Source organism: Aulostomus chinensis, chromosome 14 (genome assembly GCF_037954235.1).
Source record: "Aulostomus chinensis isolate RoL2024-O1b breed Wild chromosome 14, RoL_Achi_v1.0, whole genome shotgun sequence".
In the NCBI taxonomy this organism is placed as follows: Eukaryota; Metazoa; Chordata; class Actinopteri; order Syngnathiformes; family Aulostomidae; genus Aulostomus; species Aulostomus chinensis.
The window spans coordinates 4,813,245-4,955,803 of NC_141333.1; the positions used below are offsets into that span (position 1 = coordinate 4,813,245).

Sequence of the window (142,559 nt, forward strand, 5' to 3'; positions counted from 1 at the left end):
AAAGGAGACAGAGACACACATCATCATCTCTCTCCTCATCGCCGTAAACACTGGTGTGAATGACTGGTCACAGCGAGGCTAATCCCGCCTGCAGACGTATCTCCCATGATCCCCCTCTGCACAGTGTGGCATGTGATGTTGTTCCTCAACATGACAACAACATGGATGTGTGTGCAGAGGTGACAGGAAGCATGCGAATGGGCAGAATGGAACGGAGGCTCAGTTTGATCTGAAGCTTAATGTGCTGGTTGGGTTTTTATTATTGGTGCGTTTTTTTCCTAATATTAATAACAATATGGTCCTTAGAGCTGTAATGCACCTCAAAGACATTAAATCATCCAACACTAAAATGCGCCAGAAAAGTTGATGCATGTTAGAGCCGTCAATCAAACAACTGACAGAAAAATGAGACTGTAATCCTTTTAATTTTCAGCATCAATACCAGATATTCCCTGCTATCAGTGCCTCAGTTCCGAAAACTTCATTCTGTGTTTTTAAGTCTAAAAAAATGAGGTTTGGACAGGTTTTTTTTGGACAAATACCATATATGAAAATAATGGTTTAAGGCAGCTGCGTAATGATAATGCAATATAAGCTACGTATCCTCTCTCTCCGTATATAACTTTATTTAAAAAGTCAGAAATCAAAATTTAGAATTTGCCTTGAGTTATTTTCCTGATCTTTTTAAAGTGCAGCAACTACTGTCAGCGTGAGGACAAACGTCCCCAAAAACCATTATACAGCGGGGGAAAAGGGCAGGAACCACAGGGAGAGCTGCAGAAGAGGGATCCCTCCCAGGACAGACCCACGGACCACATCGGCAGAATCCCCGCATTCCTACAGACAACTGAAAACTACTGGACCTTTTCTATACTTACTGCATATATAGAATAGATCGAGTTTTATTGGGTTTCAAGGCCAGAACTGAAAAAACTAGAACCGACGACTAACATCCGAGAAAAAAACTTGGTTTATAATCCAAAATAAATGAAGAAACCACAGTCCTATTTTTTTTTTTAAAGACTGGTAATCCTGCAGCTGAATTATTCTAAAATAACCAGAATATCCAGCAATTATTACCTCCATATCATGTGTTGAAAATTACACATTTAAATTCCAATATTTTGATATGATCTAAATCAGGAAGTCAAATATATTCCAGTTTTATTATTGGGCCAGTAATGAGTAGAGATTGTTTAATGCCAGTTAAAAGAGGAAAAGGGCCTCTGTAAGTAGAGTGGGGGGAGGGGCGTTACTAATGATATAAGAGCGAATGTTGGAGCATCTCCTGGAAATCTGGCAGAAATCCTAATGTCGCTCCTGTCCCCTTTTAATGCAAACCAAATGAGCCTGCACTGTAATAAGAAGCTTCCCAGAATTAGTTTCCGTTGGCAGAAAATTGCAAGCAAAAAAAAAAACCTAGTACTTTTATCTATGAATTCCACTCCAGCATAAGCAAAAAAAAAAAGAAAGAAAGAAAAGGCAGACCCTCCTCCGACATTATTTAGATGACGTTCCATCAGTAGCAGCAGCAAGAAATAACATTGTGCAAATTCTATGCATGTTAATGATAAATAGGAATCCACCTGCTCACAGATAAAATGAGTTTAATTTCCCCCCACCCGCGCCCGTGTGCCTGCCTGGCCTTTTAGAAATTACTTATGCACAGCTATTATTAAAATAGGGCCAGAGCAAATGAGAAAGAAGCGCTATCTCTGGAGAGAGTGGCTGGGTTTAGACTGCTGCTGCCTCTGCAGAGAGGACTCGCCGCTTCACACAGTCAGCGTTTCTCTCTCTCACACACACACACACGTACGTGCGCATATGCAAACACACACACACACACACACACACACAGCCTGAAGCGCACACACACCTCTCTGCCTCTCAGATCAGCTATGACCCTGTGTTTACTAAATTAACCCAAATCCGTTTTTGGGGTAGTGTAATGGAATTTGAAAGCTTTTTGAGAACATCTCTATGAGTGTCTATCTACATGCATGTGTATGCTAATATGTGTACCAGCGGGAGTATGCGTGTGTGTGTGTGTGTGTGTGTGTGTGTGTGTGTGTGTGTGTGTGTGTGTGTGTGTGTGTGTGTGTGAAAGTACATTTTGTGCACTTGAGCGTCTCTGCTTGCTTTGTATCTGAGTGTAATTTTGTTGTTGGAGGGAAATTTCCTTTGAGCATACAATGTGCTTGTAGTGCATCTTCAGAGTAGCTGAGGGTGTGACAATTAAATGCTGAAGGCTTGGAAATATCAATCGTAAGTGGTGACTAGAATATTTATCAATGCTGCAATAAAAAGGGAGAGGGAGAATTTGGGGACATGGAGGTGTAAAAAGATTTAAAAGGAGGTCAGCGCAGGAGTGTTTTTGTAGAGGTGGGTTTTTTTCCCTCTGCCACCTCTGCTCCATTAGCAAATCAACAAATTCCTCGACTCCCCTTTTGGCCCTGAATACTTCCAAAACGTTTATCCTTTTCATAACAGACGAGCTGAAGGATGTTCTGATGGCGCTCCCTCTCCATCCTGAACTCCTCGCCACGCTGATTCAATCATGACTGAATTAAAAGTCAACAACAAAACCCAAACTAGAAGTCACAAGGCTGACAAAAAAACAAACCTGTAACTAAATGGAACACTTGAGGTTGACATTGTGACTTTGTATGAAATTAAAAACATCCCGCTAAGAAAGAGAAAAGTGGGTTTGCACGCTGACAATGGCGCTATCATAATAATAAAAATAACAGCACACTCAGAGGAAAAACTCTCGAACGCTAAATGAAAGCAACATTATGCCATCAGGCTGTGAGGAGCAACAATGCGACTCCCTCACTGATGCGCGCACTTGTTTGCATTTTGTCTCGGGGCTCCCCGCTGTGTGGGGGGGCTTCTAATGACTGCTCACTAGGAGAAAAACGGCCCCTTGGTGATGTTAAGACTTTAATAAATGTGGTTCACTCTCCTCTTGGTGCACTCTTAGGGCAGCAATTATGTCAAAAACAGTGTAAAGAGTTGCAGCAGTAAAGAATATTTCTGGGCCCTCCTGAGTTTGACAGCTTTTTTTTTTTTTTTCCTTTTACGCCCGAGGGCTGAAATTACTGCGTCGTATTGTGATGATGTCACGACATAATGTTTCTAAATGATACGCTATAGCTTACAAATGCTACGGTTATTATTATTAGTGAGTGTAATGACTGAACCAAAACTCTGAAGACGTGTTATTGTGTTGACACGCCTCACCGTTTGATGGCTGCAACGTATAGTTAAAGAATGAATAATGTATGGATACTATATTGCGTATTTACTCTGGTGTATCAGGATCAGCACTGAGTGGAAGCAGCTGCTTCGAATTGGTGAAAATTACAGCGTTTTCACATTTTTTGACATTAGTTGTAAAATATGTATGGAGAAACCACCTCAAGATTGGAGTTTATATAGAAAAGATACACGGGGGGGGGGTATATCGATAAGCTGTCTTTGAAGTACAAGTGTTGCAAAGTACTCAGAACGAAGAAAAGTACTTGTTGGATTATAAGGGGGAAAAAAATGTCACAAGGACACACATTTCTATTTTGTATGTTACAAAAAAGAGCAAAATGAATCCTAAGAAAAGTGGATTCATAACTGACTTTAGGGTGAGAAAAACTGCAATATTTTTTAAAGTTTTGGATGAGCCCGGAGGAAATTGATTGGATTTTGGAGCTGATCAGGAGCAGATGTGATGTCATCTCCTTGGCAGAGCTCCAGCTTCTACTGTCTGAGCCCCTCTCACTCTTGTGGGCTGCCTTCAGTCTAGGAATCCACTTTAAGAGCAGAAACCCTGAGTTGCAGGCGGTTTTTATGGAGTTTAGAGTCAAACTAAATACTCTCTTGTGTTGCGTGTGGTGTTTTGGTCTTAGAGGGTATTAAAGCAAGTGCTGAAAGAACCTCTATTCGGGGTGTTTTCACACCCCTGCCTTATTTCCTTCAACTTATATAACTCACGTGAGACAGGGATGGGGGCATCGTGAGATGAGTCCTAGAAGTCGTGAAGTTTCAAAATGATTATAAATAGCATCAATTAGCCACAGAAGTTTCATGTAAACTGAATCTAAATTGGGACGCGTTGGCCAGGCCGAGTAGAGCCTGCGCAGGCAACCCTTCTAGACTCCAGCGAGAAGGAAGGAAAGTACGCGGAACTCTTGTTTTAAGGATGAGTCGATCTCAGTCAGTCACAGGCAAATGCACTGACTGACAGAGGCAAAGAGGGGAATGTGATGCATCAGAGACAGGTTGTTTACCGGGCGAAGGCCTGGGGTGATGGGGTCAGTGCTTACAGGACGTGGACATGGGAGCAGGAGTCCCGTCGCCTACTGAATATCAGGACTGTTATTTGGGAGAGAATCTGCCTGAGGAGGCTGCTGTTTATTTCAGGCATGATGAAATGATCAGTATCTTGTTTTTGAAGCTGGAATATCAGGCATGTTTCCTTCTACCAGTGCCGGTGCAAAATAAACGCACACACGTGCTGCTCGCATTGGAGGGTCAGAAAACACTCGCTGGTTTGTGTTGAAGGACTTGTTGCTGGGCCCTGAGGCAGCTCACAGTTGTATTGTGTTTTCCAAAGCCATCTCTTGTGATTCCTCAAATTTTATGGAACTGGCCCTTGAAAATCCTCCCAAAAGGTCAGTGTGGTCAAGGCTTCAAGGCTGAGCTATGTGGATAAACACAGCCGTCCGGCAGCGATAGCAACGTTTGGTTTGATTTGGTGACACGGAAAACTCCTCGAGACAAGTTTTGGATGACTACGGGAACGATTTTAAAATTGTGTCTGCCTGTTGAAGAAGTTTGAGACTCTCCAGTCTTGTGACAGCTCTGAGACGAGAGCCGGTGACAGCGACGGGGTGAGAGTGATTGAATGGCAGCAGAGGACCGTACATCTTTAAATTCCTCATTATCCACTAACACACAGACACCACGTCTGATCCTATTCCATTACTTACTCCTCCGTATTGTCGTGCTCCGAGAATTCAATGTAGTACCTTTTATTGTAGAAAATGAAAAATGTCATTTTCCCCTTCTCTCACTCTCCCCCTCTCCTAACACTAATTTAAAATGTCTCATCTCCCTCTGCGTGTTCAACAGTCTGATTGCCTCAGTGCTGAAGAAAGAAGCCTAAGAGGAGGAATCCCTTTTCTTTGTGAAAAGGAGTCCAGGTGGGAGCCGGCGAGGAGGAGGAGGAGAATGAAGTGGGATGATTCATGAAGGCGAGAATCTGCAGCTTCATCAGAGTCGGTCAAGCAGGACAGCTGCCGCTGCCGCTGACCTGCTGAACAAGGCGAGGGACCCACACCTCCAAGGACTAAAAGGTCCTCTCATTCTTCTCCCCCCAACAGTCACACCTCACCCTCCCTCCCTCTGTTGTTCTTTCTTTTCTTTCTCTTTCCCACTTTCCTCTCTCTCTCAGCTTATTGCAACATTGCAGGGTCAGGACTTAACCTCTCGAAGAATAAAAGTCCTTCAGGTGTGCGGGAAAGCGCAGAGATGAGGTGTCTGCACCGGAAATACACCAAGGTCCCCGAATGAGCTTGTTGAGATGAGTCGTAAACAGAAATATGAGCACGCCTCCTTCATCAGACCCACTAAAACCACCTCGTTCAGATAAACACTCTTACGCTAATAATAATAATCACATACCAAAAAAAATCATTTGAATCCATGTTGCTTTTTCCACCCTAAGCACTGAAGCCGAAGATATAACTATGATGGGGTTTTTTGTATTTCCACAGATGGCATAAAACCATCTGTCAAAAATATTTATATGTTCTAAATATTGGTACAGTGTTCATATTTTTTTAAAATACTGCACTGAAAAGGAAAAAAAAAATCATGTTTTCTTTAATTTGCAGATTTTGGATGGCAATACGACCACACACACACACACACAAAAAAACCTGAGAAGAGCACGAAACACATTTTTATGATTTATTTAGAGAGAACAACAAGTCGGGAACACATCAGTGATGAAAGCTTAATATCAGGATCCTAAATTTCAGGTTTTAGGCTGCTTGTGCTCCAAGGCTCATTCCAAAATGACAGTTGACTGACATTTTTGTTTGTTCTGTAAAACGCAGGAGTACTCAGGGCTGCACTGCTTCAGCAGCACTGTTCCCTGTTCTACAATCCACTGCGCCGGCCTACAGACACAGTGTCCCACTGCCCTCCAGTGGAAAGTTTCAGAACTGCAGGTCTGACACGGGAAGACGGAGGAGGAATCTATAATTTTATCCAGGCATGAATTGAGGAACAATTTAGGAATTTTATGAATGTCACTTTAGACCCTCAGATGCATGTACAAGTGAAGCTCATTTAAAAGGCCTGAATATGCACTTTATTTTTATTAAGTTATCAACCTTGACCAATCACAGTGAATTAACATTTCTTCCAAGGTTTGTGTAAACAGTAAAACGGAAAGATGAAGGTCGAACTGAAAGGAGTGGGCTGTAATTCTTGTTAAGACGAAACTACTCCGTGGGACAAAGAATCAAGGACGTGCTGATATGTGGAGAGATCTCTGGACCTCCGTGTGATTCGTGACGTGTTCCCGCTTGTTCTCCAGTCGCCTCTGCTGCTTGGACTGAGGTGTTGTTCTTGTCTTCTAAAAGAGTTCAAATCTGACCTTTTTCTTCCTCTAGAATTAGTTCATTCCCTTCTGAGGCACCGAATAATTACATCTGAATGGATGTTCAACCCTAGAAGTAACGTGAATGGGATTCGTCCCTCACATCATCATTTACTGTACTTGGATCAGGGTATTTTGTTGTATCTCTTTATCCTCAATACAGTGTATGAAAGTACACAGTCAGATCCACCTACAGTCCATATGCCGCTCATGTACACGCCATAATTCCTTTTTGCCAGCGATGCGTCCTGCAGCGCCTCGTATGGGACGGATGGCGACCCATCAGCAGACTCTCAGATCTCCTGCCACTATTTACTATGATTAAGATGTCAGGCGTCTGAGACAGAAAGGACAGGATCAGGAGTGTGTACAGCATTAGACAAGGAGGATTCATGCTGCCTGGTATATTAGCGCTTAATCTGCCCTAACAAGATAGACTGAGACACGTAGCCTCTCTGCTGCATCACTGGTGATGGAGCCAGTAATGATGGAGGAGGACGCGGAGAAGAGTTTGGCAGCTAAGCCTGAAGTAAGCTACTTTAGCGCAGGGCGGCACACAGCTGGCCGCACAACCACTGGTGTGTGTGTGCTTGTGTGTCCAGTTATTAAATCAAATAAGTGACACCAAGTGGCTTAGAGCACCATAAACCGTACGGCCCATCGCTCTCAAAATGCTGCTGAACAGATAAATCGATGTTTAAAGGCCACATTTTAAGAAGATGGACTAGAAATTCTGAGAGTTGGTACATCCCATGAAACCAAAATAAAAAAAAAAAAAAAAAAAAAAGGACTTTTTTTGCAAAACGGATCTGCCTCAAAATCTTTATGAATTTTCTTCCTAGGCCCATGCTGGCCCTCTCCACCGAGGTCGACTCAAGTAAGCCTCATCATTTTTGTATAATCCTGCCAACAGCCCGACAAATGTTACAGAAACGTGACCGTAAGAACATTACAGGTCTAAGATGCTCAAAAGAAAATACCCAAAGCAAATCAAATAAGATGCTAAAATGACATAATTAGAGGGGTCAGTATTTCCAACAGTACTTGGTGGCTCGTGTGTCTTCATGATTCCTTCACTACTTGCTACTGAAAAAGTAACGGAGAGCAGCAGAGGAGAGAAAGCTTGAAGAACATGCCGGAATCTTGAGTTTGCCGAGGTCAAGAATGACCTGCGCAGCTCGGTTTGTCACTCTTGCCCACTGGAATGTTTTGGGCTTTTCTAGCTCTGTTGACTACATGAAAACAAAGGTCAGGGGATTTTGATTCACAGTTTGATTATTCGAGATCATCCATCGAACAGACATTTACAGGCTTACAGAAAACACTGCTTCGTTTTTTGGGGGGTTTTTTTCACTGAAGAAAAGAATCCATAGTGACTGAGAAGTAATGGAGTGGAGGGACAACTCTCCAAAGCTGAGCTGATACCAGCAGAAGTTGAAATAGTTTTGTAATTTGGTTGAAGTGACCCTTTAAAGAGCCCCAGATGAGGGGCTTGTGATGTTGCTTTTTTGCACTTCTCACTTCTGAACTGTCCCCACAAACCTCTGGGCCCGATGGGAGGAATGCCACACATGCTAACAGCGCTGGCGCTTCCTCCGACTTCAAACAGACCAACTCTCAGTGGCTTCCATGCATTTTTAGCATCAATATCCTGCTGGAAAATGAATCCTCTTTTGCACACACTCAGCCAGAAGGGATAGCACACCTCTGCAAACCAGTGGTATTTCTGTCGGGCCGGTGTGTAGCTCATCCACTGCTTGAAATCCCCCCCCCCCCCCCTCCATCTTTGAAGTTTTCTGCACCGTTGCATCAACAAGATCAGGGGCTGTGTCCTCACATACAACTCTACTAGTTGTACAAGTTTGGAAGCACAAAGTTCAACGTCCAAGTATTTACTATGACGTGTTCATTTGACCTCAGACGCTGACGTCGGCTCGTGAGAAGATGTGAGTTTGTCGCATTTGTTTCAAGCGTGTGTCTTTGGGTCAGCTTTAGTCCCGACCTGTACGAGAATAACTTCACCAAACGCTCGGGGCACTATTTTGCAGCAGCTTCCTGCCCCCAGCAGGAAAACATTTTTAACTCACACACAGCCTAAAAATATGACACACGTTTATCTGTTTAAGGAATGAACTCATTTGTTAAAAGACATTCCGGCCATTTTGAAGACACGAGGCTCAAGGGTTAGACTGAAAACACCTGAAAGCGGCATCATCGTTTCCCTGAAACTGTGAAAGTATCGGAAGGCCGATGGGGTACTGAAGCTGGATTTTGTGTTATAGCCAAAAGTCAACTCTGTGGCTTTAGCAAGGTTATCTTCACAAATTAGCCTTTTTTTTTAAATTTCTGAACCATAAATCCAATCTTTTGAAATAAGAAGCTGACATTATGAATGACCCACAAACGGGTTTGGTACTTACTGATGTGTTTTTGTGCTGTGGGACATTCAAGTATTTTAGCCTCGCGTCAACATCATGGTTGCCAGCGTTTAACTGAAAACCTTTTGACTGTGAGACAAAAGAACCAGACGTTCGACGACGCCGACTTTCCGAGAGCCGTGTTCAAATTAGGTACTTGGAACAGCACGGCGTACCAAAAGAGCAGGCTGCAACCAACTGAAAAACCAAATGTAATAAACTGTGCTGATCATGAGATTCTTTTTTTTAATCATCAGGTATGAATGTAGAAGACTGGAACTTGTGGGTGAGTTACCTCTGAAAATGTGAAATGACATAAACTCTGAGTACATTTACTATTTTCAGCTGGAAAAAAAAAAAAAAGCAAAAAGGCAGCTTAGGAGAATTCAACTAACAAACTTTGCACTGGAGCCAGAAGGAATGAGACGACACAGCGTGTGGTTTTAACACTTTAAATGCTTTATTGACTCAAGAGTTCATTCAATTGACAACAGTGAAAATACAACCGTATCCACTGGAAGCTGGAAGAAATGGAATAACAGTCCGTGTTTGTTTTGGAAGAGAAGTCAGACAAGGAATCCACATAATGACGCAAGGCAGCTGACATAAGGCAGCGTCTTCACAAAATTTCAGATGAAGGGTGAACAGCAGATATTGAAGCCTGCAGCAGCATCAAAAGCACTGGGTCAATGAACGAGCACAGCGGGGTCCTGTCAGTGGCCCGAAACACAATTGTTGCACTTAAAAAAATAAAACAAAACAAAAACAACAACAACATGCCAACTTTCGTGAAATTTGCTGGAGTCGAACCCCGGTGAGGTCCAGGTGAGACCCAGCCCTGCTTAATAAGATCGAACTGAAAAATAATCTCACTGTCAAAACGGAGGATGACGCGGTGGCAATCGTACGGCGTCACGCGGTCTGACTCAACACATTCAGATGCACGTTTTATCAAGTTCGCATCGGTTGTGCTCCGGCACTTTACTGGCGCTGCTCACAGGACTTGAACTTCATCATAAGACATTTCAAAGTCTAATTACTTTCATCTCAGCCACTGAATTCAATTTTTAAGTGAAGACATTCAGTCAGCCTCATCTTTGGTCGTCTGGATCATCAGTTCTCAACCTCTGAGGCGGGATCCCCCTCACAGAAATGCAGTTTGAACTCCTTGTTTTGCCCACAGGCCGAATGATAAATTACATTTTGTTTTTACATGTTCTTTTTTTAATTTACTTGGAGGGATTAGAACATAAAAGTAATCATGTTTACTTGAAGCCTAAAAATCAATACATTCATGGTAACTGGGCAAAAGAGTAGAAACTTGTCTAGTGCTGCTCAGGAAGTGTTGTCATACTTTGTTTCTGCCAGACTTCACAGTTGCAGCCGCACTTTGACTCGCACGTTCAATAAAATCTATGACCAGTGACATCAAAGTTTCCTTTCACACAACCATCTGGTGGCCCCTGGCAATCATCACACGACCCCAAAAGGGGTCTCAACCCCGAGGTTGAGAACTGATGATGAAGATCCAGGGAGTGAATTCAGAGCCCAAACATCCATAAAACTCGTGTCTCACCTCCTGATGAGGCAAATATAAACGTCTCCCTTCATAATCTGGTTGTTCCAAATGAAAATGTCTCTCTCCTGTTATTTTTTTGGCCTGACGCCTTTGTCTCTCTCAAACTGGGCGATCTGGTTAAAGATATTTAGCAGGTTAGCAGGAAGTTCTTTTTTGGGTCGAGCTTCTGCCGCTGTTGTCACACTACCGGGTTTATTTTCAGTTCCACCTCGGTCCGATCTCTTAGCCGACCCTGCATCTGACCTGCTGTTCTCTTCCTCTCCTTTGCTACGTTCCTTCTTTCTTTTTGTTTCTTCTTGTTCCCACCTACTTTCATAGCTTCCTCCATCTAGAGAGCTCCTTCTGGAAAAGTCGTTTCTGGAACTCGAGTTACCCGAATATTCGGGTTTCACGTTAGATTTGCGGGAATATTCTGACTCTGCTGACGAGCAGGATTCTTTGCGTCGTCTCTTCTCCTCTAAACTACTTCTCCTCTTTGAGTCACTGTTTTTTCTGTTATCCTCACTCCCTCTCTCCTTGCTCGTATGCCTCCCCTCTCTACTCCTCACCTTGCTCTCCTCTCTTTTCTTCATTCCCCTATGTGAGCTGTCGGACTCCTCATCCTCTGAGGCGGCTGATAAAGAGTAAAGCTGACAGATCCTTCTTTCGTCTGCATCTTTCTCCTTCCTTCTCTCCTCAACCTCCTCATCCTCATCCCTCTCTCCAAAACCTAGGCTCCCTCCCTTCTGGTTGAGGAAGGTGGCCGAGGTGTTGGGAGGTGCAGGAAACCACTCCACCTCCTCCTCCTCTTTCTCCTTCCTCTTCCTCTCGCTCTTACCCTCCTCACTCCTCCTGCTGTCTCTGGAGGAGACCCTGCGGTGGCGCTTGCTTTCCCGCTCTGACTTCCTCCGCTTCTTTTTCTTCTTTTTGGACCTCCTGTGAGAGGGGGAGGATGATGAAGAGGAGGAATTCAAAGAGGAAGAGGAGGAGGATGACGAGGAAGAGGCTGATCTCTTTCGTTTTTTCTTCATCCTGTAAAGAGGAGACATCCACTGAACACTGCATTGGGCCAAACAGCTAATTTAAAGTTCTGAGATGCTGATTGGAGCTGGGCGGGTTCGGGTTTTGCTGCTCTGCTTCAATGTCCCATCAGTAATTTACTGTCGCGCATAGATGACAAAGTGGAGACGATTACATTTCAGTGGAGGTGCAAGAGGGGAAAATCTCCTGGGGTGATTTGAGGTAAAGACAAACGAGATATGGCAGGCAGACGTAGATTCAGAGGACTTTAATCATTCCAGAAGAGGAGACAGGCCACGCTCTGTCTCACGGTGTTAACACGTCATCATTTGAGGAGTCCAACCGATGCTGACTTGTGCGTTCTTACGTACTGGATTACAGGAGCCAAAGAAAACTACAACTGTGTCAAAGTGGCAACATTGTAGATCTAGGATTAGGGTTGATTTTGGCTCTGAGGTTGATAAACCAGCAAGAGGACACGAGTCTCTACACTCTCAGTCCCTCAAAGCTGCTTTCAGACCAGATCAGTTGCTGTTCAGTGGCCAGTTACTGGCCCATCTCAGCTTGGTTATCAGGTCACGTTTTCCTGAAGGTTGACTCTGGTTCAGTTGCTCTCTGCTTCAGTGTTGGTACCCAAAACCCCGCAGCTAAAATTAACAATCTACACTCCAAGGACGGAGAAGCTGCGTCCGTCACCGCAGCACTGGATTTGATCTCAATTCAGCCTCAACTGCTAAGTGAAGCACAACATCTAGTGGTGACATTGGGTATAACTGTACTGCCAGTTAATACAGCTAAATATCAAACCAGTTTGAACATATTTATACCAGCTTAACCATAATGACATGAATCCCCCACCAGCGGTGTACTAATCAGCAATATACTAGAAAGATCAGAATCAACTTACCTCTTCTCCTCTTTTAAGATCTTACGCAATTTCTCAGCACTGGTCGGGCCGCTCTTAGCTTTCACCTCGTCCTTAGCCAGCGCTTCTTCTCGCAAGCGAATCGATCTCTTTATGGTCGCCAGGTGAGGCAATGAAAGGCACAACAATGGCAGCCCAAAACCCACAGAAATATATTCAAACAACCCACGACCCACGACATGCACCGGAGACCGCGAGCACAGCATTCAGTCGTTCATTTAGCCATCAGTCAATTCAGGGGAGGGCAGTGTGGGGAAGGATCAGAAAGACCGAGATTCAAGACAGAATGCGTGAGAACCAGATGAAAAAAACAACAAACCAAAAGTAACATCAGACAACAGGATGGCGAGGAGTAAAAGATGGAGGGGAAAGTATTTACCAGAGAGAAAGAGGTATCATCCCAAGAGGGGAGTTGGTGAGGAGGCAGATGGATGGACAGAGTGCATGCAGACACAAACAGCATTTGTTCCCAGTGAGACAGACGGAGTTGCAATGTTACCGTGTTTGGTTCAGGGACGCGGCGCACAACAGTGTCCAGAGGAGGAGGAGTTGTTGTTATGCAGGTTTTTTTGGCCCCCACGAGGCAGGTGACAAGGCCGTGGCAGTCGGAGGGTCAAAGGTCAGAGTCCCAGGGTTGCAGACATACACATGAAAACACCTCATCAGTATTACAAACAAAACTATATAGTGCAGTATCAATGTTATTTCCGCTCCCCACTGAGGTGAGTGTATTCACAAGACTGTAGATGTGTGGATCAGTGTCCGATGGCTGCCACACTGCCCCTCCCTTGTTTTCAGAGATCAAGGTGACCAGAGGAGGTAGGAGGTTATGAAATAGCTGATGACATAACAAAGGCTGCCTCTACTGAAATATGATGATGACGCCACTCTTTACAACTGTTTCAAACTTCTGCAATGAACACCACCACAGTCACTTTCACATCTGTGGTTTAGACACATTTAACATGTCTCATCAAGACACAGCAGTGTGTGTGTGTGGGTGCGTGTGTACCATGGACATTCACAACCATCATGTTCAAACTGCCACAATAAGAATAAAAACATGTGAGTAATGCTCATTTGAATCAACTGCTTTATTGTTTTCAGAGGTCACATGTAACACCAACATTTAAATTCAGACTTGTACATGTACTTTACTTTTTGATCCTAAAACACACACACAGCATGTACCTGGCAGCTCTCCCTGGTGCCTGGGTTGTGTTGCGGGCCGCTCACCTGTATCGTGTCGGTGATCTTGTGCAGGGCTTCCTGAGCCTCGGGGTTGGAGTCGTCCAGAGACAGCGCTCTTCTGTACAATCCCTCTGCCGTCACCAGTTTCTCCTGCTCCTCGAGTCTGGAGAAACACACGAACAAAGCAAATGAGGAATGTGAGTTTCCCTCTGATGACCACATGCAACTTTTACAAGTGGGACAAAAACATCCGGTCCAACAGATGCTCACTCATCAGTACCAATGGACAGTTTTGCCACAGACTGTCTCGTGGAGGACAAATTATTTCAAGACCAACTTGGCACTAAGAATCAACATGTCTTCCCTTAAGCCACAGCTGCTGGGATTTTGGACAACTGACTGTGACATCACCACATCAAGCTTCTGTTCTCAGGGTGATGTCAGTAGTCTTGTTTAGCAAGAAACATTTTTTGGAGACACGATTCAAAAATTCCAGTGGTGTTTACAAACATGTTTTCATTCTGATAAAATGTGTGTGTGGACCAACGTCTTCACTCCAGACATTTAATTAAAAACCTGTTCAGAATCTTTCAATTTAGATGAGGGGACTGGTTCTTCAACAATGCTAGCTTACTTCAGGTTTTAGCGCTCTACTGAAGCCTCATTCAGTGTTGAGCTTGGCTCTCCTGGTATTTCCCCACCCTTTTGTGGAATCGACTGTCTGCCCAAAAAATTTAACCCGTGTCCCCGTACATAATGTTTAAAGGTAGTGCAAGGTCAGGGAGAGAAGTGAAAGTCCTTCAGCCTTCTTCAACATCAACAAGAATGACTTATCTGTCACACTTGCTAAGTGGCTGCAAGTCAGTCAGTATGACAGGTAACAACCTGATAAACCATCTCATTTTTACTGACTACCTGGCTGTTGGGTTTCTGGGTTCCAGCAGTTGCTGAATACATGTTTGGAGTACAGGGTCAAACATGAGTGTGACCATGATTCACAGAGCCAAAGAGATTTTCACTCAAGCAGGCCAAGTGCCACCTGGTCGTGATAAACAACAACAACTAGGGAATGACTTTGCAGATGAAACGTATGATAATGATGACATCTCTACTCAGCGTCGTTTGCTCCATGCTCAGGTGAATTATTTAGCTCGAAAATAACACGTGTTGATAAAACTGTCAAGAACTGCCCGATAAAAAGCTCTTGCATACATACACTGAAGGTTGCATGAGTGTATTTCTACACTGCTGGAAAAAAAAAAGGTCCTCGCTAACTCGTGGTCAAATGTAAGTTGCGCTGAATAACTCGTCATTTTAACTGCAACCATATTAAATTATAAGATCCCAATCCTCTGAAATGTCTGTGTCAGCAAAATCAGTGCAGTACTAACTGTTTTCCTCTCTCCACGAGTGTCTGGCAGAGGTACTTCTTAGCGTTGCGGTGGTCCGGACAGCTCTCCAGGGCCAATTCAAAGTCTGATATAGCCTTTACGATGCTGCCCTTGTTAGCATACCTGCAAAAATAGGAAGTTAATGGAAATAAAAGCATTAAAAACAAAAAACATCTTGAGAAAAGACAGAGTGATTTAACACCCAAGTACATAGAGATGTTGGGTGGTAAAGTATAGCTACACAATCCATAAACACCAAATTATTCCAACACTCAAGCACTGCAGCTCTGCTCTCTTTATACCAAGCTGGACTGTAGAACTCACAGAGCTCCTCGTGCTACCAGAGCTTCCACATTATTAGTGTCAATGTCCAGCGCTTTGTTGTACTCATTCATGGCTTCCACATGACGGCCGTGCTTGAAGTGGTCCACACCTGCACGGACACTAAAAAAAAAAGAAAAGAAAATGAAGAACAAAAATTATGGCAAAGTTATAAATTATGTCAAGAGAGTAGAAGCCAGAGAAAAAGGGACATTTGGTAGAAGTAAAAGGCCGACGTTAGACTGTACCACTTCAAGGCCCAGGACGCAGACTGCTTCTTCCTGATCGCAGAGGCAAAATCCTCCTCTTTGAAAAGTTTACTGTGGAGAAGAGAGGCCGGTAACAATGACAGCACTCAGTGACCTTTACAACAGTTCTATGTCTGCAATGAAGGCTTCCATCTCCAAAGTGTTCTTCAATCTACCTAGAAGACTGAAACCTGAAATGCACCCAACATGTCAACACCAACAGGTTTTTGACACTGGAGTGATGTGATTAGTTGTCATCTGACCCATGAGTCCACATCAGTTATCAGGCACCAGGCGTACCTCTGTAGCCCTCTCATCATCGATGGTGGGTGGGTGTCACTGACGCCCAGGTTCTCCAGGAGGTAGTCCACTACTGATGGGTTGTGGTAACCATGGCACGCCCCAAGTATACGCTCATATTTCTCAGTGGTGTCGCTGGCTGCCCGAACGCTACGACTGAGGAGAGAAAGAGTTTGTTTGGTCTCGTGAAGAACTTAACACTACCTGAATCTGGGACCACCTGCAGGGGAAAGAGTTACTTTAATGGCTTATACAAATATATATCTTCTTCGAAGGTCAAGAGGTCATCATTACAAGCACTATTTTCGAAAAAAAAGACATTACTAGATTGAAATTAATAAATTCACTCTACTACTGTTTCTTTAATCTATGTCCTGCATTCATCCATTCAATATTTCAATCAGTGTTCAGTAAAAAAAAAACGCCAGATCTTTTGTCGGTCTGACAGAGTTTGGGTTTAGAAAGCCATGCAGAGCCAATACACATGTGCTTCCACTTATTACGTGGTAGACTTTAGTCATTTTGAGCCTTCACCTGTAGTGTAGAGGCAGCTCCTCCCTGGTGATGACTCCCAGTTTGATGTGCTCCAAGGTGGGAGAGAGAGACGTTTGGAAGAGGGACACAGTGATTTTCTCCTGGTAGCGGTCGATGTCTTTCACTGCAGCTACAAAAACAAAAAGGGCCGGAGAAAAAACAGCTCTAAAACAGATATTTAATTCACTTGATGTAAAATATTTGATTTGAATTTGACAATCTGATTGATTGATGCCTGTAAGTCAATTTTGGGCATTAGTTCCTCAATAAAAGAAACTTACCTCTGATAAGGTCCCCAATCTGGTAGTAGGACAAAGGATCATCATGACTGCCAGTGGAGGGAATTTCTCTGATGTGACACAGAGCCTGGAGGTAAAATGAAGGAAAAAGGAGAAACACTGCAGCATTTAATAAAGAACAGCAGAGAAGCAGAGAAGGGTGGACGTGTTACACTGGCCAGAATGGGCAACATTTTGACCTCCAATTTTCTAACTTTCAAGACGGAAGAGAGGTATCCATCCAAATATCCATTTTTAAGAAATTCAAGTGCATTTCCATCCACTACTATTAAGTGAACATATAAGACATTGTTCATAGAGATGTGCAGTAGATGATACAGCAATTCTCCCGTCTACGACTGTGGAGGAAGAGGGAGCAGTGAGATGACATAAGGGGAAGGAAAACTAAACAACAGGATAAATATAAAACCTAAGAGACGACTGAAACTGAGTTTAAACGACTAATATCACAGCTACGTGATGCTGGAGGAGTCCTGTAACAGCCCAGCTGACCATGAGTCCCGACCATCACGTGGTTCAAATCCTTTATTCGCCATATGTGTTTCCCTTGCCTAGCTTTTTTTCTGAGAAAATTGAAAGTGGGTGTGAAAAGAGCTGGAAGGAATCCCAACTTGAGCCAAACTCAGTACCGTGTTATTTCCTGATTACATTTTTAAGGTGTGCCGAGTTGACAAGTTAGCCTGGATGTGTTGTCTTCCTCCAGGTATGTAGAAGGCCAAGAAGCAAACATTCACTGAGGTTATGCTGTAAAGGCCTGGACAGCTGCCAGAAGCGTCAGCGTAACAGATTTCGGATAGCCAATTCTCAAGTGTAGAAGCAGATTCAAGGGAGCATGGTTTGCATACAATCTCAACATGGACTTCCAGTACAGCTGAGCAACTGCCAACTCAAAGTTGTTTCAATCTCGTCTGGTTTACAAAGTTTACAACACTGATTGAAAATCAGACCTGAAATAACTTACCGACAACTCTAGGTCCTCGATGTCTCTCTTCAACCCTCCTGCCATGCAGAACAGAGTGAGGAAGAAGCCATATTCTCTAATGTTGTTGATTCTCCCCACCACAACGTCGCCTTTCTCTAAGTCCCTGTACAGCATGGCTCTTCTCTCTTCGTACGACACGTCCATGAACAGCTCCAGTGGTGGCATGATGGCGAAGGGCTCTGAGGCAGCACAGGCAGAACGCAAAGTCAAATGCATTCAATACAAAGATGCAGTTCACCGAATCATATTCCAGGAGTACGTTTCCAATCAAGCCAGTTAGATGTTTCCTCCCCGCAAAATTGGATGCATCTTCTAACACCAGAGTGGCTCAGGGAAAAGAACGGGTCATAACTTTAGTTTTGGAAAAAACCCTTCACATCGCCACCAAACAAGAGAGACATGATAGCGACTGCCTCTGTATATCAGTGAAGCAGCTTTGGAGCGACTGCAGGTGAATCAGTTTAACAAGCACTCCTGTGAGTGGTGACCCAACTGTTAGGATGACAGAAGACAGAACAACTGTTCTCCGTGTGGAGGGAGAGCCCTGACCCAGAAACATTACTGTGGACGTGCAATGTAAAATGCCGCTTTTTTTAATTCAGCATTTCCATTCGGACCAAAAGGGAATGTGTTCATAGTTCATATCAGCACCAACCAGCAGCCTCGTCCTCCTCCTGCTGCTCCTCTTTAGGGGTGGCGGTCTTCCATGCTGGACAGAAGAGGATGTCTGCCTTTCTGGCAATGAATTGCTCCACTAGGGGGCTGGATTGCCCTTCATCCCTGCTGCAATAGTGCATAGAGATGTTAAATCTCCTACAAAAAAACACTATAATGAGTTTTTATTTTTAGCTGCAGGTCAGTGATTTGCTCTATGAAGGTTATCCTTTTAGCTTGTATCTGCTAATACACAGAGAGACACAGAAAGTATGTACGCGGAAAAGCTGAACTATAGCACACAGTCATGTAAATCAAGCACAGATTTGTAACAGAAAAAAGAGAATATCTAAACATATATAAAAGCGGTGACAAGTAACTACTGAGTTATTTTCTGGGTACTCTGCGAGCTCCTCGCTCCCTCCAGACTGAAAGGTGGAGGTCGACTCGAGCCAGAGGCAGCAACTTACCTCTCATAGGTGGCCTTGCACAGGTCAGACACCACAGCTTGGAAGTCTGGGTTTTCTGTTTGTTCACATTTGAGTTTGTTAAACAAAGAATCCCCGTGATATGCCAGACACTGTTTCAACAACTCCCTGTCCATGTTGTGCTCTTGCTGGACAGCTGTTAACTTTCACTGCTGAGTCGCAACTTGAACGACGCCATTTACTATCGTTCACTGTCGTTGGAACGCTTCGGTGAAATGCCGCGTTTTGAGACAGCACTGACGAAAACCCACACAAGCTTCGTGGCTTAAGCACGTAGCGGCTCACGAATCGTTTAACACGAGAAAAATAGCTCAGAGTGGCCCAAATATCAGACGCTGTTCGTTGCTAGCAAAACAAACGCTAATAGTGCTAAAGTTCGGGGCGTTGGACCTTAATTTTTATGTGTGATCATCTTTAAAATATCAGAGCATGTCAATAGTTTTATAGATGTATAGTCTCTCAGAAAAAAACAAACATTAAATAAGAGACAAGCCGCGTTTTAACGGCAAAAAATTGTTCAGTGGGTACCAGCTAACACCTGCTCAAACGCCTCAGCGCTGTAAGATGTACTGAGCATGCGCAAGTGTGCTACACTAAAAACGGTCGCATGAAACAAGTTCCATATAGGAACTAGAGCCTGGTTTTGATGAAATTTTTTAGGTATTCAAAGTTTTGTTTTGTTTTTTAAATCTCTTTGTCATTATCTCTGCTATGGTTTGGAATGCTTGTTTTAAGTTGTTTGTCTGATATCTATATTGTTGATCTCTGTTCTTAGACAGAAGGTTTGTAAGCGGATGGGTCCATTTGCAAATGTATTGTCTATAATTACAGGTGTGTACTGTACATCTACTTACCCTCCTTTGTGCTCATAGATTGCTTGAGTTTTGCCTCCCTTGTTTGTCTCTGTTTTATTTTCCATACAATATCTAATGACCCTGTATCCAATCATAAACATTTTTTTTGGGGGGGGGGTTGTTTGTTTTGTTTTATTTTTACAAAAAAAAAGTTCTGGTAGACCAGTTGTACAAGTAACAACACACTAAAAACTTAAACATTGGGATGCTTTATCATAACAGATAAAACTGTTATAACGTGCACAAAATACACATAGTACCTGATATAGTATACTGTACACTCCCGTTCTTCTGTCTGCTGATGTGTCCTTTTAGATCCTTAGCCCCTCCCCAGGTAGGGTGGAGGGACTGGTTCTTTTACAAAGCATAATATGGTCATCTCTGGTTTTATTTTATATATTTAACTGTATAGTTGTTATTTTTTCTAAGATGTTTTCAAAGTGCTCCACAATGCACTGCACTGGTTCTTGATAAAATATTTCATGGCATCATGTTTTGTCAGAATAATTTGTTTTGCCTTTTATCACGAAGTGAACCACTAAACTCTGTATAGTGGCATTTTTATTTGTGAGAACATTACAGGGTTATGACCTTCAGTGAGCTGAGGGCTTTAGATATATTGTTAAAAATGAGCAGTGCAGTTTTACATGTGACCGATGAGGTTATGAAATATCAGTAAATATTAAACAATAAAATTGTTACGGGAAAAAAATGGCACATTTTACAGGTAGAGAAAGGGAGGGAGTGGGGATAAAAGAACTGTAGCACAAAAACCTGTTTGACAACCTTGATGTGGTTAAGTCGCTCACATTCAGTTGTAAACACTCACATTGTTGTTGTTTGAACAATATGACTGATTCTCTCTCACCAGAGCATATATGTTTTCAGATAATGGCAGCTTATAGTTTGGCATTTCCACCATTTTGTGTGTGTGTGTGTGTGTGTGTGTGTGTGTGTGTGGCCTGGTTTCTCAGGTTATAGGAAAGGTCCATCAGGACCTTGTTCCATGAAACGGAGAAACGGAGGGAGGAGCATGTCACAAGGCAAGCACAATTACTGATTAAGCACTGCTCTGTTCCTGAACTACTGGAAGTTTACACAGCGGTCATAATGGACAGAAAAATCCTCTGCTGGATATTTTTGCTGGGATATTTTCTTGCATCTTCTTCAGAAGGTAACTTACTTATCACAAGTTTCCTTACAAGAAAGATTTTCATTAATTTAATTGTTTGTATTTCATTCACTAAAATGTATCAGAGGATGACCACATGAGTAGATTGGAGTATTTCTTCAGCATTTATCATTCAAACCTGGATAAACAGACTTTACGGTACCTTGGTATGTTTAACACTTCAAGGAAAAAAAAAATCTAAAAAATACATTAAATAATTCTCATTCATTTTCACAGTACAAATAACATCAGAAAGTTCATGGACTAAATTTTGTTTGAATGTGCACATGACTGTGAATCACATCCTTTACCTGGAATATCTTAAGATAAACACAACACATTTGATTAAAAAACACACATTCAATTAAAGATTGGCATTCAGCGCTGATTTGATTCCTTTTGGTCAATTGCTTAAATGAGATTTTGTGCCTGATTCGTTCATTGTCATGGACGCGGTTAAACAAGCGCAAATCTGTAAAATATGAATGCCTCACAGCCAGACTTTCACTTTTGCTGTAACGCTGTTACACATAAGACATTTAGTACTGAGAGACAACACTCCATCCTCGTTAGTCGATTAATGGATCATCTCCAAGCTGGTTATTAGTTTTACTATCAATTTGTTGGTAAATAAACTTTAAAGTTAAGGGGGAATAGAACTTTGGTTTACTTATAATCACCTAGAGGGAGAAATGAATGTTTGGAGAGTGACCTTTACAGGTCAGCATGTCCAAAACCCTGAAATACTGCTGTATTTCAGATTAACGTCACATGCATTCAGTGGTGGGAAATGAATGTTTTTACACAAGTAGTTTAATAGAGTACACTGTCCAGGTATCAGTACTTTATTGAAGTATTAATACTTTAGGAAACTTTATTCTTTTGCTACAATTCAAAGGGAAATATTTAATTTTTTTTCTTGAAAGAAAAAGATTTTACCTGTCCAGGGTGAACCCTGCCTCACCTCGGAAGGCTGCTGGGATAGGCTTCAGCCCCCCCCCCCCCCCAACCTTACGGATGGATAGAAAAAGATTTTGGATTGAAAAAAGGCAAAACCCCCAAGGAGACATATTTTCAAATTTCATCAATAGTTGATGACTGATGCTCTGAGCGCTGGAATACAAAAATATTATGTAGGGTTATGTAGCGATGATGCGTACGTACACTTCATATCAAAACAGGATAATAGTTTCCTGATTGCGTTCTTAATAACTCTGACACGGGCATTTTTCAGAACATCTGTCCATCACTTCTTCCTTGATGTCCTATGAATCGTTTCTTTGTTCTTTGTATTGCTTATTTGTTTAATCTGTTGCTTTGCCCTCAGGATTTTTCTGTCTTGCCTGTCGACTTTTGTCTATTTGCCTGAGGCTGCCCTCTGCACGTGTCTGTCTGTTACACTGTACATCTTTACGTTGTGATTGTTGGGCTCGATGTTTTCAAAATTCTGGTACCTCTTCAGTCACCCCCCCCCCCTTCCCTCAAGAGGCTCTTGCCTTTTGCCAGGCTGTCCTAAATCATCTTTAATGACTTGCCTGGTTAAACAAAGGTAAAATAAAAATACTAAAACATTATGCTAATGTTAGTTAAGTAGAATTTTGAATGGATACTTTTACAATGTTGTTGTTATTTCATCTGGGGATTTTAACAGGGTAATTCTACTTGTACTGAAGTACAGGAACTGTGGTCCTTGGGTCCAGAGGCAGGGTCCCCGGAGTCAAACACAGAAGTACACGTCAAAGGGAAATCAGCCAAAAGGAAATAAAGTGTATATAAATTTAAAAAAATAACAGTTATGATTACAAATCATTGACCCAAATAGGTGACTGCAGTGACATCAGGCCAGATTACCTCAACAGAACCACCTCCATTATAGCTCCACCTAATAAAACTGTTCATTTTCCCCAGAAGCAAGTACAACTTCTCAGGGAACATCCTCCATGTCTGAGGCTCCAACTACTGTTGATTCATCCACCACGTCTGAGGCTCCAACTACTGGTGATTCATCCACCACACATGAGGCCCCAACTACTGGTGATTCATCCACCACGTCTGAGGCTCCAACTACTGGTGATTCATCCACCACACATGAGGCTCCAACTACTGGTGATTCATCCACCACACATGAGGCCCCAACTACTGGTGATTCATCCACCACACATGAGGCTCCAATGACTGTAGATTCATCCACCACACATGAGGCTCCAACTACTGGTGATTCATCCACCACACATGGGGCCCCAACTACTGGTGATTCATCCACCACACATGAGGCTCCAATGACTGTAGATTCATCCACCACACATGAGGCTCCAATGACTGTAGATTCATCCACCACACATGAGGCTCCAACTACTGGTGATTCATCCACCACTCATGAGGCTCCAACGACTGGTGATTCATCCACCACACATGAGGCTCCAACTACTGGTGATTCATCCACCACACATGAGGCTCCAACTACTGGTGATTCATCCACCACACATGGGGCTCCAACTACTGTAGATTCATCCACCACGTCTGAGGCTCCAACTACTGGTGATGCATCCACCATGTCTGAGGCTCCAACTACTGGTGATGCATCCACCACACATGAGGCTCCAACTACTGGTGATTCATCCACCACACATGAGGCTCCAACTACTGGTGATTCATCCACCACACATGAGGCCCCAACTACTGGTGATTCATCCACCACACATGAGGCTCCAACGACTGGTGATTCATCCACCACACATGAGGCTCCAACTACTGGTGATTCATCCACCACACATGAGGCTCCAATGACTGTAGATTCATCCACCACACATGAGGCTCCAACTACTGGTGATTCATCCACCACACATGAGGCTCCAACTACTGGTGATTCATCCACCACACATGAGGCTCCAACTACTGGTGATTCATCCACCACACATGAGGCTCCAACTACTGGTGATTCATCCACCACACATGAGGCTCCAACTACTGGTGATTCATCCACCACACATGAGGCCCCAACTACTGGTGATTCATCCACCACTCATGAGGCTCCAACTACTGGTGATTCATCCACCACTCATGAGGCTCCAACGACTGGTGATTCATCCACCACACATGAGGCTCCAACGACTGGTGATTCATCCACCACTCATGAGGCTCCAACGACTGGTGATTCATCCACCACACACGAGGCTCCAACTACTGGTGATTCATCCACCACACATGAGGCTCCAACTACTGGTGATTCATCCACCACACATGGGGCTCCAACTACTGTAGATTCATCCACCACACATGAGGCTCCAACGACTGGTGATTCATCCACCACACATGAGGCTCCAACGACTGGTGATTCATCCACCACACATGGGGCTCCAACTACTGTAGATTCATCCACCACACATGAGGCTCCAACGACTGGTGATTCATCCACCACGTCTGAGGCTCCAACTACTGGTGATTCATCCACCACACATGAGGCTCCAACGACTGGTGATTCATCCACCACACATGAGGCTCCAACTACTGGTGATTCATCCACCACTCATGAGGCTCCAACGACTGGTGATTCATCCACCACACATGAGGCTCCAACTACTGGTGATTCATCCACCACTCATGAGGCTCCAACTACTGGTGATTCATCCACCACACATGAGGCTCCAACTACTGGTGATTCATCCACCACACATGGGGCTCCAACTACTGTAGATTCATCCACCACACATGAGGCTCCAACGACTGGTGATTCATCCACCACGTCTGAGGCTCCAACTACTGGAGATTCATCCACCATGTCTGAGGCTCCAACTACTGTAGATTCAACCACCACGTCTGCGGCTCCAACTACTGGTGATGCATCCACCATGTCTGAGGCTCAAACCACTGGTCAATCAGTCATCATATCAGCTCACATTATCACACCTGATGAAACTCCAGCTTCCAAAACCCAGAGTATCACCACACCTTTGACACCTACACCAACAACCACCACAGCCCCAAAGCTCCAAGACACTACCACATCCGAGAACACAACAACATCTCTAACATCTACACCTACAACATCCCACCTCCAAAGCACCACAACACCTGCAACGACCGCACCCTTGACTACCACACCTGAGAGTATAACTCCACCTCTAACAGCCACTCCAGTAACTACCGCACCCCCAAGGACCACAACACCGGCAACGACCACACCCTTGACTACCACACCTGAGAGTATAACTACACCTCTAACAACCACACCAGTAACTACCGCACCCCCAAGCACCACAACACCGGCAACGACTGCACCCTTGACTACCACACCTGAGAGTATAATTACACCTCTAACAACCACACCAGTAACTACCGCACCCCCAAGCACCACAACACCTGCAACGACTGCACCCTTGACTACCACACCTGAGAGTATAACTACACCTCTAACAACCACACCAATAACTACCACACCCCCAAGCACCACAACACCTGCAACGACTGCACCCTTGACTACCACACCTGAGAGTATAACTACACCTCTAACAACCACACCAGTAACTACCGCACCCCCAAGCACCACAACACCTGCAACGACCGCACCCTTGACTACCACACCTGAGAGTATAACTACACCTCTAACAACCACACCAGTAACTACCGCACCCCCAAGCACCACAACACCGGCAACGACCGCACCCTTGACTACCACACCTGAGAGTATAACTACACCTCTAACAACCACACCAGTAACTACCGCACCCCCAAGCACCACAACACCTGCAACGACCGCACCCTTGACTACCACACCTGAGAGTATAACTACACCTCTAACAACCACACCAGTAACTACCACACCCCCAAGCACCACAACACCTGCAACGACCGCACCCTTGACTACCACACATGAGAGTATAACTACACCTCCAACAACCACAGCAACAACTTCTGCAATGACCATACCCTTGATTACCACACCGGAGAAGACAACTACACCTCCAACATCCCACCCACAAAGCACCACAACACCTGCAACAACTACACCCCTGACTACCACACATGAAAGCACAACTACAACGCTAACAAAAGCACCAATAAATATCACATCCTCAAGCACCAAAACACCTGCAACAACCACACCAATGTCTTCCACACTCAAAATCATCCCAACTACAGAGGAAACACCAATTCCAGGTATGTGACTCCCCAGATATACCTTGTTTTCTTACTATATTACCTTTTCATTTCAATCCCAAATAATTACAAGCAATATTTAAAGATCATGCAATTAACATTGTAAGGCAAGTAGTTGAAGCTATAAAACTGTTGAAAGAATTTGATGAATGATATCAGGAGTCTGACACAACTTCTGTGGTAGTTGAATACACTTTTTGGAAAATTGTATATTGATAAAATACAGTGAATTAAATGAATAGTAGCAAAAACAGGGGGAAAAAAGGTGCTCAGTGGGAGGTAGTCAAAGGTAAAGTGGTGCTCCTGGATCTTGAGGAAAAAACTTAAAAAAAAAAAAAAAGCAGGTTATCCAGGCATGTGAGGAGGTTTTGAAGCATTAAAAAGCCTTCATTTTACATGACTTAAGTTCTTTAAAAGTCACATTCTTAAAAGTCAACGTTTCAACCCTACAACTGGGTCTTCATCAGGACACGAGTGAACACCATCAGCAGTCAATAAATAGCCCTAAGGGCATGTGAACCCGGAACATGCACTTTCTATATAGGAAAAACTTAACACCGCCTGCGTGACCGTTTAGCCGAACACATATATGCTATTTGAACTAACAATAAATCTATCCTGTTGCTAGACATTCAAAAACAGTGCATAACAGTGATGATCCCTTGTTATGTATTAAGGATTTGGAACATGTCAACCCACCTGTAAGGGGCGGTGATGGCTAATTAAAATGAAACCAAAGGGAGACTTATTGGATCCATTGTCTGGATGCTCTGAATAAGCCTGGGTTGAATGAAGATACTGATTTCATGTGTTTCTTATGAACTGACCTAGTTGGTCTTCTTTTGCTTGCTCATCCTTGCCTGTTGTGTAGGCGTGTCCTACCCCTCACTGACACTGATTGCCAAAATGCCTTGCAGCCGGTGCTTGTTCCGGGTTCACATGCCCTTTGAACTATTGATTGACTGCTGTTGGTGCTCACTCGTGTCCTGATGAAGACCCAGTTGTAGGGCCGAAACGTTGACTTGTAAAGAACTTAAGCCATGTAAAATAAAGGCTTTTTAATGCTTCAAAACCTCATAGAGCGCCTGGATAACCCGCTTTTTTCTTTAAATGAAAAGTAGTTTGAGTGATTTTCGGGTCTTTTGTTCATTTCCATGCAAATGTTTCACCATAACAGGCCGGGCATCACTGGCAGTTCTTCAGATGAGGATAACGAGCTCAAGACTCATCAGCAATGAAAACATCAAAGAACTTGTTGAGCAGGTACGAATGACAGAACTCACTGATAATTGTACAGTTACATGTACATGTGTATACGTGTGTATGTACACACACACACACACACACACATATATATATATATATATATATAAATAAATGAAAGTCGGTCTCCTGATGTTTATTCTTTTTCTTAGTATTTTAGAGAGCAGCTCCTGAATGGAATGGCCCACAGTCTCAATGTGACTCACATTCAGAGGATTGTCTAACAGAAGCTTTACGTGAACAGACTCAAGGGGGGGGACGTACGCCGAGAGTTACGATTCTTTGTAACTGGAGAAGTCAGTGATTCCCACACTGACAAGCCTGGTAACCAGGAAATTGGGCATCTAAATTTCTGGCTCACTCCTCCACGTTAGTCATTGTCAGTAAAGGAACTATTTCAACAAGCACACAGGTAATTTTGTGAGTTCCTCATGCCAGGTGTGTGACTGCTGAGTCCTCGGCCGGGTGAACTTGAATCGTCTTCCAGGGACTACTGGTAATGTGTCAAGTTTTTGATGGTGAACTGGTTTTGATTTATATAATCATACAGATGCTTTCCTTCAAAACAGAACAAAAATAATTATTCTGGATATGAAACACTACATGATAATATATGAAAGCCCTTCAAAGTTTGTTTGCATTTTGTACAATCAATGTGTGTGTTGTGATTTTTTTTTTTGGGTTGCTATTCAACCATTTCAGTCTCTTGTCCATTTGTTCTTAAAATGTATAGAAAATTGTTTATCTATGCATCATATATATGAACGTGTGATCCTGAGTATAAGACAAGAACTGGTCTTTCTTTTGTCTCTTACTCCAACAGTGTTTTCTTTGCTCTTTTCCGGCTGCTATCAGAACGTAGCTGATTAAATTATTTTTGTACAAATGTTTTACCTAGACTTAAAAAAAAAGAAAAAAGTATGATGTAGTTTGACACTTTTAGAGTTTTTAAGGAAATTCCCACTTTGTCTTCCTATGGGGTATCTTTGATATTTAATTTCTTTTTTTAATCAGATACTTTTCTTCAACCCCAAGATCAACTGATATATTGCTTTACAGTATGTCATGTTATACAATTTGAAAGATGAAGACAAAATGAAATCCGATTTAAAATGTAAATATTTGAATGGAATGTTTGTCTCTATGAAATTAAAGATGTCATCAGACTGGCTGTTCTGTGAGCTCTTGGAAAAGGTGCCAGAATGTATGACAGAGATTCCAGACTCTGTATGCTGGAATCACTATGTGGTACTAAGTGATGACCTCTTCCAAGATGATATCCAAAAAAAGAGGAAGCATAGATGAAAAAAAAAATTCACTTCGTGAAAACATGGGGAGAAAATGTAGAATCATTAAGGCCTATTCATTTATTAATGTTTACAGTCATAAATGTGATCATAGTTCATCATCTTTAATGGTACTTGATCGTTCTAGAAAAGGATATTTCAGCCATTTCTGTGTGCACAAATGCACCGTGTCTAGTGGCTGTTCTTCCTTAATTGAAACCAATTCCATTCAATCAAATTCCAAATAATGTGATGCTTGATGTTTCTGGTTCAACATTTTAAAAACGTGACACGTTGGGAGGCTTTTGTCTCATTCTTATTGACCTGCAGAATCTTCTGAGTTCAACAACGTAAACTGCAGTGAGGCTTTCATCGCTTCATTGCTGCCGTCCTCTCCTCCTCCTCCTCTCTGTGTTTGGAGGCACGTGAAGCCTCACGCCTCGCGCACAGCTCTGCTCAGCAGCACCAACAGGTCTGCATCACCCCTCACACCCCTCGGCAAGAAGAGCTCCAGAGCACAGGTGGAGGTGTGGGGCAGCCGCACACTCGATGCACTCGCATCCTGGGAAGTTCATTTAAGGCGAGACAACACATGATTAATCTTGAAACACACACACACACACGGAACCGACAGCAGTGAGGACAGAAAAGTATCAAATTAATCACCTTGCTGCATAACTCAACAATGGTTGGCTCTTGTTTGCCAGAATCTTCTCCCCCAGCATTCCCAAAGTCGGCAGTGTGACATGATTTCAAAAAGAAAGATTTCCAAGTGTCGGTTCTATTGTTAATTGTTCCAAGATGTTTGCACTGAAATGAATTGAAATGTGTACGGATGTGTGGGAGCACTTGTATGCTTCATCATCAGAATGCAAATCTGGTTTGACCAGTAATGTGTGTCTGCTACAATTGTGGTGCTTTACCATTAAAAAAAAGATGACTTAAGTTGTAAAAAAAAACATCATCCAAATACATGAATATCTAAAAACCAAACATTGAAAAAGTTGCACATACAAATCTTTTGCTTTGAAAGGTTTAACTTGAAAAACGCTCAATAAAATGCACTTCCCTGGGGAGATGAAACATCTCATTTTGTGACTGTAGCCACAGAAGAACAATGCAGGGGCTCCTGCTGTATATCCAGAGAGACGTACCAACCTGGGAGTAAAAACGCAGTGAGATCATCGTGGGGAAGCCGAAGGGAGGCAGATGATCACTTCCTGTGATGAAGGCGAGGAGATCTTCGAAGGAGAAGTCTGCCTTGACATCTGTTCATGAACAAGGAGGAGTTATTTAAATAATAGTTCAATATTTAACGAGATTTTCCCTTCTTCCATGTCAGCTTCCACCCTGTCGTTCTTACCGCTGATCAACGTGAGAACTTGTTCCCAGTGTCTAACGGTGGCTTCCTCCGCTGCCCTCAGCTGGCTACATGAACGGCTGTAGCTGACAGTGAAGAGCTTTCTAAAGACGTCCAGCTTCAGGGGCTGCGGCCGTTTGCTCGTCATCACCGGTACAAACGTCTCTCGGTGGTACTGGACCAGATCCCACAATCCACCACAGCTGTTCAAGCCCTCGGTGAACTGGGAGATCATACTGGCCACCCTGATGGACAGCAGTTATCGATTAGCTCACTGAAGAAGAACCAAAATTTTTAGAATTCAAGACAACTTTCTGGACAGTCAGAATATCACAGATACTGAGCAAAGAAGAAACCTGAGACAGTCCAACTATCACTGGTCCAACACTGATCGATTTAAAAAACGACCAATATCAACTGATATTGTTGTGTGTCTGTGTGTGTATAAATCAGGTGGTAATTTTCTCTACAGCAGCTGTATCAAAAAGCTTTGACAAGCCAAAACTAATAATCAGAAAAAGTCAGTCAGAGATTAAACCTAGACCTAGAAGAGAAGAACAAATCCCTGCCACCTGTAGCCATTTTCCCAGTTGGATGTTGTGTGTATGTTTCACCTGTGGTGAATGTAGTGCTTGACCAGGCGCACATAGATTGCTGGTATTTCATCAGAACGGGCTGAGTAGATACCAGGGATCCCACAGCTCGACACCCAGTTGCAGAGACTGGGAGACAGCAGCTTCACATCAGTACAACTGTGTAGCTACAAGACGAGCGGAAGTGCATCGTTAATGAATGTGTTCATCCACACCGCTGTCAGCTACAAGTCTGTGTGTGTGTGTGTGTGTGTGTGTTCATCACCTTTTTCAACCAAAGCTGTACTTTAGAATCAACAACGTCATTCCAGCTGAAGTCCTCCAAAGATGAACTGTTGCCGCACATCAGCTGTTGATACAGAGTTATACATCTTATCAAGATTCACATTTCCTCAAAATGTGTAAAACATTTCACTTTGGGGGTTAAAAAGCTCCAAACCAACATGTTTTATCATCAGCCCGGTCCAGTGGACAGACCCACCACTAGCAGAGATTTCCATCCAGTGGAATCATGCAAAATTTTTTGTCCAACTTTTTCTTGTTGAATTGTTTTGGGTATTTGATCAGCCTTAGGAGGCCTGACGACGGTTCATTTCACCATAGGAAAGAAGCTGAAGGAAACTCTTTCAGAAACCTCATAAACACACAATCCAACAGAAAAGGAAATAATAACATAAAAACAAAAAGGATTTTAGAAATTTGTAACTTTCCAGTGACTTTTCAAATTATTTACACATGAAATTCAGCTCAGACAACCTGGTAGAGTGTCGGGTGGAGACAGCGAGGTCCGGGCCCACCATGAGCCAGCGACCAGCCAATCAGAACCCCTGCCTCATAATACTTCTTGTCGTGGAGAGCTTTGAGGTCATAGGTCAAAAACAGGCGTCCTGGATGACCCTCAAAGATTGAGCTTTGCTGCAGCTCCAGTAGAGTTAACCTGTTTGGGCAGATATTCAAAAAATTAGTAAATAAATCAATGGCGCTAAAGATTAAAGATGAAGCTTTCCAGAGCAATTGGTCAGCTGTTTGACGATGTAATTTATTAAGTCATTTATTGTTGCAAAAAAACAACAACAAAAAAACCTGCTTGTTTTAAACCCATCCACCAAAATATCTCAACTGTTCTCGTAGTTTTGGTGAAACACCTTAACAGTTTAGGTGTAGTTTCTATTTTAAACAGAGTGAGAGGTCAGTGGTCACATGTTGCAATACTTTTACTTCACTTTTCATCAGTCTAAAGCTCATTTTTAGATTTGGGGCTGAAAAGTTGAGACCTTTTGTGTCAAGAAGTGCTCAGAGGGAGTTGCAGCAGGGAGGGAAATGATCCTCACCTGAAAAACTCCCTGAGCGGCCCCCCCAGACGGTCAGCCTCCTCTCCGCTGAGGGAGACGATGGGAGTGGTCCTGAAGCAGAAGCCCGGCCTCCTCACCACCTTCAGGGCACTGTGGAGCAGATCTCTCCTCCTCACCTGGATGTGGTCCTCCGCGTCCTCCCGTATGAACCGTCTCAAGGTTTTGTCCGGGTCTGATGGGACCTGCACACCAGAGAGAGGAGATTCTGATGCTCTTTGTGTGGCCTCATCGGAGCTTTGGTTCCATTTAGGATGAGTGAAGTCTTTCAATACTCAAAGAAAAGTGACAAATTAAAATCTAGCTGACGAGACCCTTTCTAAAAGAAATGGAAATAAAGATCGAAAGGTGTTGCGACCACAGCGGAGGCTCTGCCAGTGAGGAGGTGTGTCAGTCCATCAACTCACCTCCTCTGTGCTCCTGAGAACTTGAAGCTGGATCTGCTGGCCCAGTTGACTGCTGTCATCGTGGCAGCTCTCTATTCTGGACTCCAGACAAAACTCCTTCCTGGAGCAGAGAGAGGACACAGGATTATTCTGCAATTAGATTCACAATTTTGTTTCTTCCATAAAAGCCTCCTTACCTGGGGACCACAGGTGTCTCATTCGCTGTCCACTCAGAATCCACCTGCTGAGAGACGATTCAGTTTTTGAAATCAGACATATATCAGACCATGATACTGTATGTGGAGTGGTATTACTCCCAAACACATGCATATACAAGCCAAAATATATATATATATATATATATATATATATATATATATATATATATATATATATATATATATATATATATATATATATATATATATATATATATATATATATATATATATATATATATATATATATATATATATATATATATATATATATATATATATATATATATATATATATATATATATATAAATAAATAAATAATAGGGTCTTCGCCAGGTACTGGCTCAGGCCCTAAAAAGACAATTCTAGAATGTATCAAACTGATAGAAGAGCAACTGGAGCTGCTGTCTTTACCTGCGGGTGGTCTTGGTGGCTGAGAATGTATAAAACTCCATGTCCACAGATTCGGAGGACTTGCTCTCCGCTCCAACCTTCTGTTGGAGGGTCTGGGACAAACAGCACCCTGGACCCCTGCCTACACTGCAAAACACAGACACAGCCCGAAAGATGAAATTAGGACTCTTATCTGGTGTTAATTGTGTGACCAGTTCGGTTTGTTTTCACAATATCAAGTTGGGTTGAATGACTACAAGGAATCTTTGCCTCCTAATTCTATAAAGAAGTCCTCCTCCAAAAGAGCAAGCCAAGCACGCGCGCACACACACACACACACACACACACACACACACCTGTAGGTATGTGAAGGAAAACCTCTGTCCTGTCCGCTTTACAAATCTTCCTTGAAAAAGTGTCACCAGCCGACTCTCCATCTGACTGGCCGACCAGCCAGAGTCGATGGAGATGCGAGTAGTCATTCCCATGGCTGACAGAGCTTCCCGGTCTCTGCTGTGTGGGATGAGGTGCCTGATGTGGACAGTAAAAGATGATGACTGCCACTGATGCGTCTGACTGGCAGGAACACAGTAACCCATCAAAGTGGAGACCCGCTGAGCTACGAGCTGCAAAAGGGACTGTTTTCATGTCACGGGAACAATCCAGAACTTCATATGCAGCCTCTATTGTCACAAACATGGAGATGCAAACATTCTTTGCGTGAGCAGAGGTGAGACACAAGACGTGCTCGCAATCAGCCACTGACATACTGCTCATGTGACTGTACACTACCTGAGTTTTGTGTAAATGAGAAATACCAGCACGTACAACAGATGAGCAACAATATTTGTGTATGGAGTTCCCTGGACACACAACATCCCCACAGTAGATGAAGCCTCTCGGAATAATGCAACGTTTTAAAGTGAGACTCCAACACGTTTTGGTTTGAGCATCAGTTAGTCTCTGTTAAATGTACAGAACTCATGAAGATGTGCGCCCTCTCCAGCGGTACATCGCCGTGGCTCCAGGATTTCAAACAAACCCAACGACAGGACGATGGTGGCGGTGGACGCTACCTGGCACCCAAGATTAGCAACAGCAAAACTATCAGGTTCCCAACCCTCAAACCACTCCTGTGTATCAATTGTTTGCTCTGTGTTGCATAACAAACGTGACTGAATCATGTGGTGTTAGGAGGAAGAAGAAAGGGCCGCTGCTCCTTTATTCAAATGCTCTCAAGTTTTCCTTCAAAATCTTTAGAAAACATCCAGAGGGGATTGATGTGATTTACCTTCATCCACACGGGCCTGATAGCAGCGCCTTCTACAGAAAACTGACAGGAACAAAAGGTGTTCAGTGAATGAGAGGAAAAACTGAATGAACCCTCACTGGTGTTAGAAGTGTGTTTAAGCTGTGGCTACACAGCAGTATTTTTCCCGTCAGGAAACACTGCCCATTAGTTCCAGTAAGCTTATCATGGTAATCTGATATGCCGGTGTGTGAAAACATTAACAAAAGCAAAAGTCCTCCAAGTGTCATTAACAGTCTCCTAAGAACGACTCTCACCTCTCCAGTTGGGCCAGGTAGAGGCCGCGGGGCAGGCAGACCACATCTTTGACCACCAGCCCCGTCTTCTCCGGAGTCGGTCTCCTCCATTTGAGTCGGCTGGAGTGGTTTGGAGACGGCTAAACGTGACATCACACGCACAGACACCAATTGATTTGACAGATCCATGGAATATTCTTAGGTTGCACAGGAACAGTCCGTCCAGGAAAACAAGAACAGGAACAAGAAGTCTTAGACTCCATCAGCATGTGAGCTAGTGGTTCCAGCAGGGGATGAACATGACTGCTGAAATGAATTAGTTGATTAATTATGAAAGAAAAAAAGTGTAAATAATCGATGACATGAAAATGCAAAATGATTGTGGGTTCCAACTTCCCTTAAAACGGTGCGTCGATTCTCCACCTCATATCCTGATAAACTGAATTCATTTGGGTTTTTGAAGAGCAGAAAACCTGCAGTAAAAAACTGCTGGCATTTTTGATTGAGAATTGGTTATAAAAAAACAAAACGATTGATTAACAATATTTTATTTGTATTTAATAAAAACAAAATCGCTCAAACCTAGAGATGTAGGGTAAGCACACGTCTCACTATGAACGGATGGGATGTTTCAGTTGAAATGCATCTGCACAAATCCATGGTTATACATGATTTTGGCTGTTAGGCTTTTAATCTGAAAAGCCCGCAACCCACATCACAGTGTTTATCCGTTAGAAGCTTGATGTACAGATAAGAATTGGGGCATGAAAGAGTGTCGATTGATGGATTGACCACATTACATGTGGGTCTCGACCATTCGTGATCCGGAGTGCATGACGAAGCGTTATCCTTACATTACCGAGGTATGAGGAGGCTCCGGTACAAAGGTGAGCCTGATTCAACCACATAAGCTTGTTTCAATTAGACCAGGGGAGAGTTACCGAGGTCGGGATGGAGGGAAGGTCTGACTTGACCCCCACCAGCTTGCTCTCAGACGTTCTGAAGGGCGAAAACACCTGAGGGGCGGAGGGAAAGTAAGCCAATATTCTGGCGTTCCAGGATGTGTAGCAATTTTTTTTAATGAAACTATTTAGTTGTGGGCTTTCCTGGTGTCAACTAACCTCCATTTCTATCTCTATTTCCTCCATGAAGCCAAGAGCAGGGGGGCAGCGCTCAGTCATCTCCTTGACGGGGGTTGCAGGGTTGGGCTTAGTCCGATGCCTGAGCTGGATCCAGACCTGTGGCTCTGGATCTTCTTCACATAGGGGGACCAGAGGATGCTCCAGGTGTCTCTGGGTAGGGGAGAAAGCGGAGGACGTTCAATGTCCAGGAACAAACATAAAAAGACACACTGACTTCCACAGCATAGGGATTATTTTACACATGAAAAAACCCAATTACATCTTAACTTGTTTGACTTGAACTGTAACTAGGTTAAGTTTAGTGAAGTCATACTTGGGTCTAAACATACATGGCTGTCTCCCAACAGCAAAAATAAAAAGTATTTCTGAGTCACCCACACAAATAAATGTAAACAGTTTACCATTTCACATCATAGACGTTTGCTAAGTTAAAATATAATTTCTGCTTAGGAAGCAACATGGCCTTCGCCTTCAACCAACGTGCATCTTATTGCAAGAGCAGTGTCGTTAAAGTCAGTGTGCAGACAAACGAACAAAACCAGCCAATATGATTCACATACACAATAGAAATGACTTTTTGTTATTAATTTGAACCAAAAAAAGAGCAGAGCAAGACAGCAAAGTAGACTTTATTGACAGACTGTCTACACAAAAATAGCGGGATGGCGGTTCTTCTCCCTCAAATGAAGAAAACATGTCGGCCGGGACTGATCAGTGTCACTTTAGGAAGTTACACAATGACATTTTTACAGATAGACTTTGAGCATCGCACGCAAAGCTGCCCCCACCTCCAATCTGGCCAACTGACAACTCTCACTCCAGTGGTGGATGAGTCAAAACAAGGGCAAATCCACCTGAAACACTTGGTGAAAACATGGCGCTTCAGCACTTCATCACTCTTGTAGACGGATATTATGGTCTTTTATAAATAAAGTAGTCCAATCTCAATCTCTTACAGTCGTTCACCACCATCTATGCTGAATAGATGACCCCACCCCCACCAATAAAAACTCTCCTGAATGGAAAAACATGTTACAATCTAACGGGAACGCTCAAGGAGTTTCACTAGGAGAACAAGGAAAGGGAGGTTTCTGTGTAGACAACCAGGCTGTTGCCAAAACACAGAGGTGCCCGAGTGTCAGGTTCACTGCATTTCACGGTGTTGGTGTGTGTTGTCATGCAGGGCTGAGAGAGGACACACCTGGTGAAAGCTGTGTTCTTCCTTCATCTCTGGGGTGGAAATCACTACGCAGGACTCCTCTGAGGAGAACAGCTCCATCTCAATGTTCTCTGTGACAGCCAGCAAGGACGGCCTTCTTTCATACAGCTTCATTCTCTCCGCACTGAATCAAAAACGTCAATCCTCTTCTTCTTCTTCTCGTGACCCGAGTTTCCTCCGCTGCCTTTGACACTTTTATTTTGCCTTATTATTTCATTGATCTCAGCCCTCCTGTCCTGATTCTATGTTTTCATTCTTGACCCTCTCGCCTATGTTAGCTTTAAACTCATGACACCTCATTACCTCAAGCTGAGATCCATCAAAGTCCACAGCTCTGATTGGCCCAGATTAGCAGTCACACACTGGGATTGGCTCTGTGGACATGCAGCGTTCTCATTGGTGGAAAAGTTTGTAAAAAATCTCTGGTTGGTTTAATCATGGTAAGTTTACGGGCAGTTTAATTTGAAGACGACGTATTCAGAAGAGTCTTCACATGAAGTCTGTGGTGCAACTCCAGTATTTAAAAAGACTGAAACATCGAGTGCACAATTTATGTCACTCATCAACCTCTTTTCACATATTATTCGTTACCCGTTTGTCAATCCAGCACTAAACCTCCTCCCAAATAAAAAAAAATCCAATCCACAGATATTCTATTTGGAAATGTTCCATTTTAAGCTAAATAAATAGCCCTTAAATATCCAAAATGTCTTTCCAAGTCAAGTAAAAGGACCATTAAACTTTGTGCTCCAAAACCCAAAATGACTGACATCATTACAGATAAATTAGAGCCGACTTCAGCAGCAGGAGAGATAGCGGCTCCAGTCACCAGTTCTCTAATCATGGCTGTGTTTGGTTTCCATTCAATGAACAATCAGTAATCAATACTGCTTATTGGTCAACTCAGGGTTATTTCCTCTGGCCTGTGGAGGTGACCGAATTCACCAAGGACAGTTTTCAGATTTTTGTTGGAAAACTATTTTCTAGTCAAAGGAAGGGTATCAGAGCAGTTCATCATCTAGTCACGCACCAGTTGGACTTGAGTGGCTTTTACATGACAAAATACCTGTTCAGATGACAAACAGATGCCATCTTCACACTCAAGCAAACGCGTACAGAGACGAGCTTTCGCATGGATCTTCCACCAAGTTGGCTGCCAGGCGGCCACGCAGTTTCTATGGAACTGAACCAGACACTTTTCCGCGGAGGCTTTTTTTTGTTTTTTTGTTTTTTTACTCAGTTTTAACAAAACAGAGGAACCACAAACAGAAAGTTGCTGTGACTTCTAATACAAAATCAGTTCTCTTCCTATTTCTGATGCCGTTTTCTTCTCATATGAAAAAAAAAATTTACGTCGCAGAATAAAAACACGACATTCGCAGGGCTTTTTTTTCCTTCCCACCGCTGACATTAAAAAATCTGGTGGAAATTCAACTTGAGCGGTTCAAACAGACACAAATACAAATAAATTATCATTGTTGCTGGATGTTTAAGGGCCTGCACTGATGCCTACGATCCATCCTGAGAAATGCTTCTGTGTATAAATTAAAACGTGATAATAAGTGCAGCTTGTGATAATATGGATAGCAAACAAAACTCATGAACTCAAGGGAACATTTTCTGGTAAAATGGAAGAAAAGACGGAGTTTTAGGCTCAACTCACTGAAGCCCACCTCTGAGTGTCCCGCATGTCACTTCACGTACGTCTCCATCATCAGCTCGCAACCCTGATAATACACCATCGGAGACACCAGTACTGCGACAATGGTGGTTTCATTTCCTGACACTGAAACTGTATCTCTGTCTGAGGTTTATAGGGGCTGGCTGTTCTGAATTATGAATGACGACAACGATGATGATGATGATGATGATGATGATGATGATGATGATGATCATCATCATCATCATCCTCGTGAAGGTCCACTGAACCCTGAAAGACGTCCCGGGCTTCAGCACCAACATCTTCACTCCCTCCTCTGGCAACACGTCAAAAGGTGAGGCAGGAAGTACGAGGCTGTGCCATCATCGGGTATCAGCTCCAGGAACTCCCCGGGACTCGTCTCCATGGCAACCACGACAAGCGTCTCTGTTGGCATGGAAATGTATCGTATCGTTTAAACATTCTCTCTTGATATGTCGTCAACAGACACTTGTAAATGCAGCTAACTGAGGTTCCCTTTGAGCATGGGAGCTATTTCTGAGAGGCTGGTCGTTTTCTGGGATGAACTTCTACCTTTCAGAGCAGCCAACAGGATGCTGTTGTGTGTTGTTTCTCTTGTCCGGTTGCAAAGTTCTGGGAGTAGTTTCTGCCACCATAACACCTGCAGTGAGACAAACAGCCAGCTTAATGTTTGGAGGAAAGGCTGCATCTTGAGTTAAAAATTAAAATAAAAGCCCATGACTCCCACAGAACACATGGAACACGTAGCACAGACCATGTGTTTGTCTTGTAGATGGTGATTGGCGTAGGCGATGATGGCCTGAGGGCATTGGTCCAGCAGCTTCTCAATGCTTCTGTTGTACTGCCCTCTTCTGGTGGCACACAGGAGGTGCAGGCTGAAGCCCCATAAAGTTTCTGAGGACAGGCTGTCCATCAGAGGCATGACGGAGCTGGCAGACAGGGATGGACCACACAGGAGCGACTGGAGAGGGAGAGGGAGAGAGAAATTACATTTCAATGTAATAAAACAACTCCCTTCACTAAAATTCAAATTAAATTCAAAAATTAATTAAAATGAGGAGTACACTATGTTCCCAACGCAGTGCTCATATACAGAAGCAGACTGGTTTTGTTTGTGAGTGAATACCTGCAGTTTGTGTAAGGCCTCCTGGTGTTGGGAGCTGGTGGTGTGAGGTGGGATGAGAACGGTCAGCCACGGGTACAAAGCACCGTAATGAGACCCAGAGTTGATCTGGATGTCACAGGAGCAGGAGAAAACCAAGACGTAAAAACCAGGGACCTTTTTCACCGCAGCCACTTTCACATAAAACAGGAGGCTGCTCCTTTCAACGTTTGTGCAGGTTCAGATGAATGTGAGTTGGTGGTAAACAAAGGTAAAATGATTCAAGACAACAGGTCTTAATTTCATTTACCAGATCGTCTGCGCTCTTCAGTGACTTGTGTGTTGCAGGTTTGTGCGGAAGGAGGGTGTGTGTTTCTGAGTTTGTGTGTGTGAGTCGGTCGATGTAGACAGAAGCCAGTCGGAACAGCAGCTCCTGGATCACTGCTTCTTGTGACGAAGCCATGAGCATCGCCTCCCAAAAATCCACCTGCAGGGAATTCTCACAGCCCAGCTCCTTCACACACACACACAGACACACACACACACACATCAGGAATTAACATGTCTGAGTTTTGCACTATACATTCCCTTAACTGTAAGCTGTATGACAGCAGGCTACTCCTCACCATCTACCAGTGAATGACCAGCAGCAGGTAAACGCACACCTTGAATATACGGTCTGCGTGTTCCAGCTGAACTTTGTTGTTCTCGTGCAGCGCCACCATGGCAGCCACCAGCAGGCCGGGCTGAGATTGAGCCAGCTGCTGAGTCAGTTCAGTGGGACAGCTGTGAGCGGGCTGGCCTCCACCGCGGTCGTGCAGCAACATCCTTGGCTCCTCAATGAAACCGTACACCATCGCCATCTACAAACACGGATTCCAGAGTACATGATCTGAACTGAGGAGTTTGAGTTCATGAGTAAAGCAGCACTTCCACCCAAACGGAGAATGCCGGAGCTGCTTTCAATGCTCTAACCTCAGAGTGTCTGTCCATCAGCTGTGTGTACTGGGGCAGATCATCCAGTCGCAGCAGCATGGTTGCCATGGTGATTGTCAGAGGAACCGACACACCAGTGGTGTCCTCCAGATGTTGCAAGATTCGTAACGTCCGGGCAGGGCTGATGTTTACCATTGATGGGCTGGCGCACACGCTGACCAGCTGGGAGGGCTCTGATTGGCTGAAAATGTCGATGACCTCATCTGCTGCCTTCTGCAGATGTTAAATGTATTTAGTTTAGCTAGAAGCAGGAAGGTGCAGGAAAACTGCAGACAAACCAAGAATAGCTAGTTTTGTTTCCACTTCACTGTGAATCTATTCTGCTCCCTGACAACGTCTAAGCATGACATCAGTGTGAGGGAATCTCTTACCTGACTGAGGCTCTGGGCCGCTTCTTCTAAAAGGTAATGCTTCAGGTAAAATAAGAAGCCCGAGCCATAGGAGTGGGGGCTGCTGTGAAGGGGGCGGTTCCTTGCCATGATATTGGTGACTGACAGACCAGACATCCGGTAGTAAGGCAAAGCCAGATGACAATTCTTCTGACTGCCCCTTTTGTACATAAAAGGACAGAACTTGTGCTGTAACACTTCTTTAGTCAATCAGTGTGGTTCATCTGATGCCTGAAGTTGGTAAACGTCCCAATGTACAGCTCTGCACTCATGGCAACCTTTACTGCACGCTGCAACATTTATCCATCCAAACATGATGCGACACAGACACTGGAGCGTTGAGAGCCTGCAAACCGAGACGCGTCTGTAGAAACCTGACTGGTTTGCATGTCAAACCAACTCCAAAATAAATAAATACATCGTCATGTGTCTGAACAGGGTCTTACCTGCTGAAACAGTCTCCCAGCTGAGCGCAGTTCTCCTGGAGTGCCTTCTCCACTTCCTGTCTATCAACCTGTGCGGCGGCCCGACTCTCTGCATTGGACTGTGGGGAAGCAGCGGGGTCGCCCTCGCTGTTGCGTTGCCATGGTGATGGCTGAAGCAAGGATGCACGGAGGAGGAGGTGAGCTTCACTAAGAAGGTGCTGGAGACTTTGGGCCTGCGGGTTGGTCTCCATATAATGTTGGCTGTATTCAACCTAGAAACACATCAACACACACACACACACACACACACACACACACACATCTTGAAATGACAATTCAATCACAGTGTTCACGCTGTTCAAAGCCCCAAATATTCAGTTTACAGTTTTAATTATCCGTTGACAGAGGAAAATTACCATCTCTTGGTAAAGAGTGATGGGAGAGACGGTATCTACCACGTAGAGGTTCCATCCATGTCCTGCTGTGCTCGTCTCTTTAGGGGATGAGATAGTCCACTTCCTGCTCCTGGGGTCAGCGGTCACATTGACAGGAAACACAAATGAGCTGAAGGACTCGATCCCAGACCAGCTTCTATCCACTCGCCTTCCATTTGGGTGGAGGGTTCATTTATTGAAGGGCGTCTCAAATCAGGGAGCGAATGATAAAACCCGTCACTGGCATGCAAATATTATATTATTGTATATGGTTAAGTTCCATCTTGCTACATCGTAAAATAGTCGTGGTCGTGCTCATGAGGATTAGTTGTATTTTTCGCAATGCGTGCTTTCAAATATCCATTCCTAAATGCTCCTGGACAACACGTAGCACCAATAACCAAAGCAGACTTCAGCTTAGAGGCTCATGGTTTTATGGATGTTCTGCACTTACCAAGACTGATGAAAAGACTTCAGCCCTGATCGGGTGAATGACCTTGAGAAATTCAGACGAAAAACCTCGGAGTGAACAAGGTGACGGCTTCTTAATGGGGGAAAATCTCAAGGGCTTTTACAACCTCCCCCTGAAAAAGGAGCGCCCCCCCGGTGGTTGCGAGCGTGACTTCATACTGAGTGACATTCGTGGTGAAGGCCGAGCAGAGAAGAGCCGGTTTAGGGTCAAGTTTCTCGTAGTCAAGAGCACAGTTGTGCTGGACAAACCTGATGTGGAACATGAAGTCGAGAACACTCAAACCTGAATATGGTTCCCACTCACCCACGTCTCTGTAATCTGGCGTTATCCTGGACGCCAGACTCAGAGATTCAGTTCCTTAATATCTCCAGTTCATGAAGAAATATCAGAAACTTAAGACCCTTTCCAACTTTGAAGAGCTTCGTCTTAGTTTGTGGATGAATCTTATAGCCTTCGTTAGTAAAACTAACTAAACTAGAGAAAGATTTTCATGGTGCTAGGTAAGAACAGCTAGAGTCGTTCTCATGCAGTACATCACTAAAAAGGTCGTACAGAACAACAGTTAGTGACCTGTTAGTGAACATGCTGGATTAGCATGATGAACATGGCTCAAACAGTATCCTGAGGGGGACACCTGACCTTTGACTTGCAGGCTTTGACGAGTGTGGCTCGTCAAAGCCTGCAGCCTTCAATCTGATATCCTTCACACTAACAGGCATATTCTGTAACCCTGGTTAATGCTTGTGTAATGCAGGGTGCCGTGCTTGCAGATGACACGAACCAAATGCTGAAATCACTGCAAGGTTATTCTCTGCTTTTGGAAAAGAAGGGCTCATTTTTTAAGGCTGATCTTTCGAATACACCTGGCACGGGGGCGGGGCTGAGCTGAGCTCTCACCTGTTGTCAGAGGACCGCGTAGACCAACATGGACCGTATCAACTCGAAGCTACCAGTCAGGTACCTACACATGCATCTGTTATTTATCATCCGTTATTAATTATTTTAGATGTATTCCAAACAAGATTAGTCTGTGAGCTGAGGAGCACACGCGGAGGAGAGTTAGGCAGGTTACAGTTGGACTGGTTAGGGAACTAACACAAGAAGCGTTGCCACTCTGGGACCAGGCTGCAAAGTCAAACTACAACGTAATTGAATGTTTAACGCGCTGTTTTAAGGGCAGTGTGGATATTTCAGGGTTTCCATGTGATTTACCCAACGTCATTAAGATGCGGGAACCACTGCAGTGTAACTGGACCTCACACGAGAGCCTGAACCAAATAACCTCTTAAAACTCTGAAATTTGATTCAATAAAAGATAAAAAAAATGATATATCATACTTTTTGGGGAATTTGTAGACTGTTTCCATCTTTTTAAACATGGTATCATTTGGCTGCAATGAAATACAATTGAAGAATTAAGATTTTAGTCCCTGGTAACATTGTTTTGTATTTTATATTTAATTTCTCAACAGTTCTTTGTTACGATGCAAATCAATGATCGGATTTCATAAATTGGGTCTGAAATTATAAAATGCATCTATTTCTTATGTTATATTATTCATATTAATGATTTATTAAATTGAATAAAATTCTATGTCAACTGATTTTTCAAGACATTAAAAAAAAACAACAAAAAAAACCCAACAGGGAACTTTTCAGGTTAATTGGCTAAAAACTGAATTACAAATAAGCTGTCTGAATGGAATTGAGGGTCCAAACTGTGTAATCTTCCTTTAAATGAAGGCATAATTTGACGACTGGGTTAACGTTAATCTGTATCGTTAGAAAGGTTTTGGCGTTGCAGCTCAGCCTGGAGGTGACGGCTGGGGCTGTGGTGGTGGGGGTGAGCTGGGGGTTTGTCTTACAGGAAGGGGCGTGATAGAAGGCTCTCCAGAGCCGGTGTGGTTGTGGGATCGATTCCCACCGCCAGGAAAATACCAGTCAGCATGGTGTGTTCTTTCAACTCGCTAAAATACACAACAGACACACACACACACACCAATAAAGAGCTTGATAAATACATGCATACACACACCAGGGCTTCATACTTCTCTTCCCACATGCACCCAGAGAGAGGAAACTGCTAACAGGTCACGGATGTGATGGATGCAGTGTGCTCATGGTGTGTGTGTGTGTGTGTGTGTGTGTGTGCGCGCTCGCGCGTGTGTGTGTGTATGACATACAGGCCTCTGCGCTGTGTGTTACGTTCAGTCTCCTCAGGCGTCTCCAGGTCAGCAGTGGAGAGCAGCACAACATGGCGGCCGCAGACACACACTGAACGCAGGCCGATGAAGAGCTGCATTCGGAGGGCACACACCTCCAAGCTGGAGGGCGGACAGGCCTGCCGACACGTACGTACGCATGCACGCACGCACACGCACGCACACACACACACACACACACAATAGGGAATTCAGGAAGTGTTAACAAGCAAACAGTAAGTCAGATTTCCCGCCAAAGTTTTACTGAAATGTTGCAAAAATCAGGAGAAAATCAGAGTTTCAAAGCAGCGCTATGATGAACATTGGTTGGATTATCTGATGTGTGATGTTTCATACGGACGCAGACATCATGATATACGTCACTATGTGAATGTTGTGTTCACTGAAGCCAACTCATTTACAAGAAAAAGAAACTGATTGACAAAGTCACCAAATCAGTTTTTGTCAATCGACTGATTGACTAACGAGCATGTGGGTGGGCTGCTGCTCTTTTACTACGTGAAGAGCACCATAACCTTCGCTATAGCGCGGCTCCTACCTTCATGGTGGTGTCGATGTAGGGGTCCTCCACCCTGGTTGCTACCGCTGCACAGCGTACGGTGAAGCACTGCAGTGCACTCCTGCCACATAAACACAAATACTGTGAATAGACAGACTTCAGGGTGGGACGAGTCTATCAAGCTGGCAAAACTAATGAACTAATTTGACAGCTTTATGATGGTAGTTTTCCTGAGGAGATTCAGGCGATAGCGTGATGCTACATCTGTTTGGAAATAATCTCACAGATTGGTGGGCAGTGAGGACTTCACATGTTTTGATGGCAAAACTGGGATTTGAACAGCCTAGACTTGACGTCAGTTTTGTCACCGCTGGCTAAGGGCATACTTGGTAATGACGTGCAGCAGGTGGTCTGTTAGCACCGCCTCCAGGACCTTCTCTGGATACTGATAGGTGGAGACAAGCTCAACCCCGCCCTTAAGACTGTAGAGGTAGCCCACGGTGGGGAGGGAGAAGAAGCAGAAGACACAAGCCGGTTCATCTGAAGATGGCGACTGGTTGCCTGGAGACAGACAAAGACAAACAGGCTGGAACCTATCCCAGCTGACATTGGGCGAGAGGACCCGTCCAGGGTGAACCATCAGGAGCAATTAGGCGTTCAGTATCTTGCTCAAGGATACTTGGACATGGTCACCGGGGGAAGTGAGGATCGAACCAGCGACCCTTTGGTTGCTAGACAGCCACTCTGCTGCCCCTACATGTTTATTGTCTATTACATCAGCAATCTTGAGGCATATTGGAGCTACTGTTATTTTGGAAAAATATGCTCTGCAGTAATTAATGAAAATGAAAGGTACTCACTCGTGAACAGGGGGCGGAGCTGCAGGGAGTGGAGCTGCATCTCCTCCACGTTACAGCCCTGGAAGTAGTCGGGAGTAACACGCCTGCCAGAGAGAAACACCAGCAGCTAAATATACCTCACTCAACACACACAGCCTCGGTAGGAAGGTTCTAAAGGAATGATACACACCTGAAAAGCACATAGGACAGTGTGTATTGTCCTCTGTCCTCAAGCCCCGTTTTCTCCACACTGACAGGGATGTCGCAGAGCTTCGCTTGGTCACCGAGCAACTCCTGTTGTCTCGGAAGGAGCAGGAAGTCAGTGGGGTCTTCTACACGATCAACTGATGACAGACAGACAGACACACACACACACAAAGATGTTGTAGCGAAACATCCTTTAATAGCTGCCAACGGTTTGAAATAATACCGTACATATGACAGCTTTCATGGGATCTTCTTGATCTGAATGTCTCATTACCATGATTGTCTGTGTCTGGTGAAACTTCCTGTTCTTTAGTTTCAGAGTGTGCACTCAGTTTCAGCACCAGCACCTCCAGCTCTGCCTGTACGGCCACATACCCTCCACACAGCGCCACCTGGGGGGCGGAGGGTGAGAATATAAGAACAACACCACTGACGGAACATGAAGTGAGCCAGGATATTTTTTTAGCATCCAGAGCAAAGTTACAGTTGATACTGTTTGTCAATCATTTCATCACATCTCAAAATCTTCACATTCATTCGGTATGAAATCTTAAACACAACAATGAACATTCAGGTTCTGATCATTCTATTGCTGAAAGGACTGAAGAGCACAAAAAGAACAAAAAAGCAAGTTGAAATAAACCTGTCTTGGTTTTGTTCCTGGAAGATGCAGGATGACGGAGCGTTCAAAGTCCAGAAGAGACACGTTGTGGTTTGAACTTGAGTTCTGACCTTTAGGACCAAGCAAGCGGAGAGATCAGCAACCATGGGAGACTTAATTCGCTCCACCCACTCCGTATAAGCACCATTTTTAAACAGCAGCTTATAAAAAGATGAAGGAGCAGTGATGAGAAATGTATTATCATCAAAAGATGCACAACATGGCTGCAGTACGTTAAACTTCCACAAAACATCTAGAAATAACACACAGTTTTAGCGTCAAAACGTTTTCATCTTAACGTGGGAGTTTACTTTACTAACCTTGGCCCTGGCTGGGGCTCTGCTGCCAGCTGGACCAGGGGTTCTGACTTTGACTCAGCTGTTTTTTTCCAGAGAGAGAAAAAAAAAAAAACAGCACTGAAACATTTACTGTATCAACATTAGCGGGCAGTACGCAGAAACAAGCTGCTAGGAGGAACACGCTTGATGTGTGAATACATTTGCGGAACCCAGACTAGCAGTTAAGACTCTTACCAGGTTCTGCTGGCTCTGTCTCCTCAATGTAAACAGAACCAGAGTCTTGTCGCAGCCAACCAGGAGGTCACCGGTGATGGAGCAACAGGCCACAGCAACAGGTCGCTCCGAAAGAGGGATCTCAATGATCTCCATCTGTGCTCCGCCCCGCTGAGACGCCCCGCGCAGCAGGTGGCCTAACAAACGCACCCCGACACGGGCCTTTTCCTCAGCCTGAGGGGAGAGAGCAGGAAACAGCTTATTTTAACCTGCAGTAGATACACAATGATAAACCTTAAACCACTGTAAGCAGTGAGACTTGAGCCACATTCACTTTTTAACTTTCTCTTCCTGTTTTTGAATAAGAATAAGAATAAGAAGTATAACAATACTTTATTAATCCACACAGGGAAAATTGTTGTGGTGTGAATATTTTTCTCTGTGTACGAACACAAAAACCAAAAAGATATAACAAGTATCTCATTTAAATTAACTTTGATGAGGAATCCTTGGGTCCCGTACCTGGTACCGCCAGTTGGTGTAGGCTCTCAGGTAGGTGGCGCTGTTCTTTTCCTCGATAGTCACCAAGTAGTCTCCTGGATGTGATGGAGGAAGGAGGAGGCAGCAAGAAAGAGTGGATATATAGGATGACAAAGACAGGAGGAGGAAGAGGAGGAGGGACTGCATCCTCACCTATTTTGCTGTGCTGGATGCTCCTCACCGTTCCCATGGTGGCGAAGCGACAGATGAGAGGGCAGCCCTCCTGCTCCAGACTGTAGGCCTCCACCTTGGATCAGTGTAACACAGCAGAGTCAGAGTCCTGACCAGAACTGTTCAGGCTCGCCTTTTAAGAACTGAAAGAACAAAGTTGGCACTTGTTCCTGGGGCTTCTAACCTTGCATCCTCCTGTGGCCACGACGAACAGGGCTCCCCCTCCACAGCAGACCAGTCCAGGCTCCTGCTCCACCTGAGGCACACAGGGGGTGGAGGAACACACAATCACCTACACTGACTGATGCTGGGATCACGAAGCTTTGAATCCACTGTAACAAGCTTCCACTGACCTGCACGATTTGCTGGGAGGCAAAAGGATGGCAGTTGTAGACGTGCACCATCTTTGATCCAGCCGGTTTAATTCAGTGGAGGCTGGAAACCTCTCAGCTCTGTTTCCTCTTCCTACGACGGCGCTACGCTTGGTGGGTTCTCAGAGAATTCATCTAGCGGGGTTCCTTCAACCCTGTGAGAGAAACGAACAGATTTATAATAGAATTGTTAAACAATATCACTCTGATAGGTTGTAATTTTATTGCCCTTGCAGAACAACGTTACGCGGTTCACTTATGATACAATGATTCGTGTGAAAGCAACTGCTGTATGAATTTGAAATCTACTTTTAACATGTAGCGGAACACAAAAGCTGGATTCAGATGTGGCAGAATAGATAAATGTGCCGTGGGAGCTGTGCCACAACCATGATGACATGTTGCATCCCAAATCCTCCAGAGAATAAGTATCCCATGCTGCACCTCGGGGTTCACCATTCTTAACCTGCTTGTACGTTCTGAGGAAAACTATTTTTACAACTCCGTTTAATAGGAAGGTTGAAGCAAGTGAATGATGTACGAAGTGCTTCTTGTTTTAATTGTCAAGCATGTTGCTGTTGCAATTTCTGAGCTCGGTTCAAGTTTATTTTTGTTTTTCGGGACTCTCACTATTTTACTGTCATATATTCATATTATATACATCAACATATGAATTCTCAAGAGCTTTTTTTTTAAATTCTGGTGGGGATTTGAAAGTCTTTTCACATTTTTGTATTGACGGATGAAAAAACCAAAAGCTTTCATGTCATTTCAGGTTTTTATTCGCTGACATGTCCTCTAATGGCGGCCACGGTCCACCTACACGTCCTTTCCTTCGGGAAGTATCTCATCAGCATGTTTTAAAAAAGAGTTGCTCAAACAAGTCGACATAACGGAGCGTCATGAGGGTAGAAACCCCGCAGGTACCGCGTCAGTGAGGCGGCCTTAATCGCTATCACATGCCGCAGTCTTGTGAGCAGCGGCGGCGGCAGCTTTACTTCAAACCATCGCTTCTTCTTCCTCTTCCAACTCCGGTTTAACCCGAACTTCTCGCTGGATGTGAGGAAGGTTTATGTCGGGGTTGTGAGTGATACCTGGTCGGCTGTCAGGTCGGCAGATTCTCCTCTCTTCCTTCTCGACTTTCACTGCTGCAGAAAGCAGGAAGTTGACGTCAACGACAACAACGCTGGCCCCGCCCCTCTACGATTAAATTGGTCCATGTTCCTGTTGTCTTCTGATTCCCTGCAGACGAGTTTACCAGTGGTGGAAACTAACTTGGCATTTTTACTCTAGTAGTACACTTCAGTACTGAGTATTTTGGAATTTGGTGTGCTTTTATCTTTTATTGCACTATATTTTGAATTTAAAAAATGTACTTTTTAACTCCACTACATGGATCTAAACCCATCAGATACTTTCATTGAAAACAAATATTTCGAAAAGAAAACGCTGCAAAATTTGATAATGTACTTAATTTGCAATGTCAGAGAACCACAACTGAACATAGAATGTGTACTTTTTGACACTTAACTGGCCTTAACATCCAAAACTCAATATTTTAGCTAGAGGAATTTGGAAAGGAGACCTTAACTTTCATCAGAGTACTACTTTATTTTTGTTTTACAAGTTTTACAAAGTACTTTGGACTGCTTCCACCTCTAGTGGTTACTCAGGTCGTGTTGCACGGCCTCCCTGCTGCTAAATTCTGTCTTTCATCACGTTTTGTTGCCTTATCAAACTTTATAGTGGAAAAATAAAACTAAACATGATCATTGTGTGGCTTATTTACAGCGGCGTGAAAAGTCCTTTCTGATTTAGATCTTCAAAGACAATTCCAAATTGGTTTTTTTTAATTCAAACCTTCAGTTATGTGCAAACTAAGCAGGAAGATCTCACATTTCTCTAAAATGAATTAAATATGCAACTGAATTAAACGTATCAGTTAGGGCAACAAAGGACATACAAACAAGTTGGACATAAAGAGAAGAGGATTTATTTGTTCTGAGCTGAGGCTGCCCCCGTGTGGCAATCTCAAGTAACTGCACCGGTTGGATGTAAACTTGCGCCACTTACCGAATGTGAAGTTATTTCAAGATTGTTCCAGGATGGTGGAAGTTCAGAGAATAAAGTTAGAGCGCCATTTATACAAGTCATGCTTGACTGCAACGCAGCGGAGCTTCATCTCTCTCTCTCTCTCTCTCTCTCTCGCTCTCTCTCTCTCGCTCTCTCTTTCTCTCTCTCGCTTTCTCTCGCTCTCTCTCTCTCTTTCAGGTGCTGGAGGTTCGCTGTTTCGCAGATGTCAGCCCGGGTGACGACAGTATTGACATGCGCTCTCTGAGCTTCGCCGGATGAAACTTTGCCGTTGCCTAAACCAGAGCAACTTGGCAAATCGTGCCTCCTGATTGATGCTCCAACGTGAACTCTCCAGCTCAACCTCGGCAGCTGCAGCAGCTGCAGCAGCAGCAGCAAGTGTGCATGCAGCAGCCCGCTGCAGCGCCTGAGTAGCTGTGGCTGCAACTCTCTCAAGGTAGGCGTTGTTTGGTTCTGAAGTTATGTAGGATTTAGGAGGTTGATGCGAGAAATATCTTCAATCTTCATCTCATGGATGCCTGGACTTGGCAGCATAGCGAGGACCAAGGGCAGTTTAATACTTTTGGCAATTTTCCCACGGAATAAAAAGCAGTTGACATTAGAACAGCCAGTGTGTTATATAAACTTGAACATGGTAACTCCTGAATCAATGCATGTAAGTGGTTTTAGGGGATATTTGGAGGTTGAAAAACAACATCCCAGTAGCTGTGACACATGCCAGGGATGGTTGTCACATGTCTGCACATTTTATTTTTTTTGTCACAGATAGAAAATGATCCGCTGGATGATAACCTGAAACCATGGAAACAATAAAAGTTTGATGGTTGCTGTGGTGATTCAGTTGCATGACTCCTCTGAAATTGTTATTGTGACTCTTATGTCGCCAAGGAGTAAATAAAGAGGAAAAATCAGGAGGAAGAGAGAAGTGAAGCCTTTCTCTTTCAGCCACAGACCCCCAGCAAACTGCTGGACACTATTTTCTCCAAAAATGCAGCACAGCTGTTAGCAGGTCTATAGAATGTGCAGCTCCAGGAATGTCCATACCTCAGAGCTGAGTCATGTAAATTATACCCCCTTTCTTTCTCCCTCCTGTCTCCTGTCATTGAGGGGCTATCACCGGGCTCGTACTGTAATCCAATCCCCGCTCCATTGCACGGAATGTCGGTTCTCCTCGAGCAAAAATTAAAATGCAATATATCAAAACCAGAATGTATTTTTATTATGGGATCTTTAAACATGCCCCGTGTGATAAAAGAGAACAAATGATTTTCATCAAAAAATGCTATAGGTATTCATCCTACGTGTAGAGTCCCCTCATTTTCATTCTGAATAAGATGATGAATTCCATGCAAGTGAAGACGAGTTGTGGTGCCTATGTGAGCTGCTTTTTTTTCCTTTTTTTTTTTTTTTGGATGGTGCAGAAAGCCGTTGGCTCACAGCTCGTTTTTGGAGCGGAGATGTGGATAAAACCCACCAGACTTTAGGAAAGGAAACCTGATTTGGATTCACTGTAAATATCCTGATGATAAAACAGCAGACTGGGGAGCGAAGTGAGCACAAGCGGAGTTTGACTTTGACTGGAAAATCTTGGATTTTACTGGGATAAATCAGACTGCAAGCATATTGTCCTGTTCCTCCCGGGTCACAGAAACATGAGACACTTGTATTTCAATAGTGAATAAAGCAGGAAAATTAGCCGCTGTGAGAACATTTGAATCAGTTCTGAGTGGAGAACAAATGAAATCCAAGCTGCTGGAGGCCAAAACCAACCCAAACGCCCTCCCTGCATCAGAGACAGTGAAAGTCATCTAGCATTTCACACAAATAAGCTGTTTGTGTGCTTTGATATGGCTACTTAGCTGCAAGCCCGGCCTTGTTTGATATCCGTCTGTGTGTGTGTGTGTGTGTGTGTGTGTGTGTGTGTGTGTGTGTGTGTGTGTGAGAGAGAGAGAGAGAGAGAAAAACCGAGAGATCTTAATGAAGTTGTCAAGTCCACCAGCGCCTCAGGCAGAGGTTTGACCTCAGCTCACCAAATGCAGACAGCTTTGATGCTATTTTTTTTTTTGTTCTCTTTATAAATGTCTCTGATAAGAAATAGGATACACGGATGGGGGAGATGGAAGAAGGGACAAAATGGATGTATTAAGGTTCACAAATAAGAAGGTGTAACGGCAGGGCTGAGGACAGGAGAGAGGTTGGACGTCAGGATGGAGGGAAAGACTGGACACATAACAGAAGAAGAAAGAGAGAGAATAATGGGAAGTGAGTGAGTAGCAAGAATAGGACACGTTTGCAGGTTTCCTGACCTAGTCTGTGTCAGATGAGATCCAGGCTGAAATAGTGTCTTGTTCCATCTGCGCGTAGTTACTGTATCCTACGGCTCCAGGCAGGTTCTGAAGGCACACAACCACAGCATGAACATACGTCCACGCGTGCGTGTACTCACACCTCAGAAACAGGTCAGGGGAGGTCAAAGGAGATCTCCTGATGCTCTTCCTGTCCTATTGTTGAAACAGTTGACCAGCCGCATGGTCATCGTGCACTAAAGAAGGAGCTGGAGATACTGCGTTGGGGTTGTGTGCCTGTCACTGTGACCTTTGACCATCAAAATCTTTTCACTTCATCGAGTTCTAGTGGACAACTGTGTCAAATTTTAGGAAATCAAGCCTTTCCTCATGTGTTCTTGTGAGGTGTTTGGGTGCGCGACTGTTTTGTTTGAGAAGACCCTGAGACTGTGGGTAGCATGAAATGAGCGTAGGGAAACACGGACTCAGACCGGGGTCAGCTGCCATGATGTTTCATCGTTGAGTCCTGTGGGAACAAGATGGTGGTCAGAGCGGGAATGAAGCATCTATGATAACTGGCAGTGAAAGTCAGTGTTTAGGCCAGTAAGCAGCACATGCGCGTATTGGCTCCCTTTCCCGGAGAAGATGGTGGGACAAACGCAGTGTTCTGCTACATTAAGTGTGAATTTTTCAGCTAATGTATTATTACGTGCTCCAGAAATCCAGTTCCGGTGACACTGTTAGTCAGAGAAAGTGTCTCCTCTTCCTGGCACGTCGTCCTTCATTTGTGAAATCCAGGCGTGTGCAGCCTTGCCCTCTAACAACAGCTTGTTGGTGATGCTGATGTTATTTTTGCAGCTTAATTCAATTGGTTGGATTGTGTCCGTCTAATGTGATTGGCAAAACAAATGCCCTTGCTCTCGAAGAGGCAGCCAATACAGGCATTAGAGAGTGACTGAGGAAAAGGGAAATTGTCCTCTCATGCTGTCTTGGCTGTTCTGGACTTTATTTGCCATAGTTGGTGCATATGTGTCCAATGGTCCGGCTTGTTTGGATCATTTGTTACGTGGGATGCTGGGACAGGTCTATTTATATCCTGTAATAAAATGGATGCTGTGACAGAGCTTCAGAGAAATGTGGTCATGGGAAACAGCTGAGGTCAAACCAACAGGGAGAGGAGAAGAAAAGTTTGACCGGAAGCAGTAGAACCCCACAGGGAGAGAGCGTGACTTCAGTTTTGTAGTTGGCAAACTCCTTCACTTTATCTAGCGGGAATACTTCTTTCCTTCGTACTTGTTGCTACTGACCTTTACTCTGATCTTGACTTCTGTCAGCACTATCAGGAATCTGCACGACTGTTACTTTCCATGTACACACAGAGGAAAAAAATCCCAGACCCGTAAAAATGAAACACGTGGTGAAACCTTCCTCTGGCTGGTGGCATCCCCACTGAGTTTTCCTCTCTATAAGGACAGCCAGTGTTTGTTTCTAATCCAGAGGAAGGTAATGTAATCTCCTCCTGACCCTTGTGTCAAATGAATCAATAGTTTTTCCGAGTAAATAGTTTCCAAATCCAACTTTGTGACTGGAAAGCTCCTGTGATCGTCTTGTGGAGCCTTTTGGAAATGTTACGAGCTAAACCGCTCACAATATCGGCGGTGAGGCTCAACCTCACCGCTGTAAAATGACGCAGCTACAGCTGTCTGTGCCGCTCAGTCGTTAAAGTCATCTGGCTGAAAGATGCACTGAAAGCTCCTGATGTCTAGAATGTACCAGAGCTGACAAGAGACACGCAGGGATTGAAGTTACCAGCGTCCCAACATCCCAGGGCTGGTAAAAATGGATTTGGGACACTCATATTTGAAGCTTTCTGTCTCCTTTCCATAATTGTATTTGTGTGCATGTGTGTGTGCCTCAGCTGGTCGAACGACATTCACCGGAGCTGTTTTCTGTAAAGATTAGCAACACGCAGTTGTGGGCATCCTCTGCTGACCTCTGCTGCCACTTAGTACTGTGCGATTGAGACTAGATATTTACCTCGATAAGGTGATTCTAGTCAAAGAGGTCAAAAATGTAGAGGCTGAAGTTTTTTTACAGTGGCTTATGTGGAGGTTTTTATTCTTCTTCTCTGTTCGCTGATCTGAATCCAGCAATTGACATAAATTTGTTAATTCCCAACGATGTGTATGAGGATGAGTTTTAATGTCGGCGTGTCAGTTCTTGGTCATGAGTGAAAAGCTGTGGTGGTCTACATGTACTAACCTCCTGTGAGTGTGTGGAACGGACACACATGATGAGACGAATGTGATGACCCCATGTGACCTTTTGCCAGGAGCTTGGAGTATGATTGGATCTGACAGTCGGCACCTTCAAGAGTTGCAGCTCTTCATGCTTCAAGATGTTCTAGAGAGGAGACGCGAAACAAAGGGATGAAGGCAAAAAAAACTGATGAGGAAAATTGTATTTTTTTTTTGTTGGTGACTGCTGTTACGTACCTGGAGGATTTTAGAATTATTTGGTTTGAGTGATACAACTACTTCTCCTGCTGGTCTTCACCTGAGAATGGGCTGAGTGTCAGTGGACGTCAGTGTCTGCAGCGTCCTCTGTATTCCTGGTCATCTGAGAAAAGTATTCCTGCTGCTGTGTGTGTGTGTGTGTGTGTGTGTGTGTGTGTGTGTGTGTGTGTGTGTGTGTGTGTGTGTGTGTGTGTGTGCGTGTGTGCTTCACCTTAAATAAGCTGTTCGTCTCCCGGACGACCTCCATTCCTTCATTAGATTAAAGAGTAACTGACACTGACAGGAGTCCATCTAGTGTATGAGAGACTCCTCCTCTTTAATCACGATGACATGCACATTGATGGGATTGAAAGAAGAGGAGAGTGTGTGTGTGTGTGTGTGTGTGTGTGTGTGTGTTAGGTGGATGACGTAGTGTGGTGGCCTGTGGTGGAGTCTAATCGCTGAATGTGATATCATGTACATCTCAGTGATATCACTTAATTTAATTGGGGGGGGGGGGGGTCACTGCACATGCTCAGTCTCCGCTTACTCGACCCTTACAGTTCCTGTTGCCCTGCTGTAGTGATGACGTCACCACACGCACGTACCCCACACATAGGAAGCGTATGTAGACACAATAGGTCTCTTACAGCACACGGGGTGGATTCATCGATCGCAAACAAGTGTATTTCCATATAAATCTGATCTTTGTTGAATATCACATTGTCAGCGTTCTGGAAGAATCTCAAAAATCCATTAGGTCCATTTTCTAAACCAGTCAAACTTTTCCTCTTTGTGCATCGGCAGCCAATGTCTGGATAGTTTTTGTTTTGGATAACAGTACAATGATAGCATATTCTTAAGAAAAATAATCTTTACGTGCACCTGTAGAAAGACTAGTGTTTGCGTGTTTCTAGTTAAGTGTGTTTAAGGTTAATGTGACCTCATGTCCACCTAAGTCTCATGAATTTTATATCTCGGGAATTTCTGGAAGGAATTCCATGACATTTGGCACAAATGTCCACTACATCAGAAGAATTATTCCCTTTTTTTAAACGGCACATGCAAATTGTGTGGTTGTATGATATTTTGGACGTGCTATTTCTGATCGACCAAATGATAGATAATATTATTGAGATTAAAACTGACAAATTAACTGACTAAAGTAGCCACAAAGCTGTAGAAGGAGGTTTGACGGCGTCCCTTTTTCCCGTCCGCTCTGTTACTAGATGTACTGCAAGTATTTGGCCCACCAGCTACAAAGGCGAGCCAGTATCTAACTCAGCTGATCCCGTTGACCTGTTCTGTCTGCTCTCATCCAGATTTATCTCGACATGTCTGTCATCATTTACTATCTTACCACCTTGTGTTCCAGTGTTTATGCGGCCGTGGTGTCAGCTCTGCTCTGCTGCTCGGTAAAACGATGGGCCGTAGTGCAGGGCTGCGTTCAGGTGATATCAGCTCTTATTCCCAGCGTATCAGTTCCACTTTGCTGGGAACATTGAACCGAGTGTTTTATGTTTTGTGGGTCTATCTCACCAGCTGGCACAGACTCAGAGGAGAGTTCTCCTGCCTCATTATCTCTTCTCTCATTATCGGTCTCTTGTTGAGACTGAAACATCATCACCCAGAGGTGTGTGGAGGATTAAAGGGACTGTTTAATGTTGCTGCATGCTAACCCCTCATTAGACCAGAGTCTGGCACACTTCGAACACATACAGAAGCAAACAGTGTGTGTTTTATTTCATTAATGAAATTACACGTGGTAACTGCAGTACGTGGCATTAAAAAAGTTTGAGTGTCGGCAAGAGTTGAAAAATGTTTTTATTTGGATCTTGATGATGATGATCTTGGTTTTCTTGTTTCTTTTCCTTTTCAGGTTCCATCCAGGCAGAAACTGTGTGGAGTGTCCAAGTGTGTGTGTGTGTGTGTGTGTGTGTGTGTGTGTGTGAGTGTTTATCCATGTGTGTGTTTGTATGTGTGTCACCATGAAGCACCAGTCTATCTCCCGATGGCTGAGTCAGCTTGGATTGCCACAATACTGCACAGCACTGGAGCAGGAGTACGATGGTGTAGAGGTAACGTAACATTTTACCGTTCACAGAGCTGTGGATTTATCATGAGTGTTTGGCAAAAACTTGACTCATCCTGAGGTAACATTTGTAGACGACTAAACGTAGCTTCGGGGTTACTGGAACAAGTCCTGAGATGCTGAAGAAACAAGTGTGAGAGTATTAGGCCATAAATCAGCTCTCCGTGCTCACGCAGTCCTTCATCCACTCAAACTGCTCGAGAGCCTCTACATTGCTCTTCGTGCAGCTGAGTCAGAAATTTTAGGAAATGTGGTTTTATGCACCCCAAGTAGAGACGAGCACCACAAATACTTCCTCTAACTCTTTTCAAGAAAGGAAGTAAGATTATCCTCCTGTTTTCAAGAATGATACATTTTACTACGACAGCTAGTAAACTTTTTTATTGTAGTGTGTGAAATATTCACTGTTTATCATCAGCTAGAAGTGGAGGAGGGGACTGTATTTTAAGTGTAGACTGTAAATAAGTGGATGACATGAGAGCGTCTCTGAATTGAAGCCACATGATAGTCATCGCCCCCTGGTGGATGGCTGCAATAAAAGTCATAAATAGTTCCCTCTCCAAGTTGCTCATGGGCCACAGTCAACAAATATCTCATAACTATTTTTCAAAGATGACTTCCTTTCATTTAGGAAGCACTTATCTCATTAGATGTACCGGATGTTCATTCTCATGATGTATTTTATTTTTATTAGTTTTTTTTACTACATGCAAACTTTCCATAACTGTGATTGTGATATTTTCAAACTAGTTGTTCTGCAGTAAAGCAACATGATGGCAATTTCCTCCTCCCTCCCTCCTTAATGGCAGTGCCCTTTGGAGGGAATTCATGTTTTATTTTACATTATATTTATATAAAGTTTATGATGACAGTTAATTTAGGACCATAAAGTTTTAATGCTGCACATGTTAAGTTGTTCTAGACAGGCTGAGCTGTGGCTAAGAGAGTAATGCGTGCGTGTGTGTGTGTGTGTGTGTGTGTGTCTCTCCCACAGCAGCCTCACAGATAACCTCAATAAAACTTAATCACGGTCTTATTAGGGTGAAGGGACAGAGATGTGGAGGCTTTTTAACAACCAAGCTCGCTCTGGACCGTCCTAGCGGCAGCCTAAGAGATGAGATTTATTAGCCAATCGCACGTGAATGATTCAACTACCCCCTGCTAATGTTTACCCATGATGCACTGGTGTTGTTAGTCAAGGCATAATGAGCAGGGCTTATAAAGTTTCTGTGCAAAGTCCTCACTACGGTCATGTTCTGAGAGCAATACCACAACTAAGTGACACAACAGGGGTGTGAATACCTCCGAAGTACGACCCCCCCGTCCCCTGTCATTTCAGCAACGGATGCTGATGTTCTTCTGCATCAAAGGAAATCAGGGCCTTAATCTGTTGAGGAAACAGTAAAGAGAGATATGGAGCAGAGGGTGAGTGCAGGCAGGTGTAAAGCTGGCTCTCGACCCCGCCGTATCAGCCCGCTATCTCCTTCCACGCGTTCAATTGTTTCAGCTGCCTCTCTTCCAAGCGCTCTGTCGACAAATATCATTATTTGAGCAACATTTCCTGTTTTCTCTGACATCTCTCAACCCTCCCCCTCCCCGAACTCCTCCGTTAGATTCTGTATCTGAGTTAATCAGTGTCAGTCTTCTTTTCACTGGTGCTGACTCTGTTCTGGATCCTATGGGGTTTTTACCGGTGCTGCTGCCAGGAAAGAGCCATCCTGCCAAATTAAATGCACTTCGATAGAATTTAGTTTTTCTTTTTGACAAAATCGGCCCTGACTGAAATAGCACAGTGATTGTTTTATACAGTTACACCCTTTCCACAAACGTGTCAATATACTTTACATAGTTTTGTCTCTGATTAGTTGAAAATCCAGGCATGTCGCAGATTTTTCGACTTGCATGAATCCATTTGTCTTCACTGTTCTAGAGGAAAAGTTGAGCTCCTCCTGCTTTATCCTGACCTGCTCAACCTCCGTCCACACAGGAAGCCTCCACCATCCTCCACGAGTTCAGCCCAGGGATGCCAGCCTCCCTCTTGGTAGAACAACAATATCCGGCTCAGTGCTCCGCTGCCATCCAGGCTGCTTGTTGGCTGAGTTGGTTTTGCTACAGCAAACGTTGTGTTAACATTGTCAACACTGGCTCGATAGGCTGAAAGAGCGTCTCCTCACTCTTTCATTACTTTCATGGTGCTGGCGTAGCTTTATTTCATTTCCCTGTTCTGAATATTGATGATAGCTGCAAGTTTCACTTTTAACATTATGACGAAAGTCATGCAACCTTCAGCAAGAGGTTGTTTTTTTTCGCCCTTAAATGTTAAGCATAGAGTTTCCACACCATAAAACAGGAATGGGATCTTCATTTTCATCAAAATATGATGATGCATGTTATTGTAATCATCTGCGCCTCACGGAAGCTGGCGAATCACCTGCACACAAAATCAGACTTGACGCTGCATGGAATTTGAATGTATAAAGTCCTAATTTTATTATGATTTGGTGGAAAACACAAACCACCACAAGTCCTCGTGCTAAATAGAATGAGAAGCATCGATTCATGCAGGTGTCCAGATCGAAGAATACCTTCAGTGCCCGGTGCTGGCCAGACAACCTCGTTCGGCCTTGTTATTCACAAGCATTTCCATTGTTGCAGTCCCATTCACGGGGGCAAAACCAACATCCACAACTGCTGTATCAACTGGAGGCAGGCCTGGTATGAGAGGTCATATTGTTGCTCAGCTCTGCATGATCTGAGTAAAGAAAACATGTCAACTTGCTGTTGGACACAAACGGAGATGAGAAGAGTGAGGGCGAGCTAGAGATGCTATATCACACACACACACACACACACACACACACACACACACACACACACACACACACACACACACACACCCTTGCACTTCTATTTTTGTGAGGACTTTCACTGACGTACTACATTCCCTAAACCCTGAACCTGACCATCTCAACTGACTGCCTGACCCTATCCCGAACCTAAAACCAAGTCTTGACATTCAAACGGCCCTTTGAAGATGTGAGGACCGGCTAAACTGTCCTCACTTTCCAAAATGTCCTCACTCTGTTGGTTAAATGCATATTGTAGTCCTCAATATGTAGCAACTACTAGAACACACACACACACACACACACACACACACACACACACACATACACACACACATCCAGGGTGTCTTGGACATGTCAACATCGGTAGAACTAATGTAGCATTGTTGTCTTTAAGCTACTAACATGTTATTACTGAGTTATGTAGGCATGTTGACCTGTGTGTATTGCTTTTCTGCAGGTTTTGTGTGTGTGTGTGTGTGTGTGTGTGTGTGTTTAGGTGAATTTGTGTGAACACACGCATGTGTGCATTGGTTGCTTTAGTCTTCAGGTGTGTTCCAGTGTAAAACAACCTTGTTAGACACGACTTTAAGTTACTGAAGTTGGATTGTTCTTTTTCTGTGTCAGTTTGACCTCTCTCTCTCTCTCTCTCTCTCTCTCTCTCTCTCTCTCTCTCTCTCTCTCTCTCTCTCTCTCTTTGTCGCTGGCTGTGCATGTGGGAGTTTGTCTATTGTGTGTGTGTGTGTGTGTGTGTGTGTGTGTGTATGTGGTCTAAATGGAGCAGTGTTTGTGACAGACTGAGAGAATAGTTGTTCTGTTGAGGAGGTGAAACAACGAGGCCTTGGTTTGAGCTGGGAGCGTCCTGTGATGACGCTGTGTACTGGTGTAGTTCCAGTAAGGCTACAAGGTTGAGTTCTGGTTGAAAGGCTGCGGTTCTCTCTGACTGGGGTTGTTAACGTTAGTATCATGTTGAGGGCTGAAGTGTGGCTGGGTGTGTGTGCTCGTGTGCTTAATGACAGGAACAGCATGAGGGGAGGGGATGGCACACTTTTGAAACCAGTGTCACCAGTGGTCTCAGCAATTTCAATGGTTTTGCTGGAGCCCAAAACCTGTCTAGACACACTTTGTGCTCCTTATCTTCCTCCCAGCACAGTGTGCAATTTACGGACCTAAACTCAGTTGTTAGTGCTCAAGTTCTGGTGGAAACCTTAGTAGTGGTCGTCCTGTTTCTGTCTCTGTTCAGCTCCAACCCATGCTGATCTCACAGTGTAATGGAAATATAATTCTGTCTGACAAATCTCTTGGAAAACTTAGGGCTTGATTTACAGCACAATAATTCCACCTGGCAACAGAGTCAGGCTGGCACCAGACACGGTGATTAGATGTGGTGATAGGTGATTTTTCTTTACACAGTTTATTTAATTTTCTAAGAATATACGTTAATAAATTCACACTTTTTCTCCTCCTGTTTTCCATTGCTCCACCCTGATCCTATATTTCAGTTCATGGTTTCTTACCTAGTACCCCATTATTGTCGTATTTCTGATCCTGCATGAATGTTTCAGGGATTTGTAGTATAACTCTGTGTGTGTGTGTGTGTGTGTGTGTGTGTGTGTGTGTGTGTGTGTGTGTGTGTGTGTGTGTGTGTTTGTACTCTCCAGGACCTGCTCCACCTCTCAGAGTGTGACCTCCTGGATCTCGGCGTACACAACCACCTCCACCGCCTGCACCTCCTCACCTCTCTACGGCTCCTCCAAGAGCGCGAGAGGAGGAGAGGTACACACAAATACACACACACACACGTGCACGCACGTGGTTAGACAAACAAAACGGTTCCTTATCTGCCCCATCAAGTTGTTTGCTCTGGCTCCGCGTTTGAGTCACCGAGCCTCCATCTCCTTCTCTCCTCCTATACACTGGGGAGAAGACAGAGACAGATAGCATTAGTGTCATGTAAAGACATGCACATGCCTGGAGGGGCGGTGGGGGGAGGGTCTGTCTGTCATAGGACAATAGTGTGTCACACATATGCACACATGCACACACTTCCATAGCTGTCGGTAAGAGAGGAGGAGCTGAGGCCTGCTGTCCTGCTGGGTTTAATCACATCTAGACGTGTGTGTGTGTGTGTGTGTGTGTGTGTGTGTGTGTGTCTGTGTCTGTCTGTGTGTGTCTGTGTGGTTTTGTGGTGTAGTGTTTGTGTGTCAGACTGCTTTGTTTGCTCACTTTCCCATGCATTATTCTGTCAATTCAACTGTTGTCTTGGTTTCTTAGTTGTGCAGGAGTCCAGTTAATACCAAGTAAAGAAATAATTTATTAAATCTTTAGCTAATATGGAACACAGGGACATTAATCTTGTTTTTATCCAGTTCATACATGTGTGTGTGTGTGTGTGTGTGTGTGTGTGTGTGTGTGTATATATATATATATATATATATATATATATATATATATATATATATATATATTTCAACACTAAAAAAAAAAATATATATATATATATATATATATATGTATGTATATATATATTTTTTTTTTTAGTGTTGAAATACACTAGAGCCTTTTTTTTCTACAGGCCAAATATTAAGTTTGCAACCAAAACAAAACAATGTGTCAATTTTGACATGCAGTCAAACCCCAGAGTGCAGCACTTGGCTTTATTGAGCCACTCGAGTTTTAAGGAAGCCAGACTTTTTGGGTTGTTTTTTTTTTTGTTTTTTTTGTAAATTGTGAGAGGAAGTCTCTCCCTATCACACAGTCAACTTGCCAGGACATCTGGAGTGGAAAGTCTTTAAAGGACAAAAACAGATCTGAAGCTGCAGGAGGACACACACATTTCACTCACTGAAGCTGTGTTTGTCAGAAGCTAAAGTTCAAATAATCAGAAGTTTGGAAACCAGAATAGAAAAGAATTTGAGGAATGGTTTGTATTCAAATACAACTTGAAGAAATGGGCAGGTAATAAAACTGTCGATGCAGAGGGCGCTTTTAGAGTGACTTTGTAGTGTATAATTGGGGAGAAAAGGCACAAAATAGATGTTGAAATAAATGAATACAACTAGTATTCTAAAATAAATGTACAGACTTCACACATGTCAAACCAACACCATGAAGCAAAAAAAAAACCAACCTTCAATGTACATTTGATGTCAGATTAGTCATAATTGCGTGAGATTTTGTCAAAATAAACAATAAAAACAAGTTAGCATGCCGTTCGAAGTACCCCGTTGAGTCTGTGAATGAAAAATACTTGCACGTCAGTCCTAATTTTGTACATATATTATTTATATATAAGATTAATAAATGATTCGCATCAAGAGATTCACATAGTTGCCAGCGAACATTGAAGGATTAAATACCACTGTGGAAAACTGATGCACAGAAAACGCTGGGTGTTTACTTGTGAGCGACGAGTTCACCAAAGATGTCGCAGAAACGTGAGATGAGGGTTTCACTTGAAAAACATGTATATTTACACATTCCTGAGATCTTTGTGTGGCCACTCGCGGAGTCCCAACCCGCAGGTTGAGGACGGTTGCTGCGGTGAAACAGCCTCTAGTTGAAATCACTCAGCCACCAGCTACTGTGGTATTATCTGTCTGCCTGGCAGCCTGCCACCCCTATCATTAGCACCCAGGCCAGATTTGTTCAGCTAATGGCATCTTTCACACTCACAGTCGCTGCTCTCAGGGGACACGACAAACATACATTTGTTGCTTTGAGATCCAGATGAAGGGAGAAGTTTGCTCTGAAGGAGATCTGCCAGGAAGTCTTCAGGAAGACGAATCGCAGCACTTACGGAGCCGCTCATGGTAGCCTTAGAGGTCAAACTCTGGGCTTTCACACAGGAGGATCCCATGTGAAACTAGTGGCGTTTACATATCAATTTCTTCCTTTTTTTTTTTTTTTTTTTGATATTCAGTTTTCTGTCACAGTTCCAGTTGTGGATGGCTCTCGGCAAATAAAACTGATTGATTTTAGTAAAACAAAACAGCACATTCTCAGTCCACGACCTCACGTTTCTCATGTACAACAGTCATGACCACTGTTTCACTCTCACTCTCATTTACTTAGAGACAGCAGTTCAAAGGCGACTCTAGTTTACGAATATTTCCGGTTTTCTGGTTAGGTTTTGATGTCGAAGGAGAGATTGATTGATCGCAACATTAACCACATATGAGTAAGACTTTTGGCTTTTTGAAGAAAACCTCCAGGGCAAACATCTCCCACGTGCTCGGATCTAGTTGTCGAGATGCAGTAGTATAGAGTGGAGGGAGCCAGCATGATGTCACCTGCTGGTTTGTGGGTCCAGCCATGAAGCGTCATTGATTTGGTGAGTGCCATCTTGTTTGTTTGTTTGTTTTTTTTTGCAACCATCAGTGTCGCCCCCTGCTGCTGATTAAACAAGACGCAGGTTTAAAACACTTCCCACTCAGAGAGGAACGCTACATCCGTTAAACGTAATCACTTACATTACGCAGACATAACTTTCATTCCAAAATGACGATCAAGTTCCAACAATGTGAACAGATTTGTACTGGGACCAGTAACACATACACATACCGGAACACACACACACACGGCATCCTCCAAAAATGCCGGCTCAAGCATTTCAGCAGGAGCACAAAGACACACTTACATATTCTCGCTCTGCGTCCAGGCGCATATTAATTACATTTTTGGCTATGGTACATGATTACGTGGCAAGAATGCGGATTTGTGCCAGGGACTTTCCTCATTGGCAGGATTTAAAATGCCGTTGAGGTTTAGCCAATTAGAGGGCGACATAGGAAGCAACAGTCAAACACACACGTGCACGCTCTTGTCTCACATATTTGAGGCATTTTTTTGGGTCACGTTGAGCTACGGTTGTGATGCGTGAGGCTGCTTGGTGGGTTCGAACAACCCTGAAGAGATTTATGTCACTAAAGAGATTCCATTTCATAGAAAACACTTTATTTGTACATGAACAGACTCTACAGGTGAGACTCTGAATGCTTTAAACCTGATTTCAGTGATGGATGAACGTGCAAAGACTTCTTTTCCAATATATTCCTATTTATTCCTAATTATCGTTACTAAGTGTATCAGGAAAGTTACCTTGAACATAGAAACATAAACTGTTTTAATGAAGCTTTATTCATTACTTCATTAAGAAATGTTCAGCCTCTCTCCAAGTAAAATTGGATCCGCATGGAAAAAAAAGTCTAACTGATTTTTATGCCCCTCCCTCAATCCGCCATGTGATGCGCTGCACCCTTAAAAGGCTTCTTTCCCTGTGGACGTTCTTTGTGAAAGAGGCAGCTGGTACAGTAAACAATGAATAAGCGTCACGCAACCCTGACGACATGCATCATTTCAGGATCTGAATTCGTTCCATTTGGTGTGATAACATTTCGAATGTCTGAAGAGGCGCATGGTTGAGGTTAGCAGAGAGCTAATGGCTAATAAAACCGCCGATCAAGAAGTTCCTTTCAAGCTCGGTGACCAGAAATATGCAGCTAGACAGAAACAAATAGCACTCTGACATCTGTCCTCACTGGGCCTCAAACGACTTAAATTCACCCTGTTCACACATTTTTACAGTCGCACAAGTTGTTTAACTCAGGAAGGGTCGGATAAGATCGTCCCTCCTGTCCTGAGACGAGGGAGCGAGTCAATTCCAGAACGCGCTGCTCCGCTGGGCCAAACGCGGCTCACACAAGTTTCACATTGTGTCTGTGTGTGTTTGTGAGCCAGCAGGTGTTCACGAGGACAGTTTGTTTGCTTGTTTGTGCTGCTGGTGGGCACTGATGTTGCCATGGTGACAGAATAATCTCCGTGGTTAGATGGGCGTGAGTCGGGTGGTCTACTAAAGATAGACCTTTGTTTCTCATTGACAATTATGCACATTCATAGCCGGTAACTTAAGCTGTCTCCCACTGTCTCCAGATGGTTTGCTTTATTCAAATCATTCACAGCAAGAAATGATTTACTCTAAATCCCATTGTCTAATGTATTTTAATTCAACAAAGACTTATTTTTAACATCTAAGCCTTTTTAATGTCATCATGGTTCACAAGTTTTACAGTTCAAGCCTGATTTAGGAGATGAATGAGTCAAAACTCCGAGCAGTTTGAAATAAGGTTTGCAAACAGGCATCGGGGCCGTTTCCTGTCAGTGAGAAAGGCCTAACAGTGAGCTGAAATGATTGACAGCCCTCTGCGTGCACACAGATGCCGTGCACATCTGTATCAGACACTGACGGCCATGACGGAAATCTCTACTTGGTGAACTGGAACAGGAATGCTCAGCTGATGCAGATCGCTTGTGTTAAATAACAACCTCTAAGGCAAACAGAAGTGACACAGTTCCCCCGCTGAAAGTTTTCATATTTGAACTCAATATTTCTGACATGCAAAAATTCAAGACAGCTGACTTTATTTGGATTTTCACGAGTGTTCAGGGAACAAAACAATGAATCAGTGGCAGAGAATTAAGTGCACTCCATAATTGGGAAGAGAAAGTTATATTTTATCTCTTCAAAGGGAAACGTTTCAGACAAAGTGTTCCTCTGCTGAAAACTGAGAGCCAAAATCAGGTTGACCGTCCCAGCAGCTGCATCATAACTCATGTCACGCTCGGGATATCTATAAAAAACTCAGAGCATCACTCTTTTGTCGCTGGTGTTTCGAGTTAACCTTCAGAATATTCAGAAGTTTTACACCAAGGACTTACTTGTTAGATAGTATCTGGAGGACAGGCTGAACCAGGATAAGCTCTCATGTGAAGGTGATCGACTCATCAACGTGACCCGTGGTTAATACTGCATGTACTGTAAACAGCGTCCACAATCAGTCTGTGTGTGTCGCTAGCACCCTCGGTGCTCCCAACAACAATGCTCATATCTCTCATCTGCCAAAACACATCCAGTTCCTGGTATAAGACAGAGACTTAAAAACTGACCAAAGACTACAGTTGGTTGTACATCGATGTGTTTTATCTCAAAAAAACTCTCTAAAAACAGCAGCTAGATTTTACGAGACCCTACATCCTCATTCTGGTGAACAGCCATTTCATATTGAGGCAGCATTTGTGATTTGCATGTGGTTACAGTCATCAGTGCAGCATTTCTCCTGCAGACTATAAAAATGTCCTCAGACCTGTCAGATCTCATAACTTTTCCAGACTGAATGTAAAAGAGCTGAATTCCTCAGAACGCTGGTCGGCAACAGCAAAAAAAAAAAAAAAAAAAAAAAAGGTACAACAATGATTGAATGTTTGATAATTACTCATCACTTAAGCGCGAGTAAGAAGAATGTGAATTGACATTTTTTTCGTTATCAGGGCTCAGAGATAATATTTTAGGGGCCATCGCGACTAACAACGTGTTACATAATCAGAGGGCAGAAGCGCCTTATGTGACGAAATCTGTGCGTACAAATACACGATGAGCATAGAATGAATATGTTTGTCTTTGTGTGAACACAGTTTCACTCCTCGATCCTCCCAGTTAAAGTGATTTAATCAGTTCTCCTAACAGATGTCATCTGGCCTGCTGGGAATGGTCATTTGCATCATCTGAAGTGCATAGCAGCTGCCTCCAGGCCTATCAGATCTGTTCCTACAAGAAACCTGTTGGTGTAAATTGCAATTCTTCTGTAACTTGCGACACCTGGGCTCTTCATGAGGACGTCAACCAAACGATGACTGCATTCGAGAACGATAGCTTCCCCAGAATGTGTTGTATTGAATCGGAAAAGCCCTCGCAGAGTCAGGTAGAGCTGAACATGAACGATGAGTGATTTGCTGCCTCGTTAAATAACCGAGGAGAATCCTGAGGATCAGCTGAGGATAAACTGCTGACGTTGATATTCCACAGAATCGTTGGCACCCCTCCAAAAAACTTCATTCCACCTGAGCGTACAAATTTGGACTAATAATTTGGCCCCGGGGCCGCAAGCAGAGGAATGAGGAGTGGTCTAAACACTGCACTGTTTACACTTCACACTTTTCTGATCGAAAACACACACGCAGAAAGTACCAGTGTGTGTTCGTACTGATCTATAAGGGAGCGAGGGAGTGGAGGAGTTGAGGAGAGGGGTAGCGAGAGGATGGAATGAGGGGGAGATGTGGGGGAGAAGGTGAAGGGAAGAGAATGTACCATATAACAAATACCACAGAGAGGAACCGCAATGAAAAGCTAATATCAGTGGTAATAAAGTAGTAAAAGTCATATTCAAGTGTATGCAGGTGCATGACTGCTCCAGTGGGCAGGGATGCCAAACCCATTTATTTAATGGTTTGGGAAATAGGGGCCCCCAGAGGTGGGTTGGTGGCCAGTTTTTGGAACCGTATGACTCAGCGAGGCTTTGAGCCAACATATTAGACTGCCTGAGTGCAAAAGTAAGGGTTTGGCCGGAGAACTCCTATTATGAGAAATACAGGAAATAGCTGAAATGGCATGACAGTCAACAAAAAATAAATATTTTAGTCCGCAGACTTTTTTTTGAAGTTGAAGACAAAGCCTTGATCGAGGTTTCCTGCGCAGCGTAATTAATCTTGCACACAGCATCAAACTTCTAAAAATACGGAGGTAAATTCTCAGTGGAGGAAATGCCACAGTGCTGCACGCTGGGTGTTCTTCTCAGCCGTCTCTGTTATTTTGGTATATGAGGACACCCCATCGTGTATCATCTCTTACTGAACGAGACACGGTCGGCCTCAGGGGTATCTGCCGAATGTAGCATCTTCACACCAGCATTCAGCCACCACAACAAGTCAAAGCGCACAAAACCCATCGTACGTGGTGTGTAATTAAAGACTAGAAATGCTGCTTTGCACGTTCCATTTCAACCCTTCAGGTTTTCATCATGTCGGCTTTAATTTTTGGGTTTGGGAGGTTACTGTCCTCTGTTGTCGAGGGGCAATCCTGTAGCTTTGAAATGATAGAAAAAGGGCAGTGAGCCTGCAGCAGCGTCAACAACACCATCAGTTTTGGAGTGTGATGATTGTTTTAATGAATCATGGCATGAAGCTAAATAGCAAAGCACTGATAGTGGTAGCTACAATACTGTCAGATAAACACCTGGTAACACCGGTAGAGAGGCAGTGGAGCAGCAACGGTCCAGCCGAGAGGTAAAAAAGAGGATCTGAACAAGAGGCAATGTTCGGATCTGCAAGACCTTCCTCAGGCTTGGACCGGGGATTCAGTTTAGACCGCATTGACGGCTTCAGATTCAGTGGCACGGCTCTTGTGCTGCACATCCGTGATGACTGGTGGCAGTTACAGGGACAAAAACAGCGTTTCCCCAAGGAACGTGTCCTCTCTGAAGCTGCACCAGATAAACAGAGCAAGCCCAACAAATGACGAACCGCATGTGAGTCACGTGTTTTCTGAAGAGTATCAAATTTAACAGATACAATCTTACAGGTTAGTCACCGTGGACTCATCTCCTTCTTCTGCCACCATACCCCCGCTGTGTGTGTTTGTGTGTGTGTGTGTGTGTGTGAGTGTGAGGGGGTGATTACACTCTTTGCTCACCGTACAGTTTCCTGGAAATACCACCCTCGCATACAAAAAAAAGTATTCCAGGTATTTTCACATGCCTGAGTGAAATAGATACTCCAAAAATGTATTCACGTTGAGTTTGTTCATGTTTGTACTTCTCACCACCTCCACTGGAACCCGGCAGCAACTTCTAAGTTCGGCTTTGAAATTCAGTCTGTGCTCGCCGTGTTATTTATAACAAATAAGTGCATGTTTAAGTGATCAGATGTATGAGCATAAAGCACCAGGCTCTTTATTTTTGTTAAATGTAAAAAAAAAAAAGTATTTTGCTTAATGGCTTATATGCCAATAACTCATGCAACCGTCTCAAGTTCTGCATGTGCTAAAACATGAAGTTGAGCTCCTGCATTCAAGCAAATGAGGGGGATGATGGGTTCTGTACCTGCACGCACAGCACATCCTCTGCAGCCCTGAAAGCAGAGACAAAAGAAGTAAAAATTGTAAATTATAAACTACAACAGGAGGCTGATTACTCTGCTTCAAATCTTCTCAGACCAGCAGCAAAGAAAAAAGGTGACAGGCTGCATGCTGTTGGTGCCCCGAGTGTCTTAGGCATGACACCAGCTTTAAAACCCTCAGCACGGTATGACCGAGTAGAAGAACCAAAAAGTACTGTTCCTTGAAAATGATATTTACTGAAGTAGAAGTTAAAATGTATTGTATATCTAACACTTTTATATCTTACTTTAACCATCAATGTAGATTTTTTTCTTGTAGCTCCATAGAATCAAACTGAAAGATATTAGAAAGTATCCTGGCACACGTATGATCACAAAAGGTGTGTTGAGCTCACAAAGATAGTTTCTCCCTTCTGCATCACTTTTTTATGACAACAGAATGCAGAAAGGGCCGGCCACGTATATTTAGCTTGAAGCTAATGAAAACTGATGGCTAACAGCAGTGAAATTGTTCAAAGAAATATCTGTTTGTTTACTACTTATTTTTGAGTACCTGAGAAGTGAAATATGCTTGAAGTATACTTGAAGTACTTTAAGAAGTATCGCTTTAACATACAAACCAATAACAATCCAAACGACAATGGCAACACAAACTGTAAACAGCCAAACAAACCTTGAGCCCTGATGCTTGTTGGCAGATCTCTCACAGTTAGAAAATGCAGTGAAGAGCTCAAGATCAAAAGATATACGTGTGTGTGTGCGTGTGTGTGTGTGTGTGTGTGTGTGTGTGTGTGCGCGCACGTGTGCATGCACACAATGCGGGGCATCAGATCAGCAGTAGCAGGATGGGCTTCTGGTATTGTCTGAAAGGAAACACGCACACACATAAAAATACTCATACACACACAGACACACACACGTCTGGGTGTTATCAACGCTAGACAATACAGAGGAACAGGAGGACAAAGACAGGAGAGAGTCTTGTCCTGAGGGCCACACACACACACACACATGCACACACACATCATGACCTCATACCTGTGATGAAAACAACAGAACTCCTCCAATTTTCATCAGCCTCACCAAATGAAATGCAGTCACTTCTTAGCTCATTTCTTCTACTTCAGACTTTGATAGTCAGCTGATTTAGGAGTCAGCCAACACTGAGTCAAGCTCTTAAACTTCATGAGTCTTGAGAGCACCTCAAACATGTCACAACGTTGCCAACATCACACTTCACCCCCCCCCCCCCCCCCCCGTCTGTAGGTCACATCTCAATCTTCCCTGTAAGCCTCACACCAGTCGGCGGTGTTGGTGTAAGAAGTCCAGTCTGAACACAAAGACTTGAAATATGAGGCAGAGCAGGGAGAGGAGATGAGAGGAGGGGGAGGGGGAGGGGGAGGTGGTGGTGGTTGGGGCGAGCAGGGCAGAGGGGAGTTTTGTTCAGTGCTGGGGGGCAAGAGACAACTCTGCTAAAAAAGAAAGAAAGAAACTCCTCCCAAGCACAGTAGAGCCGGAGGAGGGGCTGAGAGCTCACAAATCACTCCCCAGAGGGAGCGAGGGGAGGGCAGGGCTTGGGATTGTGCACCGCTACTTGTTGTTGCCTGTCTGAGGCAGCGTGTGTGTATCGTCTTCCAGCGGTCCAACTCCTCCGTCATTCAAACAAACTATGAGAAAGTTTGACATATGACTTCAAGATAAAGACACACAAAGAGCAAGAGAGGGAGAACTGTTCACACTGACAGGTAGGAATGGTGTGTGTGCTTGTGTGTGTGTGCGCGTACATGGACAGTAGTTGTGTGTAGGAATGATGCTGATAGTGGTGCAGCAGGCTCTGATGGTCATCCTCTCCTCTGGGTGCATTTATTTCTCATCATCTGGGGTGTTTCATCATCTCCACTCCAAGTTAAAGGTACTTCTGGGGCTTCTCTTTATCTCCTCTCTCATATTTTCTCACGGTCTCTCAGATGTTCTGCTCTTCGTCCAGTTGGATCAGCTGGTTTACTGCTGGGAGGGTGTTTACTCCGGGACTTTTTGAGCAATAAGCTGCTATCTCAAGGCGCCTGGGTGTAACTGTGGTTGCTGGGATTGCTGGTGTGAGCTTAAGCTGTAGCAGGAAGTAATTACATCAAATATGACTGATAAGACCGGGCCCTTTATTTTTGTTTACTTGTTGTTGGGTACATTTGATATTCTTGGTTTCTATTGTACGTGCGCCCTGGAGGCGAATATATTTCGCACGGAGGAGGATCATTTCTGTTCTGCAACAGTTAACAGGAGCAGAAGTAGAATCTCTCTTTGATCTGAAGCAAAGGGCAAAAAAAAAAAAGCACACTTGAGCAGCTCTGGTAGCAGAATTGAATTTCCAATTCATTTTCTCCATTTGACATTTGAAACAAATATCCTGAGTGTTGAGCCCAGACCAACCGTGCACGCCAAAACAAAGGAAAAGCCAAAAACACCGACAATAAACGGCTCCCAACTGCCCGCGTTTTTTTCCTTTGACATTTCATTAAATCCATATATATAGATAAATATATATATATATATATATATATATATATATATATATATATATATATAAATGGTTTTAGACCCAGAAGCAAATCAAACAGCTACCAGATGAATTGTGACCATAATAAACAAAAATACGTCAGAGAACCAGTCGTCCTGCAGGCCACTGCAAATATTACCAGCCTCACATTTCATACCTGCATATCGTGACCGTTTCTGTTGTTATCTAACTCGTCATCCATGTCAATCATATAAGATGAAATAAAGATGTATGGAATCAGACGGGACGTCCTGTTCATACTGGCAAGGATTTTTTTTTCTTCATTTCTTTCACATTTCTCTATCGCAATACTTCAAAATGCATTGTCGGAAACGGAACCAGTGACAAGTGTGGCAGACAGTTTCATGGTAACAGCGCACTCTGCAAATCAGATACCCTTGAGGACTGTGGGTGGTGGAGTGCCGTGTTTTTTGTTGATATCATCGTCCAGATATCTGGTCTACCTTGGATGGTCACATCATTACGGCGAATAATAAAAGGCTGTTCAGCTCTGCTCGTTATCTTACAAATATCAGAAGATGAAGTGAGAAGTGGGACTGTAAGAGTGACACTGGACTGTCCTGTTCAGAAACACTTGTTGAGTGAGTGCTGCTCAGACCTCTCCGTTATGCGAGCACAGCTTTTAACTGCACGCCACCCGTGAGACGATGACAGAGATGGACATGTGTGGCGCAGGGGTGTGTGTGTGCGTGCGTGCATGTATGTGTGTGTCAGCGTGTGTGTGTGTGTGTGTGTTACACAGATGCAGATTGTTTTAGACACAAGTAAGCCATGTTGTGTCTGATCCAGTGCATTTATCCAGTGATCCAGTGATTCACCCTGTGATGAACAGATTTCAGCTTCGACTTTGGGATTATAGTGCAATACCACAGGGATGAGTGTGTGAGTGTGAGTGTGTGTGTGTGTGTGTGTGGTGTTGTGTTACTGGCTTTACTGGGATGAGGTGGCTGGTATTCCAGCCAGCCGTCAGCACTATGTGACCTGCTGGTCTTTGCAGGGACTAAAGACTTGGCTCACTGATTGACAAAAAGTGCATCTATTCATCACCCAGTAGCCAAAATCACCAGGAATAATCCTCACTGTAAGCAACCATTTCTGTCATTGTTACTTTTATTTTGTAGTTCTTATTTAAAGTTCTATGGGAAATTGGAAGCTCGAGGCAGCAGGTGAACCTCCAGCACCTCTGAATCACTAAATACAGCAGCATTTTACATCCTGTTTCTTTAATTGTGCAAAAACTTGCATGTCATCAAAGCGGGATGTGGTGCACACGTGTTGGAACTATTTTATGACTGAGCACAGCGATGTCCTTGGGTCTGAACCTCCTGCTCATTTCTTGTGCTGTTAGCGTGTCACTTTTCGAAAGCAGAGTACTGCTGAACCACGTGTAGCATGCAATACTTTTACATGTAATCCTTCACTTCTGCTGAAGGTTTGCTGGATCTCTTTAATCTAGACCTGCTGTATTTCTTAAATCATAGGACTCCTCTGAGTTGTGGCTCAGCTGACTCTCAGGGTGGTGACAGTGAACGCCACTTTGGCTTCTTCACACATTCAAAATAGATAAATGACATGGAAGATGTACACAAATTTACCAAAATGTGGTTTCACTTGATTCGTCTGTTTTAATTCTTTAGTTTTGAGTTTTAGCTTGTTGATATTTCACAACAGAAAAGGTAAACCGTAACTTGGAGATTGAGTTTGTCGGGATTGAAGTTTGATCGACATCTTTGATACTTGATAGGCTTGAAAGAAGTCTGGCCACCGAAAAGGTTTGATACCCAGCTCTGTGTGTGTGTGTGTGTGTGTGTGTGTGTGTGTGTGTGTGTGTGTGTGTGTGTGTGTGTGTGATTGTGTGTGTGTGTGTGTGTGTGATTGTGATTGTGTGTGATTGTGTGTGAGTGAAAGTGAGAGATTCAGAAGTACTAAATGGCAGCTACTGCTGTGGGATTTAATAACAGCCTCATTAATATGTTTCACACACAAGTACACACTGGTGGACCCACGCACTGAAGAGCGCAGTGGGACACCTCTCTCTCTCTCTCTCTCTCTCTCTCTCTCTCTCTCTCTCTCTCTCTCTCTCTCTCTCTCACTCACTCAAACAAAGGCCGGCTCTAGGCAGCAGTCATGTGACAGTTGTTCCCATTGTTCACTTCTGGCCAGGGGTGGTTTTGCTAATGCATTCATGTGTGTGTGTGTGTGTGTGTGTGTGTGTTTGTGCGTGCCATAGCAGGAAGACACTTTTAGCCAGCCAAAGGAAACCCCTCGTTCCCAAGCATGTTTGTGTTCATCTTCCCTATTGTGTTGAATGTGTGTGTGATGAGAGACCAGTGCTGCAGCATGTGACACTTGTTGCTAAAACTTCATTCATAAATCATATTACTGTAATTAGTTTTATTTTTTTCAGTTTTGTATTATGTAATCCTGAGGTCTCCAATGCTCCACATAGTCGTGCATCAGGCCGCGGAACTGGTGAATTAAAGCAGACCTGCTGAACCTCCTGCGGTGGTCTACACCCCCACTTTTCACGACTAATTCAGTGGATTAACAACGAAGTTCTCTTTCTCTCCTGATTTACACCGAGGGTTGGCTGGAGAGTCAGACGGAGTGAGCTCGCCATCAAAGTGTTTAATTTACAGTCATTTGATAGGCAAGTTATTCCCCTCATCTCTGTACACCAGAGTGAGATGGAAAACATGAGATACTGTCGTTGAGGAAGTGAAAAGATATATTTGTTTTATTGCTAGTAATCCTCTATAATGAGCTGCCTGCTGTCTAAATGTTTACACTGCCATTTCCTCTTCCTGCTAATCTGCTCTTGTGTCCCACCCAAGGCTGTGTGTGTGTGTGTGTGTGTGTGTGTGTGTGTGTGTGTGTGTGTGTGTGTGATTCTCCTGGTGTTTCTATGGTCTAAATCAAGGTCTTAACTTGTAAAACTGCAAAATATTTTGTCTTGTGTGTCACGGCAATGGCTCCATCTGCTCTGACTGGGTAGCATGGGAGTGTTACTGCTGCTCCTGGGAATTTTTTTTTTTTTTTTTTTTTTTTTTTACCACTTCAGTCTGCATTTGAAAGTAAAATTCACCTCCAATATCTCATAATTTTTTTTGTAATAAGAATAGGAGTCCGGGGACTTTTGGAACAGCTATCAACACATTTGATGTGCGTATCGTTCAAAGAGTTTAAAAGTAAAGTTCACCCAAAAATGAACTCTCGCCCTCGATGGGAGGATTAGTGACAGGGAACACAGTTTGTCAAATTAATCAAACCTCAATCAAATAATCTGATATTTTCAAATGCATTTGTTGATTTCAAGTCCATGTTGAAGTTGCTGCCACTCAGAGACATCCAAAATTGTGTTTGTATGCTTTTGTGTATGTGTGTTTGTGAGTGTGTACAGGAAATGAAACATGACTTTAGCTTCTTGAACCCTGGATGCTCGAAATAACTATTCCCACTCCACAGTGCACCTTAGACATAGTTCCTGTCAACAGTTTAACTGCCACTCTAAATCACCTCAGAAGGTGCAGGCTATATTATACCACTTGTAATGAGAGTCCAGCCTCAAGCTTGGAAAGTATAACCTATAAAGAAACTTGTGAAAATATACAGTGAGGTTAAAAAGATGTCCCAAAGCGGATCATAGTACGTTTGTTGAAAGAAATGTCGCTTCTCATACGGATGAGAGAGAGAGAGAGAAACAGGACAATGTGACCAGTAGCTGAGCAGATGTAGGAGGATAAGACATGGCTGCGAAACAGAAAGACGAGGAGGAAAAAAAAGAGAGAGAAAAGTCTATTATCGAGAGACGTAAGGACAAAAGAAAGACAGGAGGTGACGAAGTGAGGAAGCAAAAGAAGCGCTGACATGATGATGGACAGAGAAGGAGGGAGGGGAGACGCTGGTGGAGGATGGAAAAGATGGATGAGTAGGAACAAAGTCCAAAGCACCGATTGTAAAAGGACACAGAAGTGAAATAAGTCGAGCCGTGGACGGGACGAGGTGGATGGAATGTGATTTTGGAAATGCCATCGTAAAATTCTGAGCATGAATCATTTATTGATAGGATTAATCCGCAAGGTATTCTGTGTCTGTTTTCACTCAGTGAGAGTCGGTCCTTTCTCCTCTGCAGAAGGGGGGGGGGGGGGTCTGGCAGATGGTCAGGGCCACACATACACTTTTGCACACACACACACACACACACACACACACACACACACACACACACACACAGCTGACCATCCCTGGGGGTCTCATAATAGGTCCTCCTGTAGTCGTTCAGCCCCTCACAGGAATCCCCTCTCCGGCCCAGCATGCCTTAGCAGGACTGGAACTAGTTTTACAGTGTTTTCAACTGTTTGTGTGTATAAACTCTTCTTTTCCTGCTGAGAGGTCTTGAAGTGACCAGCTGTCTCCTTCTCCACAAACCTGTATTTGCATTTTTATTGACATTTTGTCATCACAAGTGGCTTAAGAGGCTCCGTGTTAATGCTTTGGAGGCGTTTATGGGTCACAGCAGCTGAAACCGGTTGTACGTATGTGGCCGCTGTCTCGGCCTGGTCTCTCTCTAGCAAAAAAGAGATTCTTAATCTCAAAGAGATTTAACAGGTTTAATAAGGGTTTTAAATACGGGAGGTTTATTTCCAGTTTGGACTCAGTTCCAGGTAGTAGAATAGTCAACTCCAAGCCTTGATCAAACGGGATTATTTTTGTTATTTGGGAAGAAAAAAAAGGGCAAGATATCAAACGCACACTTAAGAAAACCTGCAACTCATTTCTTCACAGGCGCTGTTGCTAATAAATCTGAAACTTCCTTTCCAGAAGGCCAAAATGAATCTCTCGGCTTACTTTGTGGGCCAGAAGATCTAGATTTAGAGGAAGAAACACCCTCTAACACCATTATGAACCCACCATTGTTACGTAATAGCACCCGTTTACACAGACCTGCAGTGTAACGGCGTGCCAGCGAGTGATTTGATGTCGTATTCTGGAGCTCTGCAGTCAGAGGTATGGCATGGGATTCAGCAGCACTGGCGATAAGAACTGTCTCCCCGGTTCTGTATCCGTGCGTGTTCCTGCAGACCTGGAGGCATATTACAGCAGAGCAGATTCCCGTCCTAAGCTGTGTCAAAACCTCACCTCTGCCCCGTGCTCACGCGTTTTGCAACACAACCTTGGTTGTCTTCTGTTCGTCTTCTACATTTACAACCAGTTGGTGGTACCGAGAAGAAAACATGCCTGCTGCTCATTCACAAATAACAAAAATCCCTTTCCATGAGCTCTCACGTTACCATCTCAACTGTTGCTTTTCAGTTGCGGATTTTCTTAAAATGTCTCCCATTTTATTTTGAAAAGTGTGTCCCCTCATGTATGGCATTATGTTCTATTTCCTGTCTCTTTATTGTGTTTACATGTTGGTCTATCAGTCCTGGTCTTCCGTGTCCTGTTCCCTCTGTCTCCTCAGCCAATCAGCTCCCTGCCTGCTCTCGTCTTCTCCTGCCTTTGTCTGGTGTGATCACTTCTGCTGTGCTTTCCTTGGTTTCTTCCTGTCTTTGTCAGATTCTCTGTTCACGCCATCCTGCTTCATCTTGCCATGTTCAGGTCCTTCACTTAGCCTTGTACGCCTCGTTCACCTGTAGCTCAGCCTGAGTCCTGAGTCCGTACTTTTGAGTCCATTTAAAATTGGTTCTCTTCAGTTTCTGCCTCCTGCTGATAGCCACACCTGCCTCCATTCATCATGACATCAAATCCCACTTGCCTCCACCTCTGGACGTAACAATACATGTAAGGTTTAAGCTGTGCACTGTGGGTTAGGGTTGCACTGTTAGTTGGATTTCTTAGTGGGATTATGATGCGGAGATTGTCTTCAATTTCCTAACGGGGGTCTAGATTACACAGCCAGAACAAAACAGATGGGAAATCAGAAAGATTAGCTCCGCCTTGACGAATCCAAAGTGTTTTTGCACACACTGAAGTAAGTGAAGGTACCAGCTTCACACTTTTAATCTCTTAAATGAAATACTGTTACAACCCATGCTTTTAGTGTCTGTGCGGCTTCTTGTTCCTCCATTAATGAACACATCTCCGAGGAAAAAAGATGCTGACACTCAGGTTTGCACGTGCAGCGGTGACACGAATGCGTTGAAGCTAACTTGAATGTGGATGAATTATTTAATGGTTCAGCTCCTCTGGACTCTCCAGTTGTTAACTAACTGTTTGACAGCGACGTTGAAATCATCACACGGCAACGATCGATTCTCTCAGTGAAAACCTCAGGCGATACGAGCGAGCCTCTATCGTGGCGCTCATCTTCTCTGCTACCTGCTTCCTGTGACCACACTTCCAACTCCGACAGAAGAATGAGGGAGGGTCAGCCTGATAGCGTCCAGTCTGACAATCTGTCTGTCAACTGATGATATTTTGGTGTGTGTGGTGTGACTAATGCTGAGTGATTCAGAGCAGATGAAAACATGCTGCCCAGTCATCATCATGCAGCAGGGGAATTTATCAGGAGCCTGTTCAGTGTTTTCCATCACAGGCAACCTGTCGGCCATGTTTATCTCTGTTTATTTATACGTGTGTGTGTCAGAGGACTAAATTACCCTGAGAGTAAACTTGAAGTTGTTGTTTGAAGTGATACTTTTTCTTTCGACTCTCTCATAAAGGTACTTGAAGAAGTTATTTTTCCCTCGCCGGAATAGAAAGTATTTCAAGCATTCCCACGTGGCAGCCATTCCCAAACTTGAGAATTCCAAGGCCCAGATCTAAAAATCTTCTGAGGCCCACCCATTACCTTAAACCACATCTAAATTCTCGAGGCTGTCATAAATAAATCTTATTGTACTTTGACTTGGAAGTTCTCCTCTTGAATTATGTCTGGACTTTTAGCCAGAAGTTCAAATCAGTTTGAATAGAGGCAGCTCGAATAAATGAGTAGGGAAATATTAAAAGTTGGAAACTTTCAGTGGGAACTAACAGGAACATTTGGGAATTAACAATGATACTGTGACTGTAAATGCTCAGTTGAGTAGAGTTGATTTAAATTACCATAAATTGTCCAGTTTATTTCTCTGAATTCCCAACAGTGCGGATATATTCATGTATAGTCCCATGTTTAGTTTCCAACTCTCAAAAAATAAATAAAAAAGAAAGACAAGAAAAATCCCAAAATCTCAATCAAAGTTTTGCAACTTGACTGTAAACTTTTGACACATTTTAGAAACTTTTATGAATGAGGTTTGAATTATGTTTTCTCACCAACCAGAAGGCTAGAAAGTCTATTATCATCTTTTATTATCATTGTTAAAGCGCCGGCGAATCCACAACCACTTCAGGATGTATGTCCGCTTCCAGAATTAAAGCATTCCGTTTAATGTGTCAAGTTAAGCTATCATTAGGTTTTGCAATGTTAGAGCTCATGGTTAGGAAATCTTTGTGGCTCGGGTTTATCTCGGGTTACGTGACTTTTGGTGTCATGAGTACAATAATAACTCGCTCTTGGACGTGTGAAATGTGCGTCATGAAACGGGAAACAAACAGCAGCCGTGGAAGGAAGCAGACAGAACAAAACCCGACTTTAAATGTGAAACTCAAAGTTGCAAAGAAAACCTGAGTTTCTCTCCTGATGGAAACACTCTTTTGCCAATTTATAGACATCTGATTATCTTCCTTTGGTTACAATTAATATGGTCACTAGAGGGCGTCTGTCACTTGTAGGGAGAGGAGTTGAGCCCTACGCTGCACTGACAACGCCCATGTGACAGGTTTATGACATTCAGTCGGTCCAAGTTTCTAAGTTCTTGCAGTTCCGTCATCTCGCACAAGATCAGAAACATTTTCTGACGTGCTTGTGTGACACTGTCCCTAAAATCCCCTTCAGTGGTTCCTGGTACTTCTAGAAGAAAGAGTGAAGGGCCCACCTGTGAACTGTGAGGGTTGGATTTGAATAAAAACTACTCATTGTTCCAGTACAGGACAGCCCCTTCTTGTTTTGCACACAGACAAGTAAAAATAAAAGACCACAAGGGCCAGACTGGAACTGAGCCGACAGCATGAGTATAACGTTGTGTCATGACAAGTGTTACTGTGTGTTTCTTGAATGATGTGGAAGGACAAGCGAGTGTATCAGTGACAGCAGCACCTGTTGCACTGGGCCTCTCTTTGCCTCTGCTCGTCATATCACGTATCATAATACTTCATCCCAGTGAGTATTCTACTTCAGTGTGTATTTTAGATCATCACATAGAGAACACCGAGGTGAGGCCACTCTGGCTTGTGTTACATAACTGGACTCCTCAGGTTGTCAATAACGCTTGAACACACACACACACACACACACACACACACACACCTGACTCCATGATTCATGTCATCTTCCTGTGTTTCTCCCTGTAGAGTTGAGGATGATGGCAGAGGGGCGTTTTGCCAGTCTACCCAGGACTCTCCATGCACATCACACCCTGGGAGGAGGCACCTCCCACCCTGGAGTCCCCAGCACCTCCCTCGGTTCCCCCAGCCCGAGCAGCTCCTGCCCCTCCAGGAGGCTCCAGGCTTCTCTCACCTCCTCCATGGACCTCCTCAGCTCCAGACCTGGGTGCGTTAGATTAGTAAGCAGTGTCACAGTGGAGCATTTATATCCCTAAAAATGCTCAAACTCTGTCTTTAAAAGAGGAATTAGACTTTTATACATTGTATTCTGGAAGTCGGTGTGTGTGTGTGTGTGTGTGTGTGTGTGTGTGTGTGTGTGTGTGTGTGTGTGTGTGTGTGCGATGTACATTTTCACATTTCAATGGAAATACTCAAAATATATTGATTAAAATAAGGAAACATGTAGATAATGAACAGAAAAACACATATTTCCATTTTACTTAAAGATGATGTCACATACCTGTATACTTAGCATCTTAAATGTTTTATTTTAACCATCAAACAGAGACAAATCCTTACCAAGTGATTTAGTTGTTTTACTTGACCTTAGTTGCCTGTCTTTCTCTCTTCAGTCTCCCTCCAGGGTGTAACAGCAGCCCATCAGAGCTCCCCGCTCCTCCTTACCAGCCCATCTCCATCCACGGAACTCTGCCTCGACGCAAGAGGGGAGGGTCCACCACCCTCACCCCCGGCGGGAATTACACTTGGGACCCCAGAGCCAATCACAGGCAGCAAGTGCTGGGTGGGAACACGACACACGCAGCTGGACATCAGCCGCTGACATCACCGCTGGTCAAGAACATCATCGATGACTTCCACGGTTACAGGTAAAGGCGGGACAGACAGCGTTTCGGAATCTTAACATTGAACATCTTAAGGCGAATTCCTGCCCCACTCCCCAGGCCCAAGTTCTGGCGGGCATCAGCTTTGCACTGAGACTCAGAATATTCTAAACTTTATTGTTCCCGGTGAGAGTGAGACAGAGCTCGGAGTCTGCAGAGGAAGCCCTGAGGGACTGTAGCACTTAGCTCGACTTCAGAGGGAACACACACTTCATCCCTCATCATGTCCTCCCATTTTCTATCTCTAGTGTAGAGTTACAGCTGACTGTATCTGATGCAGCCAGTTATGTGTGTGTGTGTGTGTGGGGGGGGGGTATTTGTGTGTCGCCCCCAGCATTTGGCCTACCTTTGCAGGTCAGGGTGTGGCAGGACAGATCACAGATTACTGTGAACTCTTTGTCTGGGTTCTCTGTCCTGCCGCCTTCGTTCTGGATACGTTTCATCTGCTGCTGGCTTACAGCAGCAGAAGTAGTGCAGGTCAAATTCAACCTGTGCAGATGCTCCAGAGTGATGTCATCATCCTCTCAGCTATTGTGTAGTTTCTGGCTGCTTTGTTACTGTTATCTTTTGAAGAGTCTGTCCAACCAGGTCTTTGCAACCATGGAAGACGCCTTTTTAAACAAAACGAAACAAAAAAAAAACCTCAACCTTAATCGAAACTCATCAGCAGACATATTTATGCATCTGAGTGATTTACAGCAGGTTTCTGTGGGTCTTTACTCTCACTTTGTTTATAAAACTGTCTGAAGATCAAAGAGGAGCACTTTGAAATCATGAAATTAGCCTCTTAATCTACGTGACCTCACAACTACAAAAGAGCCTCCCTGACAGGAGTGACACATCTCAGAGTCCATCCTAAGTTATTGTCCTTATCTGATTTCCTGTTCGACTTGCTGACCATCAACTTCTTGACCTCGACTAAAAGTCTTTAGTCTTTTTAATCCCAAGACAGTTGCCAGAGTGAAATGTTGATATTTTACATTTCTGCAAATCAGAGATTTATGCAGTCGTGTAGTTGAATGACAGCACGGCCTGTTGACATGAAATTTACTCTTGAAAATTAGAGTTTCATCAAATGTTCGTGCTATTGTAAAGATCTGGTTAGATTTAACCGCAGGAATCATTTAGGTTCGACTGATTGCGAGTTTTCAACAAGTGCATTTGATGTTTTCTGACCCAGAAACCATGTCATTTAAAAGGTTAGTGTGCTTGTGCTGTGCCTCGAACCCTCAAAACTGAACTTTCCAGGGGAAATATAACTTAAGAGGTTCCTCATAAGAAAACTGCTCATTTCTACAACCGCAGTGCACCAAGCTGCACCTGGTAACAGACAACGACACCTTGATTGGTTAAATTCATGTTGGGACAAACCTCCTTCACAGTACGCTTGACTTTGCGACTTAATTATCGATCGTTAAACTAGATTGAAATGACTGGACACGTCCCCAAGGCGCTTGTTCCATACACTTAAGATCATTCTCATTTTCTGCTTAAAATACCTCAGTCACAACACCGTTAAAAAAATAAAAACAACAACTGTAGGTCACTTTTATAAAGGAGAAAAAAAACAGATTTGTTGCACCTGAAAGTGTTTCCCCTCGTTTGCTCCCTGCAGACTTCAGCTAATCTGAAAGGCCACCTCACAGTCGCTATAAAAAGATAAGGGAGTGTAAGTTGAAGGTATGTAACCACCACTGGCTGGTCGGTCTTGACTTTCCATTACTCATGCTCTTGGACGACCTTCGACCCCTGACCTTATGGTGCACTAGCTCCTGATTGGCCAGTTTGTCTTTCTGATGACCTCTTTGGGCTGTTTAGCAGACCACCAGGAGAGGAGAAGAAGGGGGAGGAGGAGGAGGAGGAGGGGGCAGACAGTTGAGGAGGGATGGGTCAAGTGGGGGATGGGGGTGGGGTGGTGGTGGAGGGAAGATGGAGAGACTGTTGACACGTGCAACTTTTCCTTTCATCAAAGCTGCTTTGGCCTGTTGATGGAGCTTTCCTCTCTTACTTGAGGACAACAAACCAGACCAGAGTCTGGGGACAAATTATTATTTTGTAAGAGGTGGAAAAAGAGTTTTTGAGGCAAATCTGGGATAAAAAAAAAACAAAAACATTTTTTTGACGGATATTTTAATTTTGAGCCGTGTTAAACTGCCTCAGCAGCAGGAATCTCTGCAATTCTTTAACCTGCCATCAAGCAAACGTAACATACATAGTGTGGACTGTGTCAAAGTCTCCTGCAGAAAAAAAAGTTTCCCACGTACTATGGACTGTGTCATGTGCTCATAATGGAGAAGTGACTCAAATTGTGTAAGTAACTGTCATTTTGCATGCCAGATTTATCTGCTTTTAAACATATGCAGAAGCTTCTGTCTCCCGAAAGAACGTGGAAAGAAACAAAAATGAAAAAAGACTTCATTAAATCTCTTTTAACTTTCCCATTTTTAACTTTTTTTTTTCCCGTTTTGCACCTATGCCAGCGATTTAAAAGCACACATTTGCTGTTACGTTTATAACACCAGCCATGAAAATGAAATGTGATTTTCTAAAATTATTGAGTGCGCAAACACATTCATGTGTTTTCATTCATCACAAACTACCAAAACACCCCAGTGAGGATGATTAAACAGCGTATGACTCCACAGCAGCTGATGGCTCATCGGGAGGTTGGAAGGGAAATAGAAGAATAACACTGCCCTCTGATGGTGGCCTGCTGACACTGCACCTCCAGCGTCCTCCCGTGCTGAAGCCCGATGTGGTCGAGCTGAGTGTTGTGTGGTGCAGCACAAAGAACAACAGTAGCCAGAAAAAGACTGCGGCGGGTGCAGCCTGCTCTTTCCTTCCCTGCATGGGTTTTTTTCTCTCCTCTCAGAAGCTTTCTCTTTTTCTGTCTGTCTCTGTGTCACAGGTCAGGCTTGTGGTTGTAGGCACTGAAAAAAAAAATCCGTGTCTGATGCTGTTTCAGCAATACGGGCAGAAAAAGTCAAAGTTAGCTGTGGTCAGCTCGTGTAGTCTGGAACGCTCAGGCTCGGCCTTCGTGCTCCTGCCGCACATTGTTTCAGTTCCTTTAGTTGTTGTTGAGAAGCGAACTTGTGTCATGGAAGATTAAAGATTAAAGCAGAATATCAATCAGGGTGGACAGGCAGCTCCCAGAGATTATCCTTCACCTGATGATCTGAATTTAAGGCCACAGCATTGAGACGCAGTGTGACCTTTGACCTCCCTGAGGAAAAAAAAAGGGGGGAATTTCCCTCAGTGATAGCAGATTCAGCAGCAGAAGTTTTTTATATGGGTGTTGTCTGGTATGTGGCGAGCAGACGGGAGAGCCGTGGGGCAGTGTTGCAAGGGGCAGGTGGTTGTTGTGGTGAAGGTCTGGGGCCAATCACTGATCCAGACAACCACTGCAGCTGGGCCGGGGCAGAAACTGGGACCAGGACAATGTGTGGTCAGTACCGGTGTGTAGCTTTCATGCAAACTTATAGTTTACATGTGTGATCTAAGAAACTTTGTGTTCTTTCTCTGTGTTCTCCTGCTTTGTTGCGCTGATTTTTTTCCTTCTTACTCATAAAAACTTTTGTTGAAATATTCATTAAATAGGGCGGCACGGTGGTGCAGTGGTTAGCACTGTTGCCTCACAGCAAGAAGGTTCTGGGTTTGCTCAGGCAGGGGGTCTTTCTGTGTGGAGTCTCCATGTTCTCCCTGTGTCTGTGTGGGTTCTCTCTGGTACTCCAGCTTCCTCCCACAGTCCAAAGACATCAAGAGGGGACGAGGCTGATTGATACTCTAAATTGTCCGTAGGCGCGGCTGTGAGTGTGAATGGTTGTCTGTCTCTATGTGTTGGCCCTGCCATGGACTGGTGACCTGTCCAGGGTGAACCCCGCCTCTCGCCCAGAGGCGCCTGGGATAGGCTCCACCCCCTGCAACCCTTAACAGGATAAGAGGTAGAAAATGGATGGATGGATGGATGGATTCACAAAAAAGGAAAGTAAAATAATGCATTTTTGAGTCGGCTATAGTGATGGAGTTTGCAGACTCTCTCAAAGTCTTCAGTTAAAAAAAGAAGCAACCTAAAATTTCTTCGCCTCTCTTATTTTGTTGACTGCTGCCGTCATTGCTTTGTTCTCTGCTACCAACCAAGGAAGGGAAAGTTGTACTGAATTTGATTTCATCAATTCTCAGCTCAAAAATGGTATCAGATGTCAGTTATTATTTATTGATTTTTTTTTTTGTCTAAGTTATTGAATCAAAGTTCGAGATTCCAGTATGGTTCCATCACTGGTCCTCAGGTCAACCACTGGAAACTAGAGAAAGCGCTAAAACAACCAACTCTTCTATTCCATTCCACAGAAACCACAACAGGAAATTGACAGAAATTAAACCAACTGTAGCAGATGCTGACATAGCTAAGAATTAATACAATTTCTCTTTTTTTTTAATTTAAAAAAAGAAGAAGAAGAAAGCAGCCAACAATTAGTGATGTGGCTCCTTCTTGTGCGGAGGAGTGCCGGCGAGGCCTGAGCCATCCACCTTGCAGGAATAAAGCCTGCACATTGTTGTGAATGGAGGCCTCTGTTCCGTTACATAACTAAATCCCACTCATTATTAAAACTGAGAGGGCTTTAGAGCTAAACATGTTTGGTTTGGTAAGTATTGCTCCGTGCTAATATTCCCGTGGGAACAGCGGTGAATGCTTTGGGTTTTTAACTAGCAACCTTGCTAACGCAGCCAGGGATTTGAGCTAATTACCTCTTTCACCGACCTCCTGCTTGTAAGCCTCCTGTGTGCCACGTTAATACACTCAAGCACCGATATTCAAAGCAAAGATGGAGAGCAGCTGGAATAACAGCGTGGAGGGGAACTTTCACACTGCTGATCATATCAAAACGAAACATGAAAAGACAAATATATAAATGTTTCTGCCTGCTCTGACTGTTAAACAAGGTTAGGACTTCATACGTTCTCTGCGTTGAGATAAAGTGAATATTTCAGAAAGGTTTGAGGCTGTTTTGCCTTCAAATAGCACAAACTGGTATGTAACCAGGAGTTTGACTCTGACAGTAAACATCTGCTCTGGACTGAATGAAAGAGGAAATGAAATAGCTGGCCTGGTTCAGTAAGAGGGAGACAGACGCTCACTTTTTTATCTCAGAGAACCGACTCCTCTGATACATGCACAACAGCAAAGATGGACACAAGCAGCAGTTTCAGTTTTCTTGTTTTGATTCCATGACAAGTTTTGTAAAAATTTGTGTGAGGGACAAACAGGAAAAGGAACCTAAAGATTGATGAGATGTACATAGAAAATTAAGTTAATACTCAATTGATATTTGTTTTTTTTTGTTTTTTTTTACATATTTGATTATTTTATGATCATTTCTTTATGTATTCATCGCATTGACAGCAATGCTTTCTTTTGTGGGATCAATAAAGTATTGATCTCTCCAGTAAAAAGGGCTTAATTAAAGTGTCAAAAGTAAAGTTCTTATTATCCAAATCACGCCACGTAGATATTTATATCACCCCTTTGAGATGGAGCAGCATTTTCATCCATGAGAACGCAGCAGAATGTATTTATTTTTATGAAAAGACTTGTTATTCCTCAGGTGAGCGCTTCCGTGTAGGAACGCATTATGTGAAATGCATGTTCGTGATTGTAGCTTGTTTAAATTCATGTTATGTTTGGGGTTTTTTTGTGTTTTTTTTACAGCTGCTGTGTATCGTCTACGTATGTGAATGTACGAACATTATTAGCATTAACCCTCTGTATATGACTGAGTTCTCATATCATCTCACATCTTACTGGTGCACATTTGCCAGTTTTGTACGTGATATTAATAAATCTGAGCAGTTGACGGGTAAAAAAATTCACGCCACCGACGTATTGTAGTCGTTAACAGTTTGGGGTTGAAATCGCATGAGGAAAATGCCAAAAGAGAAGAGAGAAGTTTGTGTGTGAATGTAACATCTCTGTGAATTTGTCAGTGGACTCAGAAGGGGAGGCGTGTGGCCACGATGTGTGTTATGATGGGGGAGGAGAGGGAAGGAAGGAGGGAGGATAGAGAGAGAGAGCGAGAGGGAGGGAGGGAACATGCTACCACCGACTGAGAGAAAGAAACCATGAGAGAAAGCGAATGGCACACAAACACTCGTCGGTGTGAGGGTCACTTCACTTTTCTCTGTTCTCAAGTGAGCGGCGTTATTATCCAAAATGGACACCTTAGACGCGTTGGTTGATTTGGACCCGTGAAGAAAGTGCCGTTCCTCCTGTATGATCTTGAAGAGCTGTTTGAGAAGCAGCATCAGCACTCCTCAGCGGTGGTCTCGGTGGGATCTAGTGAGGAGAAGAAGAAGAGTTTAGAGACTTTTTGTCGCAGTGAAAATCAAGAAGTTGCTGCTCGTGGGGCGCCGGTAGGACAATGTGTTCACTAAACCGGGCCTTGTCTCTGTCTGTGTTCCCCAGGGAACCAGCTGCTGGTCTGGACGCCACCGTGGAGTACGTTAAGGTAGGTCCAACCCGCTCCACTCAGCCTCACTCTCTTTATTTTCTACCGTGCTGGTGACGTAGATGCACTCTGGCACGTTTGTAGGGAGCCAACTTGCCCATACAGAGATAAAAGACAAACATGCTCTCAAGCAAACTTTAATGTGCGATTGAGCCATACGTTTCAGTTTAGCTGTGCAGACTGTCAGTGGAGCTGTGGTCTGCTCCATATGTGCTGTGGTCCAAGTAATTCTACTGCTGCTCCGATGCTAAACCTCAAACATTCCTCACCAGGTTAAATAAAGATGAAAACCCTCAGTAAAGACGAGATTGAACCCATCAATAAAGTGATGACAGCTTGACATTATGTTTAGGGCGTGGGGGGGGGGGGGGGGGGCTGGCTGCAGGTTGCAGTGCATACATCCCTCACAGGGGGGGAGTTAATCCCACTGTCCCCCGCAGCACACGCATGTAATACACCTGTAAATCATCACTACACTCTGGCCGTCTCGCTGCACAGCCACACACCACCTGGGTCCCAGCTTCCCTCAGTCAGAGGTGATGGTGAGTGAGGGACCATCGTTCTGTTCTCATCGGGCTGACAGGGATCTGCTTCCGCTGCTGTTTCACTCGGATTAGATTAGATTATCACCTTAAAACAAACGTGCCGTCGGACATTTTTTTTTTTTTTATAATTCTTTCATGTAAACGGTGTCACCTTAGCCCATATGTCACCGTGTTTATCGAGACATTCAGCAGTGACTGATGTAAGAGATGTTTCAGAGCTGCAACAACTAATCGATTAGATGATCCAAAGAAATATTTTAATTCTAAAATTCGTTTCAGTCTTTTTAAAGCAGAAAAATGCCCAACATTTGCCGGTTCCAAGGCCCTTAAAAATAAGGATTTGCTCATTATTGTCACTTGAGACGTATTTCAAATTTTTCTCATTTTTCTGACATTTAAAAAAAAAACCAAAAGATTAATAATGAAAATGGTTGGCAGATGAATCAATGAGTTAGTTATACTTTTAGTTTATACTTTTCTCCTCTGCCCCACAGCTCCATGACGTCATTACAACAGATACAAATCCATCGATTATCCTGATGAGTCGGACTTTACTCTCTCTTCTGTGCAGATATAGAAATATAAAACCATGTCATACACGTGACGTGTGTGCATCAACATCTCATCATCTAGAACATAGTGTGTTCATATAATTTGTTCTAATAAAAGAACTTTAGAAGCCAAGTACATTTATATTTAAGCAGGTATTTAACCAGCGATCACACTGCGTTTTGGACCGTTCACTCGACCTGGGGGGGTTGCAGATGTGTGTCTGTTCCCGATGACCACGGAATTCTTGTTCCATAGAGGATAAAAAGTAGAAGATATATGCAAAAAACAAAACAAAAGCATTAATCAGAACACAGGACTTTCTTCCTGTATTTACTGTCTGTCTTTTTACATTTTGTGAATGAAGACAAATATTTGAAAGCAGGGGACGAGGTTAAGTCTCACTCTCTGTCTGAATATGATCAGTTCATCGGTAATTAACAGTCAGTTATTGGTTACATTTGTATGTCACATCACCCACTCAAGCCTCAGAACCTTCCATCAATTAAATGTTCTATTAATGAAAGGTTGGTTTCAATAAAAACCTATTAATGGCAGGATTTCAGTTCTTTCTCTCAGTCCTGCGGCTTCATCCCGCCCTCCCTCCGTCTGATACTCTGTCCTTCCATCTATTAGCTCATATGTTTGGATGCTGACGCCTCAGTGTGAAGAGCAAACTCAGTCCTTCCCACGAGAGCAGGTCCCACATGTGGGGGCTAACCACCCCCCCCCCCCCACACACACACACTCAAACCTCCAAATGGTGTGTATTCCTCTGGCCAAATTAGGATTGTGAGCAAGAGTCAACAGTCTGTGTGTGTCTGTGAGTGTGTGCAGCGTATGGAGCTACTGTATTATGCAACATGTGTGAAAGTGATGCTGTCAGCTCGGGTGCGCCAGGTGTGTTTGTGTTTCCATCGTGGACAGGACAGCTAATGAGCACACACACACACAAATACCCAGATGGTCGATGACAGTGAGGTGGTGTTGTGTGTTAATTCCGGTGAGGAGTTCAAACGTTGGTTAATGGTGTCGAAGCGGAGAGACTGGCAGTGCAGCGGAGTGCCTGGGATGGATGGATGCAGGGAAGGAAGTGTCTGGTAAAGACACTTCTCTCCACACTTCCCTCTCTAGTCTGCCCCATGGCCCCCGCTTTGCTCTGATGTTAAATTTGGTTTCATATCCTCACTAGAAGGAAGTGAAACATCATGAGATTACATCAGAAATGTTGAAGTGGCTCTTTGAACTGATTTATGGAGGGTCAAGCTCTTTTCTAAAAATACAGAAATTGCAGAAAAGAGTTAGTGGTGAAATGAAGAAGACTGGCAGAAAAAAAGGTTTACTCCCAGAACATGTGGGGGGGAGGGAAGAGGAGTCAGAGAGCCGAGGCACGACTGCAGCGCTGTGTGTTCGAAGTAACTTACAGTTTAATGTAAGATAGAAAGAACACATAAATAAATGTAATTGGTGTTAAGGTTGAACAGTTGTGGCGTGGTCCTCTGGATGCCCGTGTATGTGTGTGTGTGTGTGTGTGTGTGTGTGTGTGTGTGTTCATTCCCTACCTGTGCACTACTCATAACTTCCCTTTGTCTATGAAGGATAATTAAGCATCTGGAATTTCCAATTAATAGAATTAAAAGTGTAATTTATGAAAAAAGACAGAAAGAATTGTTAAAATAGAGGAAAAATATATGAAAGCAGAGGAAACGATAGAAAAGAGGGAGAAAGGGTAAAACAAGCAAAGTAAGGAGAGGGTAAAATGTGAAAAATGGGAGACAGAACAGAAAAGAGGGTGAGAAAGGGAGGAGACAAAGGGAGACGAAGAAAGGCACAACTAAAGAAAGAGGCTTTTTCCCCCTGGAGATTCTCTGTTCTTTCACTCAGGCTTCTCTTTCTCTCTTTGTGAGTTGAAGTTGCAACCATGAGAGAGTTTAAGAAACAGTCCTGGGCTGTGTGTCAAAGTGTGTGTGTGTGTATGTGTGTGTGTGTGTGTGTGTGTGTATGTGTGTGTGGTTTGGGTTTGTAGTCAGGCAGTAGTACATTATACAGGTGGTTACTGCATAAAAGAACAATGGTTATTTGAGTTGAATACACAAAATATCAGTTAATCAAGAGTTTACCTGATACATTTACTCACTGTGACCAGTGGTAGAATATTGGTGGCTTCTTCCTCTCGCACATGTAGTGAAGATGATCTCTACTACACTCTAGTGGTCAAACTACAGCACTACAACATGAGTATCCGGGGGCCGTGTGAGCGGTGTGAGACTCATCAGGATCATCATACCAGCCTGTCAGCCAGCCAGCAGGAGTTTGGCTAACAAGCAGGCAAACAACTGGGCAGCTTTTCAGCTCCGGCAGGCAGCCTGCGGGGGTGTTGGTCTGCAGGTCAGTCGCCCTGACAGCCAATCAGTCAATCAGTTTGTCAGCCTATAAGCTGGGCAGGCAGCAGGCCAACAACTGAGCAGCTAGCGACTGTACGCTTGAGGAATAATAATGTTCAGCCTTCAGTCAGGCAGTCAGTCAGCCGTGACTCAACTGTGGACTTCCCATCTCTAAAGCAGGAACATTTCTAAGAGAAACTTTACATACATTTAGTCAGGAGCAAGTGTCACTGACACCATTACCTCAATTTACCGTAATGTGTCAGAGAACAGGGTCAGTCTGGGTGACGATCAATACTGAGATCTGGGTCAGAAAATATAGATCCGGAGTTCCCATTGTAACTACAGCGCCTGAGGCTGATTGGTGGAGGGAACCCACGCTGGTGCTGCTGCTCATGATGACGGGTGTCTTTTGCCTCTCAATGGCGATTATTGGCATTAACTGTCAAACTGACTTAATTTAAAAGTGCATGTGGACAAAGATGGTTATCACAGACACGGTTCTGTCAGTCGTGTTATTTAGGAAATGATGTCACAGTCTGTCGCCTGCAGCTGCTTCAGGTTCCAGGGCTTTGTCTTGATTTAAAAAATAAATAAATCCCAATTGGGCACATGGTTGTCATAAGAAATACGATAGCTGATGTGTGTAATTAATAAAGTTATTTAAAAAAAAAAAAAAACTGTACTTAGATTTTTTTTTTTTAAGTCAATTCTGACAGGTTTTAATTGGTCTGTTTGAGTGTTTCATGAAATATTTGTCATGATTTAACAGACTTGGGGATAGTGGGGGTTATTTTAGGGGTCTGCTTTGAAGATTTTTTATATTTCAGTTTAATGTAAAAGCATAATATTTGTTTGAGAAACAGAGCAACAAAAAAAAAAATTACACTGTTTGAAATCAAACAGCAAAAACAAAAAGCCTTTGCGCCAGCTTCAGCATGGAGGAAATCTGATCTCTACATTCATATAAATTCTGAAACATCCTAATTGAGCATCTTTGGTTCATGAAGCCAAACTCTTTTCAGCTGCGGCGTGTGACTGACTTTTGTACGGTCGGTGCGTCGTTCACTTTAAAGTGGAAAACACAAAACACTTCTTTGGGCCCCATCGAATTTCATCCAGGGTCCCGACAACGTTTAACTGATCTAACGAGGGCTCACGCAAAGCAGGCGTCATGTTGCTCTCATCAACGTGACTCTCATCGGATCACAGTCCGTTTCTGATCAATGACCCATCACGAACACACACACGCACGCACACACACACACACACACACACACACACACACACACACACACACAAACACACACTCAGCTGGAGGGCAAACACCAGCGTCACTGACATTCACTGTCGGCCATTAGAACACCGGTGGACGCGGCCCAACAGAAGGATGTTATGACTGTGGCATGATGTCATAAAACTGATTTACTTTTTACTGCAGCAGTTTACGCTAAGAGCTAATCCTTCCAAGCAGAGCGCCAGCCAGCGTCAGCTCACATGATCTGACAGCCTCCACTTGTAGAATATTTACCTGAGTAGGTCATATCTCACACTTTTATGCCTCTGTGCTGACGGCAGCTGTTGGCCGGAGGCCTGACTGCATGTTTCCAGGTTTTTTTTGTTTTTTTTCCATTTCTATTAACACAATATTTCAGGAATTATTGGAAGGAATTTCAACAAAAATCATCCGCTTGGACTCATGGATGAAAAGATGAAAGTTTTGGTGATTAAAAGGTCAAAGGTCACTGTAACTACACCCTCAAATCACATTTCGGCCGTAAATTTTGAATTCAAGCTGTAATGATTGTGACAAAATTTCACATTAATGTCTTTAAGTACAAAAGGTCAAAGGTCAACTTTTAGTATGGGATCATAGAGTCCTGCCAAAAACGTTTGGTCATATTGAATTCTTTTATGAATTGCATTCATAGTGAATGTCTTCTCGATCATCTCATTATCTTGCCTTTGTGTCTGCGAGAGCCATGAGCCGGAAGCATCACGTTTTCTGTTAGAAGGTCAAAGGTCAAAGTCACGATCACAGCCCTGCCCCATGGGGGCATACAACCGCAATCCGGTGTTTCTGTCAGCTGATAGAAAAATATTGAAATATCGGTGCAAAAACACAAAAAGTGAGTTTCAGCTTATATGGATGTGAGGAATGATCCATGTGTGCACAAAAGTGACAGGTGAATTTTCTACTGTGGATTTTATAGTACTTGAAATATCACAGTTTCATGACCGTGTACATGCTACGTTCGGGTACATGTATTCGTAAATAACAGCAGTGTACCGTTTTCAAACTGCAAAAATTACAATCTGCTCTGTTTTTCTTTGTCATCGAACTCGCTGAAGCTGCTGGAACTGCCCTTCCTTGCTTCAGTCGATTTCTCCGAAACAGCAAACAGATAGAAATAGAAAACATAGAACCTCAACATGGGCTCAGAACTCCGATTCCTGTCCCTCGTTGTTTTTTCTAAGCATTCCTGCAGTGACGGTTGCGTGTATTTTAAGGTGGACGTTTAGCCTAGCTGGTGATTTGGGGCTGCTGTGGTTGGCAATGTGTGTGTGTGTGTGTGTGCGTGCGTGTGTGTGTGTGTGTGTGTGTTGCTGCAGGGACATGTATTTCCTTCATGGATCCTCAGAGAGTCCACACTGTAATTAGTGTCTCCATTTCCTGCGGCAGAATATTCCTTTAGCTGGTTGCTGCCGGGGTGTCACCCTCAGTGTGCATTTGTGTCTTTGTTGATGTATTCGTGTGTTCCTTGTGATAGTTCTCTTAAAGTACAGTTGTATATTTGGCGCCAACTTCAGTGTGGACGCTTCCGTGTGTTGGTGGGAAATCACTTAACAGCTGAGATTGTTCCGCAGTCATTAAGTCGCACAGACGGGCAGCTATTTATCAGCATCAATCTGCAGCACAAACATGCTCACACACTTGGTGACACTCACACACACACACACACACACACACACACACACACACTTTCCTCTTGTCTAGACACTCATGCAGCAGTGTTGTGGATTCCTTTTAGCACCCAAACTCAACTCCGTTAACATGCTTGTTGCCGATGTCTGGTAACAATTTCCTTAAAAAGTCTTAGGAAGCAGCACAGGAAGTGATGTATCTTCTGTTTATAGGTCATTTGTAATAAATAGTCGAGGAACTGGGTAGTTTGCAGGAGCAGATTTGGAAACTGTCTGAAAAGTCCAAGAAAAGAGCATGATGTCATTCTGTATCCCCCGCTGCTATTGTAATGTTACTGTGTCTCATAACTTGCTCAGAACAAAATATTAACAATGCCAGGAAACTAATGATAAGTATTTGCAACATCTCTAAAAACTGTGCTGTCTGGAAAATGTTACAACTCTGACTTCATCCATAGCACCCCTTAAAAAGGCAATATTATGCAACTGTTTTGGACTTTAAAGGACACCTTTATTTCCACTTCACGCGATTAATGTCTGTTCTTGTTCTGAATAATTTCTCGTGGATGATCCGACCCCCCCCCCCCCCCCCCCCCCCACATGGCATGGTCACAGCTTAAACTTTAGCAAGTGTCTTGATGGTTAACCAAACCTTAACAGGAGCATTAGCATTAGCACATCTTGAAAAACATTATTGTTGTGACAGCTACTGGGAAAATGAAAGTCATAGGACAGGAGCGCTGTGAGGGAATCACTTTGTTGTTGGATGCAACTTGTGACATACACAAGAACTTTGTCTCCTTTTAGTAGCACGATATGTCAATCACGGGGCGGCACGGTGGTGCAGTGGTCAGCACTGTCGCCTGTCTGCAAGAAAGTTCTGGGTTCCAGCCCCGGCTCGGGCACGGGGTCTTTCTGTGTGAGTCTGCATGTTCTCCCTGTTCCTGTGTGGGTTCTCTCTGGTACTCCGGCTCCCTCCCACAGTCCAAAGACATCAAGAGGGGACCAGGTTAATCCAGACTCTAAATTGACCGTAGGCGTGGCTGGGAGTGTGAATGGTTGTCTGTCTATATGTGTTGGCCCTGCGATGGTGACCCGTCCTGTGTGAACCCCGCCTCTCGCCCAAAAGCCGTTGGAATAGACTCCAGTACCCCCCCCCCCCCCCCCCCACGACCCTTAACAGGTTAAGTAGTAGAATGGATGGATGGATGGATGGATGGATGGATGGAATATGTCGATCACTTAAGAAAGTCCAAGACAAGCAGACCTCCATATTTGGCCCCAGGACCACCAGTGGCGAGGCTAGCATTGCCAACATTAGAGCTCGCTCCAGCTCAGGTCTGAAAACCAAGGAGGAAATGGTCTGGACTGTCTAGACCTGGTCTCCAACTATTATACCGAAGTTTCTGCTGCTCCCTTGAGTGTGAAGTGAGACGGCTTAAACTATTTAACCAGATTTGAGCAAGTGAGGCAACATATTGGGTGTTAGAGGACTAAATCTTTCCAGCTCAGGAGGAAATGGACATAGGCCTACTGGCCCTACGCGGCCTCTGATTGGCCAGTACTTGGCGCCTGTAGGCACTGGGAGTGAGATGGATCAGGATCAGAGCCAGTCAAAGGAGGAGAGGGAGAAGGTCTTGACAGATGTGGTTGGGAAGTACGATATGATGCTACCGTGATGTCAGTGCACCCTCAGGCGTTACTGTGCCTACCCCACTTTTGGAATCATGACTTTAGTGGAAGAAAGAAATGCCCAAAAATCAGTTCCAGTATTTGATAGCGATGTTACTGTACACATGACATAAAAATCATATCATCTGGAATCAAGATCGGAACCATAATAGAAGAGAGTGATGGTAATATTTGTATCCATTCATAAATCTACCATCTACTTGTCCTCAAGGCCAGCAACAGAGAGACAAACTCTGCCTGTGAGCCACTCCCAACTCTTTACCACATGATTGGCTCTAACCAGATCACGTGACTCTTTCTGATGCCCATATATGGAGCCGAGGGTTTGGCTAAAGAAAAAGAGTGTGAGAAAGGATCACTCGAGGGGAGAGAGTGGTGGAGGGTTCACTCTGCAGGGGACTGTGGAGGAGGGAGGTGGCAGGGAGACAGCGGCCGTCATGGCGGGATGTTGATGTTGACAGGAAGTTTATGATTCATTTATATTAAAGATGAAAACACTCCGAATAGTTACTTACTAGTTACTTTGTAACTGCAGTTTTGTTTTTTGGGTTTTTTTTCTCGTAAGAAACATGGACTTTGGTAGAAGTTACTCACAGCCTGGACGTGTTGTCAAGTGACTGGAGCTGGTATTTACAGCTGAAGGAAGCTGGCTGGAGGCAGAGCTTGATTACTCCCATTTATCCTGAAAGTTGAGAAAAGTTCAGCAGAATGTCGGAGCGATGCAACCTGAAGACGCTTACAGCGGCTCTGTGTTGCTTCTACCACAAGAACTCAGTCATCACTGCAAAGGTGAGGGATGGGTTGTTGTTTTTTTCCCCGTGCAGATGCCAAACCGGATGTTATCACTGTTTTTCATGTTTTAGAAGAAGTGGTGGTGGAAAAGTGGTGTTTAATCACATTTTGGAGATCTGCTTTCACACAAGCTGAACTGTTTGGGCTGCTGTTGTTTAAGGGAAACTGGACAGACCACAATGAGACTCAGAAAAGGGCCTGGTGACACTTACAGCCTGAGCAAAATCTAATCACTCTGAATGGTCTTCCTCTTTGCCTCACTCTGTCTGTGAGTTGAACACTGGGCTCTTATTATTCGGACCAGACACCCTTATAAATGCCTGCCTGTCTGACTCTATATATTTGTGCGTGTGTGTGTGTGTGTGTGTGTCTGTGTGTGAGAGTGAGATATATGACTGACTTCATCTATAACTGGCGCTGCTGCTGCCACACACACACACACACACACACACACACACACACACACACACACACACACACACACGAGGCAGTGTGCGATGGCGAGGGTGAGACACAGACCGTGCAGAGGTACAAGGATGAAGGTGATAGCACTTGTGAGGATGATAAATGTCTAACTTGTGTTAATTTGCCATCTTTATGACGTCAGCGAAACGTACGAACGCCATTAACTTGATTGCCTGGCTGGAGCAGCTGTGCAGCAGCCTGGGGTGATGTGGTTTCTGCTTCTTTAGATGGTCACTTCTCTGCTTCTGAGACTTCGGGTGCATCTGTTGCCGGGAAAAGAAAAAAAAAATGTTCATGTTAATGGTGAAACTCAGCTTGAACCAAAGTCGGAAAGTCACAAAATACATTTAATCTAAAACATATTTGGATTCTTCTTCTGTGTCAGTGATATAGATTGAGTTTGTGTTATGTTATTTATTTTTTGGACTCTCAAACATGTGCTGATTAACTATTTATTTGTTCTTATTTGCAATCATGCTTTCTTCTTCTCGAAGGACTTGAATGAAATTTACTTAAGTACTGTACTGCAGACAGAGAGGGTCGTACTTTTGACTCTGCCACATTTATTTCACAGTTTTACTTTCAACATTTTGTGTAACGGTACGGTGTAATTGATTGGCCATAGGGAGAAAAGAATGTGGGGATAGAGATGAAGGGAAAAAAAATCTATTTTGAGGCCCCAAATAAGACCTTAAAAATGATTTTATTTGTCTTGGGCCACTCCAGAGCTCCACAGACACACACAAAAGCATGACTGGGTTTTAAAATACAAACCCATTCAAGATTAAACCAGTGATTTCCAACTTGTGATGTCAAAAACCAGTGTGGGGTCGCATCCCAGATCCAAGTGTTGTTAATAAGTGTTACTTATTCCTTGCTTTGTTCCATGTCAGATAATGGCAGAAAATAAAAATTAAAAAAAACAACAACAAACATTAGAAAAAAGTCGCAAAGCTGAGAACATCTTTGTGCATCAGAATGTCGTTGTGTCTTCTGGTATCCGTTAATCATGTCAGGGCCACTCAGATTGATCCGGTTTCCCTGCAGCTCTGACCAGCTCCACCTCCAGCACCTGTTACACGCTGCTACACCCTGATGCTTCATACCAGTGTACAGACAAGTAACATCAGTCAGAAAGAGCAAGCTAGCTGTGTGACTTTGACAACTCAACCATGTTTTCTTGCTAATACTTGCTGTTTTGGTACTTTAACCGAGGTGAATACTTCTACCACCTCGGATGAGCGTTTTCTAATCATGCAAGCAGTAGCACGTTGGATTAGCTTGTTAATAATCAACAGTTTTTTTTCCCTCCCGCACGCCTGTTCCTCAATGCAAATGTGTGAAGAATTCCTTTGTTCTGAATAATCACTTGATGTACTCCAAGTAGTTCTTATTAAGAACCGAGACAACTGACTTATTGCCGTGGATGGCGCCAAAGAAAACAAAACTTGAAAACCTCACTTTGAAAGGCTGCGCCGCCCTCCTCTGCCTTCGATGGAGGAAAAGTTATGTAACAGCAGCACTTCTGTAATGATTCCAGCCATATGCCTGCCTTCTTTTTACACATTTTTATGCTGACATATTAGTGAGAGATGACACCTTTACCAAAGTGAGAAGCCCCACCAGCACAGCTCCTGCCACTCACACTGAAGGAGGAGGTTCGGTGTAAAATGTCAAGTTCTTGTGTGTCTAGCTGACGGGTCTCATTTCGGTGGAGAGAATTCGGCGTGCGTTGCCTGATGGATGCGGCCGAATGAGTTGACTGACACATTTGCTGTGTCTGAATTTGCTTCAACACAACTGGTCCTCAACTTTATGCAAATAAAGTCTGTTCAGTGCCGCAAAAACACGGATCAAACTGTCAAAGACTCGGACGGGAGTTAAGAGTTGGTTTCTGCCTCTTGCATAGACTTTTTGAAAACGAACTCTCGTGACTCAGCAGCCATGTTGAAAAAAGTTGCACATCTCTTTGGTAAGTCAGCGTGACGTACCTAGCTTATGTCAGTAAATGCAGTATATTCACTGTGCTAAACATAACAGGCCTCGTTGTTGTTTTCCTGTCACTCGCATCATTCCTTCCTCTCCAACGCTGATTCACTCCATCCCTCCTTCTCTCTGGCTTCCCGCCGTACCCTCGCTCCTTCTCTGCATCTTCCACATGTCGACGTGTTGTCTCCAAAGAGCCCAGGGTTTTATTCCAGTCCCCTTCTTAATTCTCCCTGCCATCTGTCTCTCTGGGAGGAAGCCATCAATCCAAGAAGGACGAACTACTTTCTCTATCTGTGCAGATACAAACTTCTTATTCTCAGCTATTATGAACCCACTCGTTCACCCTCAGCTGGTAGGAGGTTATTTCATATGTTTCACGCTTATTTTCTCAAGGGCTTAACAGCAGAGCATTTTTATACATAAATATTATAAACTCTCCCAATGGAACTGAATGTTTTGCACAAATTTCACAAGACATTGTATCATTTTCAGTGTTTCTTTGCCCATGTAAGCGTGTTTGTCCTCTCGCTATACAGATTAGACAGCACAACAAGCACTAAAAGTTAAACCCTCAACCTGAGAGAAACCATTTGGGAGAACTTTTTTTGTATTATCTGACCTTCAGTCTCAAATACTCAAAACACCTGGTTCTTTAATCACCTAAAATAAACCAATATCTGTTTCTACTGTGTGTTTACTAGCACTGCTTTACCTTCAGTCAGCCCTTTCATCGCCTGCGCAGTGCTACAGGCCAGGGGTTCAATGTTGCGATGACTGCGTGAGCTTAAACCGCAGCTTCGCGATCCGTGGGAGTCGATGCCTAATTAGTGTCGTCATTCTGAGAATCATATTGGATGGAGGAAAAACGATGTCGATTCTACGAATCCCTAATCTGCTTCTCAAATGGTCAGAATTTTAAAAATATTCTGAAAAAAACAAAACCAGGACACGACGGCAGTCTTGGAGCTCGTTTTAGCACACACACACACACACACACACACACACACACACACACACACACACACACACACACACACACACACACACACACACGTACCATACTGTAGATCTGGGAGCTGCTGCCAGCGTCCCTATCTGATGCTGCTTGTCTCAAACAGAGGAAGAAGCATCCATTTAGCTGCGTGTAAACAGGAAAGGTGTGGGACGTGATAATGGAGCCTAGATGCAAAAAGCCAAAGACCCTGCGTCTCTATGTATCTTTCATTAATGTGGAAACACGATTTCAACTGTTTTAATATCCTTACTTGAGGTGGAGCTACTTGTTTTGATGTGTAACCAGTCGGTAACCCAGCATCCAAGTTTCCTCTGTCTGCAGCTTTGAGATGACACTTTGGATTCATCGTCTTGACAAGTGGATGGATGTCAGGGAGGAGGAGAGACACAGAAATGAGAGAGAGAGAGTCAGATGAAGAAAAGGGGAAATACCAGAAACACAGCAGACCGAGCAGTTGTTGGTTTAATGATAATGAGGATGATGATGGTCCACACCACTGGACGGTCTCCCATGGCGACACCGAGGAAATCATGATTTCTTCCAGCTGTTTCAGCGTTTTCAGTTTGTAAATCTTTGAAACATGAGGATGCGCAACTATCTTTTAGGAGCAATCTTATTTATTATTATCGATGTAACAGGGATGATTCATATCTGTTGCACCAGAAACAGATCAAATCATGTATAAAACAGAATAATCTCAAGGTGCTCTTGTCCTCAAGCCTGCAGCCCCACCACACCGTCCACATCGGCAGATTGTTCAGTCGCCTCTGTGCTGTAGGTGCTCGAATGTTCCATAAATCTGAGCTCAGCTGTGGCGTCTCATCCTTGTAAAACTGGACCAACATGGAGTCGGGTGCCAGCATCCTATCGTAAAACATATTTAATAAGCCAACCTGAGAGTGACAGCAGCACGAGCGGCAGCCAGGGAGCAGTCCTTATAAACGGGCGCAGGTCAGAGCTTTGCAGCCGGTGACTGCGCAGTGAACACCACCTCTCAACAGCTTAAATGCGGCTGTGCTTCTGCATTTATTGACCACAGATACCAAACACAACAGATTTTAAATCAGTTTCATTTTCTGTTGAATTATATCGGTTAAGTCCTGTACCCCCACACCCACACCCACCCCCAAAACATTGCTGTGCACCACCTGCGGCCAGGCTAGCACTGCTAACATCAAAGTGAGCGCTGTGGGTGAGTGGTGAGAGCTCGCCAACTACTGTATTTATCCATATGGCAGCAACTGATGCAACATGACTGTAAATGAGGGAGGGGAAAAAAAGACGGACCGGCTTATTTTTGTTGGAGGATTTTGAGAGGAAACTACGGTTGTTCTTGTTTTGGGTTTTTGGGGGATGAAACTATAATGAATGTAAAATTCAGCTCAAATATAATCGGATGAATTTCACCTTCAATGAAGTCATGTTGATGCCATGTAAAGTGCATCTGCACAGTCAGCTGCGTATTGTGGTTTACACACACACACACACACACACACACACACACACACACACACACACACACACACACACACACACACACACACACACACTATAAAATGCAGCCGCTCTGAGGATGACATCATATTGCGGGTTTTATTAAAAGCCAGCCTATAAAAATCACTGCCATCCACCATCATCTCTTCTTATTTCTCCCTCCTTTCTTCCTTTTCTCCTCTTCTTTCCCTGTATTTCCCATCGCTGCAGTCCTCCCTCCTTCCTTATCTCCATGGCATCCATCATCTTCATCCTCTGTACATCAGTCCCAGTTGCCAGTGTGACTGCAATTGTAGATGCTGTGATTGGTGTAATAAAGGCCGTCACAGATGCGATGATGATAATGGATGACAAAAATAAATAAATTTCCCCTCTGTATTTTTACTGGAGCTGCAACAGGAGCCAGGAACCAGCAGCTCCTGCGTTTTCAGCCTGTTGAACAGGGAAAGGTTGCTGTTGGTTGTGATAAAATGTTTCAAAAATAACCGTCTCAAAATGCGTTGTATCGTTCCTTGACCCATGCAACACACCTCCAACTGGTTTCAGGAAAATAAGCCCGCTGATTGATTTGTGAAGACAAACACCAAAAACAGTCGCGCTGCACTGAAAGACGTGGAAGACCCCCGCTGACCCTTGATCTTTCCACTGGTGTAGCAACACACACACACACACACACACACACACACACACACACACACACACACACACACACACAAAACCCACATCAGGCTACGGTCGAACAAAATCAGTGTGTCCTGCTGTGTGCTTCTTTCTGTAAAGAAGCTGTAACAGGATACGTTGATTTCCTGTCACTGATGGATATGTGAAGATGGGGGGGGGGGGGGGGGTCCTATTGCAGTGACTTTAGAGAGCCAGAGAAATGATAAGATGCTCAGTTTCAGTTTCATGGACATTTCATCTCCATGGCTCGATCTTTGCCGTGCAGCGTGTGAGGATGTGTGTGTTTGAGAGACAGGCCTCATGTTACGAGGTAACGTCACCACCCCAGCGGCCGTTTGTTCAACGGGGTCACGCAAAAATTCTGGTACAGATTTGTGGTGGAATTCGATGCGGAAATAGACGATATTACAAGGAAGCGACGAACTTTTGGAGATGTTGATGACACTGAATCCTGAAAGCTCTTTGGAAGAAGAACATTTTAGCATGCAGCAATCAGCTTAAACACGTTCTGGATCAGTGAACCAGAAAACCTGGGTTTTTGGGGTTTTGGGGGGGGGGGTTTTGGTGGTTGGTGCGAACTCATTGAAGATTGAACAGATTTTGACGCTACTAAGTTGATGATGTATATCCAAACAGTCTTGTTTAGAGATCTATGCATTCTCTGAGTGCTCTACAGTTTACCGGACATGACCTGAATAACCCTTTTTTAAGCTGCTTGACACTTTTGTTCCATCTTCATGTGCTTATGACATGGTGGGCGCCGTCGCTGACAGCATTACTTGTACTGCCGTCTAAATTACGTTGAGTCGTGGACACAAGCTCGCCTCACCTCAACACCTCAGCGGCAAAATTTAGAATCAAAGTCTTGTGTTTTCTTTTATTAATATTACTGTTTAGAGACAAGGGTACGAATGCGAACGGTGTCGGTGTTTTGGAGCAATGGTGGGGGATGTTTCTGCGCTGAGGAGGACAACTGTCCATCCAAACTTCATTCAGACTGCTGCGACAGATAGAAGGAGAGGAAGGTCTTCATTGTCCTTCAGCCGAGTGTCACGCTGAGTTTAGAGAACATCGAACAAAACACTCTTAATGACATCTGTGTTTTACTCGACTGAGTCTGTGTGACACACATGTCCACATGATGTGCACTAAGATTATGTTTGTTCATGAAAACAACGCAACATGAGATGATTTAATAGGACATTCTGTCTTTGATGGATGGTCGGCTCCTTCCAACCAGAGTTTTTGTACGACAACAACTCCTGATTACATGAAACTGAAGGTGCACAAATAGGCTGATGATAAAGGATTTTTTAGGTCAGAGTAGTGTCAGCGCCTGTGTGTGTGTGTGTGTGTGTGTGTGTGTGTGTGTGTGTGTGTGTGTGTGTGTGTGTGTGTGTGTGTGTGTGTGAGTGAGTGTGCGCACACAGGTGCCTGCATGTGTGTTTAAGTACGTCAGATAAGGGTGTGTATGAAGGCCAGTCCGGGCAGATGGGTGGGGACATCTTGATGACATCATAATAAGAGGAAACAGCAGTTGAAAAGCAAAAGGTAGGAGGGATATAGTCAGAGGCAGTGTGTGCTTATGTGTGTGTGTGTGTGTGTGTGAGAGAGAGAGAGAGAGAGAGAGAGAGTTCAAGCAGAGAATTGTGTGTGTTTCAAAAAAGGAGCTGTTGAATTGTGGTTTGTGAGTTTTGTGTTTGCTATGAGGTATGTGTCTCAGGAAGGGAGGAAGAGGGAACTATGCAGAGACCCAGCAGTTTCCATGTAAGTTTGCGTGTGTGTGTGTGTGTGTGTGTGTGTGTGTGTGTGGGGCGGCGCAGGTGCTGACTCGGCGTACTGTCAGGTTCTTAGCAAAACTTCCTGTCCTTCACTTTTAAATCTTCCAAACTTTCTCTCTGTTTATCAGTCTGACTGACTATCATTTCTCATCTGTCGAGTGTCTGAATGAGTATAATTCTAAATCCCTCTGCTCTCATATCTCACCTGCCAGCCTCTCCTCGCTGAGTAATATTTTATGTTTTGGGTGACCTTGTGGGCAAAGTGTGGGATTTTAAGTTTTATGGCTCAAATGAGCTTGTTTGGATTTGGCATTGGGTTTTAAAAGATGGCCCCCATAAATGTATCGGTTCTTAGAAAACCTTTCTAATCGATCTGCCTTCTTCCTTTTTCTCAGATATTCTGGGCAATTTGGTGTCTTGATTTGTTCAGCGGTTTTGTGTCAAAATTGGTACCAAATATCCACCCAAATGATCGAGTCATTTGTAGGGATTACAGACATAATCTTAATTTCACTGAGTATCCTGTAGCGTGGAAGGACTATGGAATATTGGAATACTGGAATACTGAGGCGAAAACCAAAGTTCCCAATGAGAATGAGGTGAATGGGAAGTATCATGGAGCAGATGGTGCATCAACCTATGTATACACACACACACACACACACACTCACACACTATAAGAGGCTGTGGTAGATCTCGTATGTACTCAATCTTGCTACACACGATTACCATGCTAATAAATCTTTAAGGCCAATTCAATATCTCATGAGTGAATTATGTCAACATGAGCCGGTACTGATAGTAGATCATAAACAGATCGTGGCTAACAGCTACATCTGCTACGGAACAGACTCTACGGAGAGTCATATATATTTCGCTCATGTTTATGGCATAAATGCATTTTGTAAACCGATAAATATCTTGTAGTCTGGTTTAGCCTTGTCATGCGGTTCTGGTTTGCTGTCATTTAATGTGCTTTACCCTTTTTTTTTTCCTTCGCTTCAGTGTAAACGTGTGTCAAAAGTAGAACAATAATTTTTTTTTTTTTTGTCATTAGCTGTTGGACTATCGTGTCACTAATCGCCCACCAATTCAACTCCACACATGTAATGTCGATGGCTTGTCTACTCCTTCGTGTACAAGTACATGCTGTCGGGAGGAACCTGCTTAATCTAATGTACTGTACTGAAAAATTCCTCCGACCTCAAACATATGGTCATTAAATCATTTAATCCCATTTACCCTTCTTCTCCTCCTCTGATTACATTTGATCTTCTCTGGTCAGTCTGAATATGCGCTATTGTTGCATTTGTGGTTTTGATCTGTGAATCAATTATTGTTTGTTTAAGAAGAAAAGAGGCTGTGAATTAACCTCCAGTCCTCTTCCTCTTTTCATGGTCTTGAAAGGAAATATTGAACATTTGCTGTCAGGATGTTTTTTTGAGTTTTTTTTTTTCTTTCGATGTCTATCAGAGGCCCGAGTTCAGTTTCTCTTTCTCTACCGCAGTTCTCCCAAGACCAGTTCATCCTGGACTGTCCCTCGGAGAAGCTACGCAGAGAGTTGGAGGAGGAACTGAAGATGAACTGTGAGGAGCCGAGGAGCCACGCATGGTACCACGGAGCGATACCCCGACAGGTAACACACACACGCGCACACACACATCTTAATCTGAGTCATGAGTCCCTCCCTTTGAAAGCCAGGATAAAAAACTTGTTGAACCAGATCACCTATTATTAGACTGACACACTGCACACTCAGTGCTCACAGGAAGATTACGGCTTAAATAGAGGCCTCGCCAGCGGAGCCGGAGTTCTAACATTAGGTCAGTGTATAAACGGCCCCTTTCTTTACGGTATGTGTGTGTCTGTATGTACATTATATACGTGTGTGTGTGTGTGTGTGTGTTCCCACTGAAAGCCTGCTCTGAGAGATTTTTTTTAATAAGCAGCTTCCTTAAACTAAACTACCATTATATACTTTACAAACACTAACTTAATTAAAGTCTACAACTCTGTGTGAGTGTTTTTGTGTGTGTGAGTGTGTGAGTGTGTGTGTGTGTGTGTGTGTGTGTGTGTGTGTGTGTGTTGTCATCATCGTTCTCGTTTGTGAATGCTTTAATTGTGTATTGATTTAGTGAAATGTGCTCCGATATCGATCGTCCGGTCTGATTGGATAGCAGCTGCAGCTCAGCGCCGGTTGTGTTTCCTGGTGAGGCCGTGTTCTGCGTTAGCATGTGGGAATGTAACCAAAGGTTGTTTTAATTACTGACGAATCTGCTGGTAATGTTCTTGATTAAACTGGAGTGACGGACAACCTCAACTTTGAGAGCCTCGACTGCAGTGACTACTCGTCGTAGAGAAGTATATTTGGCAAACAGAGGATCATAGATTTATAAAAGCAGGTTGCCATGACAACCAGAGCCTGAAATCATCTGATTGACCAACAACTGGGAACAAAATGAGTGAAAAACACATAATTTCATCCCGGTGGTTTGTTTTAAAAGTATTGGGTCTTATTCATTATATTTTCATCTGTACAAATATTCCTAAGCACATGATAGGACTTTTTTAGCCCTTAATTTAGTCTAACGTACATGGAGAGAAGCCTGGCTGCTATTTGTAACTCCTGACCTCTGGCATCTGTTATATACCTCTCGTAACTGTCAATCCGCCGGAATTGCAAAGGCTCCAATGTTACAAGAGGTAAACAATAGACGTCGGAGGGAAAGAGTCCCACTGGGCTTTTCTCCTTGCCCGTCAGACTAAACCGAGGGCTAAAGAAGTCTTTCACCGTGTGCCCAGTGTCCTCTGTTTCCCGCTGCATACGAGCTGAACAATTAGTTAAAGAGCCTTTTAGAGTAAATGCTGGAGTAGAAAACTTCTCGGTAAATCTGCTGTCATGTTTTCAGTCTGGACAAATTCAAGTTTGAGACTTTTAAACATCACGTCTTACATAACCAGTGCCGACCAGCCGGGACTGAGCTCATAAAGAAGATAGCAGGATGACAGCGTACCATTATTAGATCTAATTAAATGTTTGTATTGTAAACAAACACTCTGTGTGTGTGCGTGCGTGTGCGTGCGTGCGTGCGTGCATGTGTTCTGACCTGTAACTCTCGGAATGTTTCCAGGTCGCTGAGAACTTTGTGCAGCGTGATGGAGATTTCTTGATCCGTGATTCGCTGTCCAGCCCAGGAAGTTACGTTCTGACCTGCCAATGGAGGAACGCCGCTCAGCACTTTAAAATTTACAAGAAGGTAATAAGATCATAGACGACTGCTACATGTTAACTGGACAACATCTAGAGTAGAATATGAAGTCAGACATGATCTCTCCCTCTCAGGTGGTGATTCTAAATGAAGCCTACTCCCGGGTGGAGTATCGTCTGGAGAGGGAGGGTTTTGACAGTGTCCCCGCTCTTATAAGATACTACGTCGGCAACAGAAAACCTGTCTCCCAGGTGGGTTCCGTTCAAGGTTACAAGTCTAGCGACATCTGCAAACATGCTTTATCACAACAGACTTGCCAGCGATATAAAAAATTTGCAAGCACAGAAACCGTGATCCTGTTCAATCCCCTTATGAAACCATGTTTATAAAAATAAAACTGTTCAAAATAAGTACTTAATACTTACTTAATACTAAAAATACTGCATTACTGTTGCGTGCGTCCAGGATGTGCCTCTGACAGTGACCTTAACCTTTGACTTGGGAAATTTTTTCTTGTCACTCTGGAGTCCCAGAGGACACCGATGTCTCAGGATGGATGAACAGGTCGCTGGAAGGGAGATGATTGGACAAAGTTCTTGCGCACTTTTCGAGCTGATGATTTTGTGCTTGACAAAGACTCACGTTCTCAAAAGAAGATTTGTGCCAGCCAAAAAAAATCTTTCGAGTTTGTTGCGGTTTGTTTCATCTCTTCTTTACCATTCATACCTCAGGTGGTGGGCGCCATCATCTTCCAGCCAATCAACCGCGGGCTTCCGCTACGCTGCTTGGAAGAGAAGTACGGGCTGTCCAGTAAACATCGAGAGGCGGGGCTGACGGAGCAGGAGAGGCGGAGTCAGAAACGCCTCAGCCTCAACATCACCAACGGACACACACACGACAACACGCACATCATGCACGACAACACACACCAAAACAACGGCATGGGCAGAGGGAGCCAGCTCAGGTTGGTACAGACCTGCTCGATCATCGTCCCTGTTGGCTTTCCTTTCAGCTAAATAATAAAGTAAAAGCTGTACACTTTGGAGGACAAACAACCAAAACAAAGTGCTAAAAGACATGTAAATACTTTGTCAGGCTCGGTGGAGCTGCAGAGGCCTGATGATTCTGTGTTATTTGTACGAGTTACACTTTTCACATAATCATGTGGCCATTAATGTCATAGCAATTATAGCGAGCCCACAAAATGTGGCAGTTTATGTCGTTTATGAACAAGTTTACAGAGGTTTTCTTACTTTTTTTTTTCCAAACTCAGGTTGAAGGATCGCTGTGGCAGCCAACCAGCAAGTCTTAATCAAGTCCAGGAGAGGCGACGCCCACTTAAAGCGCACCAATCAGACAGCTACCTACCGCTTGGTGAGTTCTCATTTATTGCTCTGTGACACTTTAAGATGTAAGATTTATATGAAAAAAAAGATTGATGTTTCAGCTGGTTTCATTTCCTCCTGTCATCATCTCTGTTCCTCTTCACCCTCCAGGATCCAAACCACAGCCCCAGCAGCTCTCAGACCCTCTCCTCTCCTATCCAAACCCCAAGTCTCCGGTGTTCCGGACGGGCAGTGAGCCGGCGCTGAGCCCCTCTGTCCATCGGAGATCTACGGAGCCCCTGGCAGGTCAGAACAGGAGGTGGAAGATGGAATATCTGCTGCTTGGAGAGTTCTCTCAGTAATGTGCTGAGCCACAGTGGGACATGTTCTCCTGTTCCCTTGGACCATTGTTTGCATGTGAAGAGAAAATTTAATTTCCTTTTACATACTGAAGTTCTTGGATTCAAATGTTTCATCAGAAATTAAATAAAAGACGTATTGTGGCTTCTGCTGTTGACTTTCACAGAATGAGATAAGACTTAAATACAGCCCAGCTTTTTATTAGACAAGTCAACCACGCTAGCAAGGTCAAAGTTTATTCAAACACTCTAATTATTGCGCAAACACAAATTTCCTGTTGAAAATTAAGAATAAAACTGAGTACATTTGGTTGTGCAGGTCAGCCCATCCGGGGCTCTGATAGCCAGCTGTGTCCTAAACCGCCACCTAAACCCAGCAAGGTGCCGCTGGCTCGACTGCCTGGCTTCCCCTGCCGGCAGCCCCTGGTCCCCCCCTGCAGCGCCTCCGACACCATAGACCCCTCCTCCACCTGCGCCAGCTTCACTGCACCTCCTGTGGACCCCACAAGTGTGGAGACTCCTCTTCATATGTGGAGAGGTGCTACTTTCTATGCCTCTTTTGAATGAGCTATTTTTTTAAAAAGTAAAATAAATGCTGTGACTTTATCAATGTCCGCTATCCCTTTGATTTTTAAGGGTGTTTTTATGATTTTGCTACAGCCACCAAAGGCCCTCCAGTTCCTCCCGTGAAGCCTCTGAAGTTTGAGCATCAGTTCCTTTCTGCAGACCCTCACAGTTCTGCAGTTTCTCCTGCTGAACTGGTTCATTATCCAGATTCAGAAGCAGTAACAGGCCAGACTGAACGCCTGCGGACCAGCCCTGCAGACCCGAGGTCCTGCAGCCCGCTGGAGTGGGTGGAACCAAACTCCATCACAGACGCCAGCCACGAACTTCAGCTGCCTCTCTGCAGCTACGTGGAGAGACTTAGGAGAGAGGGAGAAGGAGGGATAGAGGAGGGGGAGGAGAGGGAGGCGGGAGGGCGGAGAGGGCTGGACAGAAGCTCCTACCATCATGCCATCGCAGCTTTAGAAAACACCAGCGAAGAAGAGGAGGAAGAGGTGGGGAAACAGGAACAGGAGCTCGACAAGAGGACCAGCGTCCTGCGGCTGGTGGTGGAGACGGAGTCAACGTTCCGGCCGGCAGAATTCAGCTCTCGGCTTCTGCCACTTGAAAACAAACCACTGGAGATGACGGTTCTGAAGAGAGCAAAAGAGCTGCTGCTCAGCCACAACCACCAGAGCATCGCCAGACACCTGCTGATGGCTGACTGCCAGGTACACACACACCTTTACACAAATGTGTGTGATTCCCGTCACCCAACTAAGCGCCGTAACTCAACAGAATTCACAGTGCTGCTTTCAGGTACTGGAAGCTGCCTTGGTGTCTCCAAATGAAGTAGCACAGGACGTTTTTGGAGGAAGCTAAGAGGAGAAAACCAAACTTTTTACTTCATGTTTTCTCTCCGTCTCGGTCTTCGTCGTCACAGTGTGGTACCACACCTCACCCACCTCAGGAGGCCAGTTTCATGTGTCTTACCACCCGCATCAGCAGAGGTCGCTGCTACTCTGCAAAACCGCACAACTCTGCTTCAACTGTCAAACTGCTGGTTAGCGGACAGCACACACTGATTTGCTGCTGAGTCCCTGGGTGATAATCCCATCGGGTGCTGATCCTGGTTGGTTCACTGGTTCAGACAGTGGACAGCAGGAACCAGCTGGTTTTATGACAAAAAGGAAACAACCCTCAACCAAATTAAACAATCAACAGTGACAAGTTTGAGAGTAGGAAATGACTCGACTGAACTGGCAGCTGCTTTTACATGCTTAACTAAAAACCTTTTTTTCTTTTTGCCTCCAGGTTGCTAGGATACTGGGAGTGTCTCCGGAGCTGAAAGGTCAGATGGGGGTCGCCTCTGGTCTGGAGCTGGTGACTTTGCCACACGGTGGACAGCTGAGGCTGGACCTGATGGAACGGTACGCGTCATAGAAACATAGAGACATGCACCCACCACACAAACACAGATGATCAGCTTCCCAGTTTTCTCATGTGTAAAGAGAGAGTAGAGAGTGACGTGGAATTTAAAAAAAAAAAAGTTAATTTACACACAAAGCTCTCAATCAACCTTTAAAAGAAATAAAAAATGTTGTGAACTTTGATCGTTAGCTTTAATTATCCATTTCTGTGTGTCAGATAGCAAGGCTACGTCAGCTAAATATGAATCGAATGGTGAGCAGTTCAGCTCTTTGCTTAGCTTCGCAAACAAATTGCCATTTTTTCTTCTTGTGCAAATTCTACAGATAAGATACATTATGATAATGAGCGAACATCAAATTGACTGGACCGTTGTTTTGTTTTTTTTTACAAATTTTGGACGGAGACAGGCAAGTAGTTTGTTAAGGTTTCCAAACATTTGCGAAGCTAAACTAGCTGCTGCTGTATAGCTTTAAATTCACCTTAGTGAAAGCGTAACTACAAACTAAAATAATTGAATTCCTGTATTCTTTTAGAAAGACATTTAACCAGCAAATTTCTCACAAAGGTCTGATAGCGCCTACATTGATATTTCTGTTTATTGCAGTGTAATTGCAGAGTCTTAACGTGCAAAATTTGTCCAATCAAAGCTAAAAATCTGTCAAATTAAGTTAATCCAACTGTTAACATTCATTAAGTGGTGGAAATTTGCTTTAATTATAAACCAATATCAGCAAAAACGAAAAAAAAAAACAGTTTGACTTTGCAGTCTGGCAGCTTCAGATTAGTGCGAGTCAACACTACATTGCCATCAGATGGCGCTGATAATCCAACTGTAGCGTTCCTCTGCCTGCAGGCATCACACCATGGCGATAGGTGTCGCCGTGGATATTCTGGGATGCACGGGCAGCGTGGAGGAGCGGGCGTCCACCTTAAATCGTATCATCCTTGTGGCGCTGGAGCTGAAGGACTCGGTGGGTGACTTGTTTGCCTTCACGGCCCTGATGAAAGCTCTGGACCTGCCGCAGGTAACACACACCTGCACACTGACTGACACACACAAGCATGAGGACCAGAACACATTTCTGTAAACACACTTTCAGCCGTGAATCTGAGTCTCGCATTTGTTCTGCAGATCAGCCGTTTGGAGGAAACCTGGACAGCTCTACGAAGGAACTACACGCAGACCGCCATCACCTACGAGAAGACACTTAAACCCTTCTACAAGAATCTCTATGAGGGAACAGGTACACACACACACACACACACACACAAACACACACACACACACACTAAAAGATACAACATATTTAATGTCTAAGTAGCAAAGTAAACGTACCTTCTCTCTTCCTCCGGTAGCTTCCTCGCCTCCGGTGGTCTGCGTCCCCCTCCTGCTGCCCCTCCTCACGTTGATGGAGCGTCCATCAATTGCACCAGAGGGGGCGGAGCTCTGGGAGATTAGTGACCAGGGCTGCGACATCATGCTGCGCCACCTTGAGGCTGCACGTGATGTTGCACATAACGCACAGAACTACACAGTGAATGCACAGAGTGTCTTACAAGGTAAAAACACAAAAATACATGTGGTTTTTTTTTATAAATAAATACAAAGACGTGATAAAAAGAAAAAACAGCTTCATATGTGTTTGTGTTTAGGATTCCAGTGTGACGATGACCTGCTGGAGGTGTTTAAGACCGACTTCCAGCTGAGGCTGCTGTGGGGAAGCCGCGGCGCTTCAGTCAACCAATCAGATCGCTACAACAAATTCAACCTCATCCTCACTGCTTTGTCACGGAAACTGGAACCCCCGCCCACAACACAGACCTTGATTTGACCGAGCAACGCCGTCGCTACTGGAAGATTCAAAGCCTCGAGATGGACAGATGTTCATCTACTGGACCCCGTAGAAGAGGCGGAGCAGGTGTACGTAAGGGAAGACGAGGGAAAAAAATGCCAGAAAAGAGATTTAAAAAGCGGACGATTGCAATAAGAAGCCAGAGAATAACCTGCAGCAGCAGCCAGCAAGACTCTGTAAGACTTTCCTGCTGCTGAGGTCGCTGCTCAGAGCTACGCCGAGAGTCACCCAGCGGTTCTTCATCACATGGGTCCTCGCAAACTGCATTTTGTTGCAAGACTTTGCTTGTATCACTCAGAACCGTGATGTCTGAACACATCATTTATAGGAGCTTCCTCCTTTTCCTTGTGCTGAAAGGTAAATTCAACCTACGGTAGCATTTAAACCTCCAAAATACTTAATTTTTAAGAAAAACAGCTTGAAGCACTGTCACACAACTTCACATAAAATCTCATAGCATCTCATAAACTGGATCAACAACAAATCTATGTTTCAATGTACTCACTTGTAAGATAATTCTGTCCATCCGCCTTTATAGAGAACAAGCGATATCTCCACGTCTGTCCACAAATGCTTGTGCGTGAAATCACGAAGGAAAATCCAACATTCATCTCCTCTACCTAAAAAAATGAAAAATCACTAAAAATGGAAACACTGTAGGTTACTGCTTGAAATCACAGCAAAGAAAATGTAAAACAGTATTGTAAAAGTTCACCTAAAAACCGCATCACCCTTTTAAAAGGGACAGGCTGATGTCGGAGGAGAGAAACGCATGAAAGCTGAGACGCGAGAGCCGGTCGCTCTGTGACCGCTGCACACGGAACGAAACATCTCTTATTTCAACATCAAATTGGCAACCAAAGAGGAGAAGACACGTCAGTCCTGTTTCGTTTTAACTCAAGCAGCACTAGCTTTTCTCTTTTTTTTGCTGTATTTTTACAATGTCGTGCCGGTGGAATCTGACAAGTGCATTTATGGTGGAGGTGTTGGGAAGCTTTGGTCAGGAAACGAGGAAGGAAAGAGCACTTTTTTACAGAGTCAATGTCTGTGTTTATTGTTGAAACTACAGCTGTATATCCAAATGGCAATGAATGATGCTGGTTATGGTCAAAATATATATGTACAGTATATAAAGCATTATATTAATAGCAGGCAAGGCGTCATAAGAGGCATTTTGTGGTTACGGTTAATTTTCTTCAGCATAAAACAAAGATGAACTACACTAATTATCACTTCCATGGGACTAAATGACTCATTGGAGCCATTTAAATCAGATTTTTTTTTTTTTTTTTTTCCTGTTTGTGTGTAAATGCAGAAAAGTGTCTTTTCCCTGCCGGGGGTTTGTACAGAAACACAAAATAGTTGTTTGAATAATAAAAGCTAGATTTTGCTTCTAGTTTTTAAAAAAAACCCAAACAAACACCACCACAAGGTGTAGGTGCGTTAACACGCCTGAGACGAAAGCTGTACATACGTGACGCATTAGCATGTTCATAAATGACTGTATATACTTTCTGTAGAAGACTGTAAAAACCAAAAACTAAGATGTTCATGAGTTTTAATGTTTATATAATGAACTACTGTGGTAAGTTTTAATAAATATGGTACATGATCTATGGAGGTAGTGTATGCTTTTTTAAATATTACTTTAAAATGTACTTTGAGTTGGAATTTCGCACTTCTTTAAGATGTCTTTTTTTTTTTTTGCAGTATGTTTCAGCACTGGCGTGTTCTTGTTTTGGCACAGAGGGAATCAGCAGAAGTGAAATGCTTTCACACCACATTTGCGAGAACCTTCGAAAAATGTACCCAGAATGCACTTGTAAAGGTTCCCGCTGATGAACTGTCAAGAGAGCCGATAAGGAAGCCACGGCACCACAGCTTTTTTCCTATGAATTTATGTTAAGGAAATTAAACTGACGCAGTTCTGCTGTTGGAACGACGCTCAAAGGTCAGAGCTCGCACCTTAATATTGGCCCATCAGCACATATCAGGACACTTTTATCATATTGGTATCGGTTCATAGGGCAAAACTCATCAGATTGTATTAATAAACCCCAGCTTATGAATCAGATTTTGCCTTGAGGGGCTTCAAAATCTATACAAGGTGCACCAGCATCGGATATTGATGACATTCAAGCTCAAAACTGACAATCTTGCGGAACAAAACTGGAGATTTGTGCTTGGGGATATCTGATTGCAGGACGCTCACGCCGGTTTTCAGCAGCCGACGCCACTCTTCTTGTTTCCACGAACTCCTCAAAAGTCACTCGCAGCTGCCAAAGGTGGAGGTGCCGGTACACGACGGAGTACTGCAACTCCTTCATCTACACTCACAAAATAAGTCAGAACAAACCTGCTTTTCATTGCTGCTCACTTTATTTGAACAATATCTGGAAAGAGGGGGGGGGGGGCATTTTGTTCACAGAGTGTCTGATAACATTCAAAGTAAAAAGATGCGCACAACAATATGGAGAGAAGTACTGCCATCGGTTATTACAACATATACAACACGGTAGAAAAATCGTGGATTTGACAACCCGCAACCTGGACCTGCTGTTTTCATGGACTGCGACAGGGTGCTGATTCCACCGCTGAAGTATCGGTACTGTACATGAACGTCAGAGGTACGAAGTCTCCGCAGGACACACACGACGATGATCTATCCGATGTAGAAAAGAGGAATGTAGAGAAGGACGTGTGCTTGTGCCGAGGTGAACAGCAACACACTCACAGTAGCTTGGCAGGTACAGGAACTTCTCACCTGTTCATTCTGCATATGATTTAAAGTTCCAGCACAGTGGAGAAGATAACCCGCAGCACAAGATTTAGAAGTACATGAATTAGTAGGATGATTGACGCTTGAATTGTTGGGACGTTTGAGGAGATGAACTGGGCTCAACGCTGCTAGTTCACCTCCTTTAAGGGACAGAACACTCACCCCCCCCCCCCCCCCAACAGGGAACAATCAGATACAGTCTGAAATCTGCGACCCACAACACAGTCGGTTATGAAACACGTGTCCTGACACACCACAGTGCTGGAGTCTGAGGGTCGCCACCTGTTGGTGTCTGAGTGCAAATGCTTAACAAGCGCTTCCATTTTTGGTGTTGGAAAACATCGCCTGTCATTTATTTCGCAAAAAAAACTTCCAAACTTTCAGTCTCTCGAAGATGAGATGATTTGTTTTGTTTCGGGGTAAAATGAATGTCTTTGGGATTTGCACGGCTGTCAAACCACGAAGGCCCAAAGAGGCCACGGAGAGATTAAAAGTGACAAACGCCTTACATTGTGGGGGGACAAGTTTTGTCTTGTGACAGCTGATTAATCAAAGCGTGGGGAGAGCTTTTGGATGGTGGGCAGAGGTGAATGAAACTACAGAAAATTCCATCCATTCATCTGCGTGAGTGACTTCTATGTGTATTTTGTGGCCACGATATACATTTTCATAGCTGGGTCCAGCCCCTGAATCTGAATTTTTGAACAGTGATTTCAGGAATAATAATCTCTCTCTCTTTCTTTCTCTCTACGGACACTCCGGGGTTTCCTGACAAACAAAACTAGCAATAGGAAGACAATCTCTGGGACACCCCCCAGTATTTTCCCTTAATAGAAATTCCTAGTTTTGAACAAAACAAGAGAGTGTTGATTGTTCTGGATTTGGAAAATGGTATCAGACAGCATGTGCGGATCTGTGTACGAGGCATCGTCATGGATGGAAAGCAGGTTGCATGAGTCATAATTTGGCTTCAATCTTCGTCAGAAGCTGGGCGTGTTGGGTTTGACATATTGTGGATTTCATGAGCTGCATTGAGGGAAATGTAGGCTCCAGCACTTCAGGGGCGTGAGTCTCAAACACAGACTGAACTCCAAAGATGTCTGCTGCTTTGAGTTGAACTGCTCTTGCTTTAGTCGCTCAATGTCGTGGAAGTGCGACACCAAATTGCTGAAATACCTCTTTAACGTCGACTGCTACTGGTCTGAGATCGGAGAGGCGGGGATTAGCACGGCTGGGAGAAGTTCAAGTAACATCTACAGCATCATTCTGTACATTTCACAGCTTCATTGAAGAAACAGATTAAGGCGTGGCCACCTGCTGTTTGGTTTACCTTGATAACACAGGAAGGATCAGTTTGTCTTAAATAGCATCAGAATGAGGATTTGACATGTAAATGTGTTAGTCAACCAATACTTAAAGTGGTTACAAAAAAACAAAAAAAAAAACAATCACCAGAGAGACTTTAAAGGCTGAATAAAGATTTCAAAGAATAGAAAATCATGCAAAAAACGTTGCTCGTCAAGCGTTACAAAAAGAGTATAAAAACCATTCAGAGAAAATTACAAGCTTTTTGTTTTCTCGCCGCTCTCTACAGACGACAGACCTTCACTCACTCGTTCTTTCATTCGCTCTTTCATTTGTTCAGATTCAAATTCTGTAGTACTTCAGGGCAAAGTGCATCGGTTTAATTCAAACCTTATTATCTCTCATGAAGAGTGTCAATCAAACAAACCTAAGAACAATCACCATGGAAACACATTCAACATGACATAAAAAGATGTTAATATGTACAAGTCATTCAATGGTAAAAACTAACATCACGCATGTACACACACGTGTACACACTTTTAATGTGTGTGGAAAGTCAATCGGGGTCAGTAACACATTGATTTAGTGTGTTTTGGCCTGTTTGACCTCCCGTACATGTGCACACACGCCGTTGATACACGTGTGAGTGTGTCATCACATTCACAAATACAAATGATTAAATGGGGGGGAGGGGATCATGGAGATGCAGTTGACAATCCTCCATTGAGGTGAGTATGAGCCCAGGTGGTTGATGGGAGATGTAGTCAGGTAGAGATGCAGACACACCCGGATGTATGTTTGTATGTACGTATATGTGTGTGTGTGTGTGTGTAATAATCCCTCCACAGTAAAGTTTTAAGGCAGTCTGACTGCAAAGATGCTGGAGCTCCTGCTGTAGTCAACGCGGCCCAGTCTGGTGGTTCCTTGAGGGAAGGCTGCCATCTGCTGGTAGAAGTGTGGAGTTGCAACCCAAGAGGAGTAGAGAGGAAAGGTGGCAAGAGGAGCCAGGAGAGAGGAGGGGAGGCGGGGTAGATAGTCCGGCTATCTGCCTAGCGAGTAGCTCTGATTTTACCCTGTTGCTGTTTGGGAGATCAAACCTAAGTAACTCATGCTGGGAGATGATGTTAGACAGAAAACACGTCACATGGTAAGACTTACACATAGGAAACGTATGATCATGTTGAAGAGACATTTATGACACGGTAATGTCATGCTACTGGGTGACACACAAAGGCAGGCACGAGGAGCAGAGTGGCTCAGGCAGGCAGGCAGGCAGGCAGACATCACCAACAGAGCACAGATGATGATGATAACAGGGATGAGTCTGTGCGGCACTGATCTTGTTAGTGGCAGTAAATCCTGGAAGCCTACCTGACATTGAAACTGCTGCTTTTTTCTTGGTGGGCCAAGAGTTTAAGGGGGGGTGGGGTAATATTGGTAGTCTGGAAATATTTAGATGAGTGGAAGACATTAAATAATTCTTCAAATGCAAGCAATGAGGTTTTTTTTTTTTTTCAAGGCTTATAGAAGCTGATTATTTGAAAGAAAAATGCTACAAATGGTACATTTTCAAAAGGCTTCAATAACCCCCCCCCCCTCCCCCCAACACTGACCAGCTCCCATATAGAGGAGAGGGACTTGGACTACTTTCCTGTTAATGCCCAACATAAACAGATAAATATGAGATGGAAATGATCCGGTCTCTCGTTACAGGCAAAAATCCTGCTACTCTGAGTTAAAACTTGATTTAGTGCATAAAATGCTTCATCTTTTTTAAACCAGCAGGGACAATCAGCAGGTTTCTCTCTTTAATGTCATTAGTTGTCCGTCTCTGCTGCTAAAACTGGTCAAACTCCTTCAGTTAATTTAAGACAATTAGCAATATTAATGCCAGTTTTAGCTTCCAGGCCATCAGCCTATGACCTGCTCGTCTCCTAGCAACCCAAAATGCTTCAGGATGGATTATGAGCATGCAGACATGCAAATCTGACTCCTGCTCTTATTCTCCTCTCTACCTCCCTCCCTTTCTCCCCTCTTTCTTGGTCACCCCCCCCATCACCAATAATCATCAATCAGCGTGAGCCCTCCACCAGCCAATCAAATCGCCCGGCCACCCTGCAGCCCTCAGGAACCTGCGGTCATATAGAGGAGAGAGCCAGTTACTACGACATGTCTACACCAGGACGCACACACGCACGCACGCACACACACACACACGCACACACTTGAGTGACGCGGCACAGGACTTCCAAGAATTTAACAGATACAAGACAAGACTTCTTCAAGAAAGACGGACAATTTGTTTTTGTCTAAACAATCAGATCAAGTCAGCATGTGGTCCATCTACTACAGACAGAACACCAACAGATGGATGAGCTACTGGGGTTTGAGTATACAGGCTACACCTGGAAGAAGTGAGAGCAGAAATACAGAGGATGGATGTTAGCAACCTTTGTCAGTTAGTTGTCGTTATCCAGATGTTCACGGGAGTATTTGAGTTCTATGCTGCCGCGCCCTTCTTGCACTGCAAATCTGCAGTTACAATCCTTCAAACTCCCATGTTGAGACTGACGATGTTCAAAGAACTATCGTGAGACTTTGTGAGTGAAAACTACAGCGTGAGAATGATCAGGAACCCAGAATATGACACAAACCTTCAGAGAGAGGGAAAGTGATCCCACATCGCTTTAAAACTCCCATCGTGAGAGTCGTTTCAGTGTAACAATAGGCGGATTTATACTTCATGCTCAGGATAAATATGGAGACAAACCTAATTTTATGTCACCAAAAGACTCCAACCAGCAATGAAATGATCCTTAAAAGAAACAGTTAGTTTAAGGACCCTGACTCAGCCTTTTCCTTTGCACTGGGAAGTGCGCTGTTACAGTCAGCGGTGTGTTCCTCAAATAGATGAATGATACTGTACAGCAAAATTTTGACAGAAAGCCTTTGCTTGGCGGAGATATGACCTGCTCTTCTGCACAAACTCATTTTCAGAGACAGGAAGGGTGGCTGTGTGAACCTCCTCGCTCCAGACTTCAGTTTGTGTTCGTCTAAGGCCTTTAGGGCCCCGAGGAACCAACATTTACAGAAGGTACACAAGAGATGTCAGCAGGAGGGAGTAACAAACGACCTTCAGGCTTTTCCTGCGGTCTGTAAGACGAAACGTTCATGTTCATGAACACATCCGTGCATCTCTTGTGGCCATCCAGCATTATTAGAGTTAACACCAACTATTAGGGCAGTAGTCTGCTAGAGATGGACAAAAACTGGTCAAGAGATGGACCAGCATTTTAAATCATTATATCCCATGAAAAGACCACGAGAGAAAATATAAGAACACCAGTCTGACTTTGTTCTTCAAGTTTACCAAAAGAAGTTGAACACCTCTAGAAACTCTAACAATCTTGGTATGTGGTAAAACTTTTATCAACAACTTTAACGTGATTGCATTTAGACAAATCTGGTGTGATGGCACAGACAACAGGAAAAAATAAAATGTGCACGCGTGCACACCACACACACACACACACACACACACACAAACACACACACACACACAAACACACACACACACACACACACACTGGATAGAAACAGATGAACTCAGAACACATCTTACACTGCAAGTGATGTCAACACACGAGCTTAAAACAAGGGACTATATCTCCAGTTACAAAAAGAAAAGAAACAAAAAGACAAAATAATTCAAGGAAAGGATGAAAACAAAAATAATTTGTTTCTAATATATTATATAAAACAATCTTGAAACACTTTGATCGTTATGAAACGACGTAGCCTCAACATGGGGCTCACACACAGAGAAATGCCTCGTATACGACATACGAGTCGCTCAAAGAGCATCGTTCACTCACCTCTGAATCATCCCACACATGAGAGGATGATGAGTGATAGCAGGGTTAAAGCACAGGGACAGAGAGAGAGACAGAGAGATAGGGATGGGATGGAAAGCAGAACAGATGAACGTCCATGCAGATGAGGCAGTCTTTTTCTGTGGTTAGGTTGTCTCGTGGGACAGGAAAGCAGGCGTGGAGGGAGTGACAGAGCAGAGGTGATGGTGGAGAGGACACAGGACAGTGGAGGAGCTTCAGATGTAGGTGACAGCACCTTTGCAGTTTTTCTCCATGGTGATCTCTACGTAGGAGGTGGGGACGTAGCCCTCCTCTCCGCTCTGCTTCCTCGCCCTCGTCCAGCCGTCGCCTTTGTCCTCCTCGATGATGTACAACACCTGAGAGCGACCACGCAGGAGCTGCATTTAACTTCAGGACTTTCAAGATGAGCAGTTTAGAACAAGATTTATGTTTATCATGCCATCATTCCTGAGCTTGGGAATTGAAGAACACCAGAACGTCATCGGAATCGTTTCAATATAAATCAATCGTGTTATTTTCAACCGATTAATTAATTAAAATTCATTTTAATAAGAATTAATTTCACATCAGAATCAGTAAACTGATTAATAAGGATAGGATTTTTTTAGTTTTAAATGATTTGTTAAACAAAACATAAATCATGCATTTACAGCATTATTTCCTCAACATGGACATCAAACGATCAAAAGAAGAAAATGTGAGTAAATCTCAGTCTTTATCAAAATGGACTGAGACCAGAGTATTTAAAAACTTTGGGGGAAAAAGGCCGTTATCTGCTGATATCAATGACGTGTTGTTATTATCATGTATCCCTGACTGGAATTGTCCGTGACTGCAAAAGAAAGTATTTAATGTATTAAATAAACCAGTTGCAATCACCTCGTCTTCAGCCATCACCAGAGTCCCCTCATTCTGACCTGAGAGTCAAACACACACACGTGACACAGAAAGTTCAGTTTGGTGTCAAAATACTCAGATATATAGAACCAATGTGGAACATTCAGGTCTGACCACCGGGAGCACCGAGGCTTCCATTATCAGGCTGGGAGACCTCATAAGAGTGTGGACCACCACCCCTGTGATTCATGGACAACCCACGCTACCTCCTCCACCGGCGCCACTGAGGCTTTCAGTTTTTATGTTGCTGCACATAATTATAATATCTGTTTTACAACATCCCTCACAAGCTCTCCCTGGGATAATGTTTTCTTTATACACTCCTTTCCGTGTACATGCGCTCCTGTTGTGGTCATAACGCTGGTCCTCTGCCCTTGTCAACAGAAATTCAGAACAATCTATTTCAAACATGTAACTTGGCCCCCTGGACATCAGTGCTGGTACCAATATGAAGTCATGTTGGCGTGTTTGCCAACTCACTATGATGTGGGGAGCAATTTCCCCTTTGTAGTGTTTTACATTCGCTTATTCCCTGAAAATGTCCCTCTCTCATCTTTACCGTCAAAGGAGTACAACGCTTTGCAGTGTCCGATGACGGGTAGTGGGTCGTCGTCATCAAATTCGTCATCGAACTCGTGAGGGTCGGGGTTGGGCTGTCCGGGCTGCGGAGGACTGGTGCGGTGGTGAGGTGTGTGGTGCTCCTGACTGGTGTCTTCTGTGTAACTGCCTTCAGGACTGGTGGTGAGAAGTCAACAGCAGGAGTGAGACTTGGACGATGGCTGTCTCTCCATGTTACCAGCTCAGAGCTGGTCATTGGTCAGTGAAAGAGTTGGTTAGTGGAGGTGTTTACCTCTCTCTGCCCTGAGGAGTGTGATGGTGGTTGTCTGCACTGTGTCGTCTGTCCCCTCTGGAACTCTGTTTTCCCTCCACCTCAGATAACCAGGTCTGTTACCAGAGAGAGGAAGCCCCGTTAACACCCTGAAGGGCGCCATCATTCACAAGTTTGGCCAGGAGATGGTGCTATTGCTACTACAATTGTATAGATTATGGAGTGAGTTCTTATTTCACAGGAGAGGAAAAATCTTGGCGTAGTCTCAACTCCCGTCACCTCATTTTTGTGGATTTCAGATCGCAGCTTCTCCATGTTACAAATGGTCTCGGATATTTTGGGCTGCAGGCTGCTGGGGTCGCCCATTTGAGGATTCTTCTCGTACACATCTTTCATTTTGTTCAGGGCATCCCTGGAAGAGTTGCGCACAAACACAACAGAGTTGGTGGGAGAGATCATTGATAATCCACAATTCATCCAAACTTCCAGCAACATTTCTACTGTTAGCTTTCCATTTCACTGCCCTGTAATGAGTTTTAGCTCAACCTGCACAAATTAATAATTCAGTAGTTGCATCATGGTATCAGACAGCTTACACATTTCGTTGATTTCTGCCGGTTGCTACTTAAGTGATTAAATAGTTGAGTTCAGCGCATAAAATAAATTATACATTTTGTATGAGATGTATAAATTTCCATTCTTTTTATATCCTATTTCATTTATATTTCAAAAACCTTTCCAGACTTGCAAATTATCATTTTGCTGTTGTGTGAATGGTGAGAGGCGGCCCAGGAGTGGGGGGGTGTCCTACCTCTGATCCATCTCTTTCTGGAGCTCCTTGTTGAGTTCATCAATCCTTTGCTGCAGCCTCTTCCTCCTCTGCTCGGGGGGTAAGTGGCTGAAATCCTCCAGAGAAGGAGCCTGGTGAGAAGATGCATCACTGGTGATCCTCATGGTAGAACTCGGCATTGTCTCACCGGTAGCTACGCAAACTCTGGGTCACATGACCATCTTAGCACAACACATGGAGGAAAACATTACAGGCGGAATAAAGATTACCAGCCTGTTTCTCAGAGCAGCTGTTAAAATGCAATTATACCACCGACGTGTTTCCAGTACGTCTTGCTGGTTTGTGCCATTCCTGGATAGAATTGGAAAATAAGCAACTTGACTTGGCATTTAGCTGCTGCACTTAAATGTAGAAACACGATTCAACTGCAGTTAAGAGGTTCCTTCTCAATCACAGCCAATAAATGTCTAATGAGCCAGACGATATTCAAATGTAAGTAGGAAACATTGTCTTCCCCGTCTGCACTGAGCATATGAATACATTTTAGCTCTTGTTCCGTTCAGCTGGAATTCAAACACTTCGTTCATCTTCCCTGTAGCTTAAAACGGAAACGTTGCTCACTGAGTGACCCACTCTCCTTTGGAGGACCATTTGAGTCTCAGTACTGGCGAAACGGTGTGTATGGGTAGCTGACACAACGTGAACACGAGCAGAGCCGTTTGTTGGGAGCAGCATTGATTTGCTGAGGACGACATCACATTAGCTACTCTGACAGGGAGAGGAGCTAACTTTCTCTATTGGGTTTATTTACTGGACGCTATGGGGACATCTACATGATGGGGATACATGCACAACAACCTACACTAAGAGTCTTCTTATTAGTACCGTATACACACACACACACACACACACACACACACACACACACACACACACACACACACACACTTACCATCTTGACAGACCACTGAGCCGTACAGCATAAACAAGTCCAGTAAAAACAAACAGACAACATGGGATGCTGGTTAGTTGTCAGAACGCCAAACAGTCTGTCGCTCCACAAACAAGCCAGTTGGTCAGCGTGGAGGCCGTCAGATGCTCGGCCAGATCTATATCTGCTGTATTCCAACCACGGCCAGAAGATACTCTCCAAGAATGGGAGTAAACGTGCACGCCCCAGAACACTGGTCCAAATATTCTCCTCTTGTTCATGTTTATCAAGTGATAATCGTGCAGCGGAATACTGGATACATTACTAGCCTTGCACTATGTGACGATATCCCTCTTGCAAAATTCAATAATTGTCACCAAAAAAAAACAACAATTCAGGCTGAATAAAAACAAGTGATTAATTAATTAGCGGGTGAAGATTAAAATGCATTTTTGCATATTCTGATTATATCAATCCTACAGCAAAGTCATGGTTCGAAACACTAGCAAACACGGTTATAAGAAAATACTATAGAAGCTGATCATTTAAATTCAATAGTTATTAATTTATAGATTATAAGGTTTATGGGGTTTTGTCTGAAGTAAAATGTCCCTATTAATGTCATAGGATATGTATTGATGTTTATTGATTCATCTTATTTTCACAAATCAAAAGGTTAAAAACATTCAGTTTCTCATTATCTGACACATGGGAGATGCTGACGCCAGCATTCTTTATAGGGCAATCACTTTTTTTTTAAACCTAATCAATAATCAAAATATTTGTTGCAAATTTTCTCTTCAAAAACATATAGAATAATAGATGTAAAAATGAAAACAGTATTAAAAAACTATAAGTTTGATATCAAGGCCTCAAGGATAATTAATACATTTTAAAGAGAAACAATAAATAATAATAACTCTCTTGTTTTTTTCCCGTTAAAAAGGAAAAGAGATGCTTTCTTTGATTAAATAATAATTTCAAAATAATCCCATTTGTAAATACTACATTTGCTAATATTCTGTAATAAACTTGCATTATTCAGAAATTGGAATCGTGCCAAGTCAACAGTCTGTCAGCAAGTTTTTCCACTTGTTCTGAGAGCCACTTGACACGTTAAACTAGAGTGAAAGAGAACAATCAAACAAAGTTTGCTTGAACTCCGCTTCACACAACCCACTGCAAATCCAACACACACACACACACAGCAAACTCAGCAAGACCAACATCAGGAGAGCACATCTGATGTTGGGATCAGAGCACACTCACCCCCAATCCAACACACTGCAAACAAAAAAAAAACCCTAAGAATCTCAGAAACACACGATCAATCACCAAGCCTCGTCCGTCTTGTGATTGGAGCAGAGATCTGTCATTGATGATGAAAGGAGAAACACGGAGACGACAGAGAAGAGGAAAGAAACCAAAAACAGAAGAGGAGATGAGTGGGAGGAACAATACAGCAGGGTGTCTGCAAGTTTCATCAAGTCAAATTTTGAATTTGGATGAAAAGCAACAGAATGTGCTGTCGACCAATCAGAGAATCTTTAAAATTCTTTGAATTTGACTCAACATTTGTTCATGACTTGCAGACATCCTGACCAAACTCAAACTAGGTTCCTTGTCTCAATCAAACACTCCAAGGCTACTTCCTGGCTCACCCCTCTTCTCAGGCCCTTCAAGTTCTGGGGGATTCTGGGTACTGATGTCTTTATCTCAGACAGATAGTGGCTCACTAGGTCTGAGCTGAACCGACTCTGAGGGAATAGTTGGGAGGTGGACCGGGGGCGGGAGGAGGAAGATGGAGGGGGAGGAGGAGGAGAGGAGGAAGGGGACTGGTAGGGAGCAAGAAGAGAGGACAAAGCCAGAGGTCAGGACCACATGCATTGAGTGATGGTTCTATTCTCTAGCGAGAGAACCGCTCACGTTCACAAACACAAGTTAAATGGTGCTCCCTATTTTTCCAACTCCTTTTATAATAGATTTCAGATTTACATAGACATATTGACAAGGGTCCCACCTAGTCATGAGGGAGTCATAGTCATTGACTCGCCAGCATTTAGACCAAGTCTTTGATGACTTATGAATGAGTCACTCAAGCTTATGATCATCTCAAGGCCCTAAGAACACGGCTGAGCTGTGACGTAAAGTGGGTGTCGATATGTTTGCCTTTCACACACGTCCATAAAATAAATTGTTGTGAGATAAGTATCAGAAACGCTCTTAAGTGACTCTTTGTACAATAAGAATTCAAATATCACATCCAGGCGAGTGTGAAAAGAGCAATGATGTAATGTAATTCCTGAGTACAAGTAGCCAACCTGAAGTCAGCCAGCTGGAACGGGCATGATTTCAGAGACTCATGCACAGATGCTCGATGCCTGGAAAAGCTGGGAAACATTTTCAGCGTATGGGGCCAGTGACAACCTGTCACCGGAATGAACGAGGCACGTGATGCGCTAACCAGTTCTCCAAGATATCCGCGGTTGCTCAAAATAATAATAATAATGATAAGGGCATCTTTAAAAGCCCTCGAGTTCAAAGCCGTTTGAATGAGGAGAAAAAGGTCAAATAAAAGCGTACATAATAATGATAATAAAACCGGATCACAAATGCATATAAATAATCAGTGTAAAAAAAATTGACAAGCATTAAGAACATATGCCAGCTTGAAAAGTTGTGTTCAACTACTTACCACACAAAAATTGAAGGTTTTGTTAATCCCATTAATTTACAAAGAGAATGTCTGAAATGTCTTTTCTCACCCAGCTTCTTCGTGCATTACGCTGAGAGCCGATCAGAACACAGAATTTTCTGCCAAAGTCTTAAGTTATTGTCATTTCCTCACTGGAAGGAAAGAGTCAAATTTCAAGTTCAAACCTCTACCAAGGTGAATGTAAAAAACACGCCTCATTTCCCTTTGTTCACACAGGCATGCCCCCAAAGTTCACGGCTTCTTTCCCGGTCTATGTTGCTCCTCTCTGCCAAGTTTGGTGAAAACCAGTCAGGTAGTTTTGCATAATTCTGCTAACAGTCTCACATCACATCCTTGGAGGGGGTACTGACTTCCCTCACTGGTTTTAAGTGGACGGACTGTTCTTCCATGTAATCAGGATTTAGCTGAACGGTAACCTGATAACGGTTGTTTGGCCAATCGAGAATTCAATCTGAAGCAGGTTTTTGGAGATGTGCTTCAAAAATTGCTTATTCGGTCAGCAGTAGTCCACGTCCTAAAGAAATACTTAAAGATTTGGAGCCATGTTTCAAGGGATTTCAATTCCGTGTTGTGTTGGACATGCCTGTGAAGGTCGGAGGCATAGTCTACTAAACAATTAAACTAATCCACACCACAAATACACACCTTATCCATCCCGCAGGTTTGTAATATTGTGAGGCAGCTGGAGACGCTGATATTTAACCAAACAAGCAGAGTTAACGATTAACCAACACGGTCTTTATGGAGAAGGGCAAGGTCCAAGGAGTGTATGGAAGACATCAGGCAAACACTGGACAGAACTGAACAAAAACCCGCAACTGAAGCCAGGCAGAGCGCAAGAGATGTGCCGAAAAACTAATAAAACTGATGGATATAATAGGACCTGCACATTTGTAGTTGTGTTATTTTTGCCCATCGGAGGTTTGTGTGGTGTATGGTTTTAAAATATATCACTGGTAGCAATAATGGTGTCAGAGTCAAAACAAAAAAAATCCTGGAACCACACGATTCAGTGTTGATGGTAGTCGACGCCGTCTTTACTGGTTCTACTGCGTCACCATATAAATAGATTCACTACAACGAGCATCAAACACTCATCGTACCTTTGGTTTCTTCCCAAAGAGCCAGAGTTTGTTCTTTGTTTTGCTCATAGAGTGTTTGGGGTCTGGTCTTGGCCCCGGGGCCCCATCTCTGTCTCCTTTGGGTGTATTGCTGATGGTCCCATCGGAACCCGTTCTGCTCAGGTTCTGACTGAAGTCCTCGAAGGGGAAATCGCCTGGAGGTTCAAAGCCAGACTTAAATGACTCCACAACAATGGCTGAATCCTGGAGGAAGGATCAAAATAGAAGATGAGTGAGACAAAAACCCACAAGATCAAAACAAACCCTCCTTCTCGACACCGCTCTGACACGTTTCAGTGTAGCTGGAGCCTACCCTTCGCTCGTCAACAGCTTTGGCGGCTGAAACCATTCCTTCTAAGCATTTGGAGACGATGGGGATGACTCTTCGCTCTGCCTCAGCGAAGCTCCGGTACGTCTCGCCCAGCTTCACTGTCCGACGCTCGTCCATGTCCTGCAGGTTCTGAAAAACAGAGCGAAAGCAAATCGACACAATGCGGCGATGCTCATTAAAACACTGCTACAAACAGCAACTTGGAACTTGGCAACGTAGCATGTCAGATCCCCTCAGCAACACTGACTCTGACTGACTTAAATACTGCTAACTTACTTAAATACTGCTAACTTTTCTAAGTGGATCATATTTGTTTAATCAAATTTAAATCAAATCAAATTTAATCAGTTTAAATTAAATCAAAATGAACTCCAGTTGAGGCACAAGTAGCATGCTGTTGGCTGCTTTACCTTGAAGATGTGCGGTATGGCGTTGTTGAAATGTTTCCACTGCTCGGCGTTGAAGTTCTGGAGCTGGGCAGCGTACTCGTTCTTACTCTCGTCGGCCATGTGGGTCCGCAGGTAGAACTGGCTTTTGGCCTGAGCGGTTACATCCGAACGTTAAACATTAAATCCATACTGACGTTCAGTAGATAAAGATTTCAGTGTCAGGTCCCTTTGATTTGTGTACAAAAGTGGAATATCATCGCAGTTTTCTCTGGTTTTCTGAAATGAGTCTTGTGTTTTGGGACGATGTCTGTGTGTGATCAATAAATACTGAATGTATGCTCTATAATTCATAACAGGGTGTCTTCAAGTATCAGACTCTTAAATTCAATGCTTTTTTAAAGACATTTTCAAGGTCATTTTTAACCAAAGTTAATACTTAATATGGGACAAATCCTCCTTGTCTGGTAAAGACCAGTAATATACTGTACATGCTGTCCCTTCCAAACCTAGAAATATGGTCTCAGAGAGTTAGGTTAACCCGGACTTTGACAGGTAACTGCACATATGATGCATAAAACATTAGTTTCAGTGGCATGTAATGATCGGTACCATCACACACGTGGACTTCAATGCAGACGACCTCTGCACTGATTTAAAGAGGAATAACGAAATTCAATTGAATTGTAACACTTTTGAGGAACCTACACATATGTGGTCAAAGCATAGCTCAGATTATTTATGAACAAGCATTTTATAACATATTTCTAATAGTTTTGGACCTATTACCAGTGTGGATTAGCACATAATAGAAGAGTGGACTACATTGGCCTTGGCAGAGGTCTGAACTCTCTGAGTATCCTTCTGCTTCAATTATTGCTAAGTTCGAAACCACATGGACAGAATTTTATCCAAAAACAAGGTTTACTGAGCTATGATTTCACCTCTAATTTAAACTGTCCATGTTCCCTCAAGCTTAATCCACCAGGTCTAATTATACAGTGCTCCAAGTGTGGAAAAAAATAGAGCTGCAGTATAATTTCATAGGCATCTATTATACTGCGTTTATTGAGTTGATTTAGACATTGACTTAATGCCAAAACATGAAGAAATAGAGGAATGAAAATGTCATTGTGTTTACTGAACAGCATGTAAATAACATTTTCTCTCCAGCAAATACTCCACCATCTCTTGCAATCTGCTCACTTTGGACTCAGTTACCAGCCAAGAATTTTCAAAGCAAAAGGCAGAAGCTGATACTTCATCAACAACTGACTAACATCTGCTGTGTTCCAGGTTGGAGCTTCTTACCTTCTCCACCTCTGATTTTGTGGCGTTGATGTCATTATCTAACTTCTCGTAGCTCATCTGGGATTTCTCCGCTTCTTTACACTCCCTCTCAAACTTCTTTTTACTCTGAAGACAAAAAGGTAATAAAAAATGAAAGGCGTGGTGTTAAATATGTCAAGAAAGAATTTACACAAGCTCCTGTTCTTCCTGATAGTACGCTCTCTACATTTCCACTTTTCCTAAGATTTGTGACAAAACAAAACTGTGAAAAAAGATGTGAATGGAAGATAAAAGAGCCAAAGAGGGAGGGAGAGAGAAAGAGAGGGGAATCAGACAGAGATGGTTTACTTCCTGCCAGCCCATCTGGGTTACATTAGTCGTGAAGGAAACAGTGAATAGCTGAGACATTACAGTCAGGTCACTAGGTAGTCACTAGTAAAGTCATGCAGACCACACACTGAAACTCTCTCCAGCAGAGGTGCAGGAGGAAAAATGTGACTCACTATAGATGTTGTTTACTGCACATTTAACCTGCAGGAATTTGTTTCTTTAGATCTCCTTGAAATGTGCGGTTCCATTTTTTATTTTTGTAATGAGCAGATTGTTGTAAAATAATAGAGCAAATGTACTTAAACAGAGCATGAATTGAAGAAATGAAATCTCTCTGGAGCATTTGGAGGCCAAATATGACACATGGTCTCTGTGTCATGGTGCTTCGTCCCCAATCACTGGGAGGATCGCCAGGAAGATGAATAGGTCACCGCTGTGCTCGCACACCATATTTTCCATTACATTTTTGACAAAGTGTTAAAAAGAAGCCTTCAAATCAACCTGTTATACATAAGGAGGTGTGAAGTTTTGGGAAATTCCATATTTGCATCTTCATTAAACAAAGGTATGTGCAGAATTAAGAAGCACTTAAATCTGATGCCTGTTTGTCTCACAGTTAGCTTTGTTAGCATTTCTCACATCCCTCATGTAAACATGGTGGTTTCAGCAGAGCTTTTTTTCTCCCCAACAGAAAACATATACACCAAACACATTTATCCTCTGAATCCCTCCTTCTTCTGAGTCTCTGCTCACTTACGTTGTCCATCTGTTTCCAGCAATGATCCAAATACTGCTGGGCCTTCCTGCCCTCCTGTAGATGCTGTTCTCACACACGCACACACGGCAAAATACAGATACAAACACATTTATATACATAAATATGTAGAATGACAGGACTGCAATAACAGTATCACAGCTATACAACAACCATGATAACTGGGAAGAAACTTCCAGCTACAGCAGCTAACAGGAGTGAAATAAACAGAGGAGCAAAGTTAAAGTCCAATTTCTTTGGTTTATGAGACAGCTGAAAACATAATAACTCTGTAGCATTTAGAGAAATGCTGATGAATGCGTGGTGTTCTTGTAAATAAATGACCTGAGAGAATTTGACCAAACTTCTGGGCTCCTGAAAACACTACAAAAATGACCCCAGAGATAAAAGTTGCTCTGTCAAAATAAGTTTTCAAGGTTGAAAACTGAATTTGATGCTTCGATTTTTACAAAACGCCTCTGTGAGTGTTGCGGATAAAAAAAACTTTACTAGAGGGATTACATTTAAAAATACTTGGAAAAGGTAAAAATACTATTCTCAATGAATTTTAAAAATAGATTTTGAAAAATATTTTTTGCTGGAGTTGAAACAGAAGCTCAATCTATAATACGACGTTCATAACACGCAAGGATCCCTCTTCTTTTAACCTGAAGCTATTACCTGCTATTCAACCACATCAACAGGACAAACATGAGCAAGAGAGCAGCAGCCTGTACTGTGCCTCACGTTATGAGGGAAATCGAGTGCTGCACTGGAGAGACTGCTTTAAAGATTCAACAGGAAGAAGCCAGGGTTCCTCCGAAGCATATGGACATGATGCTTTCAGTTACAACACCAGCAGATGGTGGGAAAGGCAGATGGTTAGCATCATGTTCAACATGTTTATCCTGGCTGGTAAAGCAAAACAGAAACAAACGTGTATGAGGTTACTCCAAAAAACAAGATCATCCGTACCCTCACGGGAAGCAACAGGTAAAGGAGGACTTTGTTTAGGTGGCAGCCATGACTGCTTCACACGGAGGGTTTCAGTTCTCTTTCATTACATTCGCAAATGTCCAGGTCAATGTTCTTACCTCAGAAGAACGTGAAAAACAGCAGTAACACTACAAACATGTTACTCCTAAAGTAAGACAGCTGACTGGTTCACTCACATGTTTCCTCTCAGCTTTGAGGTCTTGGCTGTACCTCATCAGCTCGCCATAAACCTTATGACCCATCTCCTCAGCCACCACCTCCCTCTGACCAGCATAGTCGTTGAGTTCATTCAGGATGGAGTAGAATGACAGACATGATGTAAACCTGCAAAAACACACACACACACACACACGCACACACACACGCGCACACACACGCACACACACACGCACGCACGCACGCACACACACACACACACACACACACACACACACACACACACACACACACACCATGTGATGAAGGGCAGGCTTTCTCTCCAGTCTGCTGCCGGACACATCTGGAGTCATAAAGTGTGACTTTAGAGTTCAAGCAAAGGCGAGTCTGAATGAATTTATTTGAATGAAATTGGTTCTAAGATATTCACATGGTTGCAGCTTTTCCAGTGATTTCTGAACGATTACATTGTATGGTATTGTATGGTAATGATGTGAGCGTAACATGAACTACATGGTGTTTCCAACCAATCAAAGCTCTGGCAGGCGAGTGGACCCAACCAAGTTGCCTTGCACCACCTACATCTTTGCATTCAACTGTTGATTGTACACAATTTCATGTAAAGTGCACACAGTTCCTATTGTGCTATTCAGTGTTCTTTGCAAAGAGTGACCCACTTGCTCAGTGTGCCGTTGTCACATGACCAATTAAACTGTTGAGTAAATTTGCAGACAGAATGTGAGAAACCACATCAAACTGTCTGGATTTCAGAAATTTACAACCGAACATTATGTCCAGCATCAAAAGACAAAAAACCAGCAGGACCACAAAGGAAGAGGGCAACCCTACTCACCTCGGCTCCTCATCTTTAGAGCGCTTTGGACAGTATTTCTTTACCAAGTTCCTGACAGAACACAGAGAGAAGCAGACATGAAGGTTTACAGATACTGGCTTGAGATTTAACTATGGCAGACACACAAGAGGAAGCCAGACAGAAATGCACAAACAAATACACACAGGGAAATACAGGAGATCCCAGAATATTATTAAAGATAAATCAAAGATCCAAACATCAAAGAGCCTGTCAGTTTCCTCAGGCTCCAACAAAGCAGACTACTGACTGCAGCAGAACAGCCAGTTAATGATTTAACTAGCAGGCACAGGAATGCACGTGCGTGTGTGTGTGTGTGTGTGTGTGTGTGTGTGTGTGTTGCTGTCTGTGATTTTCCAATGGCAGCCATCAGCCCAGTGTTGCCTAAACTATATCTACTATAACAACATGCACAGACACACCGCTGGAGGGGTTCTCCTGCTTGAAACCTGCACACACCAGCCACCTTTGGGATTCTACTGGTTTTTAATGAGGTTCACTGGGTTTGTATTTGCGGAGCTGTCTGAACAAGCTTTGCAGCTTTCTATTAAGAACTAATAATCATTCAACTAATGAGGAAATCATGTCTAAGCCTTCCAAACACATTTGCTTCCTAAATCATTCTGGATAAAAAAAGCCAAATAAAAGTGTACAGGAATTCTAAAAGTGTTCATAACAACAAACTTGAATATATTTGCAGCCAGATAGGAGTTTTGATCCATTTCGTTGTCACAACATCATCGTCTGTGCCTCCACAAGTGGAGGCTGGTTTATAATCTGATTAGGTAACTGAATCTGGAGATGAAAACAAGATATCTTGGGTAAGTTATCAAATATCAAAATATATTATATCATACAAATTTGAAGCCGATAAAAGCTGATTGTGCATTAAAATGCAATTTAAAGTCAATAGCGGTGCTGCAGAGATGTCCTCCACATGTTTTGTCATTGTACTTTTACAATGTTAATTGGCAAAGTTGAGAGTCTCATATACAGTGTGTTCTGCAGTAGCACCGTGAAGACCTGGTAACTATATTCATTTATTTGCTGCACACACACACACACACACACACACACACACACACACACACACACACACACACACACACACACACACACACATTTGTCCTTGTTTGGAGAATGTTTGTACCGTAGCTGCTTGGCGTAATTTTGCTCGATGTCCAGCCTTTCCTTGACGAACTTTGCGTATCGCTCCAGAAAATCGATCCCCCACTGAGTGTGTTTGTCCAGATTATCGAACTGGTCCTGAGGACAGAAGGGAGGAAAAAATAGGGAGGGAGGTGGTGAGAGACAAAAACAAAAGAGGGAAAATACTTACAATTCATGGCAAAACACCTTGAAACACATTAAAAATCCATTTTGAACGATAAAAACAACATCGGAAAGCATTTAGCAGATGTTGCAGATGAATGAAAAACAAGGACACTGGAATCGGCGGTAGATTTGAGCCTTGAAAGCTGGAATCTCCCTACATCTTTCCGACGTGGAATTAAAATTCAGTGACTCAGCAGTCTGTCTGCCTGAATAGAAGTCTGTTCTTATTCACACAAAAAATACACATCCTACTGGTGACTCAGCAGTAAGTGTTTCCTGTCTGCTGTGTTTAAACAGCCATGTGTACATGTCTCATTGATCATATGAGATTGAAACTTTTACAGTAGTAGAAGCAGAACAAATTACGGATTCAGCTGTCATCACTGACATTATAAGCAGGCAAAATTATTACAATTTTAGGGTTATGAAGTAAAAAAGTTGTAAAGCCAAGAAAGGAGAGTTAGTTTCTCCTGTTAAATGCCAAAAGATTAAGAAAAGTCCTGGAAAAACTTAAGGTACAAATGATTTTCTCCTGCTCCCTGTGTTCCTGCGCTCCACAGACCTCATGCATACTGGCAGCTTGAAGAGGAACAGGAAACACAGCCTAGGTGACAGGGTTAATGTCACATAACAAATCTGTCTGGTCTACGATGAGATAAGCAGATGAACTTGTTGGAGTTTTCGCTCTATTAATTCTTATTTCTTTGACGATTATGATGAGTGATACAGTAGTGAATACTACCGCAATCACTATTGAAGCAATACCACCGTAACGATAGCAGATTTAGTCATCATCTTGTGTGTGTGTGTGTGTGTGTGTGTGTGTGTGTGTGTGTGTGTGTGTGTGTGTCTCTCTCTCTTTAGGCTTGATAGAGTGGCAGTAATGTGTCTGTTCAACTGGAAAACACAATAATTTACAGCTGCCTGAACTAAGATTGCGAAAAACAATTCACAGATACATCACAATCCATAATTGATGATTAAAAATCAGATCATTTGCTGAATGTGAAACCGGACATATGGCACTGTTTTTGGAAGCCACAGTATTGTGTGCCTGACGCAGTGACCTTGACCTTGGACCACCAAATTTTTCCACGCCATCTTTGAGGCCTAGTGGATGTCTGTGGTGAATTTGTTGAAATCCCAACAGGGTGTTTAAGAGCTCAGTCGGCCATTATAGGCCTGTCACTGACTTATCAAAGCTATGTCATGTTGACAGATATGTTGTCCAACATGCGTCAATATCAAAAACTTTTTTTTCTACAGCCCATAAAATGCAGAAAACAATGGCTTCGGTGATTGACGAATAGTGCAACATATTGTGTCCAGCAGAGAGCGCTCTAGTGCCTCATCGTGTTTATTCTACCTCTACTATTTTGGTCTCTATTGAAATAATCACGTATGACAATGTTTAATATTTTGGACTATTTACATCGTCATTCTGCCACAAAATGAGTGCGCTATGAAAAACAATTACTGTAACGGTTGCATATATCGGTAAGCAGTGATTGTTTTCTACTCAAAAATGATCAGGCTCAAAAATCCCATTTGGGTTGGGCCCTAATGTGAAGTGACAGTGACGTACTGCCACAAACGTGACGGAGGGCCAACTTCCACGAGTCTGTGGTTGACAGTGTCTCTACTGTCTCGGTCAGAGTAGGTCAGTGTAACCAGGGCATCGGGTGAGAGGTGCGGGTGGGGGGGGACCCCGGACATGTCAGCAACCAATCAAAAGGCTGACAAATACAAACAACCATTTAGTCTCCACTTCACCTAGAATACATGTTCTAAATCCGAAGCACCCAGAGAAAACTTATGAAGGTACAGCGAGAACATGCCGGTGGGCAGGTTCCAACACAAGCTCCTCACTGAGAGCCACACATTAATCACTCCATCACCATCATGTTTAAAAAAGTACATAAACATTTCTCCCTTTTGGTTTCAGATTCTTTTCCTCGAAAGGTGAACTCAGGACATGTGATTTCCAGAGCAGATAAGAATGCTGCTGCAGACCAAAAATATGTTGGACTTGAAATCAGTATCTTAAGTGGTTTGACCAACAGAATGTTCTCATCTAACAGGGGACTGTCTCGAGGTGGAGATAAGCAAGTATGCTATCTGTTTTCACACTGGATTCCATCAAGAGTGCTGCCCTAGCTACCACTCGGGAGGGTTCTGTGTGTGTCAACACAAACCAAGATCTGGACTGCAGCAAATAGGAGTTGACAAGTGTAATTTGAGATAGCTGACCTCCCTGTTTGTTCATGTTTCATTTTCTTCAAACGCAAAGGCAGCATGGAAGCTCTCAAACAGCATTAAACTCCATTGTCTCCTCTACTTGTTGTCGTCTCCTAACTGTCATATGTTGAGGGTGTTCCTTTTAAGCAAAAGAAGGTAATTAGATGATAGATACAGGATTTTTCTTATGAACTATTACAGTGTCTCCTGAATGTAACAGCTTGGTGCAAAACAAAAATCCCCCGAGTCTCAAAAACTAAGAGATTAAAGTCACTGTTGAAACGAAATGATCCCTCTTCTCTTTCTCTGAATTGCTATTCATTTGTGCTGTATTGAGTTGTCACATTTCCCTGTTTTCATACAACCATTCCCACTGAGACACACAATAAGTGATTCACCGAGGCTTGCAACTCATATTTCCACTGTGGAGAGAAAATTGGGCCGCTTCAAAAAACCTGCTGTGAGAAAAGCAACCGTCGGTCCAAAAACTATGCTGACTACATGAAATCACTGTGACAAACAAAAAGGACCCTGGTGTGTTGACACCGAACAGAGTGAAACAGCATCTAATTCTCTGTAGGAGTTCTCATTTCGATCTAAAACTAATGTGCAGCATAGACAAGTAGATAAGTGTCTTGCTGCCAAACTGCAACAGTGTTTTGTAGTCCAGTAATCAAAATTTGTCTTCCACAAGAGGAGCACCAAACAGACACAAAGATATTAAGCAGCAACTAAGATAAACAGATGCTCTGCAGGATGTTCCACAAATCTATTCTGTCATTATCATCTGCATCCTGCCGATGCCTGCCAGTCTGTCTCCTTCCAGCTCGGCCGGCACACGTGCCTGTCCACTTCCCTCCAGCCAGTGTTGTGTGTGGTTGCGTCAGCCTCTGTGACGGAGTCTATGAATAAGTAATAAGAGTATGAGCTCATCCTGTATTTTGTGGCAGGCGAAGCTCACTTTGGCTCACTGGGGAATGACAACATCTTTGGGCTTCTGGTCTCACAGCAAGCAGGAAAAGAAGCTGGAGGAGGAGGAGGAGGAGGAGGAGGAGATAGTTAAAGCTGCCTGAAACAGGAAGCTATACCAGGATATGTAACGTTCCATCCATCCATTTTCTACTGCTTATCCTGTTGAGGGTCGTGCATGGGGGGGGGGGGGGGGGGGGGTGCTGGAGCCTACCCCAGCAGCCTTCGGGCAAGAGGCAGGGTTCACCCTGGACAGGTCACCAGTCCATGGCAGGGCCAACACATACAGACAGACAACCATTCACACTCACAGCCACACCTACAGTCAATTTAGAGTATCAATCAGCCTCGTCCCCTCTTGATGTCTTTGGACTGTGGGAGGAAGCTGGAGTACCAGAGAGAACCCACACAGGAACAGGGAGAACATGGAGACTCCACACAGAAAGATCCTGTGCTCCCGCCAGGGCTCGAACTTGGAACCTTCTTGCTGTGAGGTGACAGTGCTGACCACTGCACCACCGTGCTGCCTGATATGTAGCGTTACCATCCCTAAATATACTGAGGACTAAAGGGTTCATTTGTCATGTTTAAAACATCCTTTTCTTTAAAATTATACAGCCTCATTTTCACATCTCAAGTGTCTAGGTGTCTTCATTTTACACTACAATGTACAACTTCAATTTGCACACATGAAAGTTCTGGGTCAACATGAACACCAAGAGCTAAAAAAAAAAAATTGTCTGATGCTTTTTTGGTTTATAACTAGATTTTTTTCCTGACATTGTGTAAATATGCTAAGTGCTGTTTCCATGATGTGCAAAGAAAAGATCTGAGTAAAAGTGGGTCACCATAAACATCGTCAACTGGATCGATACCAGTCCATTTAAAAATGATAAATGTCCGCAGCTGCAGATGCCAGCTGATATTATTGTCCATCCTTCTCCCTAAATATTTTGTCTGCAAAAGCCTAATTAAACTCCACATGCCCCTGTAGCCAATGAACAATAAAAACTGTTCCACGCCAGACTCAAAACCAGAAATGGGTCACAGGTCTGAGTTCCCCACTGACAAAGCCACTGCTGTGATTTAATGAGCTTCCATCTCGGGGTAAGAGAATGAATTAGTGATTTGGCTCCCAGATCAGGGAGGCTGCCCTGTTTCGAGGTTCCACTGTAGAAACACGGTCTTCTCTAGACTCTGATAACCAATCAGATGGCAAGACAGCTGCTACCCAGCCAATCAGAGAGTAAGACAGCCTGTGTGCATTCCATGGGAGAAAGGCAAGGTTAATTAGCATAGAAAATACTGGTAGACAATAGACTAATTACGCACGATAGCATTCCAGAGCAGAGTCTTACACACAAACCCACACACACACACACACACACACACACACACACACACACACACACACACACACACACACACGGCAAGGGCTGGGTGGGAAATGTCAACTTGTCTGAAACACTGGCATCACTCTGGATACCCCCAAGCTCTGTCTGCACTCTTGACTCTGTGTGTGTGTGTGTGTGTGTGTGTGTGTGTGTGTGTGTGTGTATTTACTGTGTTTACTGAGGCTATCTGTGTTCATCTTCCTCGAAAACAACAGAAAAAAAATACTGTTCCAAGAATGTGACGGGAAAGGGAAGACAAGCTGTGTGTGTGTGTGTGTGTGTGTGTGTGTGTGTGTGTGTGTGTGTGTGTGTGTGTGAGTGAGAGAGAGAGAGAGAGAGAGAGAGAGAGAGAGAGAGAGAGAGAGAGAGAGAGAGAGAGAGGCAGAGAGAGTAAGGGAGGAGCCAAGTGGCATTTGGAGAGAGATTTTGATGGGAGGTTAGAAAAACGAAAGGGAAAGAAAAGGAAATGAACAGGAGGAAAGACCTGACTACCTGTGATGAACAAATTCCTTGATGCAACCATGAAAATATTGTTTAAACACAGTCATGGCCCTGATGGACCTATATCACAAGTACAGCGACCTAAAGATCTTTAAGACCGTTTAAGGGTAGTTGATCAACACGTATTTACACTAAGTCTCTGGAGAGGAAATGAATTTGTAGCTACTTAGACTGGAATACCAAACATTCACAGGGATTGACGACTTCCTTTTTTGCAAATCAAAGTAAACAGAATACAGTTGGATTTTGGATTGTTGGTACAAAAAAAAAATCACTTTGAGCTGTGGAAAAAGAATACAGGTGTTTTTCATTTCTTAGCTGAAAAACTAAGAGTGATCAGACTGATGAATTGTCACATAGACATGGCCCTGTTTGTGATTAGCATACATTACCACGTTGTTAGAAGTAGGTCACTTTGTCTGCTCAGAGTATAAAGATATCAAACTATTACAGCCGCACAAACGTGCTTTTTCTCTGCCTCGCATCTGGCTTCATAAATCTCAGATTTGTTGTTTGATTTGTGTCATAAAAGTCTCCTATTACCGTGTACGGGAAAACAGACGTCTTTAATAGAAGCAGCAAACCCCTTCAACTAATTTACTCATTCTCTGCTGAAGTTCTTGGCCTAAATACTGCCATTTTTTTAAATCACTGATCCACTAGCAAGCACTAAGTAGAGGGCAGCGCCATCCCATAAGCCTCTTTCTGAGAGTTGGAGGTTTGACAAATGGCTAAACTGATTGGGAACTTTCTGTGTACAATATGCGATCATGCAGTGCACAACAGACACAGCATTGGTGATTGCTGATGTAGTCACACCTCATACACTCTCGCTAAATGTATTCCCACTCGCTATGATCAGAAGAGGCAAGTATGGAGGCACTTGTATGAAGTCAGCTGTTAGGATGATTCTTTTTTTTTTTTTTTTTAATTAAAACCAGATAAGAAAAACAGGAAACCAAAAAAAAAAAAAAAAAAACCCAAAAAAAACTATACCAGCAAAAGACGCCAACACAATCAATCACAAGCATTTAAGGCTACATCATTAGCACTAAAAAAAATATACCAAAATATCAGCCTCAAAAAAATATATATTTGTCCAATCAAACACACAACTCGTCCTACTTTATGCAAATAAGTTCTTTCCAGGACAAGGAGGTCAGCTTGCGATACTTACATCAACCTGTAAAAGTAAGCAGTACTGATCTAATAGGAACAAGATTGTATTACGTACCAGGTAATTGCCTGGGTATTGTCTCAGCTTTATCCAGAATCATCATGATGGTTTGTTGTAAAAGCATAAAATATGCGACCCCACTGCCATACTGAAAGAGCCAGAACCACGTAGCTGCAGGTCAGAGTGATCAGTTGCCTGATGCGTCATGATTGATTCAGTGAGTCTCCACCAGAACACTGAAATGAGAAGCAGCGCTGCTCATCCCGTCAGAGCAGCTTTCCGAGCTTGACACCACGTTTAAAATGCCAACATGTTGAACGTGTTCGCTTCACTTTCACCGTGTTGCAGCAGCTAATTGAATATCTTGAGAATTTCTGGACCAAATCTGTTAAAAGTCTCATGTTGTTGTTACCCAGAGCCTCTTCAGTGCTGATTACCCGTCTCGCAGCTGTGAAACGCTCACACACATTTGTAGCAGTGCAGCTAGTTGAATCACTTTAGTTTTAGGATCATTTTCAATGAGCTGTTAAGGATTATTTATCTACACTGTTTAAACACTGGCATTCTGTTTGTTTTACCAGCCTTGCAGGACTTATCATGATCATTTTTTCTTCAACTGCAGATATCAAACTGACTGCAGCCTGACGCAAACACACACACACACACACACACACACACACACACACACACACACACACACACACACACAGAAACAAGGCTAAGCACACAGACTCAAGGAAGTATGTGATTCATAGCTATTAACACAAATATAACCAAAAGATTAAAGTGAATCAGAGGATGAGTCTCGTGGGTCACAATCAGCTCTGAGTCAGGGAGCTGCAAACATGTTTGGCTCCATTCACATTGATCGGGGGATTTGTCCATAACCACACATGCTTCAACTATGTGTGAATCACTGAGTACAAATGGGTTCCTCTCTGTTCTACTTCCTCTGAGGGCTTTCATCACAGGTAATATGTG

General features: G+C 43.6%; 6 protein-coding genes and 1 long non-coding RNA gene across 16 annotated transcripts in view; 3 read left to right on the forward strand and 4 right to left on the reverse strand.

Annotated features, from left to right (window-relative positions):
• Window positions 1-6,461, forward strand: part of LOC147249503 (uncharacterized) — a 17,796-nt gene extending 11,335 nt beyond the window's left edge. For both annotated transcript variants that reach the window (XR_015119388.1, XR_015119387.1), the window contains exons 2-3: window positions 5,128-5,351; window positions 6,117-6,461. This is a non-coding gene — a long non-coding RNA (uncharacterized LOC147249503). The remainder of the gene's footprint in view (window positions 1-5,127; window positions 5,352-6,116) is intronic.
• A 3,052-nt stretch (window positions 6,462-9,513) lies between these two features.
• On the reverse strand, window positions 9,514-19,560 carry ttc14 (tetratricopeptide repeat domain 14). The gene is made up of 12 exons (XM_086224472.1): window positions 18,975-19,560; window positions 18,506-18,633; window positions 17,830-18,029; window positions 16,851-16,935; window positions 16,570-16,699; window positions 16,036-16,191; window positions 15,736-15,807; window positions 15,491-15,610; window positions 15,167-15,289; window positions 13,821-13,938; window positions 12,567-12,673; window positions 9,514-11,671 (listed from the first exon to the last, which is right to left on the reverse strand). Exons 1-12 carry the CDS (start codon window positions 19,106-19,108, stop codon window positions 10,729-10,731), a joined length of 2,316 nt encoding a protein of 771 aa, XP_086080598.1. The 5' UTR covers window positions 19,109-19,560; the 3' UTR covers window positions 9,514-10,728.
• Window positions 19,561-20,705: 1,145 nt separating this feature from the next.
• Window positions 20,706-28,603, forward strand: LOC147249505 (uncharacterized). Of its 2 annotated transcripts, none has more exons than XM_086223664.1 (4): window positions 20,706-21,020; window positions 22,926-26,174; window positions 27,352-27,437; window positions 27,590-28,603. In XM_086223664.1, the coding sequence occupies exons 1-4, from the start codon at window positions 20,957-20,959 to the stop codon at window positions 27,659-27,661; spliced, it is 3,471 nt and encodes a 1,156-aa protein (XP_086079790.1). In that variant the 5' UTR covers window positions 20,706-20,956; the 3' UTR covers window positions 27,662-28,603. The 2 variants fall into 2 exon arrangements, with proteins under 2 accessions (XP_086079790.1, XP_086079791.1); XM_086223665.1 differs by having other exon boundaries at window positions 22,929-26,174.
• LOC147249506 (uncharacterized) lies at window positions 28,418-38,081 on the reverse strand. Of its 3 annotated transcripts, none has more exons than XM_086223675.1 (16): window positions 36,912-38,081; window positions 35,690-35,860; window positions 35,510-35,584; window positions 34,590-34,708; window positions 33,380-33,554; window positions 33,045-33,170; window positions 32,609-32,655; window positions 32,433-32,532; window positions 32,008-32,210; window positions 31,433-31,613; window positions 30,942-31,025; window positions 30,698-30,843; window positions 30,087-30,328; window positions 29,882-29,991; window positions 29,390-29,433; window positions 28,418-29,285 (listed from the first exon to the last, which is right to left on the reverse strand). In XM_086223675.1, the coding sequence occupies exons 1-16, from the start codon at window positions 37,041-37,043 to the stop codon at window positions 29,210-29,212; spliced, it is 2,031 nt and encodes a 676-aa protein (XP_086079801.1). In that variant the 5' UTR covers window positions 37,044-38,081; the 3' UTR covers window positions 28,418-29,209. The 3 variants fall into 3 exon arrangements, with proteins under 3 accessions (XP_086079801.1, XP_086079799.1, XP_086079800.1); XM_086223673.1 differs by having other exon boundaries at window positions 29,390-29,533; XM_086223674.1 differs by lacking the exon at window positions 29,390-29,433.
• A 120-nt stretch (window positions 38,082-38,201) lies between these two features.
• On the reverse strand, window positions 38,202-49,667 carry hps3 (HPS3 biogenesis of lysosomal organelles complex 2 subunit 1). 3 transcript variants are annotated; one of them, XM_086223666.1, is made up of 25 exons: window positions 49,545-49,667; window positions 48,433-48,605; window positions 48,264-48,335; window positions 48,062-48,155; window positions 47,891-47,964; window positions 47,390-47,602; window positions 47,177-47,234; window positions 46,839-46,927; window positions 46,470-46,587; window positions 46,179-46,332; window positions 46,010-46,092; window positions 45,536-45,710; window positions 45,189-45,270; window positions 44,612-44,769; window positions 44,294-44,395; window positions 41,939-42,047; window positions 41,544-41,794; window positions 41,080-41,257; window positions 40,688-40,921; window positions 40,378-40,575; window positions 40,023-40,226; window positions 39,737-39,841; window positions 39,365-39,571; window positions 39,163-39,250; window positions 38,202-39,015 (listed from the first exon to the last, which is right to left on the reverse strand). In XM_086223666.1, exons 2-25 carry the CDS (start codon window positions 48,481-48,483, stop codon window positions 38,894-38,896), a joined length of 3,219 nt encoding a protein of 1,072 aa, XP_086079792.1. In that variant the 5' UTR covers window positions 48,484-48,605; window positions 49,545-49,667; the 3' UTR covers window positions 38,202-38,893. The 3 variants fall into 3 exon arrangements, with proteins under 3 accessions (XP_086079792.1, XP_086079793.1, XP_086079794.1); XM_086223667.1 differs by lacking the exon at window positions 44,294-44,395; XM_086223668.1 differs by lacking the exons at window positions 38,202-39,015; window positions 39,163-39,250; window positions 39,365-39,571; window positions 39,737-39,841 and having other exon boundaries at window positions 40,088-40,226; window positions 40,339-40,575.
• A 1,227-nt stretch (window positions 49,668-50,894) lies between these two features.
• bcar3 (BCAR3 adaptor protein, NSP family member) lies at window positions 50,895-115,199 on the forward strand. Of its 3 annotated transcripts, XM_086223669.1 has the most exons (19): window positions 50,895-50,977; window positions 57,201-57,399; window positions 61,921-62,035; window positions 81,177-81,375; window positions 81,782-82,036; window positions 88,512-88,554; window positions 106,374-106,502; window positions 107,998-108,123; window positions 108,210-108,326; window positions 108,807-109,039; window positions 109,349-109,449; window positions 109,572-109,706; window positions 110,079-110,297; window positions 110,420-111,033; window positions 111,617-111,732; window positions 112,587-112,758; window positions 112,866-112,977; window positions 113,090-113,293; window positions 113,387-115,199. In XM_086223669.1, the coding sequence occupies exons 2-19, from the start codon at window positions 57,298-57,300 to the stop codon at window positions 113,563-113,565; spliced, it is 3,171 nt and encodes a 1,056-aa protein (XP_086079795.1). In that variant the 5' UTR covers window positions 50,895-50,977; window positions 57,201-57,297; the 3' UTR covers window positions 113,566-115,199. The 3 variants fall into 3 exon arrangements, with proteins under 3 accessions (XP_086079795.1, XP_086079796.1, XP_086079798.1); XM_086223670.1 differs by lacking the exons at window positions 50,895-50,977; window positions 57,201-57,399; window positions 61,921-62,035 and adding an exon at window positions 71,771-71,952; XM_086223672.1 differs by lacking the exons at window positions 50,895-50,977; window positions 57,201-57,399; window positions 61,921-62,035; ... (1 more) ...; window positions 81,782-82,036; window positions 88,512-88,554 and adding an exon at window positions 97,056-97,438.
• Window positions 115,200-119,812: 4,613 nt separating this feature from the next.
• fnbp1l (formin binding protein 1-like) overlaps window positions 119,813-142,559 on the reverse strand; it is a 38,467-nt gene continuing 15,720 nt past the window's right edge. Inside the window, exons 2-17 of one of the 2 annotated variants that reach the window (XM_086223676.1) lie at window positions 135,115-135,230; window positions 133,947-133,997; window positions 133,114-133,261; window positions 131,945-132,007; window positions 130,879-130,983; window positions 129,592-129,720; window positions 129,164-129,310; window positions 128,833-129,054; window positions 126,675-126,848; window positions 125,035-125,049; window positions 124,104-124,213; window positions 123,572-123,704; window positions 123,314-123,408; window positions 123,023-123,198; window positions 122,446-122,483; window positions 119,813-121,922 (exon numbers count right to left, since the gene is read on the reverse strand). In XM_086223676.1, coding sequence (XP_086079802.1) covers window positions 121,782-121,922; window positions 122,446-122,483; window positions 123,023-123,198; window positions 123,314-123,408; window positions 123,572-123,704; window positions 124,104-124,213; window positions 125,035-125,049; window positions 126,675-126,848; window positions 128,833-129,054; window positions 129,164-129,310; window positions 129,592-129,720; window positions 130,879-130,983; window positions 131,945-132,007; window positions 133,114-133,261; window positions 133,947-133,997; window positions 135,115-135,230 — 1,863 coding nt within the window. In that variant the 3' untranslated portion in view covers window positions 119,813-121,781. The remainder of the gene's footprint in view (window positions 121,923-122,445; window positions 122,484-123,022; window positions 123,199-123,313; window positions 123,409-123,571; window positions 123,705-124,103; window positions 124,214-125,034; window positions 125,050-126,674; window positions 126,849-128,832; window positions 129,055-129,163; window positions 129,311-129,591; window positions 129,721-130,878; window positions 130,984-131,944; window positions 132,008-133,113; window positions 133,262-133,946; window positions 133,998-135,114; window positions 135,231-142,559) is intronic. The other variant, XM_086223677.1, reaches the window with a different exon arrangement.

Coding starts and splice junctions, on each gene's coding strand:
- bcar3 (XM_086223669.1), top strand. CDS start 57,298: ATGTGTGTCACCATGAAGCACCAGTCTATCTCCCGATGGCTGAGTCAG. Junction 109,450..109,571: donor AGACAGCTACCTACCGCTTG/GTGAGTTCTCAT, acceptor TTCACCCTCCAG/GATCCAAACCACAGCCCCAG. Junction 113,294..113,386: donor TGCACAGAGTGTCTTACAAG/GTAAAAACACAA, acceptor GTTTGTGTTTAG/GATTCCAGTGTGACGATGAC.
- LOC147249505 (XM_086223664.1), top strand. CDS start 20,957: ATGGACAGAAAAATCCTCTGCTGGATATTTTTGCTGGGATATTTTCTT. Junction 21,021..22,925: donor TCTTGCATCTTCTTCAGAAG/GTAACTTACTTA, acceptor CATTTTCCCCAG/AAGCAAGTACAACTTCTCAG. Junction 27,438..27,589: donor TCAAAGAACTTGTTGAGCAG/GTACGAATGACA, acceptor TCTTTTTCTTAG/TATTTTAGAGAGCAGCTCCT.
- hps3 (XM_086223666.1), bottom strand. CDS start 48,483: ATGGTGCACGTCTACAACTGCCATCCTTTTGCCTCCCAGCAAATCGTG. Junction 44,770..45,188: donor ACATCGACACCACCATGAAG/GTAGGAGCCGCG, acceptor ACGTGTCGGCAG/GCCTGTCCGCCCTCCAGCTT. Junction 41,795..41,938: donor TCACTCTTTACCAAGAGATG/GTAATTTTCCTC, acceptor ATGTGTTTCTAG/GTTGAATACAGCCAACATTA.
- LOC147249506 (XM_086223673.1), bottom strand. CDS start 37,043: ATGAAGCTGTATGAAAGAAGGCCGTCCTTGCTGGCTGTCACAGAGAAC. Junction 33,171..33,379: donor TTTCCTTCACATACCTACAG/GTGTGTGTGTGT, acceptor TGTGTTTTGCAG/TGTAGGCAGGGGTCCAGGGT. Junction 30,329..30,697: donor AAGCACTACATTCACCACAG/GTGAAACATACA, acceptor GCTGTCCATCAG/GGTGGCCAGTATGATCTCCC.
- ttc14 (XM_086224472.1), bottom strand. CDS start 19,108: ATGGACAGGGAGTTGTTGAAACAGTGTCTGGCATATCACGGGGATTCT. Junction 18,030..18,505: donor GGAGGAGGACGAGGCTGCTG/GTTGGTGCTGAT, acceptor GTGCTGCCTCAG/AGCCCTTCGCCATCATGCCA. Junction 11,672..12,566: donor ATCTTAAAAGAGGAGAAGAG/GTAAGTTGATTC, acceptor TCCTCTTTACAG/GATGAAGAAAAAACGAAAGA.